Source organism: Ruditapes philippinarum, unplaced genomic scaffold (assembly GCF_026571515.1).
Source record: "Ruditapes philippinarum isolate M1 unplaced genomic scaffold, ASM2657151v2 ctg1220_1_1_1_1, whole genome shotgun sequence".
In the NCBI taxonomy this organism is placed as follows: domain Eukaryota; kingdom Metazoa; phylum Mollusca; class Bivalvia; order Venerida; family Veneridae; genus Ruditapes; species Ruditapes philippinarum.
In genome coordinates this window covers 11,589-155,767 of record NW_026858808.1, presented here as the reverse complement: position 1 = coordinate 155,767, position 144,179 = coordinate 11,589, and the positions used below count along the sequence as shown (strand labels likewise).

The 144,179-nt window shown below is 31.3% G+C and overlaps 3 protein-coding genes and 1 long non-coding RNA gene across 7 annotated transcripts; all 4 read right to left on the bottom strand.

The window, feature by feature from the left end:
• Nucleotides 1-56,419: 56,419 nt before the first annotated feature.
• On the bottom strand, nt 56,420-59,558 carry LOC132754333 (uncharacterized). The gene is made up of 2 exons (XR_009629070.1): nt 58,595-59,558; nt 56,420-58,230 (listed from the first exon to the last, which is right to left on the bottom strand). It is a non-coding gene; the product is annotated as an uncharacterized LOC132754333 (long non-coding RNA).
• A 695-nt stretch (nt 59,559-60,253) lies between these two features.
• On the bottom strand, nt 60,254-82,326 carry LOC132754331 (uncharacterized). Of its 2 annotated transcripts, none has more exons than XM_060744950.1 (8): nt 82,119-82,326; nt 69,501-69,827; nt 67,368-67,474; nt 65,942-66,170; nt 64,807-64,909; nt 64,226-64,290; nt 63,804-63,856; nt 60,254-61,426 (listed from the first exon to the last, which is right to left on the bottom strand). In XM_060744950.1, the coding sequence occupies exons 1-7, from the start codon at nt 82,174-82,176 to the stop codon at nt 63,813-63,815; spliced, it is 933 nt and encodes a 310-aa protein (XP_060600933.1). In that variant the 5' UTR covers nt 82,177-82,326; the 3' UTR covers nt 60,254-61,426; nt 63,804-63,812. The 2 variants fall into 2 exon arrangements, with proteins under 2 accessions (XP_060600933.1, XP_060600934.1); XM_060744951.1 differs by lacking the exon at nt 82,119-82,326 and adding an exon at nt 77,788-77,943.
• A 4,750-nt stretch (nt 82,327-87,076) lies between these two features.
• On the bottom strand, nt 87,077-129,851 carry LOC132754330 (uncharacterized). 3 transcript variants are annotated; one of them, XM_060744946.1, is made up of 13 exons: nt 129,672-129,851; nt 121,211-121,540; nt 113,550-113,656; nt 112,376-112,604; nt 111,123-111,452; nt 109,592-109,698; nt 108,372-108,600; nt 95,881-96,207; nt 94,014-94,120; nt 91,736-91,964; nt 90,492-90,588; nt 89,766-89,830; nt 87,077-88,615 (listed from the first exon to the last, which is right to left on the bottom strand). In XM_060744946.1, exons 1-13 carry the CDS (start codon nt 129,727-129,729, stop codon nt 88,371-88,373), a joined length of 2,460 nt encoding a protein of 819 aa, XP_060600929.1. In that variant the 5' UTR covers nt 129,730-129,851; the 3' UTR covers nt 87,077-88,370. The 3 variants fall into 3 exon arrangements, with proteins under 3 accessions (XP_060600929.1, XP_060600930.1, XP_060600932.1); XM_060744947.1 differs by having other exon boundaries at nt 91,742-91,964; XM_060744949.1 differs by having other exon boundaries at nt 89,787-89,830; nt 129,672-129,850.
• Nucleotides 129,852-140,240: 10,389 nt separating this feature from the next.
• Nucleotides 140,241-143,836, bottom strand: LOC132754332 (uncharacterized). Its single transcript, XM_060744952.1, has 3 exons — nt 143,615-143,836; nt 142,356-142,461; nt 140,241-141,068 (listed from the first exon to the last, which is right to left on the bottom strand). The coding sequence occupies exons 1-3, from the start codon at nt 143,745-143,747 to the stop codon at nt 140,906-140,908; spliced, it is 402 nt and encodes a 133-aa protein (XP_060600935.1). The 5' UTR covers nt 143,748-143,836; the 3' UTR covers nt 140,241-140,905.
• Between the last annotated feature and the right edge of the window lie 343 nt (nt 143,837-144,179).

The following is a 144,179-nucleotide window of genomic DNA, read 5'->3' as shown; positions in this document are numbered from 1 at the left end:
GCAAATAAATGTGTAATGCATTTTGCTTGTCAGTAATTTTAAAGTTAACGATGTTTGATAACGACATTAACATTTCTCTTTATTAATGTCAGCAAAATTGTAACAATTACCAGATTATAAATTAAACACACTTTACTTTTCCTAAACGTTAAGAAAATGTTAAGAATATATATGATATTGTTTTGTACATTGTCTGAGAGACGAAAATGCTATTTTGTATATACTTGACCGTGTTTTGATTTTATCTAACTTATAGTTACGTTTTAAAAAGTATTGCATAACATTAAGTAAGATTGATGGATATATTCCGTGAAAAAATATTGAAAATTAAACTCACCTGTAATTCTAGCATTTAACTAAAGAAAAGTAAACAAGAGATGCTGGTAGGAAAAGAAAACGTGCCATTCTTTTTTCAGTGCTTGGTAGTTAAATAAAAGCCTTGATAATGTAGCATTTACTATGTTTAATCAAAGCACAGAAGGCGCTGAATTTGTTAGGGTCTCTGAATGTCAGAAAGGTGAAGGTTGTGAGATTATAAAACAATTTGTCTTTCATTTGTATAGTGCCACCAATGCTTTCCAGCGTTTTAATTGTAGTAGATTGGCTATAAGACTAATTGCAACACTGATATTCGATCCAATATTTATTTGACTTAAACAATTTCACGGTGATAGGGCGATTACCACAACTTTTCCGCGCAACGTAAAAATATCATCCTTCTGACCGAGACACCGTATATTTCTGGACATAATATTGATGGCGGGATTAACAAATTCCAGGTAATAGCTTACAAAATATCTTACTGCTGGACATTGCAAGATTATTCCAATTGTTTAAGTACTCCAACGAATTTTTGAGACAATTTATTGTTAATCTAGCATAATACAATTCACAAAAACACACATACTTCGAAGAAATAGTGTTTACAAAAGATCGTGTGTACCTCAACATGACTCGTACTTGTCACAAAAACATGTGTTATAACGACGATTTCTTTGTTCTATGACCTAACGAGCTCGTATATTGATTATGGTTAACCCTAAGTTTATGTTCCATACAAAATTGTGTGTTTCTATTGTTAATTTCAGGGAATATTTGTTGAAAAAAGGCCTACTGACCCGAATATTGGAGCACCGTACAACACTGAATTCAAACACCGCATTCTTTTTCCGTTAGACCGAAAAATACTGGCACCGTCTTCTTTTGAATTATACAATCTTCTTACAAATGTGTTTTATAATAACTTTTATTTGATGAAAGTTTGATGAAAGATTGTTTACTTGCTGTTATGTTATGTTGCTGTTATCATACGTTATGTTATGGAAAATTTCTGATGGTCTGATCTGTGTTAATACTACCAGTTAGATAAGTGCAATGATATCTATATATAGACAAGGATGTCTTTTCCTTTTCGAACTTATTCAAACTGATAAACCCCACATGGAAAGATTGAAGTTCTTGGCAGACTATACCATCAAACAACATCGAGAAACAAAAGGAATGAACTACATGTATTTGTTAATGGGAATTTCTTATTGCATACTAATTTGATAAAGTTGCAAAAGTCATAACACAAATTTTCCTGATGTAGTTTTTGCAGGAACACGGGCAATATTTCAATAATATCTTCAGTCATGGTCTCCAATGTGCTTTTTAAAACAATCTTTTGCGAAAGTTTGACTTCATATTCTTTTCCTTATGTGGTGCGTTACGCATATTGTCCTGAAATACAGGGAGGCGCTGATCCATTGGGGTACTGCTGATACATGTATCAGAAGACTAAGTTGGGCGCTCTCCAGTTGCTGCAGTATCTGCAGCTTTGCCAATTTCGCACGTTGCTTTGGCTTGTTCACACATAGGTTTGAACGTCTTCTTTTTCTGAAAGCAAACATTAATATCAAAAATCAACGGTGCTAAAAAGACAGAAAAATGCGGTGATTTTAAGGAGGAATAATGCGGTTCCCTAATCTTATGATTGACAAAGTTGTGCGGTGCCTTAAAATACACACGTGGAAACATAAAAATCATACCAAATATACAAAAAACGGGTTATTTACGTATTGTAACTTGTTCATACGACAATTATGTACATATCTATATTGTATTTTGACAAGTTATATGAACTGAACGGACTAGAAATACGTTATATTTCATAATCAAAGCAAGATTTTTTTCAGTATGCCCTAAATGTTTTCACTATCCTGACTTTATTAATAAAGCATTTTGCATATAGTAAAGATAAATAAGTTTCAAATTAAATGGCACGTTCGATGAAAAAGAAAAAAGATGATTTTACCTTGTTTTGAGCAATTTATCTGCTGCTTTCGTCTCGGTTACAGGCTTGCTGTCCATTTTGTACCACAGAAATATACGGTGTCTCGGACAGAAGTAAGATATTTTGACGTTGCGCGGAAAAGTTGTGGTAATCGCCCTATCACCGTGAATTTGAAAAAAAAATGAGTTGCCTTAACTTGGATTTGAACTCCGGACCTCTCGCTTCCTAAGCGAGCGCGCAAACCCCTCGGTGATACATGTTAACGGCCTGAAGAAAACCATATTATTCAAGTTAGGGTTTGTAACGACGCTAACTGTTGTTTAACACTTGTGTAAATTATGATGGCGCTTACTATAAGCATGTATATCTATAAAGAATAAAACAATATTAGAAATCTTTGACCATTCGGGAATTATTTTGCTTGAAAATTAATCCGCCTGTCATGTGACCATATTTACGCAGTGATCTCCTCTAAATTTTTCGGGCTAAGTTTTACATATAAAGGGAAGTAACCGCTTCAAAAAAGCGGACTACTTTCGGCACTTGCAATTAACGGCATTAGAGCCTGAAATTTCGCTACCATTATTTGTTTGGTCTGACGACCCATACAAATAAAAACGACCATAACTAGTTTCAGCCCATCCCCTTCAGTAGTTTTGAGATACAAACTTTTACATGAAATGGATATAAGGGCAAAGAGATGTACAGGGAGCGGGGTATTGCGGGGTATGGCGTTGCAAAATATAATGCAAATAACGATAAATAGCAAAACATAACATCGCATCCATAAGTTTTTTTTTTTCACATCTTGTAAGTATTATGTTTTCCTTCTCCACAAAACTAAGCTCTAAATTAGCGGACGGAAAGCACAGAATTTGAAAAAAAAGCCCTTTTAGTTTATTCTTGAATTTTTGTTAGAACGAACGTTGTCTGTAATTAACACATGCTGTAGGTTTTGATATATTATATTGATATCCCCGTTTGTTCTCTATATATTGTAAATGCATTAACGATTGGTTTTAAATAGACAGTTAAATTTATAACGCCACACCTTTCGACGTTATAACACGGTTTATTCAGGTGAATATGCCTTTCTTTTGACCAAATGTCAATTGAAACATCGGGAAATTAGTTGCCAAATAATAATTATTTAATAAAGACGATTATAACATTAAATATGGGTATTAAAACGGTCATCAATCAAAACTTAAATATTTTTTGAAGCATGCAAAATATCAAAGGAAATTAATTTGCAACAAGTTAATTTGATGACATATTGTTCTTCCTTCTTTTGGTCATCTTGATATGCATCTTTATTATCGAAATTTAAATGTATGCTTACAATTATCAAAGGATAAAAATCATTTCATTGTACGCATGTTATATAGTAAAACAATCTGAGAAAGTGGTGATCTCCCGAAAGAAATGAATATAACAATTTTATATGAAATTTGCAGACTCAGTTTGATTTAATCTGTTCATGAATGGCATAATAGAAGTACTACTTTGCAGCGGTGAATGTAGTATTAAATTATCAACACAAAACGTGTAAGAATAAATGATCCCATAAGACCAGAAACATATAACAACATTGAAGTGAAGTACAATATGGTTGCAGATTTGTGACATTCGTGTTTTCGCCCCGCGACCCCGCAAAGCGAAAAGTCGAGAATTAACAAGTTAAAACGGCGGGGTCGCGGGACGAAAACACGCTAATTATTGAGGGCGCGGGGCGAAAGTTTAATAAATAAAACTTCGCCACGCGGGGGCGCGGGACGAGATTTAAGAAATAAAACGGCGGGGGGGGGGGCGCGGAGCGATCACACGCTTATTAGCGCCCCGCTAATTAGCGTGTTTTCGCTCCGCGCCCCCGCCATTGTAACTTGTTAATTATCGATTTTTCGCTTGGCGGGGTCGCGGGACGAAAACACGCTAATAAGCGGGGGCACGCGTCGAAGATTTTATTTATTAAACTTTCGCCCCGTGCCCCCGCTAACTAGCATGTTTTCGTCCCGCGAACCCGCCGTTTTATTTCTTAAATCTCGCTCCGCGCCCCCGCGGGACAAAGGTTTTATTTATTAAACTTCGCCGCGCCCTCACTAATTAGCGTGTTTTCGCATCGCGCCCCCGCCTATTTAACTTGCTTATTCTCGATTTTTCGCTTGCAGGGTCGCGGGACGAAAACACGCTAATTAGCGGGGACGCGCGGCGAAGTTTTATGTATGAAACTTCGCCCCGCCTACGCGCTAATAAGCGTGTTTTCGTCCCGCGACCCCGCCGTTTTATTTCTTAAAACTCGATCTGCGTCCCCGCGGGTCGAAGTTTTATTTTATATATCTTCGCCCCGCGCCCTCGCTTATTAGCGTGTTTTCGCTCCGCTCCCCCGCCATTTTAACTTGTGAATTTTCCACTTCTCGCTTGGCGGGGTCGCGGGGCGAAAACACGAATGGAACAAATTCGCCACCATAGTACAGGGCAACTGGCAACCATTTTACAGCTACCACAGTAGTATATTAAATGTATACAAAATATAGATTAAATAGTTAATGTATTTGGAAAACATGTCCATAAGTAATATGCTATTCTATTTTAGTATACATATGTCTCTGGTACAATTGCACTTACTTGTACTACAAGATAAATAAAGAAAGCTATTTAAAACTCCCAATATATCACGAAAACATTCCTCCCGCATTCGAAATAGTGATTTAATAAATACATTTATTATATATCTATACATTTTTCTCAATAAAATAAACGTAAATCAATCATGGTATGACTTTTAATAAACTCCAGTTAATTTCAGAATAACCTTTAGTTTAACTAGGTAACTTTAAGACTGATTAAGACAAATAGTTTCTAAATCTTTCATGCTTAATCAAAATGTTGCAGTGTAAAAATTGTAAACCTACATATTCTCACTTTAATCAATTTTTAAATTAATAATCTCCAATTGAGGTGAACAAACTCTAATTTTATAACGCTTTTTTTCATGTTCTGTAAATGGATACAAATTAGAAAAAAAAATCAAGTGAACAATGGTGTTTTAACTCCACTACCATCTCTCTAATCAGATGAGCATTGTACTTCATCTTAACACTACAAAAGCAAATTCAACAATACAAATCTTATCTGTCTTATTAAGTTTGAATGTAGAAATCAATTCAAGTTTTAATTTAGAAATGTTTTGTTCTTTTTTTAAAAAAAAAGGATATAAAGAAAAGACAACGAAGTCAAAACGAAATACATAATTTGGCGAACTAATACAATATGTAGGATCTAAATAAAAGATACAAAACACTGGTGAAGATGCAGTAAAAAAGCAATCATTATGCTAAAATGGAACAATAAACTCCTATATCTTATTACAATCCGACTTTACTGAATAAATATTATTTGCTAAAACTTTATTGTTCAAGCATAAAAAGTAAGCATTCTATTTTAGAATATTAATCTTCAAGTGATTATCCCACAAAATAATGTTTTATTAAAGCTTGACGGATGTTATTAAGCTTGTTATTATTATGTTCATGAGACAACCTCTTAATGACGACGGTAATAAGGGCACCAGACAGAATCAATAACTGCCAATGCTAAACAGGAAACCAAATAATTTCTTATTAACTGTTAAACACCTACACTCGTCAGTTTCTCAGACTACCATAGCCAAAATAGATATTTGCATTTGGTGTTTGCTTTCAATAAATATGATAAGCAATTATGTAAGAACAAAAGCTGTTTTGCAATACAACAGATATTCCTTTATAATACCGTAAATAGTTCTGTATACTGACGTGGAATAATCAAGCTTCTTATCATGAAGTTTAGTTCGGATTTGCTTTTTAAACCTTTGTCTTTCTAAAACTTTGAAATTGATATATAATTTATGTGTATCTTTTTATGTTTATTTGTATTAAATCTTTTATCTTTATCAAATTAAGTATTTGGCTTTTCGTTATAAGCAGAATATACATTAAAATCCATAAATGGTAAGGGCAATCAGTATTAAATAGTATTTTATTACATGCTTTTCGATGGTTTATAGAAATATATCAGTGAGTTAAAACTGATAATTTCACTGTTTTGAATTTAAGCCCCTTACGTTGTTTCAGTGAAATACCAGCGTACACAGAACTGGAAACCAACTTAATAACGTGACGTCGTAAATGTTGCTAAAAAGCTTTTTCGATGCACATTCCGCATTAATAACTTTTCTATCTTGAGAAAATATTAGAAATGATAGTTTAACGTCTCATTTCCGACTAAAAGGACGCAAAGAATAAAAGGATTGATAAAAGATCGACCTTGATTTTCTGTCAGAATGTTAGCCACTTTCATGGTATTTCTGCCATCGACGGCAGCATTTAAAATAAGTATCTGCCTACAACGGCAGCATTTGTTCTTCGACCGGATCAGATTGAACGTCTGTAAAACTTTCAAGAAAAAACTCACGGGATAGATATTTGGCTTGCGTGACCCAAATGGATGAACGTCTATATTAATAACACGAAATCCTGCCATTTAGTTAAAACTTGAGATATTTTTAACAAAAAACAGACTTTTTCACGGATTTTTCCGAAGCTGTCACTTTTAACCTGCTCAAAATAGTCTAAAAAAAAAAACGAGTCCAAAATTACCTTAGAGTATCTACAGTCAATGGACAATAGCTTCATAGCATTGAAATGGGCCGTATACGTATTTGTGTAATATAATAATACCAACCAAATTTATAACCTACCTGTACCGAGCGGTAAATTTCAGCTATCTGCCATCACTGCAGTTATCTGCCATCAATGGCGCCGGTAATACGGTGTGAAATATAAACAATAAGAATAAGATGTTTAATATATGTGTAATCAATCTATTGTGTTATCCAGTGTAAAACCTGTTGTATTTGTCTATAAACAAGGTAATATCAGGGAAATAAAAGCAACAACACCTGATACATATAATGCAGTCAATAAGCATTCCTTTCCTTTCATCTAAACGTTTCTGAAACAATCAATTTTATATCGAAGATTCAAATGTTGAAAAGGAAACACGCTGGATCCTTTCTTGAATTATTGTGTCCAAGTTAAATACAAGTTTAACCCAATTTAAGGGAGACAGCCGCAATATTTCTAAAATTGTTCGTGTCATTAATAAAGAACTTGGCACCATTTAAGTTCCAATGATACAACAATGATATATAACATTATGTTATGACGTCACGTCACAATTTTACGTCAATTCAGGTGTCACAGCTTCAAAGCTGAAGAGCATTGTTTTAAAATAAACTATCAGTATTTAGAGACCTTTCAAAATTGTAAAAAACTTCTTTATGACAACAATTTGTCTACTTTGCAGCAATATTTCGATGGATTGAGCTTAATAAGGAAGTAAATGTAAACAACTAAGCCCTGGGCGACCGACAGAAGCAACGAGCGAAGAAAACACAAATGTGGAAGGTAAATGGGCTACTTAAGACTGCTGCAAAATAAATGTCACGGAAATTGGGATAAGCCCTGAATAATTTATACAAATTTGACAAACAAGTTAACATACGAATTGATGCTGTGGGATGAGTGCCCCAAGTGGTTTTTTAAAATGATGCTAAAATGATCGTGAAATGACTCTGAAAAGGATAATGGCAATAAACGAGACTTTAGATGAAAAAAATCTTCATAATCGAACACAGGTATCCAAATTAAGTTTCGAACCCTCTAGACATCGATTTATTTCTCAGACTAAAAGAATCTGCGCAAAGCGTGCATGTTTAAGGTAGACTATGGGTAATGGGCACCATAAGGAACAGTAAAATTGACAACATAGGACAGTTATATGTCTTCAAGGTAGCCTGTATGCATGTTTAAGTAAAATTTACCGTGTGGTTTAGGAGTTATGCATATATTTCTGAACTAAGACTTTGCCATTAGAAGGGCTTATTTTCAGAAATGAGGAAACTATAAATAATCTGTAATACCATCATTATAAAAATGTTTTTCTATTGCTCATTGTTAAGAAACAAATAATAACATTCAGGAAACAAATTACACAAGCAAAATGTTTGTTTCTAAACAAAATGTTCTCAATATGTATAAAAATGCTACCCTACCCCACCCACTTTAAACACTTATTTTACCATTTCCCTATCTAAAATGCCTTATTCAAAATATCATTCCTAAAATGTACCATAATGAGAGGCTATTTTCAAAGTTTGCCTAAATTTTCTTTAAGGTATATTGGTTGACCATGCAAAATATAAAATACTTTTACCGAGTAGTTTTTATTTTATTAAACTTTGAAAATATCTGGTATCATATTTGCTATAAATTTTGGCATTAATTAGCAAATAAATACCTACAATAATTATACTATTTAAATCAAGCCCTTTTTTCTTCCATAAGGGATGAAAGAAATACATAATTAATTTTAAAAAGAAAAAGTGAAAGAAAAAAAAAGTTGCCCCTTCTGGGGTTTGAACCTACGCCCCTCAATTTCAATGTAATTGACAATTCATTATAGCCTATTTGAATACTCTTCAGAGTGGAGGTAATGCATTACCCATGGTCTACTTTAAGATTTAGACAGTCAAAAAGCAGAGGTTGCTAGTCAGATTACACGTATTTCATTTGTTTACCTAGCAACGGGAACCAGAGGACTATAGGTACACATAATTGTATGTAATTGAAGACCTATATTAAGGGAAAGTTGTGATATTTTGTATGAATATTACCTTTAAATAGTTAAGATACATCTCTATCCTAAGCTGAAATTGCAGCGCTTCTTCTTTTGCAATTTTGTGCAAGTTTGGATTTTATTTCATACAATCACTTCTGTTTAAAATGATATTTCCTGAGAATTAACTTTAAATTTAGAACACTTCCGTTCTGACTAACGCTTTTGCGGAAATAAATTCAGATAAATTGCAAAGACCAACAATATTTCACGCATAATACTGGCATAAAAGCAAGGCAATAAAAGTAAGACAGACAAATATAAATAATTCAAACTTGTTATTGCACCAAACCTCGTAACTTTAGCTTGAAGACATGTTATATTCTGCCTACAGAACAATAAAACATATCGTGTAACATTACCTTATTATTCGCTATTAACTATCACTTAACATGCTTGTGTTTTATATATTATATTGTTGTAAATAATTCGTGTTTTGTGAGTTTTAATATTTGTCATTTTCCAACATCAAAGCTACAAATCATGAGTTTAAAGAGCTTTGCCGCGTGAGCTATGATTAGCGAGAACCTTGATGCAACTACGAAATATAAAGACCCAAAACCAACTTAAAATATTTATAGTTTGATCCTTGAACTTGTACTTAGTTAAACAAATATTCACATATATGAAGACTCAAATTTTTTTGCGAATGGTTGCATTTATTTGGATATTAAACATTACCGAAAACTAGATTTAAACACATAGACCTGAAATTAAATACACAAGTTGTTCGTTCTGATATTTATGTATCAAATACTTAGAAGTTATTAATTTAAACTAGTCATACAATTGAAGTAAGTTACATTAAAGCAAAGATTCGTGATTGTTTAATTAACTAAACAAAATCTAATTTTCAACAAATGTTAAAGTTAAAATATAACAAAAAAAAACAAAAACAAAAAAAAAACAAAGGCATATACAAGTTCTGTATTTGCAACGAATATCTGCCATTTAAAATGTTTTCTTCTTCAGCTTTGTAAATGACTTATATATCAGATTTTAATTTATACATTTTATACACTTTTAAATGTGATTTTCATTAATGTTTAAGTGTCAACCGAGGTCGTTAACATTAAAAAAGAACATGCAAATGAAAATTTGTCTAAAAGTACTTTATACAATCGTTCATTTTGATAAATAGCTCATGCCTTTTTATTAACATATTTGTTGTCAGTCACTGACAAAGGTTGAACAACCTTCGTGTACTGTATGAACTATTCATGGTATTGATCGTTGACAAGTTTTGAATCTCGTTTTAAATCTACCTATCATTTCCGGATGCACTTATATCGTTAAATTTGACATGAAGAAAGTATTAACACATCTCCAAGTACACACATTCTAAATTTGATAAAATAAATGCATTTCACAATAAAGAAAATAATCATTCTTTATATTTTTTTGTAAAAATAACATTAAGCTGAATCAACCGCAAGCTTTATCATATCAAATATTAAAAAAATATTTAAGTGGTTTAAAGCTATAAATCTTCTATGAATTTAAAAAAGATATGTTTGCATATTTCCTTTAAGCGAATGGCGCATGTACAAAATCAGCCATTGCTAAACGGTTTAAACAATTTTCTTAGCGTCGGACTACTAATATTATGATTGCTGTTTCCGTGAACTAGAAATTTTGCGTTCATTGCTTAGTACTGGTTGATTCCGGGAACAGGTTCGAGAGTGTTTCAATAAGCTTATATCTTTTAACACAATCGAACTAAGATAATTAGTATAATCTAAAACCCTTCTCAATATAGCAGGACACTTAGTAGTTCCGAAACAATTTATTCTGTTTACGTACAATATCCATGTAAATAACACAGACGGTATACGAAACAATCCTTTTGAGAATCAATCAGATTGTAAGAACAGCATAATTTCCCTGTTTACAAATTTATAAAAAAAATATTCAATTAGATATCGCTATGTACCCTTCCTTCAAACACTTTTTGACATTTTATACTGGTCAATGAACTCCAATAACTCGTTTTTACGTCATATATAATAATTTCTGAAAATTATAGGCGATGGCAAATTCTATTTATTATGTTGTTTATATTTTGGCAGGAATAGCATTTCAATAATGACATGTTATCAGTTAGCTAGACAGAATCTGTCATTTACAAATGCTTATCCGGAAACAGAATAATTTCGTTTACAAGTAACACCAACTGTTAGAGAATCAGACAATAAATGCCGTCACACCGACGTCAAATAAATTATTTATTAGAAATATTATGTGCTTCTCTTACCTACAGAAATACAATAACAAAATATGATAAACTATGCAGTTTTCATATCAATAACACTCTAAAATTTGTTTAGATATTTGAATTCCCTTGTTAAAAGTATTTATTAAGAATTTATCGCACGTGCCAAATATAATATTTTTTCAATGAGGTAAATATGTAATATTGTCATAGTTACACTTTCATCAAGTGCATCTTGTTTTTATAGACGGACAATTTATTCAAAACAATACATTTAAGTTATTCTCCTGTGATAAAATAGTCAAAATAGAAACATTAAAGGCAACAAAAGGCAAATTTTTAAAAGGTTATTCTATGATGAATACAAAGCGACAATGATGATACATGTTTTTTTGAAAATACAACACATCAAAACTTTGATAAAATAATTCATTGAGACATTGTCAGACTTACTTTAAAATTCTGCAGTTAAAATACTCCTTCACTCTTTACATTTTATTTATGTATGATAATTGCTTAGGATAGAGTTCTGATATTACCGTTACTTTTAAGAATCATATATTTTATTTGTTACAGAGATAACCCTCTTGTCATTTTGTCCTTTTTAATACTGCCATCATCATTATAATAACATCGATAATGCTACATTTTATTCCCCTTTTTACAAACACATAACAGTTAACTAGCTATAAAACGTTTCATTTCTTTAATGAGATAATGCAATGTTAAGTAAGTAAAACATATTTCACAAACACTTAATTCATTATCTGAAAGTAATAAATTAACCGACTGTATGGTTTAAGGAGACCGCACAACAAGTAATTTGCTATTTATGCATGAGTGACAACGATTTACAGCTTCCAGACAAAGTCATTAAGAGCTCATCTGTCTGGAAGAAAAGGAAAATAGAGTCTTATTATTAGAAGAAGTAACATTCACAAACCATTCACTTGTAAAAAAAGAAGACTTTTGGCAATGGGTTTAACCTTGAGCCAGCTGGCGACAACATATTCTACCAATGCGACCAGTACAAACCAAAACCAGTTAACACCTCCGTATGTTTGTTAATGGTCAGCATTCGCTATACAGTCAGTTCATTTATATTCTTTAATTGTTTTCCTCAAATGATAAATGGCTTTGCCAAAATTGATAGATTAAAGAAATATAGCGTGGCAGGTGTTAGCAACATATGATATGAAAAAAATCAAACTAGCTTTGATAAAAAATAAATATAATGATGTGAAAACGAGGCAAACGCATTTCAAGAAAAAATAAAAACAAAAACTAACATCTTCAGCAATGATAATGTCAAAGGTTTTGTTATCTTGATGTTTTATCTTTGATAATTTTCCCTCGTTTTATATTTGTCTTTAATTTACAAGTAAAATACTTTCGCGTGTAATTCAAATGATGGTACAACACGTTAAGAATGTTCAAAGCCGCATTGTAACTCAGTAAAGATGCTGGCAAGTGTGTTCAATGCATAATAACATCATCACTAGCTAGATTCGAATGACATCAAATGAGCATTTCCTTGAAAAAATATAATATGTATTTACTTGTAATGAGCTTCCACTAGAGTAGACACATGTCTAGACATAAAAGACGATGAATCGAATCTAAAAGCAGGGCGACCGTGAGAAAATGACATTGGTTCTGCTTGTAAATTATCTCCGTGACACGTGTAGCTTCATTCGTTCATTCGATATCTTTAATGAGGCATGTACATACTTTGTTTTTCGTGAAAGAAAAAACACTCGTCTTTCTTTAGACTAATGCATTTTTTATTTTAATTATTTTACTTTCATAGGGTTGAGAATTTAGCAAGCCGAATAATTGATATATTGATGTGAATCCGATTCAAATCACGCATTTTGCTAAGTAAAAATAATAACACTTTTCGTATAGAGGTTTAAACAATTGTGTATGTACTTAAATGCAAATTAATGTGGCTTTAATCGGTCACATACTTGGAAGTCAATTATCTTATGATAGGTGAAACATTTTCTCTTTCATCTAGTGAAATTTGTTTATTTTTCATTTGAAGGTATTTTTATTGTTTTAACAGGACTCCACTTTTTGACATAACCGGACTGGAAATATTTTCCGATATTAAAGCTTCATTTCATGTAGATCTAAGCCAAATTATCAGATCATTTGCTCACAAGGTGCTTCAAGAATTATTATTTTGATTGTGAAAATGACTCAAAATTGAAAGGCGTTGCTGCGCTTTTACTCAAAGTGTGTTAAGAACAGCACAGAAATACCATTTTCAATTTATTTCTTAGTATATTTCTCAATTATCAGATGTAAATTTTCTGTTTAAAATACTACAGCTGCTCTATCAAAGAAATTCAAATTTCTTGTTTGAGGCTTTGGACTTCAGTGAGTACCGATACAATGATTATAATATGACGACTCGTTAGTTGTACAGGAAAATGTCTCCCTTTTATACTTCGGCTGGGAGTCTGAGAAGATTCACCAAATTTCCCTACACCAGATGATTAACTTTACTCTTGAAATAATCTTAAGTCCATAGCGTGCGATGAATGGTAAATGATCCAAAATAAATGCAAGTATGAAAATGATATGTTAACGGATGGGATGACAAAAGACAGAATAAATTAAAATTTATATCTTGCTACGAAAGCAGAATGAAATGGTTACTTTGTTTTAGCAGTTAAGCGTAACTTCTTTTATTTGATAATGTGCATATTCTTACACTTTAAATTACGCAATAAAATCCTAGAAAATTACTAATTAAATAATGAATGCAAATAAAACAACATTGATTGATAGTTTTGTTAATTTGCATGCTTTGTTAATGCAATTAAATGATTTGATTAAGAGAATAGTACTATAATAATTTTCGAAACGCCCATTAAGTTTTACTTTTAAAATAGATTGTAATAATTGTCGTTATATTTTTATCTGACTCAATGATGAAAATGTAGATTTAACACTAAAATATCAAATAAAGAAAGTTTAGTACAAATATATCTATCATTATAGTTTGATAAAAAGATTCATTTCAAGACTTTTTTTACGTTTTGTAATATATTCAGATAAATTGTAAACTTACGTTTAGTTTTATTCAAGACTCCATTTCAGCATTGGATGGTCGTGAGTTATTTTTATGTCTTAGTTTGAATTATTTCCTAAATTATTTACAACGTCATTAGCTGCATTTATATATAAGTCTAACACTTAGTCACATAGTCTTGTTCTTTTGTCGTAATCCGTAATGCTTGCTAGTAATAGTGTTCGAAATTCCTGAATAATAAACATGATATTTACCCGGCATGAAAAAGAAATAAAATAGTGATGAAAAAGAAGACTGACGGAAAGGGAAGTTGTTAAAAAATTTAAATGAAGTGTAGAAAAAAATGTTGATCAACAATACTTTAAAACGGGAAGTTGTTTAAAAAATATTCAAGGATAATTTTGAAGTTTTTCATAGTTCTTAACAAACCAAGAATAAATCTGCATTCACATAATTCAGTTTTGTTTCACTTTTTCTTTGCTATAAAGTTTTATTTTAATAGTTTTGAAATATATTACACGTATATAACATATAATAAACATAAACTTCATAAATTTAAACGTAATTAATACCAGCCGATAGAAGAGTTTGTTTGAAAATCAGGTTATAAAACGTTTGATTTTGTTTTGTACTTCATAAAAAGACACATACGCACAGAGAAAAAACGTTGTATTTGAAATTCATTAAGGAGCTTTTGCTTCTTTAGTGAACTAAATTGTGTAAGAACAGAAACAGTACTGTGTGAAATGTAAGTAACTTCGTAGAAATTAAAGCCAGTATCTCGTTCAATCGTGCGACTGAAATTGAAACAACCTAATTTGTGTAATACATTTATAAGAAATTACGTTTTACCTGTATACCGGTCCGTCATAAACTTATAATATCTTACAGATATTGCATTACTCGACATAGTTAACTGTTGTTTTAAGACAATAAAATGTTTGATATTTCGCTTTAGAAGTTAAAAGATAATATCGTGTCATCATTGTATACACATATTCTGCCTGGAAAAAGATCTTAGTACACGATGCTATGTTAAATATTATATTTAGCGGTCATTGTTTTACATCAATGGTAGCCTTTTAACGCTCACCGAAATCAAACAATAAAATACTGATAAAAGGACTGCATAAACTTCTACACAGGAAGAATCTTCATTAGCATTGAATAATTACTACTAATCTTATCCAGACGTTTTCGTTTAAATTGAAAATAAAAAGAACAACAACTGAATTACTTTTGAGATTATGAAGGTAGGTATGAATAGGTAAGCATGAATATAAGCAGATTGCGTACATTTTTACTATAATTTCAACTTCTAAAGAATTGAGTATATCTTTGAAAGTAAATACGTTTCGTATTGAAAAATCCAACAGCCTTTTTAAGTGTCTGGTTAAATCTTCAAAAATCGATTTTTAAAAGAATATATGGCTTAAAAAGAATATGCATGTATATTTTATGGCTGGTGTAAAACGAAAAAGAAATGCGAATAATTAGGCAATTAAAACAACATTTGTTTAACTTGATTATGATAAAGGGATCACATAAATAGAATAAACAAAATCACTTATCATTATTACATTTGTTCATTATACATGTATTTGTAGGGTTATCTGGTCCTTGTTTGGGGATCATTGATTCGTTGAGGTTTGGAATCCGCTTAAAAACGGTGCTAGGGGGAGTGTGAGATGTTTCACTTTTATATCTTAATATATAAACATAGTAGCTAAATAAAATTGTGTCTGTATTTTTCAACTTTCCAATTTCCAGAATTAAGCTAACAATTTATCGGAGCATATTTATAGAAGGGGTAAAAAATATTGGACACTTTAGGCGATAGATCAACATTTAATTTAACAATATAAATCAAGGTGTACAAAACATGCTAATTCTAAAGGTCATTTATCAAAAATGTGTATTATATGTCAAGTCTTTCAACATGCAACATCACTACGATAATTATGTACAATAAATCAAATAGTATGTACATAAGGAAAGGTAAGATGATATTGCGGTGAACCGATGGATGTCAAAATGTACTTATTTGTTAAATTATACTATAATGAAATACAATTTCTCGCCTTTTTAATCGATGGGATTGGAGAACGGATGTTAAATTATAAAAACGGTCTGTTTGCATATATGTTCGTTGTTTTTTTTTCTCGCTGTCTTTCCGGTCAGGTACAAAACGGAATAACATGATGTGTATTTCGTGTTAAACATATGTTAGAAATCAAATGACTAAGCTATTCCAATGATATATTTGTACAAGTTTTATTACTTATTATATTTTGTCTTAAAACAAATTACTACAAAGTCATCATTATTCGTGGGGCACACATTTTTGTGGTCAATCCACGAAAATAACATTCGACAAAATTTTACATCCTCTGCTTGCCAAATTTTTACCATCCCAATTATAAAACCAAATTTTCACCCCCACGAAATAATAAAATTCAGGTATATTGCAAAAAAAAAAAATGGAAAAAATTTTTAAAATATCATAAATGTAAGTACAAATATGTCAAAAATGCCAATAGTGAAAGTGGCCTTTCGTTACGCTAGAGAAAAAACTTTTTTGTTAAAAATTTAAAAATATTTTATTATTTTTTTTTAAATTTAAAATAAAAAAGAAATTTAAAATTTTAATTAGGAAAATTTGGAAGATAAAAGTTTTAAAATTGTTTTAAATAAAAAAAGATTTTAATTTAAATTAAAAATTACAAATTTTTAAAACTAAAATTACATACAATTTAAAATTTTTGAAAGAAAATTTTATTTTAAAAAAAAAGAAATCTTTTTTTTGAAAAGGGGATTGAATTTTGTTTTTAGCGATTTTAAAAGGAGAATTTTTTAAAATTTATTTAAAATCAAAAAATTTGAAAAATTATTTTAAAATTTCAAATTTGTACGTTTGTTTTTAATTACCATATAAAGCAGTTATAATTTTGTTATTTGCAAAGGTCTTTTGATAAAAAAAATTAAAATAAATTTAAAACCCGGTGGATAGAAATTATAAATTATAAAATTCATGATATGCAGAATAACCAAACTGAAATAAAATTGCAATTTTAATGTTATATATTATTTCCATGTGTTCCATTATTTTCACATCAGGTATTACAAATTTAAAGCAACACTAGTGGTATCAACCACCCCACCTGCTGGAGCTAAGAGATGCATAGACTCCATAAATTCGAACCCATTTAGTCACCCCTAACGATCACGCAGGGAGATAAACGTGATTGTTATCATGATGCATCAACCCTTAAAGGCAACCACTCAGCAACACGGGAGAAGATTCGTTCATTTTTAGTGCAAACAACACCTCTTAAACAACATACAATCACGCAACTCGACTTTTGTTAAACATTATTAATAAAACCTGATATAGCAATTAAAACTGTTCTCATTCACTAAATATCTATGTAAATGATTCTTTTTATTTCGACAATTAATGATTATAATTATTGCCCAGCTGGTAATAAAACGCAAGTTAAGTTTATTCAAGTAGCCCATTGACAAGGCTGTGACAAGAACCAATCTTGATGTACTTTAAATATACAATGTAAAATCTGATTTTAAGATCTTGCAAGTTTTAAAATGTTAACTTGCAAGTGAAAAAGTACAGAAATAAGATTTAATCTAACTTGAAGTTGCTTTTAAATGTGAGCAATTTATTTAAATTACATTATGACATTTTGAAGTTTTGATCTTAGGACATCGACCTTAAATTTATGACCTTTCTAATAGGCATCTTTTCATGCAATGTACTAAGTAATGAGGAATGCGATACTATTCGTCATTCTGGTAGATTTGACAATCATTATCATTTTTTTATGATATGGATATTTTATTAAAATGCACAACAACTGTATAATAATGGCAAGTATTTATGTTCAACTTTCATCTTAATTCGTAACATAAGGAGCCTCCTTCTCAATCACTTAATAAGTAGTTAAAAACGATATATTGAAGATAACTCTTGATTACATATCAACAAGGAGGAAGCAAAGACGAGATGACATTGTGGTCGACAAATGTGTTTTATATCATTAACTTATAATTAATTATAATTTCCCTACATTGTAACTTTGCGGTTGGGTTAAAGTGCTTTCATAATTTTAAGTTATTACCGTATTACCGATCTATTAACAAAATGTAAGCTGTTTTAAACATGACAGTCATGCAAATTAATGTCTAGTAATAATGCACTGGTCTGTTATTAATACACGTGTATACAACATTGATCACTATGTACTGCACAAACAAAGTAAATATTCAAACATATACATGTATTGACAATTATTTATCGGCAATGTTGTGGTCAAGATACAACAACACATGCCTATTTAAGGCAGATTATTTGAACAGCTATCACCTCATCGACATTGTCATAAAATAAGAAATGAATTAACAAAATAATTACAAGTGGTGCCTTATGAATTTTTTTCTGTAAATACGTGTAAACCATTTTTAACTAATCTGGTTTACGTCTAAAATAAACTGAAAATATAAATTTCATTAAAAAATATTGATTACTTAGAAAGAATAAACGTTACACATTCTATGAAATAATTAAGGCATGTTACTATTATGTTACTATTATTTGATAAATTTATCTCAAGAACAAAATGATAAATATATAAACATTAAAATAAGCTTAGTCCATTCTTATATGCAACGAGCTATAAAACCATTTATTTCGCTAACTTTTGTTGTCAAAGGTACATTCATTGCAACGAAAAACAATCATTTATAGGTAAGAAGGGATGAAGTTATAAAGAAAAAGAGCTTATAGTAAAAAGTCAAGTAAAACTGTTTTCTCAATTTCATAAAGATTTGTCTCTCTATAGTACACGCACTATGAGCAAATTAATAATTATTTAACACAATGTACATTTTTATCAAAATGCTGTTCTGTAAATGATGCTATACATATGTTACTATTAAACCTAAATAAATTTATACAAAATCTTACCTAGCAGTTTGTCAGACGACACAAGTGTTTTAATCCGTTTGGTAGTATTGAATGCTAATTTTTCGTAATTAACATTTAACGTTAAATAATTAAAGCTATTTATTAGCCCCTGGCAATTTGAAAGTGTTACGTTAAAGCGCTAGCTACGTTATACAAATTTTATGTTAATGTCTAATTGTCGAACATTTGAAATGAGATAGTATTTTTAATGATAGACAGCACCTTATGTGAACATGGATATAAATCATAAAATTTTGTAAATCACGTTCGTCTTAAATATAAATGTATCCTTTCCCATTTGGTGTCGTCTGCTAGAAAATGTCGTCTGCTAACAAAATGTCGTCAGCTACAAAATGTCGTCTGATAGAAAATGTCATCTACTTATTGTCTGGTACCAAGCTGTTTCTGATCACCTTCATCATGCTGCGGGCTAACTTATTTGTAATTGTTTAGATCAAATTAAACATGCATTTAAGTTTAATTTTAAATTTTATCAATGCTGAATTTTTTTTTATAAATATAATATCTTAGAGGCTAAAATCGTTTAAAATTTAAACTTTTTACAACAACAGATAAATTATATCATCATGAAAAAAATGTTTGATGCAAAAGTTTCTCCTTTAATGATAACAATAACTATATACATGTATATTATGAATATATCATAAAAGAGGACAACCATTTCGAATTGACTTCATGGGTTAAAGTTCATCATTGCATATATTTGATTTAATGACAATTGAAGAATTACTTTCTTTCCTATACTTAAGCAAGATGATACTAGAACTTAACTACAATTGGTTATGTTTCATTTCTTCCAGTGGTAATGGCTTATATTTTTATATTACTATATTTTTAAGGACAAACATCCTAATTAAGGACAATTTGGTCCTTTTATAAAACATACAAGATTGATAATTTAGATTTATTTTTTGTAACATATCCTCCTTTTAGTTGTAATATATACATGTATATACCATAACAAACGTTTCTTTGAATCTCAAGGTTTGCATTTAATAATACACAGCATACATGTATGTAAACACGGCGAAACTTAAAGGAGCTCCACTGAGGTTAAAAAGCCTTAAATCTTAAAATTTTAAAATCTTACATAGACTAACTGGGTCCTTAGAACGGAAATTATGAAAATGATGATGAAGAAATATACTCAGAATAAAATTGAAAATCAGTTTCATTGCGATTCTCAGTCCATTTGCGTTCAGCGCTATTCATTATTACATTATTTTGTACAATAAAAAGTAGTTTTCTTTTGACAACTCTAATATAGAAACTATAGCTAATTATCAGTGTGATGAGGGGAAGAATGTCCCTAATAGTTACAACGAAAAAATATAAACACATATGTTACGTCTATAAAAAATGTTTAATGCTTTTATGCTAACAAATGCATGATATCTTTAGTTTTTGAAAAATGCTGACAAATTATTTTAACTGCATTGTAAGTGTGCGGCAAAAATGTCAAAGACACGACAAGTGATTGATTAAGATAAAAGGCAATAATGACCTTATGCCTTAATGGTACGTTTTACACGTAACAAATTCCGAAAAATATACTGTCACCACGGAAAAATATATCTCTTTGCTAAATTAAATGGCTATACACAAAAGTGTTCAGTTGCTGAATAGTTTATTGCTCTATAAAAAAACTACTTATGCATTAATTTTTACGATCAATTAGTCCCTAATTTGGAAAGTATTGAAACAAGTTACGAAATTTCAGACAATTAATACTCCTTTTTTCCTCGATATTTATAATATGATAAAATGTCAAATAACCTTTATTATGATGTATAAACAAAAATCTTAGACAAGATAATTATACATGTTTTTTGTTTTATGTCTTTCAAGTAAACATAGCAATGATCGTTTTAAACAGCTCTAAAATTGCATTAAAACAAAACGAATTGTCACTGTTAGAATAACAAATGGCACGATAAGTGTAATTATTCTCACCAAACGATAAGACCTTGAACATTTATTGCTTCATCTATGACCTTATTATGCAAATTTATATATTTACTTATCATGTTCATCCATCAATTTCATAGCTAGTTAAATTTAAAAATCAAAATGATTTTGTATAAAATTGTGGTTTCTATAGAGTAAAAAAGTTTTTTCTGTGATTTGACCTAGTTTCTTAGTTTTGAACCGATAAAACATGTGGTCAAACCTAAACAAATCGAAGGTTTTGAAGCTTGCTCAAAATACCCAGAGTCCCATATTCAACTTTTGCATATTTTTAAAGTCAGCTGGCTCGCAATTCTAACAATACTATCATTTGTCATAGACATAAAGGCACCGCCACGGCTTATAAAGAGATATAGGCAGAAAAAAAACTCTTGCAAAAGAGCTAGATGACTCCGATTATTTGCTAGCATACGCCTTTAAAATATTAATAACGTTTACTTAGTATTAATATAGGTGGGGGCCAAAATGTCTATTCAAACGTAGTATTTGTTAAAACAAACTTTTTTCTTCTTTTTAAAATCCTTAAATAATCTTCACATCAAAAATGAAGTTATAATTACTTGCCCATAAATATTTCTTTGCACTTTACGCCAAACATTGCCACGTATATATATATATATATATATATATATATATATATATATATATATATATATATATATATATATATATATATATATATATATATATATATATAAAGGGAGATAATTAAATTCAATACAGTTATACTTTCCCCTGCGTGGGATCACTTAAGATACAAGTGTGCAGATAAATTGATAGAAATGAGAGAATATATACACACATACCACCACATCGATATGCCAGTCCAATTACGGCACAGCGCCTAGCAGAACAGTCATGAAAGCATAGCCACTGCTCATCCACCATCACAAAAAAATGATGGTTTCAGAACAGCTTTATATACAGTCACAAACTGCACTACACATTGAAACAAGCTCAACATTCACATATATAGAGTTTGTTCTCTGTTATCATATCTCACAAATCAACGATGACATTTTTATTGTCTTCTTCACTGATTGGGACCAGAGAACTATATATCTATTTCCGAAAGTCAACTGGATCACGTAAGATCAAGTAGATCCGTAGGATACAATGAATTTAGACAGATAAAGTATATATAAAGGGAGATAATTAAATTCAATACAGTTATACTTTCCCCTGCGTGGGATCACTTAAGATACAAGTGTGCAGATAAATTGATAGAAATGAGAGAATATATACACACATACCACCACATCGATATGCCAGTCCAATTACGGCACAGCGCCTAGCAGAACAGTCATGAAAGCATAGCCACTGCTCATCCACCATCACAAAAAAATGATGGTTTCAGAACAGCTTTATATACAGTCACAAACTGCACTACACATTGAAACAAGCTCAACATTCACATATATAGAGTTTGTTCTCTGTTATCATATCTCACAAATCAACGATGACATTTTTATTGTCTTCTTCACTGATTGGGACCAGAGAACTATATATATCTATTTCCGAAAGTCAACTGGATCACGTAAGATCAAGTAGATCCGTAGGATACAATGAATTTAGACAGATAAAGTATATATAAAGGGAGATAATTAAATTCAATACAGTTATACTTTCCCCTGCGTGGGATCACTTAAGATACAAGTGTGCAGATAAATTAATAGAAATGAGAGAATATATACACACATACCACCACATCGATATGCCAGTCCAATTACGGCACAGCGCCTAGCAGAACAGTCATGAAAGCATAGCCACTGCTCATCCACCATCACAAAAATGATGGTTTCAGAACAGCTTTATATACAGTCACAAACTGCACTACACATTGAAACAAGCTCAACATTCACATATATAGAGTTTGTTCTCTGTTATCATATCTCACAAATCAACGATGACATTTTTATTGTCTTCTTCACTGATTGGGACCAGAGAACTATATATCTATTTCCGAAAGTCAACTGGATCACGTAAGATCAAGTAGATCCGTAGGATACAATGAATTTAGACAGATAAAGTATATATAAAGGGAGATAATTAAATTCAATACAGTTATACTTTCCCCTGCGTGGGATCACTTAAGATACAAGTGTGCAGATAAATTGATAGAAATGAGAGAATATATACACACATACCACCACATCGATATGCCAGTCCAATTACGGCACAGCGCCTAGCAGAACAGTCATGAAAGCATAGCCACTGCTCATCCACCATCACAAAAAATGATGGTTTCAGAACAGCTTTATATACAGTCACAAACTGCACTACACATTGAAATAAGCTCAACATTCACATATATAGAGTTTGTTCTCTGTTATCATATCTCACAAATCAACGATGACATTTTTATTGTCTTCTTCACTGATTGGGACCAGAGAACTATATATCTATTTCCGAAAGTCAACTGGATCACGTAAAATCAAGTAGATCCGTAGGATACAATGAATTTAGACAGATAAAGTATATATAAAGGGAGATAATTAAATTCAATACAGTTATACTTTCCCCTGCGTGGGATCACTTAAGATACAAGTGTGCAGATAAATTGATAGAAATGAGAGAATATATACACACATACCACCACATCGATATGCCAGTCCAATTACGGCACAGCGCCTAGCAGAACAGTCATGAAAGCATAGCCACTGCTCATCCACCATCACAAAAAATGATGGTTTCAGAACAGCTTTATATACAGTCACAAACTGCACTACACATTGAAACAAGCTCAACATTCACATATATAGAGTTTGTTCTCTGTTATCATATCTCACAAATCAACGATGACATTTTTATTGTCTTCTTCACTGATTGGGACCAGAGAACTATATATCTATTTCCGAAAGTCAACTGGATCACGTAAAATCAAGTAGATCCGTAGGATACAATGAATTTAGACAGATAAAGTATATATAAAGGGAGATAATTAAATTCAATACAGTTATTCTTTCCCCTGCGTGGGATCACTTGAGATACAAGTGTGCAGATAAATTGATAGAAATGAGAGAATATATACACACATACCACCACATCGATATGCCAGTCCAATTACGGCACAGCGCCTAGCAGAACAGTCATGAAAGCATAGCCCATACAGCATAAAGCATAAGTGATCCCACGCAGGGGAAAGTATAACTGTATTGAATTTAATTATCTCCCTTTATATATACTTTATCTGTCTAAATTCATTGTATCCTACGGATCTACTTGATCTTACGTGATCCAGTTGACTTTCGGAAATAGATATATAGTTCTCTGGTCCCAATCAGTGAAGAAGACAATAAAAATGTCATCGTTGATTTGTGAGATATGATAACAGAGAACAAACTCTATATATGTGAATGTTGAGCTTGTTTCAATGTGTAGTGCAGTTTGTGACTGTATATAAAGCTGTTCTGAAACCATCCTTTTTTGTGATGGTGGATGAGCAGTGGCTATGCTTTCATGACTGTTCTGCTAGGCGCTGTGCCGTAATTGGACTGGCATATCGATGTGGTGGTATGTGTGTATATATTCTCTCATTTCTATCAATTTATCTGCACACTTGTATCTTAAGTGATCCCACGCAGGGGAAAGTATAACTGTATTGAATTTAATTATCTCCCTTTATATATACTTTATCTGTCTAAATTCATTGTATCCTACGGATCTACTTGATCTTACGTGATCCAGTTGACTTTCGGAAATAGATATATAGTTCTCTGGTCCCAATCAGTGAAGAAGACAATAAAATGTCATCGTTGATTTGTGAGATATGTTAACAGAGAACAAACTCTATATATGAGAATGTTGAGCTTGTTTCAATGTGTAGTGCAGTTTGTGACTGTATATAAAGCTGTTCTGAAACCATCATTTTTTGTGATGGTGGATGAGCAGTGGCTATGCTTTCATGACTGTTCTGCTAGGCGCTGTGCCGTAATTGGACTGGCATATCGATGTGGTGGTATGTGTGTATATATTCTCTCATTTCTATAACAATTTATCTGCACACTTGTATCTTTAACTGATTCCACGCAGGGAAAGTATAACTGTATTGAATTTAATTATCTCCCTTTATATATACTTTATCTGTCTAAATTCATTGTATCCTACGGATCTACTTGATTTTACGGGATCCAGTTGACCTTCGGAAATAGATATATAGTTCTCTGGTTCCAATCAGTGAAAAGACAGTAAACAAATGTCATCGTTGATTTGTGAGACATGATAACAGAGAACAAACTCTATATATGCGAATGTTGAGCTTGTTTCAATGTGTAGTGCAGTTTGTGACTGTATATAAAGCTGTTCTGAAACCATCATTTTTTGTGATGGTGGATGAGCAGTGGCTATGCTTTCATGACTGTTCTGCTAGGCGCTGTGCCGTAATTGGACTGGCATATCGATGTGGTGGTATGTGTGTATATATTCTCTCATTTCTATATATATATATATATATATATATATATATATATATATATTTATCTCATAAAAGCATTGTGTAGCAAAATTTATTTTGAACGATCGAAGAAAAACGGAACAATAAAATATGACTCAGATTAAAAAAATACATACTTTAACGTGCGCTATTGAAAGAAAACAGATATGTTATTTGCAATAAAACAATATTTGATAGTTTTAATAATAAAAGTCAATCTGTTATTTCTCATTTGAAGACGTGAGTATTATACATATTTCTACGTCAGCTTGTCGATTGTAAAACGTGCATTGCTTAAAATCGATACATCATTGCACTAAATTGACATCTGAAAATGTCAAGTTGAACCAGACATAAAAAGCATGCGTATGAACTTATATTTTGTTGGCAATCGAGCGTATGAAAGTTTTTAAAGACGAGAATAGCTTGAAAACAAGAATGTGCTCAGAGTCCCATTTTACTTTCTTTTTCTTCAGCATTTATGCCTCCAGCTTTTGTATTACCTGTTCGGGTTCTAGGCTAAGTATAACGTTATCATTCATGGATGGATCATGAGATTATTTTGCATTAATGTGTGGCATATTGAGAGACTGTAAGGCATGAACGATCCGGGTTTGTAGGTCAAGGTCACATTCGAGCTTGGGATGATTTTTCCCTATGAAATGTAGCCGTGTACGATCAACTATTCTGTCGATTCTTGACCGAGTTTAAAATTAATTAGTAGCCATAAATGTTTAACACATAGTGACGACGTTTCGCGTGTAAGAGGAGTCTGCAGCTTAGGTCAAAGTTACAAAATTATTATCAGATTTGAATAGATGGTTCTATCAGGTCCATATTTTTTATATTAATTATGAATTCAAGGTCATTTTTAAACTCGTCAGGGGAATTATTTCATTGAAATGAGGTTACAAGTGTGCCTTGTTAACAATCATGGGTAGAATTTAAAATAACTTGGTATGAAAGTGTTACATATTAAGACAACGAGTTGTTGCCTCTTATTTAAATGTCAAACTTGTATGTCAAAACTTATGACATGATTGTTGATAGGTGATCGTGATTTATGTATAACTAATTAATATTATTTTTATTTTCAAAAATTAGCATAAATATGTCGTATGGAATATACAAAATTTTAACTTAAAGGTCAAGGTCGCACTAAACCTCAAAGAAATATTACGCAAAAGTACATTGATATCTGTTCCGATAAACATTCTTTTGAAGAATATAGATATCAAAATAAATTTGCATACATGTTTGTAAGATTTAAAGGTCGTTTCATGCTCAAGAACTCTGAAACAATTTTGCATTTATGTGAAGCGAATTTCACACGATCGATCAAGGTCTGTATCTCAAGGACAATGCCATGCTTTTAAACATAATATTTCCTAAAAGTATTAAATAGTGGAGCCCAGTCGGTATTTTTGTCATTCGCAGAATTTTGTTGGAATTTATGTCGCGGCAACACTGTAACGGTCTTATTGCGACTTTCAAGCTTTTCTATTGGAGGTAAAAACATCGACGTTCCGCAAGCTAGCTGGATAGTTTTCTCACATGAAATAATCCAAAGTCCTGGAGGGATTCATTCATGGGTGATATAACTTGGCATAAATATGGGGCTTATTAAGAACAACTGCCAGTTAAGCAACCAACCAAAACACATTACTTGTCACGCACAGACGCATGATCGACAACTAGAATGTCAATGTTATACTTGGATGTCAAAACAAAGCATTGATGGCTGTGTCAAGATAACTGAAGCTAGAGCTCTATCCAAATGTCATGTAAGGTGACCTAGTAAGGACATCAATATACATTTTGCTATAAATATGCTTGTCAGCCGGTGGCTTTAGTCAAGTGGTCACATCTACCGTGTGAATTCAACATAATTTAGCATGTTATAAACCTGTCCATGACGTGTCCTGCCTCCTTGATATGTCTGGGGTAATTAGAGATTGGCTATTTTTAGAAAGGTCTGTGCTTCAAGAATGCTTTGAAAGTATTTTAAGAGGTGGCAAATCGTGTCTAACAACATGTCACGAGACTGCAATAATTTGTCTCTATCAAGTTTGGGAGCAAGAAAATGTGTAACCAAGTTGTAATGCATTATGCTTGTCAGTAATTTAAAAATTAACGTTAATGTTTGATAACGACATTAACATTTCTCTTTATTAATATCAGCAAAATTGAAACAATAACCAGATTATGAATTAAACACATTTTACTTTTGCTGAACGTTAAGACTGTGTTAAGAATAAATGTATTTTATTGTTTTCTATATTGTCGAAAACTGACGAAATTTGTTTTGAATACTAACCCGTACTTTGATTTTACAAAAATCATTGTTACATATTAAAAAAAGTGATGGTTATATTTCGTGAAAACAGCTGATAATAAAATTCGACTGTGATACTTGCATTAAACTAAAGAAAAATAAACAATACATCTTCTCGACTTTTCTAAGTGCTTGGTAGTAAAACAAAAGTTTTCTAAGTTCAGAAACGACCATAATTCTGTCTTAATTAATGTGTAATAAGTGTGTGAAGATTCAGCCCATGCCCTAATACCAACTTGCACGCAAAAACTTAACTAAAGTCTGATGCCGATGATTGTGAAGAATAAAAATCAACAAGATAAATCGAAGTTCACAGAACACAGTCTTAGACACAAGTTAGACACACAGCACCACTAGCAAGGAACCCACCAGGGCACCGACCGAGAATGGGAAGGGCAAAAGCAGGGATAGGGCACTCCGAAAATGTGACAATTATATACATATAACTATATGAGGACATAAGAGAGTATTATAGAAACAGAAAACCCGGGAACAAATTAGAAAAGGATGGGATCTAAGTGGCTGGACAGGGAGCATGTGTATTGCGGGGTATGACATTGCAAAATAAAATACTTACAGCAAGAGATGACATCACAATATCACATCAACTTCCAGTATCGGACGTTTTTTATTCACACCCTGAAATTCTTTTGTTGATTTACGCAAGTACTACTATTATTCATATTAACTTGTAAGAACTTTTCATTCTTGATAAGAATATCATATAACATTAGCAAGGTCCATAGACTTGAATATTCACCTAGACGTTCATATAATAACTGCTTTTTATATGACTAAATTACAGTTATTCTAGTATCTAATAGTAAAAGGTAACGTTAAATTTTGCGCGCCACTCTTTATGATGTTAAACGTTGTTTTGAACACTATCATCAGATGAATATCCCTTTCTATTGGCCATCAGTTTTAACACGCGGAAATTCGTAGTCAACTAATAACATAAGATACTGGTATTTAAATGATTATCAATCAAAACAATTATTTTTTGCAGCATGCAAAATATCAAAGGAAATTTATTTGCAACAAGTTAAGGATCATGCACAATAGGAAAGATTAGTTGGAATTGTGGTTTACATAATGTTCTAAAATATCATTGTTAATTAATTGATAATACTGTCTGTGCATTTTTTTTTATTTTAGAAACAATATTGTAAGGAAATAATTAATTACTTCTAAAGCTTATTTGTTAATTCGATGACATATTGCTCTTTCTTTTTATTCTGGTCATGTTGCTATGCATCTTTATTTCCCCAATTTGAATGTATGCTTTTATTAGTAAAAAAGGATAAAATATGTATGTACACATGTTTTATGGTAAACCACTCTGAGAAAAGGGTAATGAATAGAACAATATTATTTAAAATCTGCAGACTTGGTGTTATTGAGTCTGAACAAAAATTGACAAAATATTTGTAAGTGGAACATAGCTCGCTCCCCAAGCAGCGGCTCATTTAGTATTTGATTATCGACATTCAACGTTTTAGAATAAATGATCCCATAAAGGCAGAAAAATATTACAATACTGAAGTAAAGTACAGGGCAACTGGCAATTTATTTTACAACTGCCAAATGGCACTTGACACCTGCTGTTGAGAACTATAAGGATTGATCTCTCGGAAGCAATTGAAACAATAAAATGTTGTGTATTCAAAATGGTTACTGTTTAATTTATCACATGCAATTGACAGTACAGAAATATTACAATATTAAATGTATACAAAAATGTAGATTAAATAGAAAATGTATTTGGAAAACAAGTCCATTGGTGATATGTCATTCATTCTAGTATATATGTCTTTGTTTCTGGTATCAACATGAATATAGATTAAAACATATTGGGCTATTTAAGTTACTTCATACGTTATATTGGTAACATTATTATTATAGTGTTTGAATCAAGTTATAAATAATATGTGTATCTGGCGATTACTCCAAGTACATGTATGATACTTAATTGCAAGAGACAGTAATAATAAAACACTAGCGGTATATAATATCGAACAACATTTATCATTGGAGAATTTACTTTATATTGTCAACTGTTCAAGTTTAAGCACATGTAATGTTTCGGATGAAAAATAAACATATTATGTTTCATTGATCGCGAGAGTGTGTATGTACTTACAAAGAGGCATTAAATAAAGACACTTAAAATTGAATATTTTATGCATTGAATTTTATAGCTTTCTATAACTTCACGTGCGGATTTATTAAATATAATATTATTGTTTCATGAGAAATTTGTAACAGCAAGTCACGTTACGATTGTATTATACTGAAAACAATTGGCTCATATGATGGTTGATATATGCATTTGATGTATAATATCGTACATATTTGCATCGGTATTCTAAAATATGCTTTGTGCGCATTTAAATTGACATAGATACAATGCTATCCAATGACAAACGCGTGCATTTCATGAATATTAGTTGAAATGTATATGATATATTTCGCCAGCAATAGATTTAAAGATCCTGTATGTTTTGATCAAAGTGGTAAACCACACTAAGTGAAATTATATATATGTACATAATTATGCAAATAAAACAATGTTTCAAACATCGAAGAATATGTAAAATATGGACTGCAAATAATTGTGCATATTATATGTAATCATTACAATATAAGCATTCATTTCTTATTGTAAAATTTGACTTACACGTTATAGAAAATATATTTTTATTACCTCTCTTTATTTACATGAAATGTTAAATTCGGTTATATCTTTATAAATGCTTTTTGGAACCTACAATATTGATAAATCTTAATTTGAGCATCATATTTATGATTTAAAACCATGAAAAAATGTGTTATAGGATCTTTAATCTTTTCCATACAACGCATAATGTCAATGCCACAAATAGTCAAATTGACGGCCCCGTTAACATTTTACTTGGCCAAAATATACTGTGTAACAACAAAGTCACTGTTACCAGGTTATGTTCTTCGTGCGAATATTTGAATCTGGTGATAATAATTACATTAAAATATTTTATACTATTAAGTATGGTCAAGTAATTTTATCATAACATATTTCTATGGAGTGTCTGCCATGCTTCGCACATAAAACATAAAGTTCATACGCTAAGCATAAATAAACATCCCCCTTACAAAAATTATCCTAATTTTACATTCTAACACGTTTTATATGCAATCTTCTTCTTTACACGATTGAATGTCAAAAGAAATACTGTTATAATTATAATAAACAAATTAATACACCTACAGTTCTGGAAATGGAAACTTATATAAAGCTATAGGGTCATTTGTAAACGTTATGTGGCATATTTGCTGTTGAAAGGAATGAATAATATCAAAGTGAATCTGTCTGTAATGGGAGATATGTAATACTATCAAAATTATATTTTAACTATTTTAATTTATCAACACTTACAACTCTGTCAAAAAATTTTCATAAAATATTTTACAAGAAAATCCAAATGATAAATGTGTATTTTTTTATTTAAATATTTGAAATACTTAAGGAAAATTCGCCCATTAAAGACCAATTCAATTTCAACTCACTCCATTGTTTTAAATAGCACCTACCTGAATTCAATTCAAGCTGTCAAATTTGCTTTTTATCCCTATTAACCAGATCTTGAAATGCTATAATCGAATTGTGGTTAAGTCCATGCCATCAAAGTGACGTAACGTGTTTGTGTATGTTGCGGCAATGTTAATTATTTAGTTTCATATTCAATACATTACTATTCTAAGATGACTATAAATCACATTCACATGCTATAAATAGTTTTTAAAAATGTTCAGTTTGATGATTCGCGAATAATATTTCATATAGTTTTTTCCGAATAATTCCTGTAAAAATAAACTAACTAACCGATCATCTGTCTAGTAACATATGAAATTTAAATAGAGAATAACAAGAAAAACTCATCGGAAATCCATTTTGTCAAACAATATATATAAAACTTTGAAACAAGATATGTTGTTGTCATGTACCAAATGTTCTTTGTAAATGATTCTATGTTATGACAATTAATGATAACAATTATTGCCTTGCTGATAATAAAACGAGAGTGTAGTTTATTTAAGTACATCATTGACTAGTAAGTGACAATTTAAGGTGCAGTTTACACTACATTACTTCCTTATCTACATTCATCATTAAAATTACATGTATACTTTGTTTTAGTTATATTGCCCATGAATAAAAAGGGAAATTCTTGGAAGCACTATTATAGTCTACTTTAGAAATGATATTGTTTAAAAAAACACTTTACTTTCGAATTATCAAGTGTTGGTCGCAGCAAATCCTGGACTTTATATTTTAATTTAAGTAGTAATTTGCCGGATGTAGTATAATATGCTCCTTACAATTTGATAATTAAAGTACTTTAGTGAAGACAGTAGATTCATGATGCTTATGTTAAGGGTTAACTAACTTGGCAGATATCGGATTAAGACTGTGTAATGTAAATTGTTAAAAACATGTTTAAATTGATTTGCAATTGATAAGTCATTTGATAAATAATTGAATATGTCATGTCATAATAAATTTTTGTTACATTATTTCTAAATTAAATGTATCCATTTCAGCCATTTGATTATTGGTTGACGTAACAAACATGACGTAACATAATCACTTGAAATGGTACGTATTTAATAAGTTTTCCCGGAAAATTATATGGAGGTCTGCTATGACCTCTTAAGCTTTGTCAGAGGCAGACAGAAAGACAGTTATTAGAAAATTAAAAAGTAATTGATAAGTTCGTGGAAAATTTGTTCAGCTTTATTTATTAAAATACATATGTATACCAAGTTATGAATTGAGAGTCACTTTACAAAGCAGCACATGAAACAACCTCGAATTAGATGTGAAGACACCGTCAAGTTGTTTTATATTAACATACAAGAATATAGAACAATAAAATGCTTTACATATATATTTGAAATTTAAAGGTAGTAAATACAAAATGCAAAGTAATCTAAAATCATAAGTTATAAAGGCAATATAGTTGTAAAAATTTATGACTTTAAATGTGCTATATCATTATGGTTATTTATGGCTATAAATCCAAAATGATTTTTATTTGACAGCACCTGGCCAAAAAAGAAAACTTGACGTTGTGGTCGATAAATTGGCAGTAAACCATAACTGTATTGTAATTGATTTGGCAATTTTTGGGTGGATTCTAGTTTTTTGTATTAAATTTTTACATGCAATTCAACAACTCTTATTCATTCTTGTGAGGAAAACTGACGATAAGTTGATAAAAGAAAATATTGTTTTTATATTTGAACATTTTCCTTTTCTACAAAAATATGCATACATTACAGACTGAAATAGTACTTCTCTTTTTCCCCTCGCGGCGTCCAGCTTGGCTGATTTATCAAGGAGGTGCGCTGTTGCGTTTCATATAGGGTAGGTCCTGGAGACCAAACTACCCCTGTTTCGATGGAGAGTTAAGCGACTATCGACAACATCGACTTTTATTAGCTGCCGGTGTCAGGGAAATGGTCCTGGGTACAGAGAGCTTTTAGTATATAGGTAATTTTTATATATTATCTAATTAAAATAAAAAAAAAGATATTGCTGACAAATCGAAATTCATGTTGTGGTTCATTTAATAAAAAAGAAATCAAGCAAAGTTTAAATATTCCTTAGTTGACTGTATGCAACATTGATGGCAAACATATTACAACCAACGTGTCCTTTTAAATCGAATTTTGCATTAGATACCAATGTTATTGTTAACAGTACGAATATCATGTAAGAATATCAAAACATATATCTTATCACATAAAAAGCTTTTGCTAGCTGCTTTAAAATGATCGTTATATATGATTCTGACATAAATGGAATGTACTTTGTTGATATTCTCGGTAAAATTTACAAATCAAATACTTCATAAAGCGTTCATTTTATTGTGTTTGTAAAGCATTTAAACTTGTCCTTGTAAGCTCATCAAAGTTATTCTTTGACCTGACTTCCAAAATATATGCAAGACATCTTTCGAGTATTTTAAAAAAAAAGATAAACTTGTAAGAAAATAAAAACAAAACTATTCAAGCATGTATGTATATAAATTGTACCTTAAATCTAAAATACTAAAAAAATAAAAATTAAAATTAAAAGAAAACAGCAACACTTGTCCGATGTTCCACGGTCTCATACATAAGTCAGAGATTTTTATTTAGAAATATTCTCACGAGTGGACACGTGCTGAATTATGTATCATTTATAAATTCTTACCTATATTTTCACTTTCTTAAATAACAAAACCTTCATACAGCAAAAAGTAACATACAAAGGAAACAAAAAGCAATGCTTTTACACAACTCAACAAATCTGTAAATTTTGTTTCCCCATTCAAGAATTTTTTTGCAACCAATTGTTAATCTAGTGATGCTAGCTACAGAATTAATCATTGAAGTATTTTTTACTGCAGCATGCATTAGTTTTTATGTGATAACATCATAAATTACACATAATGCGAAAATAATGACAGTAATTATCTTAAACAGTTTCAAAGTGGTGATCTCTAAATTGTTTTATCAAATCTAAACACAATCGATCAACGGTTTCCTTTGAAATTCTATGCCTGTTTTTGTTACAAATAATTTGTACCGGGTTAAATCAGTCGAAATAAAACTCTTTAAAGTACATGTAAGTCACAAAACACAACGTAACTAAACAGGCTTGGCTTAATTAAGCATATTGAGTGTACGCAAGGGCATATACAAGCTGCTCTCTATTATCAGATAAAACTCAACATTTTAACATGAAAATGGTGTTTAGTTTATACAAAACGTATTTTAGTACCACTGTGCAGGAGGCTACTTGAATAAGCTCATATACACAGTGTCGAATACTTTCCTGGAACCAACAAGCAATGATTGTAACATTTCTTATGCTTTGGTTTGAAGACGCATGTTCTGAAAGAGACTCAGTTAAGAATGTTAAGAAAGCTGAGTATCACACCTCTTAAAAGACAAATTTAAAAACTTGCCTTTCTCGTATGAATACACTACTTGAGTAGGAAAAATTGACAGCGGATCGAGAGTAAAACCTAAAATAACGCATTGTTTTGTTAAATATTTCACAAAAACTCTTGACTGTGTAGAACAAATTTGAAACAATCAAAATCTTGCCATGACAATTGACATTCGCTTTGTAAATACAAAAATTACTATGATGGTTATTGTGACAGGCATAAATAAAATACAAACATTGTTCATTCTGAGAAACCAAGCATATCTAGGAAATTCTGAATATACTCAGCCACATGTTAGGTTATTTCTATGTACCTCGAAAAGTCTATATTTAAACAAAATTAACGTAAAACAAATAATCTTTCTTTGTATGATTTAAACATTGGGCAATTATTTTTTCAAAATATTTGTCGTGTACCTTAGTCTAAAATAAGATTTCTTGATTGATAATGCCATTTTATGGAAATAGATTTGTACTTGTCAGAAGCAAATGAAGTAAAAAAAAGATGGTTTATTTATCTTTCCGTGATGTATAGTTTGACAAATAATATTATTCTACCATAAATCTATTTATCTCACTTATTTTACTAGACATGGGTTTTTTGAAACGTAAGTAATTATGTCAGACGAAAAAAGATATTGCTTACTCTATAATGTATAAACCGGCCGTTTTGCTAATTTTAGTGGCCTTTTTAAGCATACTATTTCATGTTTAAAAAGCAATTTTATACGTCTAGAATCCTTGGTAGGTCTGGTATAATTAGAGAATGTCTATTTTAGGGAGGTCAATACTTCAAGAATGCTTTTGAAAGCAATTGAAGTGGTGGGAAATCGTGTCTAACCTTATGTCAGGAGACTGTTATAACCACTCTTTATCACGTTCAGGAACAATTTATTGTGTAATTAAGCCATAAGGCAATTTTCTATCGTTTAATTTATAAATTTTAATGATATATGATTACGAATTTCCCATTTTGTGCACTTCGTGGAGTCAGCAAAATTTAAGCTTCAAGAACAATTAATGTTTAAAAACGTTATTTTTAAAAGCAGGGAATGCTCCTTAACAAGGCTTAAAATAAAACAAGATTTGATTAAACCTATGCTATGCATAACTCTTTTCATGTGATTATGTCCATTTTCTTATGGCAATTTTGTATACGTTATAGTTAACTAATTAAAGATTATGTTTTCTAAAAACTGTCTGTACTTTTAAAGTTTTTTATAATTGCTTCCTGGTAAAGTGGATAGCTTGTTTCACGGAAGCACTTTCATAATTTTACACGTAAGCACAATTATAAGTTAATGACACGAGATTTCAAGCACGCGTTTAATGTTAATTACATTGTTTAATCATTTATAATACTTAAGTGTGAGTCATATTAGCCTAGACAAATGTATTAGATATATATCTGAAAACGAAAAAAATAACTTTTTACTTTAGAAGTATATCATATCACTGTTAAGTCTTTTTCAACACAGCGTCCAGAGAGCTATTTATAACGCGTCAGTGACTTTCGTTTCTAAAAATAGAAGATCGGGGCTTGACTAATTTACATATAAACAGCGGACTGGTAGATAGAGATATCTAGGAATTTTCTTATTGTTCATGTATTTTATCGACAGCAAATTTCATTTTCCATCTTTAATTCTTAGATTTGACAATGATATGAAACGATTTATCTAAAAAAAAAAAAAAATATTTGACCTTTAGGAAATCTGAAGGCCGCTATAATGTGTTTAGTCGTCCTCAAATATAAAACATTCGTTCTTGGAACTTCACGTTTAGGGCGTTTTCTTTTAGGAAAACATGATCGAGACAAGAGAAGGGATAAACCTCAAAATCTTAAGTTTAACTAAGTAACTGAACTAATTGAAGACGTCTTAGAAATATGCGTTTGAATGATCTCGAACGTCATTGGTGTTTTCGCTGCCGCAACAAAAATATTTGATTTTAATTATTGATTAAAGGGACTGAGGTTTATTTGACATGATGGGACTAAAAATAATTTTTCCAGATAAATGGACCATTTTAAGTAGATTTAGACAACTTATCTTTGTGCAAAATTTCAGATCATTCGCGCACTTCGTTTTTTTTTCGGAATAATTATTCAAATTGTAAAAAAATGACATAAATTGAAAAGCGTTTAAACGCTTTTCACTCAAAACGGGCTAAGAAAAGCATAAAAATACGACTTTCAATTTATTTCAAATGTATATCTTTGCATATATTTCTGTTTAAAGTGCCCCAGCTCATGTATGTAAGAAATTCAAATGTTATGTTTTTAGGCTTGTAAACCTCAGTGGAGTCCTTTTAAGGTATAATTTAGATGTATTGATAACCCTGGTGTTTTTCTATTTGTTCTTTTTCATCTTGCTTTCCTCATTAAAGGTAAAATAAAATAGTTTTTTTTTAAAGATATAATTATGATTAATGTTTATACCATTTAAAGGACTATCAATATGGTATTAAACATCCACGCCCGCGTTAAGTGTTTATTACTTGTAACCAAAAACCGTAAAAATTCGTGATATTGAGCCTAAACTGTCTGCTTCCCAAAATAAGCATCATGGGATCAAGCCATACTATGGACATATTTTGGCCATGAACATGTTTTCACATGGTGGTTGATTTGCACGGGCGCCAGATGAAAGTGGACATTTTGTTTACGTTCGCACCGCGGGGCGCAAGGTGAAAGCAAACACAATTATACGACCAAGTCATCATTTTGTTGTTTCCGAGTGTCTTAGCCTAGCGCCTCGCGGAGCGAAAATACAACATGGCACAAATTAGCCTTCATACCATTGTACTGATGACTTAATCTATCAGTAGGCTACAATCTTGCATCACAAACGTAACGTGCTCAGATCCATATATAAGCTTTAATTTTAGCATGAATTTAGATATTCATCCGACCAAATTGGCGAAAATTATAAAAAAAAATAAATAAAAAAAAAACAACAACAACAACAAAAAACAAAACATTTATCATAAATATATCTGAAACGTCAAATCATCATTATATAATTATGATAAATCAAATATCATGCATGTATTTAAGGAAAGATGAGTAGACATTGTGGTAAACCAACAAGTGTCAAAATGCAAGTGATCTCCTTAATGATACATTCAGTACATGTTGTTAATTGAATTTTATATATCGTAAAAGTAGTGCTTGCTTGTAAATTCAACATGCTATTTTGTCACTCTTTTTCGATCACGCACAAAAACAAACACAAAAACAAGGAACACACTTGAAGACAATTAAAAATCTGTTAGATCTTTGTACAAATGGTTAATGACAAATATTTATTTGGTCTGTGCAATTACAATTGATTTATATAATGTATAACGGATAATTGAAAAAACAATTGAAAAAAATTATTTCATGTACACAGGTATGTCATTGGACCGATGAAAATAGATAAAAAAGCAAACAAAAGATCTTTAACTGACGGTATTTAAAAAAAGCCAATGTGATATCTAAAGTTATTAATTAAAACATGTAATATATAAGGAAATGACAGGATATGGAGGTCCATATTTCGACACAGTCTGGGAATTCCTGTCATACAATTATTGTTATAAAACATTACAGGAACTTTAATTTGTTTTGATTTTCAGAACAAATAAAACTTTGATTATAACAGGTATTTATTGCAGAAATTCAATAAAAAATATTTTGTTTGTTGTAAACAATAAAATCTAAAACTCCATGGTTGAAAATAAAATGATGCAGTATTCAAATACATACATGTACATTCTTGAAAAACTGATAACTCTTTTCGGTTTTAAAAGGGAAAATTATATGCATGTATTTAATCTAGGATAGGACAAATATATCAAAACCAACACAAATTTAGATATCAATATATGTTTCGCTTTAATAGCTTCGTCAGATGATACACTTTATTTGTGAAGTATTTAACCTACACATTTTTGAAAGCAAATTATAGAGAGAATGTTGACATGTTGATATATTGAAATAGGAGGAATCGTCAACGAACTTTGGCAGATTCTTCTCATTTTTTTACCATTCACATAAATTCAAAGTGGATTGGTCTACAATGGAATAGGTATTCCAAATATTGATAAAATCAATAGAAAAGTATAATTTGAATATTCTAATAATATTTTTCTTGAAAAAAAAAAAAGAATTGAGAGTTCATATTGATTTGGTATGAACATAAATGATAAATAATTATATTCATTTATATTTTGGTCTAGAGCAATTTATTTTCTCCTATATATGTAAATATGTTATATCAAATCATGTATCTCACACTTTCCAACACCATCCATATACAATAATTTCGTTGTTTGTTCTCACGTTTGATACTAAATACTATCAACATAATGATTTATGGCATTGCAGATCTCCCATTATGGACAGAGTTATATAAAAATAATTAATGAAATTGACAGTATTAAAAACACTTCAATGGAAAGACCCTTTAAAGGTATCTAAAACAAAATAAAACATTATAAAATCTGGAGTTTTGTTATATTAAGTATTTTTAGGCACATTTAAACGGTACAAAAGGACGCCAATTAAAATCAACAAATATTCTGGAGCCGAGAATGACCTTGCCGTTGTAACGTTGCAAGTGGGAAGGGAACAGTGCAATAGCAAAAATATTTATACGAAGTTCCTCAACATTGTAATACATCACATATATGATAACTGATCTTTATTAGTGTAAATATATTAGAATGATAGTATGTATTCATATATAGCTATATAATCAGTTTTCAATAAAAACAAACGCTTTTCTTAAGCTTTCGACGCTTTTTTTTTTTTTTTTTTTTTTTTGTTTTATTTATATATATATATATATATATATATAATATATATAATATATATATAATATAGGTATAATATTATATATATATATATATATATATATAGCTTTACAATCACATATTAAGCAAGGTTTGTTTAAGCTAATGATAACATGAAAAATGCTTTATTACGTATGAACTGTGATGTATGAAATGAAAAGGGGTTTCTGGACTGAAATAAGAGACAAAAATTCGTTTTGTACATAATAAAAAGCTAAGAAAAAAACCCACACAATACAAACAGTGCATATCTTGACAAATCTCTTCATTCATATCCCATGCTATACCAAATAATTGCAACAATGGGAAAAAACTATTGCTTAATTCAATATTGCTGTGATAACATCGTAAATTACAGAAAATGTGAAAATAATGACAGTTATTATCTTTAACAATTTCACGAAGGCGTGCTTTGATTGTTTTTATCAAATTATTAGAGCAATGAATCAATGTTTCCATTCCTAGGTTAAATTTTGAAGAAAAATAATGGTATGATTTGTATTCAACAATGGCTATATTCAATTTATTAGTAAACCATTTGTCCAGATACTACGAACAAGATAAGTATGCAAAGTGGTTTTAAATCGTAATGATTTTAAATGTTATGTCCATATAAACTTATCTTTTGAAAACCTTAAGTCTGTACTTTTTCTGATCTAACTTTAAGTGAAATTATCTACAATATGCACATCTGTTTTTAGATATTTCAAATATAGATACAAGTTACAGAAATGTATTATTTTGATATTCTTAAAAAATTCTTCAAAAAAAAAAGATAAAGTTTTAAGTGAATCAGTATAGATAATTATATGATGGATGTTAAAATTTGTTTTATAACAATTAATTATATGCTGATTAATGACTTTAAAATGTCAAAATGGTAACATATAAAATAAGGATTTGGGTTTTAATCAATCATTTATGTATAACTGCACTTTTAAAGTACAAAAGCAAAAAGTACATTCCTATATAATTACAGCTGTTTACAACTTACTACAGTTTTTGAGTGAACAGTCAACACGATTGTCATTGTGTATCTATTTAAAGTAATCAATTTGTTTTGTTTTTTCTGTCATAAAATATAATTACAAGCAAAGCAAGCATTTTATTTCTATCCCATAAAATTCTGATGTAACATTACATAACATGGTCACGCATTCGAAGATTACATTTCATTGGTAAACCAAACATTATTAAAATGATCATGCACACAGAAATAATTATGTTTTAAAGTATGGTTTTGAGTGCGTTGATGAAGGAAAACAGATTGCACACTTAAAAAACAGATAAAACTTCCGTCTTCACTTATTTGAGAGCATTTTAAGCATTTCACCATTAAAAATAATATTAATACGCTTATATAAAATATAATTAATCTGTACCTGAAGTAATTGTTGTAAGTCTACGCTTGTTGCAATAAGAGTAACAGAAATTTTGGTAGGGTGATTGATTCTGCATGTGAAAGTATCATTCGCTTTGGAATTGTTGACTTTATTAGTCAACATTAACGAATCGACATTAAATAATTGTGAATTTAAGTTTTTTTTCCACGTTTTAATATTATCGATACAAAAACCTAATAGAAGTAGTTTCAGATCTAATTTTTTAAATGAACTTCAAGCAACTTATATGCATTATTTCCTAAATATATGAAACAATGATAGTTAATAATATACATAATTATAAAATGATATGAAACTAATTGTGAATAAAAACAAGCCATTAATTGTGTATGAGATGGCAAAGATTCTTTAGTTGCATGTAACTCATTGTGGTACGTATCTGAATCATTCCTACAACATCATTTCCTTTTTGGAGCTCGAATCGACTGAATTACTCAATACCCCACATGATATCAAATTCTTTAATAACTTGTCTTTATCATTTGGAAGAATGTGATTATTATCAATATGTTTAGTTAATAACACAGCTGTACTACGATCATAGACAGGCGATATTTGAGTTTATCCACATAATTAAAACTAAGGGATGGTTGGCGAGATTTCTTTTTGCAAAGATTTTCAACTTAAAAGGTGTCAAGTGCCGTTTGACAGCGTTAAGACGTTGCTCTGTACTTCACTGCAGTGTTGTTATAATTTTTTTTCTGGTCCTTCGGGATCATTGATTACATCACATTGAGTAGAAGATTGAGTTTTGCTCAATCCGGTGCTAAGGGGATGTTGCATTTTTCCATTATCCCTCAAGTACAGACCCAATCAAACCGGGTCTGTAAATTTCATGTAACTTTGTTGATTTTATAGCTTCTAAATATCACATTTTCCAGATATTTAGATAATGAATAACTCAAATACCAGAATATTATTAACAACTCAGAGTAACTCTGAATTCTTTTCTTTCAAACAATTACCAAAATGTCATACTATTTCATCTATTTTCAAACATGGTAACCAGGTTATATATACAGAGTCAAAGGAACTCATATTCATTATAATTACTCTTATGTACAACAATGGCTGCAAAAAATTCATACTATAAGCTATGTAGTACATGTTAAAGACAATGGAAGTCCCAATCTTCAAAGCATCAGTTAAAAAAACGAGCATCTCGCATAATTACTTTAAAATACGTAGCGAAAAAAGTTGCGTAATTAAGCAGCATGGTAACTTTGTTTTAGAATATCCATATTTTTACAATGTTTTGTGGCTACTGTAAACTCGTGCTTTTTTACAAAATATCAGTATTTTTTATCTTTAAGTCTGTCCTTCATAAAAAAGATACATATTTTCAAACGTTACTTTCAGTACTGTATGCTCTTATGAAATTCTTTAAAACTCTGCTTGTCTCCTTTTGCTTGTATCGTTCTGAGATGGTACAAATGTCTGAATCTTTTTCTAAATATAAACTAATTGTGTACAAATAATGGACAGTTGTAAGAGGTTGATGTAGGCAATGTCCTCTAAATGTAGCACTGTCGGTACAATTTCCTATTGCGACTGGAGTTGTTATTGAAGCACAACAAATTGTTGCCCATCGGGAATGACAGCGATGTAACATACACTGTACTACGTGACACTAATAAAAATAGACCAATATACTTTCCGAATGAAATAAGAATAGCATATGATCGAGGCCATATATGTATAAGAAGATTATTGATACTTCAATTGAAAATGGCATTAATACAGTGTTAACTACATGTTACTCTGCCATGTTCGTATTATTTACTTTCAACCCAGGACTGTCATGTACACGCAACGTTTGCTTTACATAGCACATTGTTATGCTACCTTTCTTTACATGCTTCTTATTAATAAGTTACTTGATGTAAAAATAATAAACATTTTGAGAAACCTTAAATTCAATTTTAATATTTTTGTTGATATATTTTGATAAGGTTTCGTTTTATTGATCTGAAGCGGATTTTTTTCTTGCACGTTTACCAGGTGTTAAATTAAACCTTGTCAATTGTCTTAAATTATGTCACGCACACAATACTCAATTTCATAAAAGATGAAAAATGTATTCTGCGGATGTTTCAAAATTCAAAATTTTACCAGTTCATGCTAAATGTTGACTTCTGCTTAAACATGCTAGGGACGTGGATGGTAGCTTGCAATTACCACTATCGTCCATGACATGAACAGGCTCAAATAAACTAATATAACAATGTCTTTACTTTTCTTGAACATGAAAATTTCACTAGGAAAAAAGTACCATTTTGAAAGAAACATTTTATCGATATCATTCCGTGTACATTGGTGAAATCTTAAAACGTATCATTATTAAATATACCAATCTTCCTTAAAGACATTTGTTGATATCGATTTAATGAACAGAAAATAAAATATCTTAAGGGGATATATTAAAAGAAAAATTTGTCTTATTTCAACAAAGATATCTTTTGAATAGTCTGACTTTGTAATTGGTAGATTTTGCAAAAATTATATATTAATATTTAGGTAAAAATCACTTGTGATTAAATAATTTCCAGCAAATAAAAATCATTGATTCTTTTATGAGTTTAATAATTATTCTAAAAATTCACATACTTATAATTGAAATGTTAAATATTTTGTTTAATTATGTTTAAGTCCCTGACTTGAACTGAATTTAGCGGAGGAAACCTGATGACACGCTATCTTGCAAAATGTTACCAAGTTTACCACTTGAATCTGTACATAATTTTAAGTAACTATAATAGGCAGAAGTCGGTTTAATTTCCTAGAACTGAAGTGTTATTGACTGGTGCTACATATTTTTATTGTACCTGGAGATAAGTTGGGTTCCATAGATTTTATGCCTGAAAAAGGTAAAACAACGGATTCTGTCTGGGACACAGATCTTAAAGCTTGCTAATTAGACTTCATCACCAATTTTCACAGCATTCAACATCTAAATATTTATGTTTAATTTATCAATTTTTTGAAATGTGTTTAAATAATGGAAACATTTTAGTGGACGATCATGAATTCTTTCAGAATTTTCTATAGGCTCTCAGGAAACATCTGACTCTTAATTTGTGTTTTAATCGCTCTAGCTTTATCTAATAAGTAACCATTTGCAAGATGGTTTGTGAATCAAAACTTGAAAATGAAGACGAATTTATTATATAACGTCTTATTTCATGTTAAAAAGAATATATAATATACACGCCTTCTTCATATAATAAATCATATTCCAAGAATGTTGATTCTTTTCTATCATATTCGATAAGTGTTTTTGTTTTTATTCTTTTCTTTAACGCCACAATCACAAATGAAATGTATGAAAAATCAATGAAATGTCACTGACCAACTCAGAAAATTACTCGTGCTTCAATGCTGTAAAGCTTAATGTCAAATACCATAATTCAAGTTATGCACATAACGTTTCATTGTAAGTTTAAGAAGCAACAGAATTAATTGTTTGGACTTGTATATTTTATTTATTTATTGATTATTTATTTATTTATTTATTTATTCATTTGTTAGCGGGGTAAGTTTTTTCTATCTTCTGCTCAAAATCGAACAATTAGCCAGCTGTTTTCTCCGTTTTTACATTTAAGACGAACTAAGATGATATGCGAATAGCTACTAAAATGATATACTAAAATGCCCTAATGTAATTATCTTGTTATTAAATATGCCATGTTTTTATTTTGATTCACATCAGCAGTTTTCCATTCAATGATTTCCACGAAATGCAATAACCACAAACTATTTTTAGATATTTAAATAACGTTCTTTAATCTATAACATGTTCCTTTATTATTTGTTATCTTTCATGAAACTAGTGTTACTGACATTCAACCGACAACACAACTTATATGATACATTTACGACTTGGGACATCATTGACATATAATGCCTTCCGTTATTGCAAATTACAATAGCATATCATCTTAATTTTGCGCAAAGTAACCAAACAGTTAGTACAGTGTCTGCAAAGCAGATCAGTATTAATTGTTTACGAAAAAGACCAATGACATGTGGTTAAAACATTAAAAAAGATTAATAAAAAGAAAATGAAATCATTAAGTATCATTTTGTACGGAGCAATGAAATATGTATACATAAACAGCGGTGATTTTCTGACGTTACTTTTTTATTTCTTTTTTCTTGCGGGAGGCATACACTTTTCTTCGGTACAGATAATATCCTGCAATTAAGTTGTCCTTCAAATTCTTTTATGCTGAAAGGGCTACACGACTGAATTTTTCTCATGTTCAAATCGTGTTTACTTCATACAAAATCTGATTTATTCAATTGTTGCTTTAGGATGTAACATTTTCGTATATAGGTTTTCCAAAATAAAGGTTTCGAATACCATTTAGTCGCGTTTTCGTAGTTTGTCAGTGAATTTTTTAAATAGCAACATAAAATTTGTATGCTTTCCATGCGTATGTATGATAGCTTATATTGACAGTTTGTTACATTTCATATACGATATGAATACTGAATAGTCAATTTTGTGTACATTTTTGTAGCAAAAAGCACGGTTCGAGTTCAAATGCCCAGGAATATAATCACGAAGGTTGATAGGCCTCAACGACAAATGGCAAAGCATTTAAACGATAAAGAAAAATTAATGTATATTCCATTGTTACAAGCTATAACAAAAGAGAACTGATAAAAATGTGTTGAACTACATTTAGCGTATAAGTTACTTTTCTGACGTCCTTCGGTCAAATGAAGTTCGTGTTTTTTACAATAGACGTCGATATTCTAGTGAGTCTTTATACGTATGCACAGTTTTTACAGGAGGAAACAGTGTAACTTTATTCAACTACATTTTTTAAAGTACAAATTGGCACGGTATAAAACTGTTAACTTATTCAGGACAAAATGTATAAGTGATCGGTCAATTTAGCTGATTGAGCTTCTGGGCGGTTTTCCGAGGGCACCGGGTCAATGTCAACTGTTAAATTTAATTATTCTGCGTCATTTGCCGCCAATTCTCTTCGCACTGTTCCTTTAACTATTAGAAATTCAAGGAAAAACACGGCCAAACGTTCGTCGTCTCATCCGTCGACAATTAAATTATTCTCATATTTCATGCTTGTCTTAAAATCATAAAACAATGCCAAAAACGTTGCAAGTTTTTTGACAAGTACATCAATAAATGACGAGAGCGAAATAAAGGTAAGCTTGAGGGAATTAATTCCTCCCTGTTCACAGGATAAAGCAGCCAATCAAAATATTTCTGGATTCCATTACATTTTTGTGCACTGCAACTTCTTTCTGCAATAAATCGAAACGTGTAAGTCAAATAGATTGTCATAGAGTAATACTTTTAGATGTTGACATGTTGTTTTTTCTTTTCTTTTTTTTTTTAAACAATCACCTTTTTCTGAACATGGTTGATGTTCTTTTGTGTTCTTAAACAGAAATTGTCAACATGAGTCAACAAATCTTTCTTTTTTGCAGTATTGCATTATTTAGTCTACTACTTAGTAATGCCTACACATACCGTTCAACGAAACCCACTGAGTCGTAAATGTTGTTAAACTACTCAGTAACGCCTTTATAAACCACATTACAAAGAAGTATTATTTGAAAATTTATCATGTCATACACGTTTTAAACAGATTTATTTAAAAAGAATATTAAAGACATAATTACTGTTTTACACATTAAACGACTTGCATGTTTTCTACATTATTTTTTTTTTGTACAGAGTATTTTAATTTTTTTCATGTCTATTCGATTATGTATAGCTTTATAACCTTTTAATTTCCAAAAGTTATTTGGTTTGACTTTAAAATACCGACAAAAGGATGGAATGTAAGTTTGGTTGAGCCATCATTTTTATTTTGCATATATTCCTTTGTACTTGTATCATTGTTTCTGCTACACATTTTTAGATGTTTCATTTTTACGAGTACAATCCAATTCTACAAATTTTGTAAAGCATTATTTAGCATCTTTAGGATATCCCAAACTTTGAAAATACTACTTTTTCTTCTTTTTTTCCACCGTCATTTTAAATCCAATTTTTTGTTTTTAAATTTAAAAAAAACCCAAATGGGGTTAACCTAAGAAATTTAAAATTTTTAAACAAAATTGGGTTTAAAGTTCAAAAGGGACCTTTTATTTTTTTAAAAAGAAAAGGGAAAATTTTCAATTTTTAAACATTAACTAAAGTTACTACTCAATTTTTTAAAAATTTTAAAAAAATTGTAATACATCATTAAATAAATAGAAATTTTACAAAATTTTTATGAGTTTTTTTATTTTTCTTAACCCAAAAATTTTTCGGTTTATTTCCCAAAAGGGACAAATTATTTTTTTAAAATTTGGGGGGATTTTTTCTTTTTAAAGTGTTTTTTTCAGTGGAGAGGGGAAACTTTACAAATTTTATTAAAAATTCCTGGGGTGGAAATTATGAAAAATTTCAAAAATAGCCGGATTTTATCTTGAATAGGGACAAAAAAAAATTTTAAAAACTTTCTTTAATTTGTAACTATCTCAAAAATTTCCCACCCCCGTTTTTCCCCCAAACGGGGAAGTTACTTTTGGGAAACTTTGAAATATTTTTTGCACTTTTATCTTTTTTTGTAAAATTTAAGTTATTCCGTTTAAGGGTTTTTAGTTTAAAACTTTTCAAAAAGGGGAAAAAATTTGTTTTTTGCCCTTTTGAATGGCGGAAAAAGCCGGCCCAATTTTCGTTTTAAACGCAAAGGGCGCATAAAAAAATTTTAAAAATAAAACTTAAAAACCCCCAAAAAAAAAGAAATAAATTTTCAATAGACTTTTTTCATAGTTTTTTTAATGTACAATCAAAATTTTTTAATTTTTCACTCTTTGGAAAACCCATTTTTTTTTAAATTTTCACTCTTTGGGCCAAACGCGACTTTTAAAAAAATATTTCTTTGGGGTTTGTTTAAACTTTCGATTTTTCAAAAAAACAAAAAAATATCCTGTATGTAACACCCACCTACGTTTTGAAGGCCATTTGTGCCTCAGAAATGCTTTTATTTTTATTTAATTTTTGTCTATTTTTACAGTATCCAAAAGTTACTGTTTGTGAAATAACCGGAGCCATTTTTATCATTTGCTGCCTAGTATTTTTGTATGGAAGTAAAGGTACTTTAGTAAAGCCTAATTTAAAAAAAAAATCCTTAAAATTTACCCATAATGTTCATACTTTTTATTTGTCCGAGCCAATTATCCAAGCTATTTCTCGAAACTTCAAACTTGGATGATGAATCTCGTTGAGAAGAAGTGCAGTGCACAATAACTTGTACTCTGCACTTAATGATTTTTTAAGTGATTGCTCTTTGTTTATTTACATCCTTAATAGGCATAAGTCAGTCAGTATAAGTCGGATTCACTCCAAACTTGGTTTGCAAGCTTCTTTCAAGACCCAAAGTGCAGTGCACAAGAAAAGTTACTCTGCACTTTTTTAAAGTTATTGCCCTTTGTTGATTTTTGTACTTTATTTGTGTCCGGGCCATTGCTCCTAAACTATAAAAGCTATGGAATTGAAACTTTCATTCAAATACTTTTATACGGTCTTACAAGGAAAGGACAAATTTGCTTTGTGGTAAATAAATTTATGTCAAGTTAAAGTAACGATGTAATTGATAGGGTGGTGTTTTTATTGTGGCATTAATATATATCTATTGTTGTTTAAATACCATCTATTTTTACGAGCGTTTACGTCTTAAAAATTCAAAGTGGATTGGTCTACAATGGAATATGTATTTCAAATATTGATAAAATCAATAGAAAAGTATTATTTGAATATTCTTATAATATTTTACTTGAAAAAAAAAAGAATTGAGAGTTCATATTGATTTGGTATGAACATAAATGATAAATAATTATATTCATTTATATTTTGGTCTAGAGAATTTTTTTTCCTATATATGAAATATTTATTTCAAATATGTATCTAATTTTCCAACCCCTCCATAACAAAATTTCGTTGTTTTTTCCAGTTTGATCTAAAAAACATCAACATAATGATTTATGGCATTGCAGATCTCCCATTATGGACAGAGTTATATAAAAATAATTAATGAAATTGACAGTATCAAAAACACTTCAATGGAAAGACGCTTTAAAGGTATCTAAAACTAAATAAAACATTATAAAATCTTGAGTTTTGTTATATTAAGTATGTTTAGGCACATTTTAACGGTACAAAAGGACGCCATTAATTTGTCATGTAAAGTCAACAAATATTCTGGAGCTGAGAATGACCTTGCCGTTGTTACGGAACAGTGCAATAGCAAAAATGTGTGATTAATAGTTTCCTCCAGTTTATACAAAGTTCCATAACATTGTAATATCACATATATGATAACTGATCTTTTTTAGTATAGATATATAAGAGTGATAGTATGTATTATATATAGCTACAATCACAGAATTAGCAAGGTTAGTTTAAGCTAATGGTAACATGAAAAATGCTTTATTACGTATGAACTTTAATGTATGAAATGAAAAGGGGTTTCTAGACTCAAATAAGAGACAAAATTCGTTTTGTACATAATAAAAAGCTAAGAAAAAAACCCACGCAATACAAACAGTGCATATCTTGACAAATCTCTTCATTCATATCCCATGCTATATCAAATAATTGCAACAATGGGAAAAAACTATTGCTTAATTCAATATTGCTGTGATAAGATCGTAAATTACAGAAAATGTGAAAATAATGACAGTTATTATCTTTAACAGTTTCACGAAGGCGTGCTTTGATTGTTTTTATCAAATTATTAGAGCAATGAATCAATGTTTCCATTCCTAGGTTAAATTTTGAAGAACAATTATGTTATGATTTGTATTCAACAATCGCTATATTCAATTTATTAGTAAACCATTTGTCCAGATACTACGAACAAGATAAGTATGCAAAGTGGTTTTAAATCGTAATGATTTTAAATGTTATGTCCATATAAACTTATCTTTTGAAACCTTAAATCTTTACTTTTCTGATCTAACTTTAAGTGAAATGATCTACAATATGCACATCTGTTTTTAGATATATCAAATATAGATACAAGTTACAGAAATGTATTATTTGGATATTCTTAAAAATTTCTTTAAAAAAAACCGATAAAGTTTTAAGTGAATCAGTATAGATAATTATATGATGGATGTTAAAATTTGTTTTATAACAATTAATTATATGCTGATTAATGACTTTAAAATGTCAAAATGGTAACATATAAACTAAGGATTTGGGTTTTAATCAATCATTTATGTATAACTGCACTTTTAAAGTACAAAAGCAAAAAGTATATTTCTATAATTACAGCTGTTTACAACTTACTGCAGTTTTTGAGTCAACTTGATTGTCATTGTGTATCTATTTAAAGTAATCAATTTGTTTTGTTTTTTTCTGTCATAAAATATAAGTACAAGCAAAGCAAGCATTTTATTTCTATCCCATAAAATTCTGATTTATCATTGCATAACATGGTCACGCATTAAAAGATAACATTTCATTGGTAAACCAAACATTATTAAAATGATCATGCACACAGAAATAATTATGTTTTAAAGTGTGGTTTTGAGTGCGTCGATGAAGGAAAACAGATGGCATACTTTAAAAAAAAAGATAAAAACTTCCGTCTTTCACTTATTTGTGAGCATTTCACCATTAAAAATAATAATATTAATACGCTTATATACAATATAATTAATTGTGAAATAATTGTGAATTTAAGTTGTTTTTTTACACGTTTTTAATATTTATTATAAATAAAGCGACACAAAGTACCCAAAGAAGCAGTTTCAAATTTAAATTTTTCAATGAACTTCAATAGAAACAACTTATATGAATTATTTCCTAAATATATGAAACAATGATAGTTAATAATGTACATAATAATAAGAATATATGAAACATATTGTTATAATAACAAAATAAAATAGAGAAATACATAATCCCTAAAGAAAGCCCAACACGACAAAATTGAAAATGTTGCAGGCTCGGTTTGATTGAGCCTGTTCCCAAGCCATTAATTGTGTATGAGATGAGTTGGAAAAATTCATTGTGGTACGTATCTGAATCATTCCTACAAAATCATTGCATTTAGAACTCGTATCTACTGAATAACTCAATACCCCACATGATATCAAATTCTTTAATAACTTGTCTTTATCATTTGGAAAGATGTGATTATTATTAATATGTTTAGTTAATAACACAGCTGTACTACGATCATAGACAGACGATATTTGAGTTGATCCACATTATTATATCTAAGGGATTGTTGGCGAGATTTCTTTTTCATGATATCAAATTCAACTTTTGAATACGTGTTAAAGTACATCGTCCTAGTTCATATGTACTCATCATTAAACATATGTTGGTTGCATTTTAAATATAGTTAATTATATACTATGATCATATTGCCCGTGAACAAATACACTACAGAACAAATGCACCTGCTACACACACATAACAACCATATAATGGAATATTGCATTCATGAAAACAATGAGGTCACACATTGTTGAATGACATACATCTTGCTTTTCAGTTTCCATAATTAAAGTGGCGATTGTTTTGTACAATTAAATGTTTTTAAAACTACACTATGTATGATACGCAAAAGACTTAGCTCAAAACACAAGTTCAATATACGAGCGTTTGCAAAGATTTTCAACTTAAAAGGTGTCAAGTGCCGTTTGACAGCGGTAAGACGTTGCTCTGTACTTCACTGCAGTGTTGTTATATTTTTTCTGGTCCTGCAGGATCATTGATTACATCACATTGAGTAGAAGATTGAGTTTTGCTCAATCCGGTGCTAAGGGGATGTTGCACGTTTCCATTATATCCCTCAAGTACAGACCCATTAAAACCGGGTCTGTAAAATTCATGTAACTGTGTTGATTTTATTTCTTCTAAATATCATCTTTTCCAGATATCTAGATAATGAATAACCAAATTACCAGAATTATTAACAACTCAGAGTAACTCTGAATTCTTTTCTTTCCACCAATTACCAAAATGACATACTATATATGGTTATATATACAGAGTCAAAAGAAACTCATATTCATTATAATTACTCTAATGTACAACAATGGCAGCAAATAATTCATACTTTAAGCTATGTAGTACATGTTAAAGACAATGGAAGTCCCAATCTTCCGAGCATTAGTTAAAAATACAAGCATCTAGCATATTACTTTAAAATACGTAGCGAAAAAAGTTGCGTAATTAAGCAGTATGTTAATTTTGTTTTAGAATATCCATATTTTTACAATGTTTTGTGGCTACTGTAAACTCGTGCTTTTTTTCAAAATATCAGTAAATTTTTATCTTTAAGTCTGTCCTTCATAAAAAAGATACATATTTTCAAACGTTACTTTCAGTACTATATGCTCTTATGATATTCTTTAAAACTCTGCTTGTCTTCTTTTGCTTGTATCGTTCTGAGATGGTAAAATGTCTGAATCTTTTTTCTCAATATAAACTAATTGTGTATATATAGATAGTTGTAAGAGGTTAATGAAGGCAATGTCTTCTAAATGTAGAACTGTCGGTACAATTTCCTATTGCGACTGGAGTTGTTTTTGAAGCAGAACAAATTGTTTCCCATCGGGAATGACAGCGATTTTACATACACTGTACTACGTGGCTGTAATAAAAATAGACTAATCTATTTTCCTTACGAAATTACAATAGCATATGATCGAGGCCACATATGTATAATAGGATTATTCAATTGAAGAGGACATTAATACAGTGTTAACTACATGTAACTCTGCCATGTTCGTATTCTTTACTTACACCCAGGATATCCAATACCACCAAAGCATTGGACTGTCATGTACACGCAACGTTTGCTTTACATAGCACATTGTTATGCTACCTTTCTTTACATGCTTCTTATTAATAAGTTACTTGATGTAAAAATAATAAACATTTTGAGAAACCCTTAATTCAATTTTAATATTTTTGTTCATATATCTTGATAAGGTTTTCGTGTCATTGATCTGTAGCGGAAAATTTTTCTAGCAGTTTTATCAGGTGTTAAATTCAACCTTGTCAAATCTCTTAAATTATGTCACGCATACAATACTCAATTTCATAAAAGATGAAAAATGTATTCTGCGGATGTTTCAAATTTCAAAATTTTACCAGTTCATGCTAAATGTTAAATTCTGCTTAAGCATGCTAGGGACGTGGATGGTAGCTTGCAATTACCACTATCGTCCATAAACAGACTCAATCAAACTAATATAACAATGTCTTTTCTCTTCTTCAACATGAAGATTTTACTAGGAAAAAAGTACCATTTTGAAAGAAGCATTTTATCGATATCATTCCGTGTACATTGCTGTGATCTTGTAACTTATCATTATTAAATATACCAGTAATCTTTCCTTAAAGACATTTGTTGATATCGATTTAATAGAAGAAGATTTTAAGGGGATATATTAAAAGAGCAAATGGTCTTATTTCAACAAAGATATTTATTGAATAGTCTGACTTTTTAATATGTCAATTTTGCAAAAACTATATAATATTTAGGTAAAAATCACTTCTGAATAACTAATTTCAAGCAAATAAAAATCATTGATTCTTTTATGGGTTTAATAATTATTCTAAAAATTCACATACTTATAATTGAAATGTTTAATATTTCGTTTAATTATGTTCAATCACTGACTTGAACTGAATTTAGCGGAAGAAACCTGATGACACGCTATCTCATTGTATCTTGCAAAATGATACCAGGTTTACCACTTGAATCTGTACATAATTTGTAAGTAACTATAATAGGCAGAAGTCGGTTTAATTTCCTAGAACTGAATGTGTTATTGACTGGTGCTACATTGTTTTTTACCTGGAGATAAGTTAGGTTCCATAGATTTTATGCCTAAAAAAACGTAAAACAACGGATTCTGTCTTGGACACAGATCTCAATTGTTTTATGTTCGACATTCTCCGGTCTTCAACTGTCACCAATTTCCAAAGACCTTCTTCTATAGTGATCGTTTATTCAATTGTCAACTATATTCCTGATACAAACGTTTATTCCCCCCCCCCCCCCAAAAAAAAATAATAATGTTGAAAATAGTTAAATGAAATAACGTTATCATTATATCATTAAAATGTTCACCGCAGGAAACCATTTTACTTGTTTAGATATTGATAGTCTACTACTTAGTAATACCTACACAGACCGTTCAACGAAACCCATTGACTCGTAAATATTGTTAAACTACTCAGTAACGCCTTTATAAACCACACTACAAAGAAGTATTCTTTGAAAATTTATCATGTCATACACGTTTTAAACAGATTTATTTAAAAAGAATATTAAAGACATAATTACTGTTTTACACATTAAACGACTTGCATGTTTTCTACATTATTTTTTTTTTGTACAGAGTATTTTAATGTTTTTCATGTCTATTCGATTATGTATAGCTTTATAACCCTTTTTAATTTCCAAAAGTTATTTGGTTTGACTTTAAAATACCGACAAAAGGATGGAATGTAAGTTTGGTTGAGCCATCATTTTATTTTGCATATATTCCTTTGTACTTGTATCATTGTTTCTGCTACACATTTTTAGATGTTTCATTTTTACGAGTACAATCCAATTCTACAAATTTAAAGCATTATTTAGCATCTTTAGGATATCCCAAACTTTGAAAATACTACTTTTTCTTCTTTTTTTCCACCGTCATTTATCATCATATTGTTGTGTTTTAACTAATCAACATTAGGTATTTACCTAAGTAAATGTAATGTAACAAAATCCGTTTAGTTCAGAATATGACCTATATTTTGTGTTAAAGTAAAGTGATATAGCAATTTCTTTAAACAGTAAACTAAAGTTAGTACTCAATCTTAATTTGAAAAAATGTAATACATCATTATAAATAGCAAATACAAAAGTTTATGAGTTCTACTTTTCTTGACCTAAATCGTTTAGTTCAAATGAGAATTATTCTAAAAAGGGATTTCTCTATTTAAATGTTTTTCAGTGGAGAGTGAAACTATATCTAATTCTTATAATTTCTCGGTGAAATTATGAAAAATGTTCACAGTAGCCGGACTTCATCTGAATACGGACGAAAAAAATATAACTTTCATAAGTGTAACTATCGTCAGAAATACACGCCGTATGTCAAACGAGAAGTACATGTACATGAATATCTGCACATATCATTTTGTAAAATTTAACGTTATTCGTTAATGGTTACAGAATTACTTTTCAGAAAGACCAATGTGATGTCATGAATGCGAGCGCATTTCGTAACGCGGCGATAATCATTAAAATGACTTAAAACCCAGCAAAAAGCATGAAATGAATAAACAATTTGATTGTTTTGTATGTACGATCAAATTATATTTCACTCGTGAAAACAATTTCTTCCATTTTCATTCGTTGCTAAGCGACTCGTAAAATATTACATCTGGTGTTCACTCTGTGGAATAATTTCCGATATTACATCATAACAAACAAATATCCTGTATGTAATATCCATTTTAAGTTTTAAAGGTCCATTGTGCCTCAGAAATGCTTTTATCTAATTTTGTCTATTTTTAAAGTATCCAAAAAGTTAATCTTTGTTAAATTACCGGAACCATTTGTATCATCTGCTGCCTAGTAAGTATTTTGTATGGAAGTTAAGGTACTATGCTACTTTCATTTTGTCGCCTTGAAAAGACGACATATAGGGATTACTTCTGTCGGCGGTGTCGGCGTCGGCGTCCCTTTAAGCTTGTCCAGAGCATAAGTCAGTCATTATAAGTCAGACTGACATGTATGCTTCTTTCAATGATCCAAAGTACGGTGCACAAGAAAGGTTACTCTGCTCTTCTTATTTTTGAGTTATTGCCCTTTCTTAAAGTTCATACTTTATTTTTAATCCGGCCATTTCTCAAATATACAACTCATGCACTAAATTTGGTACTCTGTACTTTATGATTTGTGTCATTTTTCCTATATTGTAAAAGTGGACTTGAAACTTTATAGGATGATAGAGTACATGCACTCCATTTATGTTTAAAGAATCAAAATTGTTTTATTTTAAGAGCGTTTTGTATTGTTCTTCTTGATCAGGTCAAACACGCCTATATGAAATAATTTGAGTTGACTTTCTGTAATTAATAATACTATTTTAACTTTTAATATGATTCTGCCTCTGATTTATAATAACATAAACAAGTTTGATAAACAAAAAAAAAACAACATTTACATGAGTTTAAAAAAGTGTTTATTACTTATAACTACACATTTATGTTTATCGAAATAAGTAATGTCAAAGATTGATCCACTTTTATGTAAAATCATGACCAATATTTTGTACAATTGTAATACGAAAAGCTCGAATTTAAGGTTAAGAAAATAAGAAGGAAAGTGTAAAAAGATCTATAAACAAGATATATATCAAGTCAAGTCAAACAGTTAATTGGCATAAACATTTTTAACGTTCATGTCAAAGTTTTGTAAAAAGGGTCTTGTAATTAAACATAAACATTTTAATTTACAAGTACATTATTAGTTTTGTTAATATTTACATGAACAAAGTAAACATAATTTATACAAACAAGTTTAGATGGATTTGACATAGTTACAAAATTAAAAGAAATGACATGTAAAAAAAACTAAATTATTATTATTTGAAAAAAAAATCAAGCAAATTAACAATACCAGTAAAAAGAGTAAAGAGTAATTTTCTAATAACAACAAGCTTTTATGTAAACTGTCTTCTGTTTTAAGCAAGATAACAATATTACCTCCATATAAAAGTAAAAACAGTTTTAAACACCGCAAAACAGCTCCTTTAAAGCAATTAAGAACAAAAGTATTGTATATGATTTAGATACATTCCAAATAAAACATGAGACCAATATTTTGCTTCAATGGCGCCCAACACACATGTAAACTCTAAACATTTCAATGTTTTGATATTTTATTATGGGCCTTACACTTTCTTACATTGATTTTATAACGTCTATAATATTAGCCCTTATACCATATTGAAATCATTTACATCATATAACTAGATAAAAGCATTAGTAAAGGAAAGATAGAAATATATATATAAAAGAAGTTCGATTCCTTGTGTGGATCTCATGTATAAAACTAGAACTGTGTCCAAAGGACACGGATGCCCCCACTGATAACATATATATGGTATATAGTGACAAAATCAACAAAGGGCCATAATTCTGTTAAATTTGGCCGCAGCAAAAATTCCTTCCTTTACTGCCTTACTGCCATCTACACATTAAGGTTGTTCATCCATGGACGTTTAAGCAAAATCAGCCATCCGGTTTAAGAGGAGTTGCGTTCACAAAATTTCTGCAAAGTATATAGTGAAAAAATCAACAAAGGGCCATAATTCTGTTAAATTTGGTCGCAGCGAAATTCCTTCCTTTACTACCATCTACACATTAAGGTTGTTCATCCCTGGAAGTTTAATCAAACTCTGCCACCCGGTTTGAGAGGAGTTGCGTTCACAAGTTTTCGGGACGTACGGACGGACAGACGTACGGACGGACGGACAAGTGCAACGCTATATGCTCCCACTTTGTGGGGGCATAAAAAGTATGTTTTGGGAAATGCAGAGTACAAAGTTCATTAATTTTTTATACGTTTATTTCTGTTAGCGCTTTCGAATGTTTTAACATATCTTCAGACAGTAACGTATAATATAATCATAACAAATATAACAATGACGTAACGTTATAAAAGTGCGAAACGTAAAAATACGACGTTGCGCCGTAAATGAGCTATTCTTTTACTCTCTATATAAGAAGTATTGAATTCCTACAAAAATGCATAGGGTAAATATTCTATAAAGAGAGGTAATAAATAAGTATTAAAATTCAAAACATTGACTAATTATAGAAGTAGATACAACGTTTCCATTACTTATAAATACTATTTAATATTAGTGAGCTAAACGAGTAAAAAATATGTCAGAAAAGGTTTTACTTGAAACCATGTGGAAATGGAAAAATATTTACTTATATAAATGTAAAGATCTTGCATAAACCTTCATAAGCCAGCCCGCATAGCTCAATCGGTAAGAGCGCGAGACTTGTAATCTCGACATTGTGGGTTCGATTCCCGGGCTGGCCAACTAAAATTACTAATCAGTCTTTCGGATGAGACTTTAAATCGAGGTCCCGTGTATGGGTGCTTAAACACTTGGCACGCTAAAGAACCAGGAGAAGCTTCTGGAATTGGGTCATCTTTCTGTATCTGTAATTGCACTATCCTCCAAAAAAATAAAATGACTAATACTCTTCTGGAGAACTCGCCCATATGGGCAACCGGTGGCGAGTATAAATAAACGCAAATACACACACACACACACACACGCACACACGCACACACACACACACACACACATAAACCTTTATATAGACTAAATAAAGGGAGATAATAAATTTGCTTTAAAATTAAAAGCATTGACTTATCATAGAAGTTAATGCAAAAATTGTTTTACTAATAAGTACTTTTATACGAATTAGCTAAACGAGTAAAAACATGTCAGAAAGAAACACCTCGGTAAAGGAAACAAACGTAATGGTAGACAACGAAATAACTTTCCGAAAGCAGATAGCATAAATCAGAAAAACAGGGTAATTAATCCAAAGGTAATAAATTTATCTAATACTGAATTATCAAAAAACGAAATCAATTTACTCCGTAAAGGACTTAGATTTACTCCCACCCCTAATGAAAACAAAATAGAACTAAATACAGACATCAAAGAAATAAGACTGGATGGAACCCTCCCAAAAGTAATGACACAGCATTGGAAGACGCTATTCAACTTTTAAAGGAATATCCATTAGAAAATAACAGCCACGTGAAACATAACTTATCTCGTAATGACCGCGTAGCACTTAAAACTCTAAAAGATAAAAATGCATTGATAATTAAAGAGGCTGATAAAGGAGGTGCTGTTGTTTGCATGAATAATACTTTTTACAAAGAGAAGATTTTATCTATATTAAATGATCCTATTTATTACGAAGAAACAGATGAAGGACCAGATTTAAGAACTTAACATGTTTTACATGACATTATTAGAAAATACGGTGATGGCCTTAAGAAAGAAGAGTCTGACTATCTAACAAATTTTGGACACACAACAAGTTATTTCTAAGGTTAACCAAAAATTCAAAAAAGTAAAACAATTGCTGATTCATTGAACGAACAACAGTCAGAATATCTGAAAGTTTGTGATCCTAACGATTTACCTTTTAGACCTATTTGTGGAGGACCTAATAGCATAACACAAAGACCCAGCCGACTATTAGACATAATTCTTAAACCTCTATAAAAAAGTGTTCCTAGCTTTTATTAGAGATGATTTAGATTTTCTTAAATATTTGCTAGAACACATAGAAGATCATGAATCTAAACTAGTCACTTTCGATGTAGTAAACTTGTATTCCAATATTCCCCACGATCTTGTATTGAAAGCTGTGATATTCTGGATGGAAAAAATACCAGAAAAGATAGAGAAACGATTTCAACATAATTTCATAATAAAATCGCTACAACTTATTTTATACAACAAAGTTTTCTACTTCGACGGAAAATACTATATTCAAAAAAAGGCGCAGTTATGGGTACTATTACCGCTCCAACTTACGCTACCTTAGTCCTCGGATACTTAGAAGAAACTCATTATGAAAGGATGATAACTAAATACAATAATGACTTAACTGGAAGAGATTTCTTGACGATTGCTTTTTAATTCTACCAAAAGAAATTGACACGTCTGATTTTTTAAACGAACTTAATAACTTGCATCAAAGTATACAATTCACATATAATGAAAGTGAAACTGCGATGGCTTTTTTGGATATTCTTGTTTGAAGTCGGGAAATAACATTTCTACAGATTTATACTGTAAACCTACAGATACACACAACTATTTAGATTTTAGATCATGTCATCCTAATCATACTAAAGTTAACATACTATTCAATTTAGCGTCAAGAATTATTACTATCGTGAAAAATAAAGAGGGATCACTTTGTTTCCAGAATTTTTTACAAGAAAAGCGTCTACTAGAATTGAAATTATAGTTAAAACAACAGAATTATCCAGATGTACTGATACAACATGGAATAGAGCAGGCTATATCTAAGGGACCCATCAATACCACTGATCGTCAAGACACTTGTACTTCCGTTCATAATTTTATCCCTTTCGTTTCAACACACAATCCCATAAATACAAACATGTTCCCAGTTATAAATTCTTGTAAAACAATTCTACAAAAGAGTAAATGAATGAAGAATATATTACAAAAGAAAAGAATAATAAACAGTAAAAGACAGCCGAAAAACTTAAAACAAATTTTATCACCCTCCAGATTTGATATGAAAGTGGACATTCCGTCTGTAACAAAACGTAACAGAACCAGGTGTAAGACATGTCCTTCAATTATCGAAGGTAACACAATTCAGTTTACAAATGGCAAACATTTCACAGTAAAACAAAGTATGACCTGTATAACTAAAAATGTAATATATAGTATTATTTGTCCAAATTGTCAACAATTTTATATTGGGCAAACTAGAAATGGATTAAACTTACGAATAAATTTACATAGACAACAAATTAATACAGAGTCACTTCGTTTTCTTAAGGTGAATAAACATCTACATGAGTGTTCAGGGGGAAAGTTTAATATATTTCCACTATATAAAGTTCTGAAGATTGATGATCATTTCAGAGATGAAAAAGAATTATTTCTTATAAGCATATTAAAGCCACAATTAAACAGCTCATATTAACCATTAGATATATGTTCTACAATAAACTTGGGTATTTATATATAACAATTATTTTACATTTTCACATGGTTTTAAGTTACTTTCTTTCTAACATTTTTCACAGTCACTTGGGATTTGGAGCTCAAAACGCCTTTAAAATCCAAATAAAATGTATATTCGTCAATTCCAGCACATGTACTGATCATATATATCAAAAAAAAAACTTAATATAAGCCGTTTTGAAAAAATTCATATTTCAACATCTATAATAATACACAAGATAAAAATGTTCGCCGGAAAAAATCCGCACCCCTACCGTCATAATCACCATGTATTTTATTCCATTTCCAATATGTTCACATAATCCTTTGGTCCATCGACACAGAAGATATAATTCTTTACGATGATTGTCAATTTTAAACTTCAACGGTAATATAAACAACGCAACAGCTGAAATAAACATCAAGATTATCGCCGTTTCTCTCCATTTACAAAATCTTTCCATAAATTTAAACTTTGCCCCAGCTTTGCCGTGTGCAAAATGCGAAGCGCTCTTAAGTTTGAGAACCAACATAATCGGATGGCTTCGTTCATAGACGATTGAAGATGGAAACCAGTCGGCTATGAACGAAGCCATCCGATTATGTTGGTTCTCAAACTTAAATTTCGTGCAACAGTGTAACGATTGTTATAGTAGGTTTCCAGTGAGTATGTCGTGAGTAATACAAACAAGAGGGCCAAGATAGACCTAGGTCGCTCATGTGACCTAATTTTTCATCCGAGATAACCCATGTTCGAACTCTAACGAGCAATTACCTAGACAAGCATCCTGACCAAGTTTGATGACAATTGAGTCAAAAATGTGACCACTAGAGTGTTAACAAGGTTTTTCCATATCTGGGCGGTGTCACATTGTTTTTGACCCATGGTGACCCATATTCATACTTGACCTACAAATTATTAAAACAAACATTCAGACCAATTTCAAGGTCAAAACAAAAGCCACTAGAGTACAACATTTTTTTATTTTTAATTCCTGTGACCTAGTTTTCTTTATCCGAGATGACCCGTATTCAAAATCCTCCCAGCAATTACATAGACAAGCATCCTGTCTAAGTTTGATGACAACTAAGTCAAAAATGTGTCTTAGAGTGTTAACAAGTTTTTTTCCATATTTGAGCAGTGTGACCTAGTTTTGGACTCCATGTGACCCATATATAAACTTGACCTAGAAATCATCAAAACTTTCAGACTAATTTCCAGGATATTTCAATCAAAACAGAAGCCACTAGAGCAACTAAAGATTTTTCTATTTTTACCTCCTGTGACCTATTTTTTTGATTCGAGATGACCCATGTTCAAACTCATAAGATCAATAACATAGACAGGCATCCTGACCAAAGTTGATGACAATTGAGTCACAAATGTGACCACCAGAGTGTTAAAATGGTTGTTTTCATATTTGGGCAGTGTGACCTAGTTTTTAACCCCAGGTTACCCATATTCGAACTTGACCTAAAAACCCATCAAAACAAACTTTCAGACTAATTATCAGGATATTTCAATTAAAACAGTAGCCACTAGAGTGTTATCAAGATTTTTTCTATTTTAAGCTCCTGTGACCTAGTTTTTCATCCGAGATGAAGCATGTTCGAACTCATCGGACCAATAACATAGACAAGCATTCTGTGATAATTGAGTCAAAAATGACCACCAGAGTGTTAACAATGTTTTTCAATAATATGGCGGTGTCACTTAGTTTTTTACCCCAGGTGACCCATATTCAAACTTGACCTAGAAATCATCAAAACAAACTTTCAGACCAATTTCAAGGATATTTGGATCAAAACAGTAGCTACTAGAGTGTTGACAAGATTTTGATATTTTTAGCTCCTGTGACCTAGTTTTTCATCCGAAATGACCAATGTTCAAACTATACAGGATACAGTATATAGAACAAGCATCCTGACCAAGTATGATGACAATTGAGTCAAAAATGTGACCACTAGTGTGTTCACAATGTTTTTCCAAATTCTGACTGTGTGACCTTGTTTTGACCCATATTCGAACTTGGCCTAGAAATCATCAAAACAAACATTCAGACTAATTTCCAGGATATTTGAATCAAAAGAGTAGCCACAAGGGTATAAACATGATTTTCCTATTTTAAGCTCCTGTGACCTAGTTTTTCATCCGAAATGACCCATGTTCGAACTCTTCTGAGCAATTACCTAGACAAGTAGCCTGACCAAGTTTGGTGCCAATTGAGTCAAAATTGTCACTACTAGAGTGTTTACAAGGTTTTTCCATATTTGGGCTGTGTGACCTTCTTTTTAAACCCAGGTGACCCATTTTCGAACTTTACCTAGAAACCATCAAAACAAATTTTCAGACCAATTTCCAGGATATTTCAATCGAAACAGTAGCCACTATTATAGTGTTTACAAAATTTTTCTATTTTAAGCTCCTGTGACCTAGTTTTTCATCCGAGATGACCCATATTCGAATTCATCCAAGCAATTTCATAGGCAAGCATCCTGACAAAGTTTAATGATGATTGAGGCAAAAATGTTACCGCTAGAGTGTTAACGAACAATATTTTTTTAATGTGGACGGACGACTGACGACGGACATTCAACGATCCTTAAATAGCTCAGGTCAGCTAATAAGAAATTAAAATATAGTGACCTTAAATCGTCGTTGTGTGTCTTTGTTATTTGAAACTAACTGTATGCTTTGTTCGTCGTGTTTAGAGATTATGTCTTCTGAAAAAGGTAAATTTTAAGAAGAAAAATTATTAAAAATTCCTTATTTTTTAGATACTTACAGCACATAACTAAATTTTCTCATTTTCTATTACCTCTATATCAAACAATGAAACTGAAAGATAAAGAACAAAAATAATCATTACATCTTACGATGCCTTATAGCAGATAACAATCATATAAACAGTTGTCCTTTTTCTTATCATATCGAACATTTCGTCTGTTAAACTAATTCTGAAAAATAAGGTAATTGGTCTTGTATATCATTTTCGACTAAATTGATTTGTTATCAAGTAATGACAAAACAAGATTTACTACCGGGGTATTTGTATAAACTGAAATTTATACATTGCCAAAGTAAAACATTTGATGATTTTTACTTTAATGTAGTAGATAATATGTGTAAACATTCTTAAAAAGCAAAATTTAAAATGCATGCAGGTAGTGAAAGAACATACGTATTTTTCTGGGAAAAAAGTATTACCGTTGACATTTTCTTTTCTTTGCTTGTAATATGTGTCCCTAAAACAATGCTTCAAGCTGTATAAACTGTTTGAAAGATGAACAATAAACAATATTTATTTATTTCTAAACATTTATTTTTGTTTCTTTTTGCTAAGAAGCATAACTAAATATCCTGTAATAACAGCGTTTATGTAATTACAAATTAAGTACGATGATGGATCATTCAGAGAAAGAAAATTAAAGTGTTTCTGAAATTAAATTTGTCAATATTAAAAATATAATTTAACAAATGCGTTTAAATTATTTAAAAAATAAATCAAATGTTCCAATGACAGCTATATTGGTCGTAATAAGTTTATTCTGTGGACTGTTGCATAAGGTGCGTGTGTGTATGTGCGCATGCGTGTGTTCATCTTTGTTTATGCGTACGTGCGTGCGTGTGTATATCGGTCAATTTATAACCGAAATAGACAAAGAAACAGACATTTATTATTAGAATATTTAAATGTTAGCAAATATCTAATTTGTACGTTTATAATCCATGTTTTATATTTATCATAATTACATTATTTTATAGAAAATTACAATGGCCAAACTTACTTTATTTTACGACGTACGTAGAAGAATAACAAAGATGCTGCAAGAATCGGTAGAAGGCAACAAAGAACTACAGCAACCACATTTATTCTTTTTTCATCAGCAACTAAAGTAATTTATCTTATTATTGCTTTTGATGTGTGAATCCGCCTTTACATATTTCATATGCGCTTCTTCTACTAAATCAAGCATTATTTTTAGGGCACATTTGGTTGTAAGTTTGTTTTGTTATCTGTAACGAACCGGATTTCATGGATAATTAAACAGTTATTGCAAATTTCAAGGTAATATTCCACATGATTTCTTGAACAATTGTGAGAGACAAATGACCATAACACTCAGTGTCCAAGACATATTATCATAAAGTAATTTCGCCACCCAGAAGCTCAAACCAGAGACCCTGTGTTTTGTCTTTCGTCCATTGTATCCTTAAAAGAGTTGTTTCTGTGCAAACCAGCTATCTTGTGTTGTACTTTTTGTGTTGTACTATTTAGTAATAGCATTATACAACAAATTTTAGTTTCATAAAGCAATGAAAATAAAATACGGATCATTTTATCCTGAAACACAGAACCAGAATTTCAAATCTATTGCTCTCCCTATTTAGCTGTGTCGATATTGATACTTTGACATAAAATCGTTCTTTTAGTAATACTCGCATAACAGAATACAAGCTCACTAAAACAAGTCTCGTCAGTTCAACTTAGATTAATACATACATGTAGTTTCAAAACAAATTAATGCGATCACTTATTATTGTTAGTATGCAGAGAAAGATATGAAAGTGTGACTTGATGCAATATCTTATATAGATAAACTAAGAACCAACAATTTCATCAAATCTTTGGATATAAGAATCCGTATGTTTTGTTGCAGTTTTAAAAAGTTTAAAGATAATCAACAAAATATTTTTATTATGTATTTTCTTCACTTTGAAATAAGACAATAAGAGAACAGACATGTTCATTTAAACAATACTTTACGATACACAACAGAAATGTCCGATTCGGCTCGAAATAAATCTACATAATAAAACTGTTTCATCATTATGATTATTTACGAGATTTATTATCAATCAATGTTTACAAAGACTTGATTTGCACAGAAATCTATTGAAAGAAACAAAGTAAATATTCACCTCTATCTTCTAGCATATATCTTTCAACAGTATGATACGACTCCATTTTTTCATTCCCGTAATCCGCAATAATTTTCAGATAGTAATTTCCATTTTCACTGGCCTTGGCAGAAATAACTTCTGAGTAATGTATTTGTTGATCATTCCCGCAATCAGAATCATTCGAACAAGTTGTTGTAGATGCGTTTTGTATTTTTGGGGTGATTTCTTTCTCGAGCTTGCTACTCGCCTACAATGAATGAACGATTTTATATGTGCTGAATAGCTGTTACATTTTATAGTATTTCTTATGGATATTCACTTGCAATTAAACAAAACCTTTTTAACTATAATCGATTACACCCATTCAGACCAAGATAAGCCAGCATAAATACATACAGGTACTACAGGTAGATACTAGTTTCCGATGCAGAAAATGATGTTACTAACTTATGTTAATTTAAAGACATTATAACTAGTATTTGTATAACTTTACACATATGACACATGCCAAAATAGATTATCTGAATATTTTAAATATTTGGTGAAAAAAGACTGAAAAAACACGAGCATTGGTATGTGTGTACTATGAAATCAACAGCGGAGAGCAACATTCAAGCAACCAAGCTGTTCCAAGACACAACTTCCAACGACCATCTTTATCCGATATTCCGATCGGGGACGGGAAAGGGCATTTAAATCGTCAAACTAAGATACCCTCAAGGTCGCCTACCATGGTCAAATTAAAATGTTGAAGGCTTGGCTTTATAAAACTTATTCACACATATTTTCAAAATGCTAGTAAAGAGCAAAATAATTGAAATATTCATGATTCAAAAAGAATAAACTGATTTTGTTTGAACATTTCATTATGCATCTGTAAATTTATACATCTGAAAAATATGAAATACAAGATCAACAAGCAATAGTGGCATTCAATTAACGCACCCCCCCCCCACACACACACATTACTCAGAAACAAGGATCCCAGCAGGACACCAGGACAGGGCATAATGAAAAGCACAGACTGGGCGGGTGTGTTATTCAAATAAAACACTGAATAGGAAATAATAGAAACCAACAAGGAAAAATACGAAGACGATTGATTATTATGCCTATAAAAGTAAAGGGTGTAGAGGAAGTGACTAGAGGGCCGGAGGGTGGGTGCTCAAACTAGGGGTAAAGGAAAGTTTACATTTATTAAAAATATAACCATATGAAATCTCATCACTTCATCATGGATAGCCTCTAGTCAATTCAATATGTACTAACTTGTGTATAATATTTGAATAATGCCATTTGGCAATTTTTAGTAATTCCTGTCGATTTTATTTGTCAACGTAGAATATAACATTCAAAAAAATGTAAATAAAATCACAAATAAATTTTAACTTAATTCGCATCACAGTCTTGACATAAAACTATTATGATATTAGAAGGAACATACACATATCTTGATCCATTTAAACGAAACTTTCGTGACATTGGTAATACAGCCAGAGATCGCCTGTATGATCCCAGTTGTTGTATTTTCTAAAAGATGAGGTTCGTAATCTGTAACAAATATTGCAAAAATTCATACATTGATTTTTTCTGTTAAAATTTCTAATACTAGCTGTAATAAATTCATATAAATTCATCTTATAAATAGATTTGTATGCGATTCATGTTTCACAATTCTTTGCCGGGAAAATGTATGTGGTGATGGACACGGCTCAATTAAATTACATTGTACATCTTCACTTTTCCTTCCAATGTGTCATAATTTAGAATATATTCAAAAAACTATATATCCAAATATATTATATCAAACATAAGTTTACAGGTTGTAGAGTCTTTTTTATTTATATATTTCTAAATATGTTGATAACAACAAATTCTTCATATTTTACGTTGATGTTTTTTTATGCGTTAATCAGATCGTTAACAAAAGTGTTACTTTTCAAGAAAATTTAAATATTTTTTTCAATGTCAGGGATAAGGTCTGAGATGTTTGACCCGATGTCGTTCACCAGCAGGGAGTAAGGTAATTAATCAACACGTCGCTTATAAGACGTTTAAAGTATTTCTTAAGGTCGTAAAAGTCCCCTTTCTTTCTTTCTTTCTTTCTTTCTTTCTTTCGTTCTTTCATATTACTGTTTATCTATACACTAACATTAATTTGCGTACTCGCCTTTATTGTTTCACAATGCCAGCTTACGGGTACTGATGTTGTCAAAATATTTTGACAAGCGAGAGCTTTAAGTACGTTTTACTTCAAATAATAGGTTCATGCAAAAGGTTTCAAATATATCAATTTGAGCTGTTTTACAAACAAAATGTGACACATCTAATTGGCCTGCCATGTATGCATACAAACCTGTGAATAAAGGCCATTCAAAAGGGAAACCATACATGGCCTTTAAAGACAAGTCGTCTTTTTACGGAGATTATTGTATTTCTATCCATGAAAAATTGTCAAATAGTGGTATTGGACTACATGGTAGCATTTAATCGGAGATTTAATCGAAGATGAACTTTAAACACACGTTTGACTGTATATATGGACCCCAGTTTACTTCTGACAAAGACGACTGGTCGGTCCTTGCAATACTTACAGGCGTATTTGGTCTGTACTGAATCTACATTATATCCAGTTTAAATAGACGAAACATATATTTCAACAGGTCAAAAGTTGGAACCTGTTGTAAGCATCAGTAGTATAAGCATGTTTTACCAATTTATGCAAAAAAGCATAGCCTAAAGAAGTAATTAAAATGTATTAAAAGTGATATTTATTAATATTGTGTATGAATATCTTGCTACGCCCCAGGTAACAGTATTTTCGTCCGGGTGATATTTTTACTGTTGCCCACAAACCCATGTGTTATTTATATAATGCTACATAATGTATTTGTGGCTGTTTACATTGGCATTTATGAGTGTTGCATAAGTAGAAATTACTATGATGCACATCAATTTATTTAATGCTAACCAGTGTGATACTGGGTTTTATCCGTGTGATAAATCTATACCGCCCACAGTATATATATCCAACGTGCCCATGTAAATTTTCCGATTTTCTCAGTTTAAAGTGTAATATATAGAATATTCACTCAAAACAAACAAATACACTCAATAAACTTATCTAACAGAGCATGTATAATGAAAACATTCCATCGAATTTGTTTTTATTTATTTTTTTTAAATTATATTTTTTTATTTACATTATCTACAGCAGATATATTAAATATTTGGCAAGCAAATCATTTTTTTCATTCAAATTTGTGTCTGTTACTTTTTTTACTTTCATGGTGTAAAATTTATTAAAAACTATCTTTTCAGCTAAATTAGCTTAAATTTTGCATAATGACTAAAAGTGATACGACAAAAATGTTAGTTTCAAATATCAAACAGATTTTAGCATTGCTATTTATTCGATGTAAAAGTAGCTTATGAGTCACAACACATGTATTGAATTGTGTATTTTGTGTGTTACAATTATATTGGCTTCTTGTATATGATGAAGTCACATGGCGAACCATATCAAATAACGCCTGAAAATTATGTAAATAAATATTAACCAGAAGAGAATTCTTACCTCTGACTCTAATAATCATTGAATCAGTATTGGTTCCATCTGAACACACCAACTTTCTTCCAGTATCTTTCATGGTTAACTTTATAATTGTCAAGTTGAAGTTATGATTTGTTTCATCATATGATATCTTGTATTGATCAATGTATTTAGGGTTAATGTCACATTCGTTACGTACACATTGAGCAATTGGAGAAATATCGTTTAGATTCATCCAAGCAAGGGCAAATGTTTTATTCTTGAACTTGCAAGATAATGTTAGATCTCGGCCACATTCACATGTTTTTCCGTAAGCAAGGCTGTCTGGTACCAATATATCAACATTTGAACCTGAATAATTTAAACAAAAGCGTATCATAACTGTATCAATATGTAAGGAGGAAAGTTAAAAACGTGAAAAACATACATGAAGCAAGCGTATAAAGATACATTATTAAGTGAATGATAAAAACAAGCAAATGAAAAAGATGTCATTTATTGAATCTTTAAACACCAATGCCAAGTAGCATAGCCGCAAGTGTTGGGAATGTACAGTTTGAGATATAATAACTGTCCCAAGTACCACAATCTTCTGGTTAATATACAGATTTCGCAGTCGATGTTCACATGCTTCCCAAGCGAATTTTCAAACTTAAGATCGATCTATTTATCGCAATCTAAACCAATTCAAAGTATCAAAAACATAACTCAAAGTTTTCTTCTCTTTTAAAGAAAAAAGAAGCGATGGGCTACGTATTTTTACATCGAGTGATACGTTTTTCTTGTTTTATTTATCACTGTTTTTTTGTTTGCTTTGGGTTTTACGTCACATCGACACAGTATAGGTCATATCCCGACGCTTCATCTTTACTGGTGGAGGAAGACCTCAGGTGCCCATCAGTGCATTATTTCAGGCACGAACGGCCACCTGAGTAGAACCACCGACATTCCGTAAGCTAGCTGGAAAGCTTCCTCACATGAAAGAATCCAAAGTCTCGACTCAATAAACCTTTACGCACTGAAACATCACACATCAAATTGAATTTGACACTTAAACAAGATGCCATGGCTTCGTGGAAACGATGAAGTTCATGAGGTTCTCACGTCGGGTAAAAGTGCCATTGACGGTGAGAGACAAATTAACTGCCATTGCAACACAATTATCAATTTGCGGCAGCGTTTTCAGCAATCTGGAAGCGTATGATGGTGTGCGTATAGGTATGCCAAATATAACGACCCCACTTCAAGTTTGTTTGTTTGGATTTTTACGGCACGTCAACACATAACTGGCCATATCGTACCGAATGCTATAAAAGGCTTAAAATAATATGTAAAACATTGTAAATGACAATAGAAATGAGCCAATTAGATCCTAGAATACAAGTTTATCTCTTTTAAATAATCAATTATGTTTTTTGATGGAATTGTATTAGAAAGTTCTTTGAGTGAATTTACAGAATAAAATCTATTACGGGCCTGTGAAAAATCATGACATTCAAGAAGAAAATGCTTGACAGTAAAATTTTCATTACAACCTACACAGAAAGGGGCATTGTCATTTGTGAGGAGATAAGAGTGGGTAATTTTAGTGTGTCCAATTCGGCATCGAAGAAGAACTGTTTTGATCACGGCGGTTTGACAGAGATAGAGATGGTGACATATCAAGAGATGGGTTTATATCGTGTAGTTTTATTAAAAACGGCATTGTCCCAATTTGCTTTCCATTCAGATGATACGAGTTTATTTATGGCCGGTCTAAAATCACAAGCAGGTAACAATAAGTCAGTTTTTTGAAAAATTTATTGATTGTTTAGCTAAAGCATCTACTTTTTCATTTCCTCGTATTCCTACATGGCTTGGAATCCAATATAATTTAACATATTTTGTTTTTAGTATATCATGAAATCGCAAAAGAAGTTTCTTTACCATGATATTGTCAGATTTTTTTATTTTTAATGGATATTAAAACAGAAAGCGAGTCAGAAAATATCACAAATTTATCGTGGGTATGCCGTGCTATGTATGACAATGCTAAATCGATAGCTTTTGCTTCAGCAGTAAAAATTGATGCATTATCTGGTAACCTCATACTAGATGTAAATTATTTTCAAACACAGCCGTACCTACTTTGCAACCTTCTTTTGAACCGTCCGTATAAATATGTATAAAATCTTCATCATGTTCTTCCTTAATTGCTAGAAACTTCTCTTTGAACTATTCAGGTGAATTTGATGCCTTTTTTATATTTGAAAGGTTAATATTTATTTCCGGGGAATTATAAGTCCAAGGTGGAACATCCTCATCATCATTTTGAAGGATACTGTCTGGATTAATTTTAAGTTTATCTAAATCATCTTTTAAACGAAGGCGTAATGGTTTAATTTCCTTTGGTTTGTTAACAAATTTTTCAGTATAACTTGGTTTGAAAATAATATTTTTAGCTGGATTTTTCCTATTAGATGAAATTTTAGTTGCATATTGAAGTGATAGTTTTTTACGACGAAGATAAAGCAATGGTTCCCCAGCTTCCGCATATAGACTTTCTACAGGTGAAGTGGGAAAAGCACCTAAAGCTAAACGTAAACCCTGGTGATGTATGGTATCTAGCATTTGAAGATATGATTTTTCTTGCGGACCCATATACTACAGAAACCATAATCTAATTTTGATCGGATAAGACTTCTGTATAATTTCAGTAATGTGGAAGAATTTGATCCCCAATTTGTACTTGATAAAACCTTAAGTAAATTTAAAGCTTTTTGGCATTTAGTTTTCAAATGTTTAATATGTGGTATAAAAGAAAAGTTTTTTATCAAATATAAATTCCTAGAAACTTAGCTTTATCAACTACTGGAATTTTAGAACCAGATATGTAAAGTTCAGGGTCATTATGTTGTTTTCGCAATCGGCAGAAATGAACACATTGAGTTTTTGACTTTGAAAATTTAAACCCATTTTCTATTGCCCACTTCTGAATTTTATCTAAATTTTTGTTGAAGTTGCCGTTCAATTGTTCTCATACTTTTCGATCGATAGCAGATAAGAAATCGTCTACATATAGAGAACAATCTACGTCTGGTGTAAGAGCGCTAGCAATACTGTTTATTTTAAGGCCAAAAAGTGTAACAGAAAGTATGCTTCCTTGAGGAACACCTTGTTCTTGTTGGTGGTCTTGAGAAAAAGTTGAACCAAGTCTTACTTTAAAGTGTCTATCGTTTAATCCACTTCAAGACCGGAACATCTATGTTACATCTTTTAGCAAATATGTAAACTAAATCAGGGCCAGGCGACTATACCTTGGCCAGATTATTTATTATCGGTGACTGAGCTTAACGTCATTAACGTTTGACTTGCGCCAAGTAGGCAAGAGTATTGTTTAGCGACGAGTGTCCTTTTAAAAAGATCTGATCGTTGAGCGGGTAAAGAAGGCGTTTTTCGTCAACAAAGTGAGTGTTTTAAGGATAATTGCTTGTTGGAGCGATGTCGAATTGGTGGAGGCAGCGTTATGGTTTGAGGGGGATAATGGGCGACAAAAAAATAATTAGTCGTCATTACTGATAATCTGAAAACCCAGTCATATTGACACGTATTCCAACATTAGCAACGGTTTGCACTTTTGTAATGGAATATTTCTTTATGAATTTTGTAGACAGTAAATATAATCATATTGATAACATAGTCTATGCTATATTAATGTGATTAAATCATATCGCAGATCGGTGTATGATTCAAACTGAACATAAATCCGGAGTATTCTGGAAAATGTGTTTACCACCTCATTCTTAGTTTGTCAATTCCTAATATAGAAACAATTCAAGCTATACAAACTTCTTCTTTAAATTCCTATGGAAGTGAGGACCTGGTAAAATAAAAAGAAATGTTGTTATTTGGAATTACGAAAATGAGTTTCTCCGAGTGATAAATTTAGAGACTTTCATAATGTCTCTGAAATTGTCATGGATAAGAAGGATACTAATATACAATACTTAATACTTTAATTTTGTTACTGATGTGTACCTTTTTTATCAAGTAATACCAATTATTGAAAAATAAACATCGGACAGTGCAAAGTAATTTTGGAAGGATTTTTTACTGGTCTCATACAGTTGTATAAACATGCAGTACCCTAGGAATTGGAGTGAATTTTGCTCACTTCCTGTTTGATAAACTCTGTGTTTAAAATCAATGTTTCTACTGTTTGTTTTCCAAGATGTGTAAATTACGGCATTATTTTGGATACCTTTTTGACAGTAAAGTTAATTTGTGGTAATTAGATGATTTATTTAATAAGTTTTCTAAGTTTTCTACAGTATCAAAACATAACAGTGTGCTAGATAAGTGATTTTTTAAATCAATATTTAGGCGAACCAGCTCCAACAAAGAGGCAAAATGACCCACATGGTCAGCTTTAAATGATAAAATAATCAATATTCAAGACGACAGGAAATCGAGGAGACATTTATTATTACATTTCCTTAGAGAAATACATAACTCTACATTCATATGAGAAGAAATTCGTTTCAGTATAAAAGTTAACCCATGATACTGCAGATAATTAAATATGGATAAATTCAAATGTAACAAAATACCACACGCAGTTAGAATTTTAACAGATATTAAATTCTAGGCTGCAAAACACTATAATCTCATCATATTTAGCAAAATCAAAGATCTCAGATCCAAGTGTCAAACTATTTAAAAGTTATGTCACTCTTATTTTGAGAACACAATAATGTATTGCAAAAGAAGTTAAAAAACATATATAGAAAACTAGGGATTTACGGTTTCAAAATTTATGGGGCGAATATGTCTTTTTCCTGCCTTGTCAAGACTAAATATTTTAGGATCATTAATTAAGGCTTGATCCACTGGTACTGCATCCACTTTCTTTTTCTCTAGAAAACCTTTTATGACCTTTGGTTTTTTTTTTGTTTATTTTAATATTTTCCTTATAAAGTATTCATAACAAGAGGTACAATTCTAATTTTGAACATCAATGTTGAAGGAAGAGTTGTTTCCCTTGAGCATATGGCCGTTACCGTTTGACAGATTAATGTACCGCCCCAGTCAAACTCCCAGCCTGACAGGGTCTTCAGAGCGGGTCACGGGCACCGACAGAGGGCGACCGCTTAGCGCCAGAACCTGGAAGCAAATTAATTATCGACGTTATATTAGAAGTTGTCCTTTATCTTAAAGAAGTTCTCTGATAATGTAATGTAATTTCCTCTGAATAGGAATCTTTTTTCTGATGCTCCATTAAAAATAGGTCTGACATTAATAACGTTTTACAATATTGGAAAGATACTATTGAATTACCTTTTCATGATTTTTGTAGAACCTTTAAAAAAAGTGTTCTTCTTTAAATGTATATCTCTATATGTAGTATGTATATACGTCCTATTGCAAATTTAACATGTTCTTTAAAAAAAGATAGTTTCTACGTAGGACTTTTAAACTCCTAAGTAGGACTTTATAAATCCTACGTAGGAGATAAAAAAAAAGCCTAATTAGGAGTTTATAACTCCTACGTATGACTTTATAAGTCCTACGTAGGACTTTATTTGTCCTACATAGGACTTTATTACATACTGCTACGTAGGACTTTATAACTCCTACGTAGGAGTTTAAAAAGCCTAATTAGAACTTTATAACTCCAACGTAGGACTTTAAAACGCCTACGTAGGAGATAAAAAAAACCTAATTAGGAGTTTTAAAGTCGTACGTAGTGCTTTAAAAGTCCTACGTAGGAGTTTGTAACTCCTACGTTGGACTTTATAAGTGTTCCTCTACGTAGGAGTTATAAATCCTACGTATGAGCTATAAACTCCTAATTAGGCTTTTTTATCTCCTACATAGGAGTAACAAAGTCCTACATAGGAGTTACAAGGTCCTACGTAGGAGTTAAAAAGTCCTACGTATGAGTTTAAAAGTCCTACGTAGGAGTTATAAACTCCTAATTAGGCTTTTTTTATCTCCTACGTAGGAGTTACAAAGTCCTACGTAGGAGTTAAAAAGTCCTACGTAGGAGTTTAAAAGGAGTTATAAACTCCAAACAGACTTTTTTTATCTCCTACGTAGGACTTATAAAGTACTACGTAGGAGTTATAAACTCCTGATTAGGACTTATAAAGTCCTACGTAGGAGTTATAAACTCCTAATTAGGCTTTTCTATCTCCTACGTAGGAGTTTTCAATTTTTATGGAACACATTAATTTGGCACCAGGACGCTTCCGTATGTATATGCATAAATAATTTGTGCAGTAAAAAACTGAAATCTGAAAATAAAAAATATCATGAACATGAAAGTTATCAATAATGCAATCGTATGAAGATTATCAATCATTAAGTGAATTGTAAAGATAAGCAATTGGAAAAGTTTTGAAATAACAGATTATTTAATCTCTGATACACAAACAAAATTGAAATCAACACCAAGTAACATAGCAGTACGATGATTTAAAACACACATAAAGGACTAACCTTGTTCATTATAGTTTTTCCAGTTGAAGCAGTTAATATTGAGAGAGAATTTTCAAAAGAGTGATAAATTCATCTGCACCAAAAACAGCTTTAAATAATTTAAAGAAACACAATTGAAAGCCCACCCCCCCTTCTTTAAATAAGTCGTTTAAAGTCTAAATTTCGTGCTTTATATTCTTTACACTAACATTTCAGAAAAGGCTAATCCTTCCGTGAGGTTGAAAAATAGATTGTTTCAATGCAAAAAATGATTAGAAGAACCAACACCGAACGGAACCACAGCCGACTTTTATTTCAAGGAAATCATCATTTGTCTGTACCAAATTTAATAAAAATAATTTAAGGTCATAATGTCAATGTCGAAAATTTCAACATGTCTGTTTTTCAATGTACATATGTATAAGCACGTACAAAACTGACTGCCCTTTTACATTATATCAGTCTTGTAAACTAGTTTAACCTTAATTTTCCTCAATTTCAGGTAAACAAATGTAAGGACAGGCTGTTTGAAAGATTCTTGTTTATGTATAATTCTAAAGCCTCCTTATTTTTTATCATTATACACAAAGAAGAAAATAATAGAAAGAGCATCGAAACACGAGGCTATCTGATTTGTACGAGTGGGCGTAGCCCCCCGAGTATAAATCAGATTGCCGAGTGTTTTGATGTTCTTTCTCTTTTGTATCATAGTCAAACATAAAAACATGATCCCTGTTGTCACAATATGAAACCCCGGCAAAAAGGAACCAATGAACGAACATCTGAATATGATCTTTCTGTCGCTTTACCTTTCTCTGCCGTCACAATATGTAAACCCCAGCAAAAAAGAGCCAATCAATGGGTAACTAATACCTGCACTCCAGTTAACGCACTGTGCATGTATATGTATTGACACATTTTCAACAGAAAGGTCCCCAAACTTTGATACAAAACGGGTGTTAAACTACCGATAAACACTGGTTATGGACTACATGTATATGCAGCTGTAATTTTTTCTCCCTTCGATAAAAGTAATAATATCTGTCATATGTTGGCACGTCTCGTTCATTACCCTATTCTCGCCACTTTTGAGATTTTGGCATATATATTATCTGTGACTATTTTTTATACTCACTCGTTACTTTAGAATTACGAAGAACAAAGTACACAAAAACAATACATCTTAAAACGACATTAGACATCACCAACGGATTAAGGCCTGCGATTCTGGACTGTATCACCCCCCCCCCCCCCCCAGTCCAGCAAACCGTACTACGAGCTAATATATTGCACAGTTTTGCGTATTGGCAATATCTCCTATCTACGGCACAGTAGCGATCTTCCGACCAGATCAAAAGAACAATTAGAACTAGCTTTACGTATGGAAATATTTTGATTAACAGTTTAACGGTTCTGACTGACATGAGTCAGTTACTGTCCGACCAAGTTTACACAAGTGTGCTTCTATAAAAAGCATACGAGAGGTCTTTTGCAGCTGTGTAAGATTATTCAAATGGCGGGGAAATAATAATACCTGACCTGCGAACCATGGCAACTTATTGGCTATTTCCATCAGTCTCCGGATAAGCTATAATAAGGAATAATTGGCGAGGTGTTCAGAAGTAAAAGGAGCAGTAAAATATCGGTACATGTTTCACTCGGTCATAAAACAGTTCTTGGAAATATTTTACTGTACCTTTATTTTTAAACATGAAATAGTGAAACGCTAATCAGAAAACAATTTTACTCAAGTTCAAAGATGAAAAACGGAACCACTTTTCGTAGTGTTAAATGTAATGTAACTGACATTTTCAAATTAATCTTTTACCGAGTTGATTATTTATAATCTTACCAAAAACTGCATAAATCCAGAGGAAACAAAGAAATATACACCTTTCCATTGATACCACTGTAAAATTAATCAACGTGAAACGTCTAATATTATCAGTAGTTAGTGCTTCCAGGGTCTTTCAAAATTTGAAAGACCCAGGACAGTGTAATTAAATTCTAATTTGAATTTAGCTTTTTTATCAGGTAACTGTCCGACTTTTGTGCAATTAGATTTGTTTATCTTAAATTTCAAATGAAGTTTATTTTCTGGTTGTACAAAAAGTGTTTTGAAACGTGAGCTGAATAATGAATGTCTGTTTAAGATATGCGCAGTTGTGAAAATTTAAATTAAGGGGATTAGGTATGACACAGAAGTTGATATTCTCTTAGATAACATGTATGATGTGTATAAGTGAAAGTGAAATCACATTGAAACTCAACTAAATAAAATATATGTCTATCAGAATTGTTTCCGCTCATTAACTAATATTCAAACGCAGGAATGAAGACAAATTTATTATTACATTCTTAGAGCAAATACATACTCTACTTCTAGAGAAAATGTTTCAGTATAAAGTTAACCACATGATACTGGGCAGATATTAAATCATGGATAAATTCAAAATGTACAAATACCAACACGCAGTTGAATTTTAACAGATATTATTCTAGGCAATGCACACTTAAATCTTCATCAATGCAAATCAAAGATCTCAGATCCAAGTGTCAAACTATTTAAAAGTTATGTCACTCTTATTTTGAGAACACAATAATGTATTGCAAAAGAAGTTAAAAAACATATATAGAAAACTAGGGATTTACGGTTTCAAAATTTATGGGGCGAATATGTCTTTTTCCTGCCTTGTCAAGACTAAATATTTTAGGATCATTAATTAAGGCTTGATCCACTGGTACTGCATCCACTTTCTTTTTCTCTAGAAAACCTTTTATGACCTTTGGTTTTTTTTTTTGGTTTATTTTAATATTTTCCTTATAAAGTATTCATAACAAGAGGTACAATTCTAATTTGAACATCAATGTTGAAGGAAGAGTTGTTTCCCTTGAGCATATGGCCGTTACCGTTTGACAGATTAATGTACCGCCCCAGTCAAACTCCCAGCCTGACAGGGTCTTCAGAGCGGGTCACGGGCACCGACAGAGGGCGACCGCTTAGCGCCAGAACCTGGAAGCAAATTAATTATCGACGTTATATTAGAAGTTGTCCTTTATCTTAAAGAAGTTCTCTGATAATGTTATGTAATTTCCTCTGAATAGGAATCTTTTTTCTGATGCTCCATTAAAAATAGGTCTGACATTAATAACGTTTTACAATATTGGAAAGATACTATTGAATTACCTTTTCATGATTTTTGTAGAACCTTTAAAAAAGTGTTCTTCTTTAAATGTATATCTCTATATGTAGTATGTATATACGTCCTATTGCAAATTTAACATGTTCTTTAAAAAAAGATAGTTTCTACGTAGGACTTTTAAACTCCTAAGTAGGACTTTATAACTCCTACGTAGGAGATAAAAAAAGCCTAACTAGGAGTTTATAACTCCTACTTATGACTTTATAAGTCCTACGTAGGACTTTATTTGTCCTACATAGGACTTTATTACATACTGCTACGTAGGACTTTATAACTCCTACGTAGGAGTTTAAAAAGCCTAATTAGGACTTTATAACTCCAACGTAGGACTTTAAAACGCCTACGTAGGAGATAAAAAAAAACCTAATTAGGAGTTTTAAAGTCGTACGTAGTGCTTTAAAAGTCCTACGTAGGAGTTTGTAACTCCTACGTTGGACTTTATAAGTGTTCCTCTACGTAGGAGTTATAAATCCTACGTATGAGCTATAAACTCCTAATTAGGCTTTTTTATCTCCTACATAGGAGTAACAAAGTCCTACATAGGAGTTACAAGGTCCTACGTAGGAGTTAAAAAGTCCTACGTATGAGTTTAAAAGTCCTACGTAGGAGTTATAAACTCTTATTAGGCTTTTTTTATCTCCTACGTAGGAGTTACAAAGTCCTACGTAGGAGTTAAAAAGTCCTACGTAGGAGTTTAAAAGGAGTTATAAACTCCAAACAGACTTTTTTATCTCCTACGTAGGACTTATAAAGTACTACGTAGGAGTTATAAACTCCTGATTAGGACTTATAAAGTCCTACGTAGGAGTTATAAACTCCTAATTAGGCTTTTCTATCTCCTACGTAGGAGTTTTCAATTTTTATAGAACACATTAATTTGGCACCAGGACGCTTCCGTATGTATATGCATAAATAATTTGTGCAGTAAAAAACTGAAATCTGAAAATAAAAAATATCATGAACATGAAAGTTATCAATAATGCAATCGTATGAAGATTATCAATCATTAAGTGAATTGTAAAGATAAGCAATTGGAAAAGTTTTGAAATAACAGATTATTTAATCTCTGATACACAAACAAAATTGAAATCAACACCAAGTAACATAGCAGTACGATGATTTAAAACACACATAAAGGACTAACCTTGTTCATTATTGTTTTTCCAGTTGAAGCAGTTAATATTGAGAGAGAATTTTCAAAAGAGTGATAAATTCATCTGCACCAAAAACAGCTTTAAATAATTTAAAGAAACACAATTGAAAGCCCACCCCCCCCCCCCTTCTTTAAATAAGTCGTTTAAAGTCTAAATTTCGTGCTTTATATTCTTTACACTAACATTTCAGAAAAGGCTATTCCTTCCGTGAGGTTGAAAAATAGATTGTTTCAATGCAAAAAATGATTAGAAGAACCAACACCGAACGGAACCACAGCCGACTTTTATTTCAAGGAAATCATCATTTGTCTGTACCAAATTTAATAAAAATAATTTAAGGTCATAATGTCAATGTCGAAAATTTCAACATGTCTGTTTTTCAATGTACATATGTATAAGCACGTACAAAACTGACTTCCCTTTTACATTATATCAGTCTTGTAAACTAGTTTAACCTTAATTTTCCTCAATTTCAGGTAAACAAATGTAAGGACAGGCTGTTTGAAAGATTCTTGTTTATGTATAATTCTAAAGCCTCCTTATTTTTTATCATTATACACAAAGAAGAAAATAATAGAAAGAGCATCGAAACACGAGGCTATCTGATTTGTACGAGTGGGCGTAGCCCCCCCGAGTATAAATCAGATTGCCGAGTGTTTTGATGTTCTTTCTCTTTTGTATCATAGTCAAACATAAAAACATGATCCCTGTTGTCACAATATGAAACCCCGGCAAAAAGGAACCAATGAACGAACATCTGAATATGATCTTTCTGTCGCTTTACCTTTCTCTGCCGTCACAATATGTAAACCCCAGCAAAAAAGAGCCAATCAATGGGTAACTAATACCTGCACTCCAGTTAACGCACTGTGCATGTATATGTATTGACACATTTTCAACAGAAAGGTCCCCAAACTAGGATACAAAACGGATGTTAAACTACCGATAAACACTGGTTATGGACTACATGTATATGCAGCTGTAATTTTTTCTCCCTTCGATAAAAGTAATAATATCTGTCATATGTTGGCACGTCTCGTTCATTACCCTATTCTCGCCACTTTTGAGATTTTGGCATATATATTATCTGTGACTATTTTTTATACTCACTCGTTACTTTAGAATTACGAAGAACAAAGTACACAAAAACAATACATCTTAAAACGACATTAGACATCACCAACGGATTAAGGCCTGCGATTCTGGACTGTATCACCCCCCCCCCCCCCCAGTCCAGCAAACCGTACTACGAGCTAATATATTGCACAGTTTTGCGTATTGGCAATATCTCCTATCTACGGCACAGTAGCGATCTTCCGACCAGATCAAAAGAACAATTAGAACTAGCTTTAAGTATGGAAATATTTTGATTAACAGTTTAACGGTTCTGACTGACATGAGTCAGTTACTGTCCGACCAAGTTTACACAAGTGTGCTTCTATAAAAAGCATACGAGAGGTCTTTTGCAGCTGTGTAAGATTATTCAAATGGCGGGGAAATAATAATACCTGACCTGCGAACCATGGCAACTTATTGGCTATTTCCATCAGTCTCCGGATAAGCTATAATAAGGAATAATTGGCGAGGTGTTCAGAAGTAAAAGGAGCAGTAAAATATCGGTACATGTTTCACTCGGTCATAAAACAGTTCTTGGAAATATTTTACTGTACCTTTATTTTTAAACATGAAATAGTAAAACGCTAATCAGAAAACAATTTTACTCAAATTCAAAGATGAAAAACGGAACCACTTTTCGTAGTGTTAAATGTAATGTAACTGACATTTTCAAATTAATCTTTTACCGAGTTGATTATTTATAATCTTACCAAAAACTGCATAAATCCAGAGGAAACAAAGAAATATACACCTATCCATTGATAACATTGTAAATTAATCAACGTGAAACGTCTAATATTTTCAGTAGTAAGTGCTTCCACGGTCTTTCAAAATTTGAAAGACCCAGGACAGTGTAATTAAATTCTAATTTGAATTTAGCTTTTTTATCAGGTAACTGTCCGACTTTTGTGCAATTAGATTTGTTTATCTTAAATTTCAAATGAAGTTTATTTTCTGGTTGTACAAAAAGTGTTTTGAAACGTGAGCTGAATAATGAATGTCTGTTTAAGATATGCGCAGTTGTGAAAATTTAAATTAAGGGGATTAGGTATGACACAGAAGTTGATATTCTCTTAGATAACATGTATGATGTGTATAAGTGAAAGTGAAATCACATTGAAAATCAACTAAATAAAATATATGTCTATCAGAATTGTTTCCGCTCATTAACTTGAAAACTATTTATCTTTATCACGAATTCTTTATATTTCACATACTGATTTGTCATATAGAGTAAATGACTCTTATTGATTTTGGGGTCACTAATTTAAAGATCACGGTCAAAGGGACCTCAAATGTCAGAATGGTTTCCGCTCATTATCTTGAAAAACATTTATCGCTAAATCTTTATATTTCACAAATTGATTAGCTTTATCTACTAAATGTCCCCTAATGGATTTGGGGTATTTATGTCAAAGGTCAAAGTCTTAGGAACCTAAAAAGTCGGAAAGTCTTCTCGGGACACCGACTAGTTACCAAGTTTTCATATTTCACATATTGGTCATAACTAGAAGATGATCATTTATATTTTGGGGTAACAATGTTACATTTAGTTACATTTATATGATAAAATACATTTTAAACTAGCTAACCTCCAACTTGTATAACTTACTAATTCAGTTTCAGCATGTTCAGACCATATATCGTATTTGTCATTATTTTTGTTCTTCAAAAATTCATAACTGAACACTTCCATGCACCCATTAACGGCATGCTTTTATAACAAAATATTAATAGTAGGAATATTACACAATGAAAACATTTGACCTCTAAGTTAATTAGGAGGCGAACTATATCAAATTTAAATAGATAAATATATAAACTATTTAGAAATTTTGGATTACAACCGTATTTCTGTATCTAATCCGTATAGAAAATACCGTTTCTACACCACTGTGATTTGGTTTAAACCGCTGCATTGAATATTTAAAAGAATACATGTTTTCGAGCATGAACGTAAGTCTTATGACTCTCGGGAGGGGGTCAAATTAGACATCAGTGTTCCAAGAGAAAGGCTATTTTGGTATAAAGTTCATCCATGGTCTACATGATACTGTTACATGTCAAATATCTAAGCCGTATCTAGCCATTGCGCTTTCAGAGAAAGAAGTTCCTACTATAAAAAATTGCAGCTCATCATCCACATCAAAGAAAGCCCAATTTAGACTCCAAGGTCACAATTTGAACAAACTTCGATTACATGCTAATTCATGTCAAATAGCAAAGTTCTAGCTACCTTGATTTTTAGAAAAAAAGAAACGATTTTTTATGTTTACTAATATTATTCATATAATAGAATGCTCATGACCCCCGGGAAAGTGCCAAGTATTTCATTTGACCAAACTTGGTAGGGATCAATAAGATGATGTTTTATGTCAATATCTAAGATATAGCTCTTCGTTTACTGAGAAGATGATTTTTAAGTTTTTACTTTTAAAATTATACATTAAAAGAAAACTTGGGACCTCCAGAGCGGGACAAATTTTATCTCTGCGTTATTATTTGAGCAAACTTGGTAAAAGTCCCATAAACAACGCTAAATATCTTAAAAAAAGGTCTAATTATCTAATAATAATCTTAGCTTTTGGGGGGGGGGGTTAAAGTGTTTTAGTATATACATATAAACATGTAAATATATGTATACGAGGGGTATTTTGTGAATTAATAAAACAGCCTTACGGAGCTTACAGTAAGTGTTTAAAAATCTTCTTATTTCTGTCAGTCCCTCAAAGTACTCCCCCTTTGTAGAAATTACCCGTTTATATCCATTCGCAAAAAGCGACACGATGATATATGAAGCGGGTATATGTTGCATACATCGATAAACCCTGCAGTCAATTGTTCTTCATTCATAATAACAATCTGTCAGCATTTCCTTGGAAACAGCCAAAATTCATATATTTTGCTAATACCCCGTGGAAATTGCATGCAGGTAAATTATCACCACTTCGTGCTTCTTTAATAACTGGTGACATGATCGGGGTCCGTACTCGACAGCGAATTAAAAGCTGCTTTTTGTGCCTTACCGGGCGGATGGACCCTCATTTAACATAAACTTACATAGACTACAAACATTGGAAGTGTTACCTCTAAATAAACAAGAATTTGTAACAGAATTACTAACGTCCCCCGCCTCAGGGAAGTTTTATATGAAGCATAAAATTGTGCTATTTCAAAAGATTGAGGTATGGATCTCAGGATTTACTTTCAGTCCAAAATTATGATCAATGCTAGATCTGCAAATGCAACAATAAATTTATTAAAGAAATGAAACACAGAATTTAAAAATCTATCATGTTAAGCTTTGACCTCTAAGTGTGACCTTGACCTTGGAGGTAGGGATGCAGGTGTAGTGCATGACATATCGTCTCTATTTGTGCCAAGTTTTATCATACATGTTTTTTGTGCCAAGTTATTTCAAAATCCCTTTAACTATGAAGATCGGACACAAAATATACCCTTTAACAGACCATGTTTTTTTACCTCTTAGTGTGACCTTGACCTTGGAGGTAGGGAGGCAGGTGCTGCGCATGACACAACGCATGACATAGTGACTATTTGTGCCAAGTATTTTCGATCCTTTGATCTATGAAAAAGTTATGGACCGGACACAGAATAAACCCTATGTTAATCTTTGACCTCCAAGTGTGACCTTGACCTTGGAATAAAAATAAAGAATTATAATCAACTAAGGGGAATAACTCTAAAATCATGCGGTACAGAGTGCCGGTTTTTGTGCACTGCACTTCTTCTCAATGAGATCTATCATCCCATGAAGTTTCATGTCCATATCTTTTATAGTTTAGGAGAAATGGTCTGGACAAGAATGAAATATGAAAATTAACAAAAGGCAATAACTAAAAAAATAAGAAGTGCAGAGTGTACCAGTTTTTGTGCACAGTTCTTCTCAATAAGATCTATCACCCTATGAAGTTTCAAGTCAAAAACTTTTATAGTTGAGGAGAAACGGCCCGGACAAAAATAAAGTAAGAAAATTAAGAAAGGGCAATTACTCAAAAATCATCAAGTACCGAGTACCGGTTTTTGAACATTGCACTGTTCCTCAGTGAGATCTATCTTCCCATGAAGTTTCATGTCCATAGCTTTCATAGTTAAAGAGAAATGGCCTGGACAAAAATTAGTATGAAAATTAACAAAGGGCAATTACTCAAAAAAATAAGACGAACATAGTGCTGGTTTTGTGCACTGCACTTTTTATTAATCTATCATCCTATAGAGTTTCAAGTCCATAGCTTTTATAGTTTAGAAGAAATGGCCCGGACAAAAACAAAGGGCAATAACTTAAAAACTTAGAAGCGCAGAGTAACGATTCTCCTGCACTGCACTTTGGGTCATTGAAAGAAGCACGCATACCAAGTTTGGAGTCAACCCGACTTAGAGTGACTGAGTTATGCACCGGACAAGCTATAGGGGACGCCGACAACTACGCCGCGAACAAAAGTAACCCCTAAGTAATCTTACCTCTTAAGCGTGGTTCATTTCTTTTATTTCCTCCAGCTATGAAGAGCAGATCATAAAATAATACAACATGTACAATCATCTTGTAACGGTATTGAGATTAAGAACAATTAACATTTTTGATGTATAGTGGATGTATAGGGAAAAGAAACAAAAACAACAACAAAGAACAACTTTATAAAGAATAACAATATCGTAAGCATGTGTGGCGTTTTGATTCAAAGTTTGTCCATAAAAAACAGTCTTGTCCGAAAACGAAAAAGACAAGAAATGAGCGATAAATAGTACTATTGTACCAAAAGCACAAAACCACTGCTGTAATAAGTCATTGTCACTAATATTACAAAACAAATAATGTCGAAATCGAAACACAAAACGTTTATGACTCAAATAGACTTAAGATTGCATCTTGATATTATAATTAGAGAAGAAAGATTTTTAATATGTATGAGACAGAAAATATTGTTAGATATGTTTTTACATAATCACTTATTTCATGCCCAGCACTTAGTAAATTCATGACTTTAAATGTTTTGAAATTTTATGCTTGACCTCACATTGATTTTATATTGTCATTTAAGTAATGTTAACCCTAAAACTATAAAGTCAAAAGTCTTAGTAAAGACAACAAAATCAGCATAAAGTTTTTATTATGAATAATAAATATTGAAATGTACATTTATTTATGCCGAATATTGTTTCTATATATGCTACCATGATGTCTGCGTAATACTTGATGGGCCATCGTAATTATGATGTATAATAATATGTATCAAATGAGTCATGTTTAAATATGTGGCGCAGTTTTCTATAATACAAAGTAGTTGAAATAAACATGTATAATAAAATACGTAGAAAATAATAATATATATAATGCAAATAAACTTCTCAAACTTTGAGTGGCTTAAACAGTTTGTATACGACGCCGTATATACCTGCACACATGTTTTTTTCCAAGCGGTTACGTACGTGTGTGTATAAAATTTATTATTTCGTTTTGTTCTTATGGCATATTTAAAGATTCAAATTGCAAGAAAATAGCTACACCGCTATTATGACTTGGTATTTTAATTACATTTCATTGCGTAACGTTTGCTTTGCAGTTGAACGTTTAACGTCATCTTCTCTATGTACCCCTATTTCCCTTCTTCTTTGAATAGATTGAAACATTCTTAAATAGTATAAGAGCTATATATTACAATTTGTTTTATTAAGTTTGTCAACAGATTAGGTATATTGCTTCCGTAATCGAAAGAGCTGTTGTTTATCACAAACAAAAATATGAAAACAGAACAAATTATGTTAAGCATAGATTTCATGTTTGATACATTTGTACCAGGGCAATTTTGTAACATATTTCTTTGATACAAGCAACTTAAGTGTGTGTGTTTTTTTTTTAAATTCAAACAATTGTTTTATATAGAAATGTTATTTAATACACGTTAACTTTTTGTGTTTTCTAATGGACTTGTCGTCAGATTGCGTTATGATAATTTCGTTATACAAGTTACTGACGTGATATACAGGAGAATATATATAGCCTTGACTAGCGCATCAGATCATGTTTACCTCATTCAGGCTATATTCTCCCATATATCACTTCAGTAACGTGTAAAACTTATTATATAATTACGCACCTGCTTTAAAAAGACATATACATAACATTAAAGATATACTATGCTCATCTTCACGTAAAATTGCAGAAAACTGAAATATAGGAAATTCTAACAAAAGGTACTAAACATATCTTAATATGAGAATCTCATGAGAATTCACTAACTATGTTTTGACAAAGCCATTATAGCTCATAGTCATATATTGATATATACACTTTTGAATTAATATTGGCATTAGTCAACAATAAATCTGTCAATAAAGTAAACAAAAATATATGTGAAAATAGTAAGATGCAAGAAACAGGATAGACTACTCTTACAAGATTTAAATGCTTTTGATTCGTTATTACTTCCCTTACATTTCAAAATATCTATTCTTAAAATGTGACTGAGAGAGTAGCACTATTTTAGGAATATATTTATCAAAGTAAACGACTAAAACGTTGAAGGGAAAAAAATTGAACCTGGATTTTTTGTTTTTACAGTATTACCCATCCATCGTTTTCTAGCACATGTTCATCTACATCTAGATTATCAAGGCCGATAGAATCATATATCGCATAATAGTATTTTTCTTTTTCTTCAAATTCCGCATAATAGTATTCTTCATTTTCTTCAAATTCCGCATAATAGTATTCTTCATTTCTTCACTATCTGTTTTAAGATCGACTATGGTTTGTCCTTTAGATAACAAATTTTTTCCTTCTTCATTTTCAAGCATATCACCATCTAAATCATGTTGTTTAGCACGCAGGTATATTTGTTTTTCATCATTTCCGAGCTCATATCTATCTGGATCAAGATCAAGTACAGTTTGTTCTTTAGATGAAAGATTTTTTTCTTCTCCAATTTCGGGCACATCTTGGCCTAGACAATCGGGCAGTGGGCGTTTAATGTGGAATCGTTAACAGAAAAAAAGTCATTTTCCTTATCATTTTCTCTAGATAAAAGATTTTCTTCTTCACTTTCGGGTACAACTTGACGTGGAGAATAGTCGTTGACTGTAAGTTCGTTTACATCAGAACTCACCACTTCCTCATCATACTTTGGCAAACCTAGGTTTGAATCAGGGTCACTTGTTGCAAGATCTTCCGTTCCATTACACCACATTTCTGGAAGATTTAAAATTAAAACCTTTATATAATAAAACATTTATTGCAAGAATCAATCATAATATTCCCAGTCATTTAACGCACAATATTTGACATTTTAATATTGTTGTTAGTTTAATGTTCATTTAATATAATTTAATTTATATCAGTTACTACATTTAGATTACTGTATTATATCTAAATCAAATAATGAAAATTATGTGATAAATCAAACATCAAATCATTCCATATTCAGACAATCGTAATTTTTTTCATCATATCGAAACCCGTTAAACTAACTTCAAGGTTATTTAATTAACTTTGTCTTTATAAAATTATTGATTTGCTGTCCTTTAGTCTTAAAATGAACTTTAATCTTTATATTGCCAAAGGTGTGTTATCAGTGGTTAATCTGCATTGTTTGGCAATATTGAAATGAGGTTCATTAATTTTCGGAAGCTATTTCGTTACTGTAGTTTCCGTGCTTTTTTACGATTTACTAATGGAATTTTAATGATAGAAAAATTCACGATACTTTATCTTATACTAACGTCCTGATTGTTTTTTGGTATGATAGCATGGAAATCGTGAAGTGGCAAGTTAAAATCATCAACAAACTTTTTTTCAGATTTCTTTCGTTAGTTTTTAATGATATGCGGCATTATTGAATGAACCATTTCTCTAATTTCTTGCATCTTTTCTTTTAAATAACATTAACTTTGATACATAGATATGTATGTAAATTTTCAAAAATTCAATTTATACAGTCGAACAATGGCTGATTGGCATCCGCAAAAAACATAGTAGTTGTCAAGTTTCGCAAACTAGAATTGAAAAATTAAATAAAAAATAATGTTTCATTAAGTTTCGAACATACAACCTCCAATTTGAAACTAAGAGTATTAACTTCTTATCACCGAGGCTAGTTAGGCAAGTATTATTTCGGTAACTTTAAGTTATACATAAACTATGTACTCGTATACCGTTATGTCATACTTTAAAATCCGTATGATGTACTTCAGGATCCGACAATTACAGACAAAAAGTCATATTCAAATGTCTCACGTCATTATTGCCAAACAATACTTCACTAAGTAAATCGTAAGTGTAAACAGTCAAATTGTGCAATTTTAAAAGTATCACGCAAGTCGTGAAATAAAGCAATACGAACTTGTTTGCAAAATCCGTTTACCTTCACTCTTTCCTTTTTCGTTCTTCCAAGTACAATTATTTAACCTGAATATAAATATCGAAATATAGACAATAAACAATATTTATCACGTACCCGTGCTGCTTTTGCGGCTCAGTAAAAAAGGTGTTGCATATTCATGATGATTCATTACTTACTGAAGTCGTTGCAGGAAATATTAGTAAAATAGTAAAGGCTCGCATGATATAATTTTATTCAATTCGATCAATAAATTCAGTATCTTTCTTTTTGCTTTCACTTCTCAATATTCCCTAGCACATTCAATATTACTTTTGTTAAGAAACATTGATAAATATCCGTTTAGGATAGTCTATAAACATCATTTAACAAAAGCAAGAGGCTCGCAGTCGCATTATATAATTTATTCAATTCGTTAAATAAATTCAGTACTGAACAGAAACCCCTTCAGTATCTTCTATATATTTTTTCAAATATTAAATTCATCACCATTTAAATATCCCAAGGCACATTCACGCGGTTGCGCACGTGCGTATATCGGACAATTTATCGAGATAAACAGGGCTAAGGGAATATCAAAAATAAATTTGTCATCTTTAACCGTTTGTTAAGACATTTATTATCAATATTATAATATATATTTATCAAATATCTAATGTGTATGTTAATGTTATATTATATTAATAATAGTTAAATTATTTTATAAAAAATTTCAAGGAGCAAACTTACTTTTTGTTATAACGTACAATACCACATGCTAGAAGAAACGTCGCAAGGCAACCAAGAACTACAGGAACCACAATTAGAGAGTTGCTTTTTTCTTCTTCTGCAAATAAAGTCTTTTTAATTTATTAGTGTCTGTATTGTGAAAAGCCGCCTAAAAATTGTAAATACTGAATCAAGCATTATTTAGCGCACATCTCAGTTTGTTTCGTTATCTGTTTTTAGCGATTTTAGCACAATTTTGTCATATCTCGGCGGTCAGGCCATCGAACCAGAATTCCTGAATAATGAACCCGTAATTACCGATATTTTTTTCTCAAAATTCCACACGATTTCTTAATAAGTGGTGAGAGACAAATGACCATAACACTTAATGTCCAAACAAAATTATCATGGAACAATTTCGCCTCCAAGAGGATCAAACCAGAGACCCCTAGCTAGCCATGAGTCCTCTTACACATCCGGAACAAAATATAAAAACTTGATTTTGCCCATTGTTTATCCTCAGTGGCTTAAATATCAAATATATCAACTTGATAAAAGTGGACTTAAAATAACCTGTTTATGAAATTTAGAAAACATTCATTCTTTCTTTAATAGATATGGTCAGTTTTCACAGATCATTCGCCCCTTTAATTGATCATTTTCTGAGCTGATTATATGTATCTATATTGGCTTTCGTCCATTGTATCATGAAAAGGGTTGTTTCTGTGCAAATCTTGTTTGTACTATTTAATGTTAGCATTATACGATCAATTTTAGTTACATAAAGCAATGGAAATAAAATAAGATCAGTATGGCTGATACACGGAACCAGAATTTCAAATCTAATGCTCCTGGGTTGGATGGATATTGATACCTTATTATAACATCGTTCTTCTAGTTATACTCGTACAACAAAATACAAACTTACTCATAAGACTCTTCAATTCAAATGATCAATACTGTATATAGTTTCAAAGTTAATTAAGGCGAACTTAATGGAATGGATAAAACAGGAAAGAACACTTCCAAACAATATATCGATTAAGAATCCGTATATTTTTTGCAGTTTTCACAAGTTTGAAAATCAATCGGCGAAATATGTATTTTCTTATTTAAAAGCAGACGATAAGAGAAGAGACATGTACATCTGAACAATACTTAACGATACACAACAAAAATGTCAGATTCGGCATTAATTATTAAACAATGTTTACAAAGACTTGAATTACACAACAATCTATAGAAAGAAACAAAGTCAATACTACCGCTACCTTCCAGTATGTATCTTCCATCGGTGCGATACGACTCTATTTTTTCATTCCCATAATTCGCAACAATTTTCAGATAATAATTTCCATTGTCACTAGCCTTGGCGGAAAGTACCTCAGAGTATTGAATTTGTTGATCATTCCCGCAATCCGAATCATAAGAACAGCGTGTTGTACTTGCGTTTTGGATTTTTGGGGTTATAATCTCCTCGCTGTTGCTACGTGCCTTAAATAATTGAAAGACATAACATGTCATAAATATCAGTTTTATTTTATAGTTTTCCTTGATAAGAGCATTATTTTATTTGCAATTACATTAAAACTTCAGACCAAGAATAGACGGCATTTTCTGATTATAAATAATCTTAACATAAATGCATATAGGGAATTTCTAGTAACCGTTACAAAACCTGATGTCAGCAACTTATGTTTATTGAAGAAATGAACAGATAGTAGTTGAAAGTTAGACATATCACATGTGTCAAATTTGATTATTGAAACATTTTGGGTTAAAAAGAGAATATGCCGTAGTTAAATTTGCCAAAATAACAAATTTTGGCATTTGTGAGGAATGTGTCTCCTATAAAATATTGAAGGAAGAGCAGCCTTTATCACACTAAATTTCTTCAACATACAACCTCCCACCATCTCTATCTAAACCCTACAGTATCCTGCTGCGCGGAGATACCGTAGATGCACCGACCGGGGACGGAAAAAGGGGCATTAAAACGGTCAATTCAGGATACGCTGGAGGTCGCCTACAATGATCAAAGTAATGTTTAGGACTACGCTTTATAATGTTTATCGATACATATTTTCAAAAAGCTAGAAAAGATAAATGACATATGGTTTATCAAAAATGGAGAAACGAATGTTGTTTTTCAGACGCATCTGTTTAAGAGTAGAGACACAACTAAGAAACTTTTCTGAAAAATATTTTTTGTTAATTGTCTTTAAGATTCATCAAACCTCCAAAATGGAGTCATTGTTCCCTTACATTATTTTCAAAACTTTTATAGATGTCTACTAGGAAACGCTTTCAGCCAAATTTAGAATATATACAGAAGTATATATCCACAGAAATATAATATGTGGTTTCCTACAGCTTCTTTAGCTTAGTCTACAGTCCTAGTGACTTCCGGGACAAGGCCAAGTTTGAAGGTCAGAATTAATAAAACTTTTGTAGAAATCTTACACTTCATGCTAAATACCTAAGCCTAGGCTTTGTACTTTCACACAATAAGACTTTACTGTATTTATAATATAAGTTTATATAAATCATGTTACACCGGGCAGGCGAATACTGACCCAGGGGGCATGATTAATATCAGTTTTGCAGAGTTTCACAAGATAATTTTTCATGTGAAATATTTTAGCTCTTGGCCAAATAACACGGAAATGTATATTGTCATACAAGTCTATATCAACTAAGTTACCGCAAGAACGAGGCCAATATCACAAGAGGCATGATTAAATACAGTTTTGTACAGGCCAACAAGGCAATGCTATATGTCAAATATCGGAACTCTAAGCACGGTAGTTCCACCAAAATAAGACTTATAATTAATATTATTAATATCTGTTATTTTGTGATCCATCAAGGATGCTACATGCCAAATTTCTAAGCTCAGGGCATCGTAGTTTCACAAATCAAGTGACCCCTGGGGCAGCTTCAATATTGAATAAAGGGGCATGATTAATATCAGCTTTGTAAAGGCCAAAAAGGCAACACTACATTCTAAATATGTAAACTCTAAACATTTCAATTTCAATCAATGAAATTTGTGCATGTTAATCAAGTTATATCCGGGGTTAGGCAAATTGTGATCCCCGCACGCCTTTGTTCTGCACATTTTTCCATTATAAGTCATATTTCTGCCAAAAAAGTTTCAATTTCATTCTATTGGTTCTAAAGATACAGAGCGGACAATCAGGCGCTTACCACTTTGTTCTTTTTTCGGGGGAGGGGGGATATTAGAATTGAAATTTAACATTGAAAGTATCATAGTGGTACAATCTGATCACTTAAATGCGGATAACATCTATTTCATTTAATATGTGGTAACTTAAACTCCAAACATACTAATTAAGTATGCTATTTGATTATTTTCATTTGACCGTTTTTGACATATCTTACTATCTTATCAGTCAATGTAGTATATATTCAATCTGTGATAAAATCACAATCACGGATGATGAATATAAATTATTTAAATTGTTATGACATTATTGACAGTATTAACATTAAAACAATATGATGTAAAGAGGAACATACACATATCTTTATCCATTTAAAGGAAACTTTCGTGCCATTGGAAACACAGCCAGAGATCGCCTGTATGGTCCCAGTTGTTGTATTTTCTAAAAGAAAAGGCTCGTAATCTGAAACACAAATACAAACAAAAAAAATATCCAGACGTTGAAAATCTATTATTTAAAGTAAACTGACTTCGGCAGTCTAAGGTGACTTGTCGGTCCCTTTAATACTAAAAGGCAATGTTTTTATGTGGTTCATTCACATAAAATCTGGTTTTGAATAGACGAAACATATATTTATGATGTATATAAACATTGTTGAGAACAATACTCAATTCGAAGAACTAGCTGAGAAACGTAAATTGGACGAGGCGCTAGCCTCATATGACATATAGGTATGGCAGCAATGAACAAGTATAAAAGAATCAGTGTTGTTCTCATCAAACTATAATGATCTCTTTATATCACACCATAATTTTTGTTTTGACAATTTTACAGAACTTTGCTAGTACAAGAGCAATACAAGATCTGTTATTGATGTTTAAAAACTGAAAATGAAAAGTAACCTATATGGGGGTACGATACAATGGCTTTTTGCACTCTGCAAATTTATAACGAGATTAAATTGAACCTAACTTGGACGAGGCGCTAGCTGAATTCGACACTTACGTTTTACAGCAATGAACAACTACAAAAGAATCAGTGTTGTTCTTGGCCGAGTGGTTAAGGCCGTTGACTTCAAACCAATTGCCCCTCGCCGCTGTGGGTTTAAATCCAGTCAGGGACTTTGAATTCTTTCATGTGAGATGTTTTGGACTTTGAAAATGAAAATTAAGCTTAATTGGGGCACGGTATGCGTTTTTTTTTTCACTCTGGAATTCAAAACGAAGGTAAATTGATAAAATTTGATCCAATAATCAGTAATATTGAAACGTAACATGGTGCAAACGCTGCAAGGTTATTAGTTATCTTCTAAGGTGTGAAATTGAAATCTTAGTAAACAAATTAAAGAAATTGTTATATAACTATAATATTAGACTACTTTCAGTAGTTTAATCAAAGCGCTGAGGTATTCTTTTAGATTTTTAGGTCTTTTAAATGCAACCAAAGGTTTACTTTCATGAAGCTTTTGCACAGAACATTTACTTGAAAGTTTAAGTAAATCCCAATACTTTTTAATGATATTACTTATATTAGGTAAAGTCGGGTTATACTCAATAACAAAGGGAATAACACTGTCATCACTTGTTTTGTTATTTGTACACAGGGCCTCATCCTGTGTTAGACATGAAACGTTACGTGCATTATCAATAACATTGATAGGATAATTTCTTTCTTTGAAGTATGTACGTAAATTCTGTAAAGAATCGTTGAAAATATTATCGTCAGAAATGATACGGCGATAACGTTTTCCTTGACTGTACGGAATACCATTTTTACAAGACACTGGGTGACAGGAAGAGTATTCTAAATACTGATGATTATCTGTCTCTTTAACATGTATATCAGTGTGAATAATATTGTTTTCGTCTAATGAAACGATTACATCTAAAATAATGATACGAGAGATTTAGAAACGTTCGCTGTAAATTTTATACATGGATGAAAGTTATTCAAACTATCAATGAAAGCATTCAAATCATCAAGGGAATAACTCCATATACAAAATATATCGTCAAGAAAACGGTCCCATAAACTAGATATTAAAGAACGTTGGCTTGAAAAGTCATTTTCAAATTTACCCATAAAAAGCGAAGCGTAAGAGGGTGCAATGTTTTTTTTTGGGGGGGGGGGGGATTTCTCTCTAAAAATGTCTGCAAGATTCTACTTTTTTTTAGAAAATATGAACAGAAAGACTGATATGTAAATTATTTGACTTTGCTTACCTCTTACTCTTATATTCTGTGAATCCATATCGGTTCCATCTGAACATATCAACGTTCTTTGATTGTCTTTCATCGTTAACTTGATAATTGTCAAGTTGAAGAAATGATTTTTCTCATCATATGATATCTTGTATTGATCAATGTATCCCGGGTTTACTGTACAATAGTTACGTTCACACTTTGCAATTTGTGATATATCGTTTGGATTCATCCAAGCAATGGCAAATGTTTTATTAATAAACATACATGATAATGTAAGATCTCTGCCACATGCACATGTTTTCCCATTAGCAAGGCATTCTAGTTCCAAAATATTGATATTTGTTCCTGAATGTAAACAGGTACATATTATAAATATATTAATATGTCAGGAGAAAAATAATGAACTTGAAGATCATGAAAGTATGCGTATGAAGGTAATTGATGTGAATAATTTAGATAGGGAAATAGAATAGTTCTAAAATCACCTATTATTTTATCTCTATTAAACAAATCAACACCAACGCCAATAACATAGCCACAAATTATGGGAATGCACATTTACTGTCGCAAATACAAAACTTTACTAAAGCTTTACATTTCAAGCAGTTATTATGGATGACTTCCAAAGCGTGTTTTTAAAACATCAAATAATTTATCAACAACTCAACCACTTTAAAGGTTTTTAACCCATTACCAGATATATACACCTTTCTACTCCTTTTTTACCCCCCCCCCCTTGATGTCTGAAACGGTGAGAAAAATGCCTAATTTAGGCTCCCAACACTTGGTATTGTTTGAGAAATGTTGTTTAAAAAGTGACCACTTTTTCGGCGCCACCCCCTATTCAAAAGATACATCAAAGGGTTGCCAGAAAGGGGATGTGTCTCCTTCTGTTTTGGGGTTTGAAGAGGGCGGCAGCCTCACTCATCGCTAAGAAAATTTTGGACTTGTGAGAGGCTAATAATTACCCCAGGTCATCATTTTACTTTATATCAATCCATTGAGAAGTGCCCTCGTTGCCATGGTAACAGGAAATTTAAGACTGAGCATGTTGTTACAAAAGTAATGGTCTATTCAACATTTTTGTCAAGTTTGATTAGTATTGAAGCCGTTTTCATAGTTTTACAGCAATTTGAACTTGTAACGCGAGACTTTTCAATGAAAACAGCCATTTTTCAGAAAATGCTCAAGACATGTGGTAATGGGTTAATAAACCATTCTAGGTCAGATTCAGTTAACTCTTTTCAAGCTTTTGTCACAATGGTCTGCGTTCAAGCATAAAGGCAATTATTTCTTAAGTCAAACTGTTGTAGCCAATTAAAATAGAAAAACGGTTAAAATGCAAAAAATTCACCTCAAAGGTAAAGGACAGCCTACTTACTTGAAGATCTTGTCCAAAAATTGGTGAAGTGTCAAAGTTAAAAGATAATCCATTATTCATTCATTAATAGCAAAGTAATAGACAACAATAGCACAAATCAAACAAATCTTTGTCCGTCAATGTTAAGGTCATTTATAAGACAGAGTCACGTTCAGTCTTGTCCAAATATTAAAGGCAATCCATTCAGAAAGAAAAATTGTATCCGAGTTAGAGGACGATGACGGGAACGACAATTGCAACGCCGAGTACATCATAACTTAAGAATAGTTCAATCTTTTTCTTCATGATTATCAAACTAAAACGGGATGCTTTGCTAGGTTATGCAATACGTTTGTTGAACAAAATTTAAATTTAAGAAAAAATCTTCCTTTACTGTAAATATAAAAGATTTGCGTAATGATGAAGATAAGGATATTAATACATGTGGACTCGATTAATTCCGTGGCTTGATTAAATCTATTGGCAGTTTGGCGCTGACAACAAGACAATTTATCGTTCATATTGAGAAATAATGTTAAGAAAGTAGAATTATTGGCTAATGAAAAAAGCTAAAAGTGGTTAGGTATACAATGGGCACATTTTCAAGTAATATTTCAAGTATTGATATAAACAAAAGAAATGTTTCATTTGGATATTCTTATGAAATGCTGCTTTAAAAAATAGTTGACAAAGTTTCAAATGATTTAGAATTATCGTTTATATGATGAATAATAATATTTTGTTTTAGAACGCCTTAGTGATAGCTATATCAAGATATGAAATATTGGATTATGTATCTCAAACTTGCAAATATAACTTTTTCGTGTTACTCTCACTACTATAAATGTTTTACTTGATTGTATTGTTATGGATAGACGTTTCAACAATTTGAAACTATCTTTTCTTTAATACAATTCATCTCCCTTAATCTCTTAAAATGTGTGGATGTTTAAATCTTAACATAAACATCATTTATTTTCAATGATTCTAGTTAAAGAACCATTGAAATATCATGCAGAACTTATGAAGATAAAGACAGTCCCATTATCCGGGTCGCGAAATAACCTGACAATTGAGCGTAGATACTGAACAGACAGAATAAAGACAATTATAACCATATTAATATTTTCCAGCTGACGAATACAGCGGAAACAAGTTCCCTATTCGGTCAAATGCCGCGCAAGTATTGTAATGTAACAGAAATACCATAATCATTGAAAAATGAGTGACTGTTATCTAATCAAAGCACTGAATGTACTGATGGGGAGGCTATGAGAGAATGTTTCAGACTTATAGTTTCTTTTCTTTTTGCTTAAAATATGCTACCAAAATAAAAAGATATGCACATTGCGCTATTTATCCTTACTGTTGTGTTCAACCATTCATATATATGGTTAATGAGGTTGACTATTCATTTTGTTAATATTCCAGAACATTTAATTAAGGTCTACATTCGGACTGTTAATCATGCAAATTTTGAAAAAACCTAAACTGTCATAATAAATGACATACCAGCAAGTATGACGACTGTTCATTATCAGATAACAATAACATTTTACAACTGACGGTTCCTTATCAAAATATTCTAGGACTGTTTCATCATAAATATTTTATGTCATTTTTAAATATTATTGAATGATAATAACAACTGCAAGTGATGCAACATTTTTATTGAACATAAAAATTATACACGTTTAGATGTACCATAATTGAGATCAATAAGATACTGTCTTGTGATGAGTATTAACATTCATGCTCTACGGACAGAAGGTTGTCTTCTTCAGAAGCAAATCTCGAATTAAAATCACGTTTCAGAAAATTAATCCCATTTCATTACTGACGGCGTCGGATAATATTAAAGCTAAATATTTCTTGAAAAAATACATCTCTGCAAAGCTTATTCAAAACTGAATCAACCTAAGTGAAAATTGATCAGGAAGTTATATCTTCTTTTTTTACCGCCAACACTCAACACTCAACCAACTTATGGTAGTTAATCGATAGATTCTACGTGTATTTTTAAACCTCACTAGCTTGAAATATATACTGCGGAAAATCTGTTGTTAACAGGGTGTGCGGTTATTACGTAGGGTTTTCCCTGTCGACCATTTCCCGCAAATAGATGAGAACATCGAAGCCGTCAGTGCTATGAATGGTGATATAAATGGCGTGTTTTTGGAAGTTTTTGTTGAAACTTCTCCAAATCCCTCCAGAGGCGTGCACGTCGCGGAGAAGGCACACGGAAGGTCATAGTCAAGTCATCATAAGTACCAGAGGTGATTGGTTGACCTGTCGTGACTTACTCTGGAGGTTTGGCGCTAATAGATGCCGTTTTTGTTGTCGTCAGTCAGAAAGTTGATGCCTTGACGGTATTTGTCGTCTCCTTTACCACCAAAGAACGAAGAATGGGCTTCCAGGAAGAATCTGCTTGAAAAAGACGTCCCAGATGCTATAATCTCGGACATATGGTTATTCCGGCGCCGAGTGTAAATAAACTTAAAACACACACACTTTTGTTGAAAACAAAACAACAACACATTTTCTGTAGTAATTTTTCAAGTGTTGTAAAATGAATAAAAAAATTCCTCTTATGCCGCCCATTATTTTTAGAACACAACCATAAAAGTATTTTTTTTTTAATTTTTAAAATAAACATTTATCACTTCAGCGCGAGCAAATATCGGTTTCAAATTAAAGTTTCGTAAGATATGTTAATGACTTCCCGATGCTCGACTGTAAGTAATTTGTATATGTATGCGGTTTTCTTTTTTTTTTTTTTTTTTTTTTTTTTTTTTTTTTTTTAATTAAAGCTTCTTATTCTTTAATATTTTTATGTATCTCATAATCTGTATTGAAATTTGAATTTTATTACAAATGGACTATCAAATTATGATGTATGCCCTAGAATTGAATAAACTTTCTAATTACACAATACGGGGTCATACTGATCTTTGCGTCTTTCTCTGAAATAATTATTTCCTTGTTAAAACATATTTGACCACATATTTCTGTCAATTAACTGTTCACTTTACTTCCGATTTTGTTGTACGGAACACATGTTTCTATTTGTGTTTTCTAATCAATTCGAATCTATAATCAGTTTAATGGGATCACCACCGGGGTAAACGACTACTAGGTACTTTGGTCATGTTTTTTACCACAAATATTTGAATGTTTCTATTGGGATTAAAATGAGCATAGTTAACTAAACAACTGTTTGTATAAATTCCTGACCTGTCTAATTCTAATTATGAGATTAGTGAATATATAAGACTTTCACTACAAAATATTCCTAAACAAAAGAGCACATGTTTAAATTTATTCCTATACAAATAAAAGATCAGAGTAGGGATCTGTCAATTACCAAAGATACTTTTATGTTAAAAGTTTGATTAATGAATTATGTAAGATGAAAATATAAGTATTGCTTTTTTTATTTTGCTAATGTAAAATGTAATATTGTGCTGGAATATTGTCAGAGGTCCTTAGGGGTTTTGTAGTTAAATAGTTTTTTTCGGCGATAATGGTTAAAGAATATAATGTTTTTAAACTATATGTTCATCACCATCAGTGAATTTTTAGTTAAATGTATGCAAAATATTTACTAAACAGCTATATGATTTAGCGGTTTATGAGCGTTTTCCGCGTACAGCCTCCTGGGGTGTACAAATAAGTTAGTTTTCCTTAGTTATCACGCAAGCATGATCCATGTCTCTGATGTAAGCGACAGTTTACAATTATTTGTCTTTAAAAAATATTAAGGACTATTAATAGTTTATAACAACAAAAGAACATGCATGATATTGAGAATACGTAGTTGCAACGTTCTAGTTAATGACCCGTCATAAACAGTTGGTCGCTGCGTAGTAATTGGAAAATTGTTATCAAAAAATAATAAAGAATATTTGCCACTGAATTAAAGCATTTACTTATAAATTTTCATTTATGCTTTTTGTTAAAAAAATATGGATAAAGTTATTATTTTGAAGGGTTTTCATACCAGAACTATTTATTACAGACGTACGTATGCCTAAACCTGATTACCGCGGCAGTATGACGTCACGGAGTAGTGCTTTAAAACAAAAATCAAGAATTTTTCAGAGAATTATTATCTTTACAAATTGCAGATATGAAATTAAAGAATGAAATATTTTTTTCATATTGTAAATGTCTGTGATGAGTGATGAGTCAGCTTAGAAAAAATCAAGGTACTATTTTTTGACCTGATTACCGCGGCAGTATGACGTCACGGAGTAGTGATTTAAACAAAAATCAAGAATTTTTCAGAGAATTATTATCTTTACAAATTGCAGATATGAAATTAAAGAATGAAAATATTTTCATATTGTAAATGTCTGTGATGAGTGATGAGTCAGCTTAGAAAAAAATCAAGGTACTATTTTTTGACCTGATTACCGCGGCAGTAAGATTTGACAGACAGTTATTAACATTGGGTCGGCATAGCCTCCCCAAAAATGTGCCTTAACTTTTGTCAATATTATTCTATTTAAAAAATCATTTTTACGGAGCCTTGACGGTTCTACTGTATTTGACGTGAATATGAGTCATGAATGTGCTATGTTTAGCGGACGCCAAATCCGTTGCCGATTCTCATTTTTGCAAAGTGTTTTGAATGTTTAGGGGCGGCGAATTTCAATTGAAAAATTACCACGCCAAAGTCTATAAATACAGAAGCTTACTTAAGTTGAACAGCATCTCCAACTGTAAGTAACGGAGTAACATTATCATAATAGGAACCAAAGCTCAACTCAAACTAAAAACTATAAATCCGCCTAGCAAAATAAATCCGCCAAATAAATATTCCGGTCCGCTGGAGGATTCAATCAAAATTTACACAAAACACTTACATGTAACCCCGTCTTTCATAACTTAACATTGATGAACTTATTACAGTTACGATACCAAGGGCGATAATTTATTGTTCACAGTATTTGATTTATACATTTATTTATCAGAAGACCTTAGTAAATAAGATTAAGTGTACTTGAGCGTTTTGATAATTTCTGGTGTTCATATTCGTTTTCATTATATAAGTTTCATATAAGTTTTATGGTTAATCATGCACTGTGCCATTTAACTTCATTAGCCTTAAAAGTGATCCTGACAAAATCTTTCAACAGAGACAACGGTTACAGTATTATATACCTTCAATTATAGGCCAATTTGATTGAATGAAGTTTCGATTAAAAGTAGTTCGAGGTACAGTTTTCGTTAAGACCGTTCAGCAAATCTTACTGCTGCGATAATCAGGTCAAAAAATAGTACCATGATATTTTAAAGCTGACTCATCACTTATCACCGTTCTTTACAAGTTAAAACATGTTTCATACTAGTTTATAATTCTCAAAGAAACGCGTGGTTAAACGTTTTCTAAATTTTAAAATCACCACTCACGTTTACTGCGACGGTTAATCAGCCATGTATCGGTCATAAATAGTGGTTATCTCATTAAACTGATTATAGACTCGAATGTGTTTCGGTACAACAAAAATCGGAAGTAGCGAACAATTAAATGACAATAATATGTGGTCAAATATGTTTTCTTACCAGAACAGAACAAGGAAATAATTATTTCAGAGAAAAACGCAAGGATTAGTCTTCAATCAAACGAATAGCCCGGTATTGTGTAATTAGAAAGTTTATTCAATTCTTGGGCAACGCATCATAATTTGGTCCATGTGTAATAAAATTCAAATTTTCGATACAGATAAATAAAAGAAACAAGAGGGCCATGATGGCCCTGAAGTCGCTCACCTGTATATAGGCCCCAAGAGTGGGGCCAGTTTAAACCCAAGGGCTTTTATTCGAACAAACTTGGTAGACACCCGTTAGCAGATGTTTCATGCTAAACATCTAAGGTCTAGCTCGTTGGTTTTTTTTAAAAGAAGTTTTTTTAAGTTTTTTCTTTACATATATATTTAAAAACAATGACACCCCTTGGGCAGGGCCAGTTTTGACCCCAGGGCTTTTATTTGAACAATCTTTGTAGACACTTACTAGAAGATGTTTCATGCTTAATATCTTAACTTTAGCTATTCGGTTTTTTTTCGAAGAAGATTTTAAAGTTTTTGCTATATTTACACATTTAAGGAAAATTATTGTCCCCCGGGGCTGGGCCAATTTTGACCTCAGGGCTCTTATTTGAACAAACTTGGTAGACATCTATTAGAACATGTTTCATGCATAATATCTTAGCTCTAGCTCTTTGGGTTTTTTAAAAGAAGATTTTAAGTTTTTACTATATTCATATAGGGAAAATCAATGACCTCCTGGGGCGGGGCCAATTTTGACCCTAGGGCTCTTATTTGAACAAACTTGGTAGACATCCATTAGAACATGTTTCATGCTAAATATCTTAGCTCAAGCACTTTGGGTTCTGTAAAAGAAGATTTTTAAGTTTTTACTATATGCATATAGGAAAAATCAATGACCCCCTGGGGCGGGGCCAATTTTGACCCCAGGGCTTTTATTTGAACAAACTTAGTAGACACTTACAAGAAGATGTTTCATGCCAAATATCTAAGCTCTAGCTCTTTGGGTTTTTTAGAAGAAGATATTTAAAGTTTTTTCTTTCGGTTGGCATGGCAACCAGAGTTCTGCATGGAATTAAATTCTTTGAACAATTTTCAAAGGTGACCACCAAAGGAACATTCCTGTGAAATTTGGATGAAATTGGCTTAGTGGTTTATGAGGAGATGTCATTTAAAGTAAAAGTTTACGGACGACGGGCGACGGACGGACGACGGACGGACGGACGACGGACGAAAAGCGATCACAAAAGCTCACCCTGTCACAAAGTGACAGATGAGTTAAAAAATGAAGAATAAGAAGCTATTTTAAAAGACAACAAGCAACGTAAAACACATGTATACACGAATGACTTACAGTCGTATATCGGGAATTCATCAACATATTTTACGAAACTTTAATTTGAAAACGACATTTGCCGCTGAATTGATTAATGTTCACAATAATTTGAATAAATAAAATCAAAGACTTATTTTTTGTGTTCTAAAAATAATCGCCGGGATAAGAGGGATTAATCGCAAACCCTGTTAAGCAGTACATATTCCGAGCTAGTGAGGTTTAAAATAGATTCTATAGATAAACTACCATAAGTTTGTTGAGTGTTGGCGGTAAAAAATAAGATATAACTTCCTGATCAATTTTCACTTAGATTAATTTAATTTTGAATAAGCTTTGCAGATATGTATTTTTTAAAGAAATACATGTAGTAAGCTTTAATAAAAATCTGAAGCCGTCAAAGTCGGCGACAGGTAATGAAATGGAAAAAATTTTCTTTTGAAACTTGATGTTATTCGAGGTTTGCATCGGGAGAAGACATCTTTCTGTCTGTGGAGCATGAATATTAATACTCATCACAAGACAGTATCTTTATTGATTTCAATTATGTTACATGTAAAAATCTATAATTTTTATGTTCAATAAAAATGTTGCATAACTTGCAGTTGTTATTATCATTCAATGATGAATGGCCCGGCATGATGAACAGTCCTAGAATTTTGTGATAAGTAACCGTCAGTTGCAAAATGGTATTGTGATATTAGAATGAACAGTCGTCATACTTGCTGGTATGTCATTTAATATTGGCAGTTTGGGTTCTTCAAAATTTGCATGATTAACAGTCCGAATGTAGACCTTAATGAAAAGTTCTGGAATATTAACAAAATAATTAGTCCACCATATCAACCATATATATATTATATAAATGGTTGAATACAACAGTATGGATAAATGGCGCAATGGACAGATCTTCTTATTTTGGTAATAATTGAAATTACAGCATATTCTAAGCAAAAAGAAAAGAAACTATTAGTCTGAAACATTCTGTCATAGCCTCCCCATCAGTACATTCAGTGTACTTTGATTACTGTTGTAATGTTGATGGGAGGAATCCAATAAACATAAATGATTTCAATATAAGTAGCATGCTTTCTAAAAAAGGGAAGTGTGGTTGTCCTACTCAATGAATTATGTTTCAATATGCTATGCATTTGATTTACAAAATTTGATATTTTAAAATATAATTTTGTTTCACTTTATCAATTCTAATACGTAAAGCAGAATCATTTGAAATCTTAACATCTTATAAATATTATAAAAGGTTCAAGTCATTGATCAGTTAATCAAATGTAGTAGTTTAACTTTACCAATAATAACAATGTCTCTATATTGGTTCTATGTTGCATTTTTAAGCATGCACTGTTTAAGCTCTGCTCATAGTTATAATTATTTGCGATACTCAATGACATTTATAATTAAGGTATATGATATTCAACGCAAAACCTCTTTTCTGAATAGTAGTCATTTTCATTTAGAATGCAGAGTTTGCATGTGGGTGGGTTCCAACCCTACTGAGAACCAACCTTTTTTTGTTATTCTTTATCATTCTTTTTATCTCGTAAGATCATGGAGTTTTATTTATATATTTTGTAAATCATTGAAATAAAATATATTTGCAAATTTGAAATTCACATTTTAGAGTTACGTGAGTGAAAATAGGGTAGTTGTATGATTTAAAATGATAATATATCAAAATTGAAACTAGTCTGATCAATAATTTTTTACCTTTTTCATTATTGATATTTATGAGATGTGAAGATTTCAAATTATTCTGCTTTAAATTTTAAAGAATTCTTAAAATGGTAAAATAAAGTTTTAAAATGATTATATATCCAAATCTAGCTGGTCAACCTCCCTTAATTTTTGCACAAATGTTCGAAATTGTATTTAGATAATAATTTTATGAATATACAAGATTGCCCCATTGAAGGTTGAAATAAATTACCGGTCACTCCTTTTTATTAAATCTGACACATACGTGTAACAATAAACAAATAATTTTTATCAGATATGCTTTTCTGTGGTTTTGTTTCTTTTCATTTCAAAACAATGAGTGTTTCTTATGGTGGCCGGTCATTTTTTAAAACTCGCGAGAAATTTTATCGTTGTATCATAAAATATCCGCGAGCTTTTCTGTCGAAATCATACAAAATGTCGCGGGGGACGTATAAACAACGATATTAAATAACAATTCTTCGAAAAAGCAAGGCACATTTTGACTTCAGTGGCCGGTAGCGTCCATTGTTGGACTCTACATCTTTTCCCTCGTTTGTCCATAAAAAGTCGAGGAAAACAAAGAATCCGCGACATTTTTTGCAAGTGTTGTAGAAATTCTACAAAATCGAGGGGAAAAATTATAGGCCACTTTTTCATAAAAGTCGCGGCTAAAAGTCGCGGATATTTTACCCGCGACTGTTATTTGTGCCGTGTGGCGGCTGTAAAAAGTCTCCCCGTACATTTAATCAATGATGTTATATTTTCGATCCTTGAAGATCGTTCGACACGACATTATTGATGTGCTTGTGGTATTTTTAGTTTCAACTTTTCGGCATTTTCTAGTTGGGTGGTTCCAATATTCCTACTTGAATAATGTTGAATCACCCTTAGGATATGTTGCCTGCTTTTTAAATTTGTCTTTTGACGTCTATCTGTGATACGCAGGCTTCATAACCTCTGATCCCCTTCCAAAATTCCATCTCATTTAGTTCCGCCCATTGTTTTCTCGTTAAGGGCACATGCTTTTTTTTACTTGGGGACCATGCGCCGCTTTTCATGGAATGGCACGTTAGTGTCACATTGAAGGTTCCATGATAACCGCCGTATGAACACATCTGCGGATGTTTCTAAATTCAAAATTTTACTATTTCACGTTTAAATGTTGAATTCTGCTTAAGCCGGTGCAAGGGGGCGTGGACGGTAACTTGCACTTTCCAGTACCGTCCATGAACAGGCTCAATCAAACCGAGCCTGCAACATTTTCAATTTTGCCGTGTTGGGCTTTCTTTAGGGATTCTGTATTTATCGATTTTATGATCACATCCGTGTTATTTGTGCCGTGTGGCGGCTGTAAAAAGTCTCCCCGTACATATTTTCGATCCTTGAAGATCGTTCGGCACGGCATTATTGATGTGCTTGTGGTATTTTTAGTTTCAACTTTTCGGCATTTTCTAGTTGGGTGGTTCCAATATTCCTACTTGAATAATGTTGAATCACCCTTAGGATATGTTGCCTGCTTTTTAAATTTGCCTTTTGACGTCTATCTGTGATACGCAGGCTTCATAACCTCTGATCCCCTTCCAAAATTCCATTTTATTTAGTTCCGCCCATTGTTTTCTCGTTTAGGGCACATGCTTTTTTTACTTGGGGACCATACGCCGCTTTTCATGGAATGGCACGTTAGTGTCACATTGAAGGCTCCATGATAACCGCCGTATGAACACATCTGCGGATGTTTCTAAATTCAAAATTTTACTATTTCACGTTTAAATGTTGAATTCTGCTTAAGCCGGTGCTAGGGGGCGTGGACGGTAACTTGCACTTTCCAGTACCGTCCATGAACAGGCTCAATCAAACCGAGCCTGCAACATTTTCAATTTTGCCGTGTTGGGCTTTCTTTAGGGATTCTGTATTTATCGATTTTAGTAAGAAATCCGCGACTTTATAGCCGCGACTTTTTGCGCAGAGTCATTTCCTGGCAATAAGTCGAGGATGAATGCTCAAACTCGACTTTTTACCACGTATGCATCAAAACAAAAATTATAATGGCCGCAATCGGCATCCTAAAGTATGCATATGCATGGCTTAATCTAATATGTAGACAGAAAATGTCGCAGTTTCGTTCGTTAGACTCGACTTTTTACAACAGAAGTGTGATAGAAAAACTCGAGAGTTTTTATTAGTTGCGATATTTTAAACAATTTTGACATAAAAACTCGCGGATTTAAAAGTTGCCCGCGACATATTATAAACGGACGGTTAAATTTCTCGCTGCTTAAAAATGGACGCTATCGGCTACACTTCTGAAGATGCAATAATGAAAGCTGTTGTCAAAATGATAAACACATACTTGTTGATTTAAACAAACGTTTAGCTTAAATCGTCAATATTTTTCAAACAAGACAGTAAACTTTTGTATTATTGACAGATATATGATAAAATGTAATAACATTAAGAATTATGGACTTTTGAAAAAGTGTCATTTATACCTTAAGCAATGTTTATAAAGACCTGAACAATCAAAAGAATGAAACAAAGTTGATACTACCTCTATCTTTTAGTATATATCTTCCCACGGTGTTATATGATTCTTTTTGTTCGTCACCATAATCCGCAACAATTTTCAGAAAGTAATTTCCATTGTCATTAGCCTTGGCGGAAATTACCTCTGAGTATTGAAATTGTTGATCATTACCGCAATCAGAACCATTCGAACAACTTGTTATACTTGCGTTTTGGATTTTTGGGATGAATTCTTGCTCGTCCTTGCTACGTGCCTACAATGAATGAATTAATTAATTAATTAATTAATTAATGAATGAATGAATGAATGAATGAATGAATGAATGAATGAATGAATTAATTAATTAATTAATTAATTAATTAATTAATTAATGACTGACTGACTGACTGGCTGAATTGATTGATTGATTAATTAATTAATTTATTTATCTGTTACAGTTTATAGTTTACTTGTTACAGACATTCACTTCACATTTTTGTAATCAAATACATCTATATCAATTCTTAACCAGTTGAGGGCAATCGATTGCAACCATTCAGACCAAGATAAGCCGGTACATCAATGCTTTCGGATTATAAATAATGTAAACAAAAATGCGTATAGGAAGATACTAGTTACCCATTCAGATATCGAAGTCATCAACACATGTTAATTTGAAGCCAAAAGAACTGATACATGTAGAACTTTACACATATCACACATTCCAAAATAGATTATTCAAACATTTAAAAATAAAACTATTCCATCACACAGTCCCCACCCCATCTCTAGTCAACCAATCGGTATCATGTTTCGCAGAGCACCCCGGGAAAGGGCATTAAAATGGCCAAACTAAGATTTCTAAAGGTTGCCATTTGATGTTGGCTAAGTTTTATATATCTTATCGACACACATTTTAAAATGCTAGAATAGAACAAAAATAACTGAAATATTCATGATCCAAAGAGTAGAAACTGATTTTGTTCTGAAATTTCATGATTCTACAACTGAAAGTTTATATAAAATATAAATACTTCAACCACATGACTTTTTATGGCATCTAGTCAATTAAATATTTACTTACTTGAGTATAATATTAAAATAATTCAATTTGACAATTTTTAGTACTTTATTTCCGTTCTGTCAACATAGAATATACCATCTAAAACGTATTCATCACCACTTATGATAAATTTGAATTACTTTAACCTTAATTCTTATGACAGCACTGACATTAAACTGTGATAATGTAAGAAGAAACATACACAGATTTTTATCCATTTAATCGAAACTTTCGTGGCTTTGGAAATACAGCCAGAGATCGCCTGTATGGTCCCAGTTGTTGTATTCTCTAAAAGATGAGGTTCGTAATCTGTAACATATATAAAACATATTCAGATGTAATTTTTTTATTATTGTAAAAATTAACCCTTTTCTATTCTAATAAATGTTAATACTTTTTTATGTATTCACTAGCATTAAGTGGTGTGTGACCGCCGTACTGATGTTGTCCAACAATTTTGAATACCTAACGCTTTCAGTACGTTTTATTTGAAATAATATGCTGAGAATAAACAATCCATACAATCTGATGCAGCGAATAGCACTGTTGTACAAAAATAATGTTACACATTTCATCGGACGGCCAAGTATCATATAACATGTGAATAAAGGCCATGCAAAGGAGACAACATAGATAAGTGGTATTTATTCGGAGAGTATTCTATTGTCTTTTTTTCAATGAAGGTTTGTCAAAGAGTGGTGTTTATTTACAGGGTGGTCGTAAATACAGGTCTGACTGTACATGTGGACTACTAGTTCACCTCTGCCTAAGCTGAATAGTTGGTCATTTGTATAACTAAAATGCGTTTTTGGTGTATACTGAATCTACATTAAATCAAGTTTAAAAAGATGAAACATATATTTAAACAGGTCAAAAGTTGATACTTCCTGTAAGAATCATTCTTAAGCATATTTTACCAATTTATGCAAAAAAGCATAGCTTGAAAAAGTCTTTAAAACGTATTAAAAGTGACATTATATCTATATTAAGTTTGAAAATTTTGCACACGATTTTCAAATTTAGGACTGATAATCATACAATACAGATGTATATAGAATCTCAGATTCTTTATCGTATATAAAATTATTATAAAAGATATTAAACAAATTCATGAAACCTTATTTAGCAACAAACAATCCAATATATTTTGCCTTATTAGCAGTTACAAAAATATCCAATTGTACTTTTTTCTTTGACCTTTCAAACAGTTTAACTTAGGTTGTGTTCTTATATTTCTCTATGCTTCAAAACTGTACATGAATTTGTGGTTGTTAATATCGACATTAATAACTATTATATTTCTTGGGATTTACTTTGATGCGCATTAATTTATTTTATGCTAACCAGAGAGATATTGGGTTTTATCTAACTTGCTAATGAAAATATTCAGATTTCCCACTTATCAGCATATTCACTCAAAACAAACAAATATCCTCTGTATACTTATCTGAAATACACATTTATAACTAGTAAAGTTCCCCTGAAAGTGAGGGGTTTTGCTTTTTAAAAATCATTACCTAGGGCAGATAAATATAATACTTGGCAAGCAAAACATCATTTCATTTCAAATTTGTGTTTTTTTATTCGGTGACAAAAGTTTACGAATTACAACACATGTATTGCATTACATACTATGCTGATTACGCTGTTGTAAATTAACATAGCGAACAATATAAAAAAAAAAAAAACGCCTGAAAAAGATCATGTTACGTAAATCAATTGGTTATTCTTACCTCTGACTCTAATAAACGTTGTGTCAGTACTGGTTCCATCTGAACACACCATTTTTCTTCCATTATCTTTCATAGTTAACTTGATTATCGTCAAGTTGAAGATGTACTTTGTGTTATCGTATGAAATATTGTACCGGTCAATGTATCCAGGGTTTATTGCACAATTGGTACCTACACAATGTGCAATTTGTGTTGTATCGTTTTGATCCATCCAAGCAGTGGCAAATGTGTTATTCCTAAACTTACAAGATATTGTTAGATCTCGCCCACATTCACATGCTCTTCCATTAGCAAGGCATTCTGGTTCCAATATATCAACACCATTTAAACCTGAATCAAACAAAAATCATGAAAGTGATAACTATTAATAATGCAATCACTTGAATATAATCAATTGAGTGAATAGTAAAGAGAAACAAATGGAAAAGTTCTTAATTTACAAATTATGCTACCTCTACTTAATAACCAAATATCAATGCAAAGCCAAGTTACATAGCAATAAATGATGGGAAAGTAAAATTTAAAACCAAATTACTGCCACATATAAATAACTTGCCTTGTTCACTATTTTATTTTCAGGTGAATCAATTAATATTGAGCGTCTTCAAAAGTGAATTTTTAAAAGATTTATCGATTCATTTGCACCTAAACAGCTAAAAATAATTTAAATAAACACAAATGAAAGTCCCCCCCCCCTCTCTTAATAAGTCGTCTTAAGTCTGAATTCCGTGATTTACATTCTTTACACCAACAATTTTAGTAGAAGACTTTTCATTTTCAATGAAATGTGACCAATTGGTTCAAGTTAACAAAGGCAAAGGCATATAAGCCAAATATTTCCTTGCGAGAGGTTGAAAACTGTTTCATTGCAATTATATAAAAAAAAGAAGAGCTAACACCGAATGGAGCTACAAGAAAATCATTTACATATCAAGGGACTGATTGACATTTCTATTTGAGAGAGCACAGAAGGGGAATAATTCGGAGGACGATAGAAAGTACCATAAAGCAGTTTCTTATTTCTAAGAAAAATCTCCAACCAAATACATTCCACACCTATTATCTCTAGGTCGTATCTTCGAATTGCAGGGATAGTGTTTTTAACATATTAAACCAAAAACCTCTATGATTGTCTGTACCTCTGTCATTTCGAAAACGTATTTGCAATACTTTATGACATTTATTACTAAGCAAATTTATACACAGACTTGAATAGCACAACATTCTATAGAAAGAAACAAAGTCAATACTACCTCTATCTTCCAATTCATATCTTCCAACTGTATGATACGACTCTTTTTGTTCGTTCCCATAATCCGCAACAATTTTCAGAAAGTAAGTTCCATTGTTACTAGCCTTGGCGGTAATTACTTCTGAGTATTGTATTTGTTGATCATTCCCGCAATCAGAATCATTCGAACAAATTGTTACAGTTGCGTTTTGGATTTTTGGGGTGATTTCTTTCTCCCGCTTGTTATTTGCCTAAAATGAATGAATGATTTTACAAGACTGTCCTTAATATCTGTTTCGTTTTATAGCTTTCCTACACTTAATTTGCAAATAAATATACGTAATGTAACGTTAAACCTGTTGTGATCGATTGTACCCATGCAAACCAAGATCAGCTGGTATATCCATGCTTTTTTATTATAAATGATCTAAACATGAATGCATATAGGGAGATACCAGTTACCGGTACTAGTTTCAGATATGGAACTCACCATCATATGTCTATTTGAAGCCTAAAATTTTTATAAATAGTACTTTAGACATATCACACATGCTAAAAAAGATTATTCAAACATTTAGGGAAAAACGAGAAGCTACTGTTAGGTACTGAGTATATTATGATATCAAAAAGGAAGAACAATATTTATGCAACGAGGCCATTCCAACACACAATCAAAAAAACCCATCTCTATCCCACCCTCCGGTATTCTGTTGCACAGAGCGTCCATGACATTAACATTGTCAAAACCTGATATTCTGAAAAGTGACTGCAATGGTCAAATTTAAAAGGTAAAAGGTTCGGCTTTATAAATCTTATCCACAAAATCACATATTTTCAAAATGCTAGAAAAGAGCAAAAATAAATGAAATATTCGTGATTCAAAAAGAAGCAACCAATGTGTTTTAAAATTTCATGAGTCATTTGTAAACTTCAACAATTGAGGTTTATATTGAAATATAACAATATTAAATCTCACCATTTTATCATGCATTGGATGACATTTCGTCAATTTTAAATGTTCTAGATTTAAAAATTATAATATTTAGATAATTTCATTTGAGAAATATTCTTAGCAATTCCTATCAATTCTATCTTTCAACGTAGAAAATACCGTCTAAAAATTATCACTTATGATATATTTGAATAACTATGTAACAGTCTTCATATTAGCTATTATGATATAAGGAGGAACATACATCTATCTTTATCCATTTAAATGAAACTTTCGTGCCATCGGAAACACAGCCAGATATCGCATGTATGGTCCCAGTTGTTGTATTTTCAAACAGAAGAGGTTCAATATCTGTAACAAATCAAATATCAAAAATAATCAAACATAGAATCTTTTTCTGTTTAACGTAAACTTATTAAATTCTAATTTAATCTAATACTAGCTATAATAGAAATTTTTCTTATTAATAAATATGTATACGTTTCAAATAAACGTTTCACGCTACTTATGCAATAATCATCTTTTCAGTTTAACTGTCGGTCAAATAAGACGGCTCGATTATCAAACAGAGCTTGTCTGCCTTACGATACCTTTGTTTCCTTCTGAGAGGTCTGACTCGGTGTCGTTTATCACCAGGGAGTGTTATTAATTAGCAAGTCGTTTACATGACGTATTGTTTTACAACTTCGACATATATCTAAATGTCGTAAAGTCTCCTTTATTTCTTTCCTTTTACTTTTTATCTGTTCACTAGCATTAATAAGGCGTGACCGCATTTATTGTTTCACATCGCAATTTACGCGTACTGATGCTGTTCAACTATTTTGACAACCGAAAATTCCATACAATAGTTTTCCGCTGCAGCAAATTGCACTGTTTTTCAAAAACAATTTGACAAATCTCAGCGGACTTTAAAGTATCATATATGTTTGTAGTCAACCCTGTGACTAAAGGCTTTTCAAATGAGAGACAAGTCATAACCTTTATAGATAAGTGGTCTTTATTCGGAGATTATTCTATTGTATTTTTGTCAATGAAGGTTTGTCAAAGAGTGGTTTTTATTAAGAGGATATTCGTTAGTCAGAGTTGGTCTATAATACAGGTTTTACCGTATATATATTGACCACCAGTTGACCTCAGTCTTAGCTGACTGGTCACTCCTTGTAATATTAGAAAGCATATTTGGTGTGTACTGAATCTACATTAAATCTAGATCAATTAGACGAAACATACCATACATTTAAAGAGGTGAGGTCAAAACTTGCTTGCTACCTGTAAGCGTCAGTCGTAAGCATGTTTTATGCAAAACAACATAGCTTGAAAAGTCATTAAAATGTATTAAAAGTAACATTATATCAATTCTGTATTTAGTTTGATTATTTTGCAAATTAAGGTACACGATTTTCAGATTTAGGATTAATTATCTTACAATATATCTCAGATTCGTTATCATGTAATAAAAGCAAATTATCAAATAAGTTCATGAATTTTTTTTAGCAAGCCTCTACACAATTACAAACCATTCATTACATTTTCCTTTACTGTGATAAAAAATTTCAATCTCACCTTTTAAGTTATTGGTATATCTGTTCAAATAGTTTAACTGAGATGGTATACTTAAATTTCATAATTTTCAATTTGTTACAGTGTTATAAAGGGGTTTAATGTTTAATATGCAATTTATGTGACTATGGAAGAAGTAAGACACTCAAATATTGTAAAGAGTAAATATCCAAACTTATGAGTTCTAGCGTAGACGCGCTGCTTAAAAAAGGATTTATTGGCTGCAAACTTGTTCCGGTTAGGTGGTTTCCTGCTTACATTTGTTAGTGCATGATTGAACGGGAAACCAGCTGCAATCGTGCCAATCGCAACTTTTCGGCCTTTTCCGTCACTCTTCGGATTAATGATAATAGCCGATGTAGTTCCGATTGCAATCGTGACAATTCGGGCGATTCCGTCATACTGCGGAATCAGACGAAGTAATATTACGGAAATCTAAGCTATTTTAGTAACTTCGGTAATCCCAGTTTGTTTATATAAATAGGATTTCTGTTTTTAATTGATTTATCGGTTTAAACCGTAATATATTATAAACGAAATTGTTCCGTTTCAATTCTTTTTCAAGACGCAAAATTTAGTTTCTTTTATAAATGTTTTTTGTCTGTGTTAGTTTAATACAATAGAGAATGGTGACTGTTGTAGTATTCCGTCTTCAAAGGGTGGTCCTGCTTACCAAATCACGCAGAATATTAGTACATGATCGAGTTATATTTAGATCTACTGAACGCAATGCAACGTCTTGGTGATGTAATCTAAAAATAGCCCATGCATATCATTAACATTACCACGTGCTGATCTACAGATAGCGCATCGTATCTGTGATCGTGTAACATAGTTGATACATGCTTATTAATCGGTACCACGTAACGAAGTATTTTTGTGCATTTACTTGTCTATAAAGATGCTATATACTGCCAAAACGAATGATTCTCTGCAAAAAAAGTGGAAATGAAATGTGCACACTTGTTTCCCTTCAGTATGATAGATAAATCTCCACGTTAGTATTTTTACGATTGATTATTTTCTTTATTAGTTTTATACAATAGAGAATAGATTTTAAATCGTTTTGACAAAAAATATTCGTTTTTACAACAAAAAAAACAACTAAATAAACCCTTTATGATATACAAATACCGTAATTCAAAAAAAAATGTGATAATAAATTGAAACAAAAAAAAACAATTTTAAAGGGTTGGGATGAAAGCACAACTGTGCAAGCTTTTCCTTTTAAAAGGAAACTTTATTTTAAAACTCAGGTAACTCTCAGTTACGGTATATGAACAAAATGGCGGAAAAAATTGCGGGTAACGGTCAGTGGTCAGCAGGAAAACATAAACGGGTGAAGACTGGTAGCGTCAATATTGAATCCTATGAAACGGCGATCCCGAACAAAAAGCTGAATGTGTTATGTATGAAAATGATCAATATAGATAAAGGAAAAGATTTGTCAATTTCACGGATTTATATGGTCAAATCCGAAATGTAAACAGTATTCGACATACGTAACACCAATTTGAGAGCTCCTTCATACAAAGTCATTAATTTAGAAAATCGGAAGAGAAAATGTGATAATTTATGGCCTTAAGCAGAGATACAAGGGCACATATGCAATATATGATTACTTAAATGATTTCTATAAACAGAAAATGTATATTGACTATAATGACTTGTCCATTAAATCAGCTGGGCGTCTTGGGGCATGAAACAATCACCGCAATAACAATGCAACGAACAAGCGTAAAATATTAGTGACATTCCGTTATCCACCCAATGTCGACATTGTCATGAGAAAACAGATGAAACAAACCTTAAAAGGAAGTAAAAAACATCGCGTGGTATGCCAAAATCTAGGTCGACATCATTAGCCAATCAGCGAAAAGATATTTAACAAAAAAAACATAATTTATTTTACGGAAACATGGAGGAGTTTCGAACATGATTTTTTATGTGTAAAGACTTCAACATTTTTTCTTTAATAGAGAACTAATGCAAAACTAAAAGGAATGACCAGGAATTCAAGTGATGTACTGATTTATGATAGAACAAATTTGTGACAAAAAATATGTTTTTGTTTTATTATTCCGATTCAAATTTATGGTAAGGATTTCAACCTCAGCATTTTAAAATTTAGGAAAAACCTTTTTCTTTGTTTATGTTAAATTGTACCAACACATTTTAAGCAGAAATATGCAAGTTTAGAGCATTATATATGAATACAAAATAATAGACAGTATTTTATACATTCGAAACATGTATGCAGATGAAAATTGTACATTTATGCTCTTGAGCGATTTTAACTCGAGGGTTGGTTTCTAACCCGATTACGTTGTTGATGATACTGATATTTTATTTAATTGTGATTTACTTTCAGATGATTATATAGCTGATGTATCTTTACTTTGTTTTTTTTTTTTTTTTTTTTTTTTTTTTGGGGGGGTTCACAGGATGAAAATACTAATTCAGATGGCTATCTACGGCTTGACTTTTTAAAGCAAACACGGCTTAAAATAGCTATTGGGTGGGTAGGTTATCCTAAACAGTCGGGGTCTTATACTTTGGGTCAAGTGTAGTAGATTATGGTATTGTTGATATTCAATTGTAAACAAAATTTAAATCATTTAATGCATGAATCTAATTAATTATCTGACCATTGTTTGCTTGAGTTCATCGTGATAGGCAATATGTATCCAATCACTGATGTTGTTAATATCCCTAACGAACCAGGGTTTAATTAACTCAATAGCTGTTATAAATTATAACGATTTATATGTTGAAAAATTAATAGTGAAGAGGTTTCTTTCTGCAATAAATGACTTAAATCAATCTGTAGATGCTCAATGTTATGGTAATATTGACTGTAATATTAAGTGTTTTGCTATTTGTTTCGATCAAGTTTATTCACCAATGTTGGAAAAAAAACAGTTAAATGTAATGCTCAAATCAAATTGAATAACATTTATTAATCAAAACAAGTCAATGATAGTTGTAACAATAACAGAAAAGACTTTTACCAAAATTTTAATAACTATAGACATAATAAAAATGATATAAATAAAGAGGAAATGATAGAAGAAGAAGAAGTATTTATATGAATAATGTTAAGAATTTAAATTATAAATAAGACAAACAAAACATTGAAAAAAGGCTAAATGCCAAAGATAAAAAATGTTAGATTTCACTGGCGAATGCTTAAGGAATAAGTTGCACCAAAGGACATATCTCTAGATACTTTTACGATTTATTTCAAAGTAAATTATAATCGTGAGGACTCATTTTTTTTAAGCCGACGACGATGTTTTATATTTTAACGAGAAAGTTAAACAAGAGTTTACTGATGTTTTTTAGTAAGATGTACCGTTTACTCCTTTAGATATTTTGAAGGGCATATCATATCTGAATTTGAATAAGAGCGGGGCCCAGGACAGAATATTGTACAAATTTCTTATTCATGGAAAATAGTTTTAGCTGGCCATTTTTAAAACTCTTTTCAACAAACCTTTATGTCTTGGGTATTTTTTAAAAAGTGGAGCAAAGGTCTAATAGTTGCTATACATAAAGAAGTAGCTTGTCGGAAGCTGAAAATTGTACCGGTATAATCTTTTTAAGCGTTATTTGAAAAATTATTCAAACGTCTGATAAACACCAGGCTTACATATTTGGCAGAACATTATTTCGTTTACGTAGAATAACAAGCGAGATTCAGAGCCAAAATTGGCATCTCACTGACAATTTTTTGTTTAACATAATTTGATTAATCATATTATTAATAATGATAAACAATTGTTTTGTGCATTCATAATTTTTTCAAAAGCATTAGAAATCTAGTAAGAGAAAACATTTGGTATAAACTATATCAATTGGACTACCTGGTTGGTTCTATTATGAGAGGGGACCGCCTACCACAAAATCTTCAATTTTCTTATGATGGATATGCTTTATAAATAGTAAATAAATTTTCATATATAGGTATTATTTTACATAGGTGGTTCTTTTAGTGAGACCAATAAATCCTTAATCTAGTCAAGCACAGAAAGCTAGGTTTAGGTTAAGAATGTTTTTGTACAAAAAAACTCTAATATTACAATTGAAAACATGTAAGAATTATTTAATAAGTCTCTTTTACGGAGCTGAGGTATGTGTTTCACTAAAGCTCCACAAATAGAGAGAATTCACATTATATTTTGTAAATCTAAACTTTATGTTAAAACTTCTACTCAGAATGATTTTGGTAGAACTGATGCGTACTTTGAGAATTATAAAAACTTGGTTAAACTTACAAGTAATCAAGAAACAATGAACGAAAATGTATTAGATTGATTTACTTGCAAATGTTTAGTAACATTAAAATTTTTTAAAAAAAACAACAGAAAAACAAATTGGGCATCTCCAGTCAGAGACGTTTTTGGAAATTTACAATTTTTCGAAGCTTGGCAAGCTCAAGCTGTAGATAACCAAATATTGTTCTTATCAAAGCTAAAACAAAGAATTTAAGATGCTTTTATTAAAGAATGGACAAGTCGTATAAATTTATCATCAGAAGAAAGAGTATTTGCAAAATTTAAATATAGTTCTTATCTGAAAAAGGTTATTATAAGGAAAAACTTGACAGCTTTAACCAGACTAAGACTGTCAGCTGTACTAATTGTATGAACTTTAGCAAAGTTTATCTATAAAGCCTCCGAGATTCGGAAAGAATCTACAATACATTCTCAGAGAGTAATAAATAAATGTATGCCATCAGTCTCAAAAGTTCATTTGTGAATTTTCATATGTTCTTCTATACTTTTAGAGTCATTTTCCTTTTTTCAAACTTTGTTTGGTACCTATAAATGTATCATTTCACCTTTCTTTTCTTCTTACGCTCTTGTTAAGATTGAAAGAATTTTCAATTCGTGTTACAATTTTATCATGCAAAAGATAAAGGTAAACAAATCTTGATTATTATTTACACAATAATTGGTATGGTTATTTCCCTTGTATGCGTCATTCTAATAATGGTCTTGTAATTTCATTTCCGATACAACGCATTATGTTACATAATTTTCATGTACACATTTGTATGACGTTAGCAATACTAATCATTATAAACATTCATATATGACCATATTATAATGATACAAGTTAACAAATTATTACCATTGATTTGTAGTAACAAGAACATATGATAAGACAAAATATCAAAGAAATATACAGGTATGAAAATATACAGGTATGAAAATATACAGTAGTGGTTTTTATATAAAATAAAATGTAACTGGTATCATACAGTTCTGATAATGTAATTTATTATGTTATATTATGTTAAAATATGTCTTGTATTGTGTATTGCATTGTATTACTCAAGATCTTGTAATTATATTTTGCGTCAATGGCATATTAGCCTAAACCAGACTTTTGTTGTTTATATATAAAAATTTTTACTGTATTTGTGTCTGTTAACATTGCCATTCTGTTGAATAAGTTGGAATTATTATGATGCACATACATTTTTTTATGCTAACAAGAGAGATACTGGGTTTTTATCCATGTGATAAAATCTATATCACCCAAAGTATATCGAAGTGAAAAAATATCAAAACAATCAAATATCATCTCTAAAATTATTTGAAATACACGTGTATAACCAGTAAAAAGGAAATCTTCAACTGAAAGTGAGTGTTTTTTGCTTTTTTAAACCATTACTAAGGTAAGAGGTATAATAAATCTAATACTTGGCAAGCAAAACATCATTTCATATTATATTTGTGTACTAAGTTACTTTATTTTCTCTCATAATGCAAAATAATCTTTTCGACTGAATTGTCATAAATTTTGCATAATAACTTAATTGAAATAACACAAAATAATACGAAATAAACTAAGGAATCAATATGTTTGGTAGTTATCTGCTTCTGAATGTGACCTATATGAGTAAAAGGGCAGATAACTCAAGAAGTAAGACGGAAGGCCCAAATTTTGTTAAATGATTTGTTTCAATTATAATTCTTTTTATCGTTTCGTTTTGGACAACAAAGTAACAGTCACCATGTAATAAATACAGCATTGAAAATGTGTTATTGTTTTGTTTCTGTATTTATTTGTTTGTTTGTTGTTGTTGTTTTTTGTTTCATCTTTACAATGTTACTCACACAATCAGAATTATTTTTCCCATTAATTTTGACGTTGCTTTAATGAAATGAATTGTTGGTAGTGATGATGCTGATGAAGGTGGTCGTGTTGGTGAAGTTTATGAATCACAGCACATGCATTAAATTATGTATTTTGTTAATTACGCTGTTGTATATTAACATAGCAAAACAAATTTAAAAAAGAAAAAAATAATAATCAATTGGTTATGCTTACCTCTGACTCTAATAAACTTTGTGTCAGTACTGGTACCATCTGAACACACCATCTTTCTTCCATTGTCTTTCATAGTTAACTTAATTATCGTCAAGTTGAAGATGTATTCTGTCTTATCGTATGAAATAGTGTACTCGTGAATGTATCCAGAGTTTATTGCACAATTGTTTCTTACACACTGTGCAATTGGTGTGATATCGTTTTCATTCATCCAAGCAATGGCAAATGTGTTAATCCTTAACTTACAAGATAATGTTAGATTTCTGCCACATTCACATGCTTTTCCATTAGCAAGGCATTCTGGTTCCAATATTTGAACATCATCTGAACCTGAATTAAAACAAAAATATGTCATGAATATATTATTATGTAAGAGAAAATATCATAAATTATTATTAAAAATGCTATCGTATGAAGATAATTCAGTGAATAGTAAAGATAAGTAAACGGGAAAATAATCACAGATTATTTCATCTCTATTAAACAAACAAATATCAACGCCGAGTATTATAGCCACAAATGATGATAAGTACTATTTTAAACCGGATTACTGCCACATAAACAGACCTTGCCTTGTTCACTAATTGAAGCAGCAAATATGAACGCCTTCGAAATTCAATTTTCAAAAGATTGATCAATTCATATGCATCTAAACACCTTTAAATAATTTAAAGAAATTTCATGGAAAGCCCTTTTAATAAGTCGCCTGAAGAATTTTGTGCTTAACATTCTTTATTCCAACATTTTCAGTAAAAGGCTAAATATTTTGAAATGTGACAAATTGGTTCAATTTAACAAAGTTGTCGCCTATAAGCCAGATATGCACGTCCGTGCAATTCATCCCGAGAGGTTGAAAAATAAAAATTGTTTCAATGCAAAAATATAAAAAGAAGAACACCGAACGGAGCAACGGTCGACATTTTATTTCAAGGAAAGCATCATTTATCTGTACAAAATTTAAGAAAAATTTATATTTGACATGGGTAAATTAAAAAGAAATATAAGGTCACCATAATGTCATTGTCAAACTTGAAAATTTCAACATGCCAGTTTTTCAATGACCGTTGTGAAGTTCGTGTAAGTATCAAATAACGAATTGTGTCATTTCTTGTTGACTACATAAACAAATTTCAAAACCAATAGTTTGATGGCGGAATTACATATTTTCTCTTTTTCTTTTTTGAAGCATGTTATTTTAATAATCGCACTTTTTATTAAAAGGTATATCCAATACCATGTATGACAATAGTTTTCTGATTTTATTTTCAATAAACAAACCTTGGCAGAAAAATAAAAAATAATGTGTGCAAATATTAATAAGTATGTATAATACACTGTTAATTAATGTTTAAATATTGAAACTGTTACACTAATTTGAATGAACTATTTGTACGCTTCGCTAATTGTATAACTTTATAATTTATGATATCACCTGCATAATTTTTTAATTGCAAAATATAACTAATCTTTTCTCCTTTTTACATTTTGTAAATAAAATGCCGCTTGAAACAAAATGTTGATAAAGTTTAGAATTATTTAGAATGATAATTTATCTGCTGAATGAGAATATTTTGTTCTAGAACACTTTATTATTTGCTAAATAAATAAATGAATAAATATAAGTCTTTGTTGTTATGTTAATACTTAATACTATCATTGTATTACAGACATTCCATTATAGACCAATTCACTTTTAACTATCCTCACATGTAGATTGGATTAAAATTAGTTCGAGGTGCAGTTTTAACTTTTCTGTTGCTGATGGTGGGTTCCAGTGATCGCAAATGATTTCAATATCATTAAGGGCATGATTTCTAGAAAAGGAGGTTGTTAAGACGAACTCCTGTTCGGCTCAATGGGTCACGTCTCACTTGTACATTCTTAAATAGGATTCCATTTGAAAGTTAAAGCTGAATCATTTGAAATTTTAACATCTCAGTTAACTTTACAAATATAACAGTGTCACGATACTGGTGATATAATTCTTGTAAGCACTTTTAAAGCTGCATCATCGAGTACTAGAGGTACATGTATGCATATGGTCTTACATTACAGAGAGTGTATTTTTCCGTAAATTGACAGTCTGACATATCGCCCTTATTTTATATCAAACTGATCAATGCGCTTATTTAGATTTCACTTGAACTTCACTATATACAGCTCGAATTTTCTTTTCCTTTCATTATCTATTTACATCAATATTGACAAATAGGGGTGTCGATAATACTTATATAAAAGCATACTTTTTATCGCATAAGTCTTTTACCATCTAAACAATTACTCATTTTAATGCGTTAAGCTTATAGCATATAGAGTGTTCCGCTTTAAGAATGTAGAGACCCTTGTTCGACTCCTGGTAAGGGCATTTTTTTCGATTTTTTGTTTTTAGATATTTTTCAACTAACTGTATTTTAGTTCCTCGTGTATTGCATACACATAATGCTATTCGAGAACATTTAGTTCAACACATATTTGCAGACTGAGTTAAAGTCATCACAGCCGATATTTATGGTGATAAATGACTGAAAAAATAACAATGGAAATATATATATAAATATGAGTCAAAAGTGTTGTAAATGTGGCGAATGGATTTCAAAGTAAAACTAATTCAACCTGTTCAATGACTGTTAAAAAATTATACATTCAATAATGCTTAACCTTCATAAGAATAACTTTCAATTGTGCTTAACATCGAATTACAGGTATAAAAAGAGAAAAAAGACAAACTATAAAAAGAAAGATATATTCTGAAATAAAACGACATAATAAAAATTTGCATAATAACAGATTTGAAGACGTTAAAGCACATCTCACGAAGGAATACACGGCTTACACGGTTTCCCACCCGTGTAAACCCTTCATACAACCGAACCAACCGTAGCGTTATCCGAGTTACACTCGGGCCATTCGAATGTATCCGTGTAAGCCGTGTATGATTTTTATAACTTTTAAAAAACTGACACGGATGCATGTCCGTGTATGATCATATTAACAACAAACAAAAGACCTTAAGAGGCCGTGTGATACCGTATGAGACTCCTACATACAATCGTATTTGAAGTCCACTACGAGTGAGTCCAACCGTGTCAAGCTCGTAAATAAATCGTATGGAATCTTTCGAGACCGTCCCAAAGTCCTACATCCAACACTCGAATAACACCCGATTATCGCACGATCACGGTACGATTCACTGGAGTGCACACACGGTTTCATACGATCGCCATACTACCAATACGGTTCAAGTACGAATCATTCATGGCAGACACGGTATAGTACGGGTAAACAAGGTATCCCACGGCCTCGCAAGATCTTTCACGGCCTCTACGTCAGCACGAACTCTGTACGAAAACACATTTACTTGCCAACAGCCTAAAAGACTAGACTAGAATGCATCAAAAGAAAATTTCCACCCACATTGCCCTTCAAGTGGCACACGAATTGAACCCCCCCCCCCCACCTACCACTGAGACATAGAGGAGACACAGCTTCACTACACTTCAAGGCTGCTATCCAGATTTTACTGGATCCTAATGTTTACCGCCAGACCCTACCTATGCAATACAAACAGTTCACCGCACTCCAAAAGCCACAGTGACCACAAATGGCATCATTGCATGTGCTGCTTCTGCTGTAGGGACACATTCCATTTCTACAACCACCGTCCTAACATGATCAAACCACAGATGGCTAGTGCATTCACCACCTAGCCTGCTGACGCAAGCCTCAACACGTTTTTCGTAAATTAGAAATGTATTTCAGGACGATGACTGGACTACCTATTAGTGAACCAAATACATTTCCCACCACTCTTCTGGCACGGGACAGTCTGTTATCAAATATGGGCTCATCATAGCCAAGGTCCATTCTTGAGTAGGGCTTCATCATCCAGGTCCTCAATGGAAATGCATTGTCTGCCAGGAAGAAGTAGGAAAGGTTTTCGTTCAGGCCTGGCAGCGGCTCTGGACCAGGAAAGCCTAGTTCACCACCTTCCACCAACTCCCTCAATTCAGAGTCGTTGAACACTTGACAATCGGATGCTGAACCATACTCCGCCACTGATTCCCATAAGAACTTGTAAGCGGCATCTGTCAATGTCAGAAAGATCATGGGGGGAAAGCCCTTCTAGTTGTGGTAGAGTGATCCAGATTTTGGTGGAACCTTGATTGGAAAGTGTTTTTTTCGTTGAGAATTCGAAAAGTTATGAAGCCAAGCCACAAAATGGCTCAAATTATATCAAAACATACACGAATATCTGATAATTTGAGCAACTCGAACAAAAGTCGGCGGGATCCTATGTTTACCCTGTGAAAATCGAGTAAATCGAGTAAAAGTCGTGATTATCGTACAAGACCGTATCAGCCGTACTTGGAACCGTAAAACATTCGTATGTATTCGTATGCAAATCATGTTCAAACCTTGCTTGACCGAGTATATCCGTGCTTTTTTCGTACATACTCGTGCTACATTCGAGTCTTACTCGTACCAACTAATCCCCAGGCACGGTTGGAGCTCAATACTCAAATCAGTCAACCCGTGAATAACCAAGTAAACCGTACGAAAACCGAGTGTCCAACCGTGTTTTGTGTGAGACGGGCTTAACCTATACCCTCTTATCACTACGCTACTATTAATGTGTCCATGCCCACTTTTATTCTTCATTACAGTCCGCCAATGAAACCGCTCTATTGTGTTAAAATTGTGCCGGAATATGTACCAAACAGTGCAGTAACTCAACTGTATCTATTAAATTTAAAATTAATTCGTGAGCTGATTAAATGGACTCCGCCTACAGTAAACTGAACACAGAAACTGTTATAGCGAACTTCCGGTTATATGGAACAATTCATTTTGGCCCGAATTTAATATAAAAATATACGGTTATAGCGAACACGGTTATAAGGAATTATCGCTTATAAGGACGTCATTTCTTAGTCCCAACTTAGGTTAAAGTACAGAAAATTACACTTTTATAACGAACTCCAAAATAACAATAGATCCCGCATTTTCAACTTTCGTTTTCATTGGCACGCAGAATGTACCGTTTATTATTGTATGTACTTCAAGACATCTTGTATAGCAGTGCGTAATTGTTCCCTACTTAGGATTTTTAGCATGAATAATTGTCACCAAATAAAACGCTTATTCCTTTTATTCCTATAATAATCTTGCTCAAGTAAAATAATTATAATCGGTTTTCAACATAATAACGCATTCCCTGAAGACTGCGAAGTACGCTTGATTAAAATGAAAAGAAATGTATAACTTTCATTAGTAAAAGTCACCCTAAAATATAAAAGAAGATACTCAATATACATTGTAAAAGGAAGGAAAAATCGAAAACCTTGTTTATTCTTAATCATAGTAAAAATCGAATAGCACTGGGTTTGGAAACAAAATAATTATGGTATTTTATGAGAAATTTAGAAATTGAATAAATCAAAAACTGCAATAGCAAAGGATTTTTAAATTCCAAAAAATTATGCTCTCGAGTATTGTGTCTAATATTGTGTCTAATATTTGAATGTCCCGATGAGATCGTTATAAGCAGAGTTTACTGTATTTACACATATTGCACTTGATTTGAATGAGCGGGGCTATCTGTAAGTCAGTTATAGTTATTCGCTTCACTTCGTTCGCTCGAAAATTAATTTCTTAAAACGTTATCGTGTTAGACATTATGTATTTTCTGATCGCAGATCAGGAAATGCAATGATGACATTCAATATCTGGAGCAGCGTTTTCCGACAATCCTAACAACAAAAAAGTTCTCAAAACAGCTTAAAACAAGCGATGAAAAAGAAAGAAACATTTTTATTTAATTACAAGCATCAAACGAATTATAACGCATCCAAAGTGTTAAAAGTAGCTTTGGCTTATAGAGTTGTCAATAAATGCACTATAACGGATGCTTATCATTTTCATCAATGAAAATTGTTCGGATATTTCCGTAAAGCTTCGGATTATTATTAATAAACAAAACTTCGTCCCGCGCGGGCGCGGATCGAAACTTAAGAAATAAAACGGCGGGGTGGCGAGACAAAATCACGCTAATTAGCGGAGGCGCTGGGCGAAAAGTCGAAAATTTACAAGTTAAAATGGTGGTGGCACAGAGCAAAAACACGCTAATAAGCAAGGGCGCGGGGCGAAGTTTAATAAATAAAATTTCGTCCCGCTGGGGCGCGAAGCGAGATTAAAGAAATTTAACGGGGGGGGGGGGTCGCGGGACGAAAACACGCTAATTTGCGAGGGCGCGTTGCGAAGTTTAATAAATAAAACTTCGCCCAGCGCCTCCGCTTATTAGCGTGTTTTCGCTTCGCGCCCTGCTGTTTTATTTCTTAAATCTCGTCCCGCGCCCCCGTCGGGCGAAGTTTTATTTATCAAACTTCGCCCGTGCGCCTGCTAATTAGCGTGTTTTCGTCCCGCGACCCCGCCGTTTTAACTTGTTTATTATCGACTTTTCGCTTGGCGGGGTCGCGGGGCGAAAACACTAATGACACAAATCAGCCACCATACATTTGTGTTGTATAATTCTAGGTATGCTTACTTGAATTACGAATGGCCTTGAAGAAGTTTTATTGAATAAATATAGACTATGTATAATGTGTAGTCAGTTTTTAAGAATCATTTATTAAACTTATTTTGATAGCTGGAATGTGTAAATTGTTTTATGCATGTTTTCTCCATTAATTTTCTCTTTGCACATTCTGATGCCATTTAAGTGCATATACACATATACATAAGTTTGATACACTTTTTGAAATTTCTAGTATTCATATGATTATTGAGATGCTTATGACAGGTGACTAAAAAGCGATCGAAAAATGAAGCCTTAGTGGAATATTTATTTCATTTCCATTTTCGTGGAACCCACGATTTAGCTCTGCTTTTGATTTAAGTTGTGTACCAAGGTCATGTGTCCGCATTCATTCATAATGATAAAAAATCGCAATTTGACGTCACTAGTATATTAGCGCATTATATAATAGCGGAACAATATACAAATTACAATGAAAATACCACTGCATGTTTTAAATATAAGGCACAATTGTGTTTTGAAGCTCGTATGGTAAACACTGAAACGAGTATATAATTGATCTGAAGGGGAAAAAAAGATCGATACATCAATATGGACTGCGTTGTATCCACAAAACTGTATAAAAATATCGACCCGCTATGAGTTGCAGGTTCGCTATATAGCTTTTGATTGCTAGCAACATATACGTTAAGAAGGGGAAATTGTGGAGCTTATATATACATATAATTGTCAGTCATTTCTAACAAAAACAGTAATAAACAAATTTGTACCTTTTCATTCGAAGGCGGCAACGTTTGTTTAGAAATTGTAGGATACAATGCAGTTCTTTTATGAGTCCCATTAGAATAGAAGTAAATATATACAACATCCCAACCCACTTGACTTTCCTTTCACATCCTGTTATGTAATGGGGAACAGATAAAAATTTGCACGTTGGACATTCAGAAATCCTGAATTATAACTAGTCGTAAGAAATGGGGCATATCAATGTTTACAACACAAAATCAAAATTAATAACTTGTATAATCACGAACAAAACAGACAGGTTTGTAAATTTTGCAATCTGACTTAATGTCAACAGGTAGACTTTCAACAACCATTATAATACGTACAGAAATAGTGTACTGGGTTTTTTTTATATCTATAAATTTACTTAATTTTATTTGATCTCATAGAATAATTTAGTCAACTTCTAGCTTTAAATGACTATTTGTTTACATGTTTAGTTTCTTAGCGTAGGAGCAAATGGACCGAAACTTTTGTGTTCGAGGTTCTTATCCGAACTTTGACGTAAAGGGTCGATGTGATGTAATTGTAACGCATCATGTTTAACTGACATTATCATAATACTGTGTTCCGACAATGTCAAATTGAGTCTACATATGACTAATAATGATTTTTCAAAATTGTTGGTAATAAACATTTCTGATTGATTAAAGTTAACTGCTCTGCAAAATTACATTTTAAACATGTTTGTGACGTCATCTTTTTTGTATCTGTAAAATTACGTGTTAATTGTACTGACAGATGAGAAAGTATCCTATATTTGCTAAAAGTATCCATTATTCAAATATTGGATACTTTTCCATCCAATATTTATGAAAATAATAGACAGTTATTTTTTCGTAATTGCAGATGTGTGAATATAATGTCTCGGTGCGGGACTTATACATTACACGTTTAAATTGAGAATTTTTAACATGTGAATTTTCCGTGATATAAAATCTTTCAAAAATTCAGGTATTTCAAACATCGTTTTTGTGGCATGATAATGACCTGGAATTGAATAATCAAAATATCCTTAAATGACTGCCTTAACACCAGTCGAGGGCTTTTCCCTGTATCTACAATGCCCACCTCCGCCCACTTAATCTGCGTGTTCAACTAATTTTGCCCTAGCTATGTTTGAAATGAAAAATATCTTACCACAAACTGCATAAATCCAGAGAAAACAACAAAGTAAACTCTTATCCATCGATACCATCGTGATCTATTGTACGTGAAACGTGAAATAACTTTGGAAATGATAAGTTTAAATCAAGTATTCTATTTACGTTGTTGGCTGTATACTGTCTGTCTTAAATGTAATAATCAATAATGAACTTAACAATACGTGTGCCTACGCGCCTTAAATAGCTATAGTCGCTCTAATGATTTATTTTTGTTGTGTCTTTTTTTTTTTGCCTGTAACTATCACTTAAACTTCCTGTATTGGGGTAAAATTATTTGAATTTACTATTTTTTTTTACATAATTTAATAGTTGAATTATCAAGAATATTGTACATCAAATATGTATTTATAGCTAAACTATTTACTATAAAGTGTTATTGCATTTAACTGCATACTGTTCTGAGTCAAAAACTGCGCCAGACAGCTAACAAGACCACAGTTATTTGTACGGTGTACCGTTTAGGCCATCGTGACACACACGCACATAACTCGAAACAAAGAAAACACGAAACCACGATGATAAAAAATCGAAAGTACGATGATATAAAGTCTAAAAGAACGAAACCACGATATTGGAAACTCGAAGTATCTTCGTATTTTCAGTATCGTAATTTCGACCTTTCACCAGCGTAAATAATATTGTTAATGGCTTTGGATCATGATTATAGCATAAGGTATGTTAATTGTGAATTTGCTAAATTTTAAACGTTACATCTTTACATAGATTATCTTTCAGTGCACATGCTTCACAGGAAGGTGAATAGACGATAAAGAAAACTTGAAAGTACAAATGTACGATGGTGAAATAGTGAAACCACGATCATATGAAATGTCGAAAGTACGATGGCGAATTGCCGATATAACGAAACCACGATGGTGAAAGGTCAAAAATACTATGGTGAAAAAGCACGAAATTATATCGAGTTTTCATCATCCTGGCTTCGTTACATCGATTTTTCATTATGATCGTATATTCGACTTTTCATCATCTTATCTTCGACTGTTCACCATGGTGGTTTCGTTATTTCAAAATAATGTCGAGTTTCCGTTACATGGACTCTTCACCATCGTATTTCCGATTTTTCACGGATTTTTTTTTTTGCAAATGAAAATCATACATATGGAGGGACTGATTGTGAATGTTTAAACACTGCAAACAATAATGCTTCTCTTAAGTATGAAGATTTGGAAAATCTAAGTATGCTTATTTGAATTTTGGTATGGATTTTTTTATAATCTTGAAGATTTAATTGAATTAATATACACTATATATAATGTGTAGTCTGTTTCTTAGAATCATTCAACATATTTTGATAGCTGGAATTGTAAATTTTTCTATGCATATTTTCTACTTCTATTTACTTTTTACACATTCTTATGAAATTTAAGTGCATAAACACATATACATAAGTTTGATACACCTTTTTTATCATTTCTAGCATTCATATGATTATTGAGGTGCTTATGACAGGTGCTTAAAAAGCGATCGAAAAATGAAGCATTAGTAGGATACTTATTTAATTTCCATTTTCGTGGAACCAACGATTTAGCTCTGCTTTTGACTTGGGTTTTATACAAGGTCATTTGTCCGCATTCATTCATAATGAAAATGGATACCACTCGCCACTAGTATACTTAGCGCATTATGTAATAGCGGAACCAAATTACTGATTACAATGAAAATACAACTACGTCTTTTAAATGAAAATTTAGTAAATCATACAAAATTATTTTTTTGAAGCATATGATAAACTCTGAAACGAGTATATAATTGATTTGAAGGAAAGAACAACGATTGATACAGCAATATCAATATATTATTTTCAAGGGTCAATATCAAAGCAGAAGTTAGACAGGCATTTCGATTTTAATTGATGTCCGTGAGTTATAAACTCCTAAATAGGTTTTGTTTATCTCCTACGTAGAAGGTATAAACTTCTTATTAGTTTTTTTATCATCTTCTACTTGGGAGTTATTAACTCCTTATTAGACTTTGTTTTCTCCTGCGAAGGGGTTATCTTTTTATAGAACATGTTAAATTGGCACCAGGACGCTTTCATACATAACACTTAACAATATTGAGAAACTCCGTTTTATAATGAAGCGACTGGACTCCTATTTCTCCTATTTTTAGACTACACGTGCTCAATGAAGTTTCAGTTATAAATTCGGCTCGACGACTATTTTAAGACTACACGTATTCATTACGTTTTGTGAAACACAACTGGTAATATTATAATCAAATGTTTACGGCTGTATAAGCTGAAATACCCTCTATGTAGAGACTTCATACTGTCTCTGTGACTCATAAAAATACCTAAACTGAACAAAAAAAGCTTAATTTGATTTCACTGCAAAATTCTTTACTGTTGGCAATTGAAGTTATCATAAATACCAGCGTCGTTCTAATTGTATTTTGTTTTGCGTGATTCGTTTTAATTGAAAAAAATAATGTATTGATACAATAATATTTCAACATTTGACTACCATTGTCAGGGATAAAACTGTCAGTGTGGAATATATAAACAAAAATAATAGAAGCACTTCAATTCAATTTTATAGAAAATACAATTTACATTGCAAAGAAAATGGACAAAATGAGTTGCATGAAAAAAAAACACTGACAGACAGGAAAAATATAATGATAGTCTAGTTTCAAAGAACATAGTTTTATGATAACCTACCGTCTAAAATAAACTCATAAAACTTACTTTTATGATCTATTAAAAGTTTTCTTGAACATTATTAGCACAGTTTTTGCATAATAGGTAATGGAATTGGTGTTGTTGTTGTTTTTTTGTTGTTTTTTTTGTTTGTTATTTTTCAAAAACATATGAAAAATACAATTCGAAATGCATGGTTAATATATATATATATACATACTTTTCCTACACTACACATACATTAAAACACATTTCTGAAAAACAACGGGATCAACATAGTTATGCAGCTATATATGATTAAGTAAACTGTATACACATTATACTATGTAAAGAAATGATGCAATAGAATAAGTACATACTTAAATATAGTATACATGGATCAGATGCTTAAGCATTCATTTTAAATTAAAGATGTTTATTGCTTGAAACGTCGCAGAATAATTAACTTCACTTTGTTTCCAGATTATTATTATATTTCCATATTTTCGCCTCTCAAAATTGAGGATTTAAACTTATATTTTCTTCTTCTTCTTCTTCTTTAGACATTCTCTATACGTCGAAATATCCCGGGTAAAGCTATATTATAATTTCATATACATGATTTAGACCTCTGATTTCCATTAAAAAATGTTTTATACATTTTCCGGAACAAAGATTAACGCTTCATTTAAATATGACTTTCTTTAAATATTTTAAATAGTATAGTTTTGTTTTACTGTACACCAACACAATTTAGGTCAAATGACGCCGTAAAAGGATGATGAATTTGGCTAAAATATGTGTCACAAACTCAAAACAATCAACACCATGGTTCAAAAGTGTCTTGCCTGCTGGAGCTAAGAGATCTATAGATTCCAGCTATTCAAACCCATTTAGTAGCCTCTCACGATCACGAAGGGATAAACGGCGACTGCAATTCTGATGCCTTAATCCTTAAAGACAACCCCTTTTGTCAGAGGGTGGAGGGTAGTAAAATATCTTATAAAAGATAAAAGCAAGTAAATCTCAGATTAAAAAATATATTAGATTTTAAAACCAAAGCAAGCTTATCTCAATATAAAAACATCAAGAAACATCCATTTATTACAGAAACATGATCAACAATTAATCTAATGCTACCAAATAAATTTGCTAACACCTGATGTAAATCTTAGCTTCATTGGAAGTGAAATAATTTCCGAAAGTTATATATCTTGTTAGATATACTATACTTGTAATATTGGAGCATAAAGCTATGTCATTGTTATGAAATACAATAGGATAAAATGCTAAAGGTTTGTTGATATATACCGCCAACTTGTGTGCTAAAATATTCCAAAAACACGTTAGAAGATTAAGAGTTGCTATTATAATGTCAATGTCATGCAAGCATTTGCTAACATTTCTGTTTGTATCGAAACCTTAGCAGCTGTACAAAGTTGCCCCGTACACTTCAGTGTTGTTACATTTTTCTGGTCCTTCGAGGTCATTGATTGCATCACGTTAAGTGTTGAAAATTGAGTACTAAGTACCACTGAAGCCGGTGCTAGGGATCATGAAGGATGTTGCACTTTTTCATTAAAATTTACGGGTTTCAATAAAAAAGGAGTCACCCAATTTTTTAAAAGGGTTTTTTTTTTGGGGTTGTTTTTTTAATCTTTTTAAATTTTAATCAAATTTTTATTGCTTGAAACATTTACTTTTTAACATTAAAAGGATTACTTTTAAAACAAAACCAGAATACAAAATTTTTACGAAAAAAAGGGGGAAACATTTTATTTTAAAAACAGTTTAAAAGAAAAAGGGGTTTTGGGCCAAAAATTTTTAAACCCAACTTTTAATTTAAAAGGCCCCTTTCCCCCAAGGAAATTTTTTTAAAAATAAAAAAAATTTTTAAATTTAATAAAATAAAAAACTTTTTTTTACGAAATTTAAAATTGGTTTTTTAGGCGAAAAAAACAAGAAAAATTATATTTTTTTTTTGCGCACCCACCCAAAAAGTATATTTTAAAATTTTGGGTTTTTTATATTTTTATCTTTTAATTTTGGAAAAAAAATAAAAGAAATTTTTAGTTTTGAAAAAAATTTTTTGAGAAAAAAAAAAAAAAACAAAAAAAAAAAAAATTGAAAAATGGGTTTAAATTTATCATGAAAAAAAAGAAAAAAAAAAAAAATTTTCCCAAAACACCCCCAAAATTCCCCTTTTTTTTTCCCAACCTTTTTTTTTGGGAAAAAAAAAGGGTTTTCCCGCCCCTCCCTTTTCCCTTTTTACTGGATCCCGCTTTAAAAAAATAAAAACACGGATTTTATTTTTAATTTAAAATAAAATTAAAAAATTAAAATTAATTTTTTCCAAAAAAACAAATTTCCGAAATTTTTTAAAAAAATTTTTTTTTTGAAAAAATCCCCCCAAAAAAATAATGTAAATTAATCTTTTAAAGGCGAAAAAAATTTTTAATAAATTCCCAAACAGCATTTTCCCCTTTCCATTTTTAAAAGGGATGGTATGGGGGGGGAAAATTAAAATGAAAAATTTTGTGGGCCCCCTTGTTTGATAAAATAACAAACTTTTTTGAAAAAAAAGTTTTTTCCGGCACCCTCTTTGGTAAATTCCAAAAAGTAAAACTTTTTTTTTGATTTTTCACGTAAGGGGGTTGAAAAAATTAATTTGGGAAATTTTTGGGTTTTTACCTTTAACTTTTTTACTTTAATTCCCCTTTGGCAAAAAAGGGGCCCTTTTAAAAAAAACCCTTTCCCACCAAAAAAAAAAAAGGGGGGGGAAACAAATTTGGGGGTTTTAAATTTTTTTTTTTTTTTTAAAATTACTTTTTTAAAACCCCTGAAAAATGGGGGCCCCAAAACATGGGGAAGGTTTAAAGTTTTCCCAAATTTTTCCCAAATTTTTTGATAAAATTAAAGGGGTTTTTAAAATTTTAAGAAAATAAAATTTAAAACCCCGGCGTGCCTTTAGAAAGAAATAGCCCCAAAAAATTTTGGTTTTTTTTCCAAAATTTTGTATGAAAATTTTTGTTTTTAAAAAAGGGAAAATTTTGGAAAAAAGGGTTTCAGAAAGATAACGGGGTTTTTTCCCCCTCCACGGCTTTTTTTTTTTTAACTAAAAAAATTTAAATTTTTCCTCCCCATGTTTTTTCCCCCTTCCCGTCTGAAAAATAAAAAACCCACCAAATTTCTTTTAGAAAAAGGGTTTCTATTAAAATACAGATCTTTTTTTTTAACCCATTTTTCAATTGTGAAACCCGGCCCATACTAAAATTTTTTGTCAAAAAGACCCTTTTTTTCCCATAACCCTTTTTTCCCCAGTTTACCCCCCAAAACCCAATTTTCGATCCCCAATTTTTCAACTAATTGGGCCCCCTTTAAAAAAAATAGAAATTTATATATTTTTGTTTTAAAAAAATTTTTTTCCCCTTTTTTAAAGTTTAAAAAATTTTTAAACAAAACGCATAAGTTTCCTAAAACTTTTGTGGGGGAAAGGGTTTCCCAAATAATTTGTAAAAATTTTTAAAATCCCAAATAAAACCCACCCTTTTACAAAAATTTTAAATCCCCAAAAAGTGGTTTTTTAAAATTGGTTTGTAAAAACAAACTTTAAAGGGGGTTGTATTAATCAAAAAAAAAAAGTGTGGGTTTTAACTTTTAACGGGGGTTGCCCCCTTTTTAAAAGGAGAGAGAAACTAAAAATTTTTTTTTTTTGGGTCGGTTTTTAAAAAATTTAAAAGCCATTTTTTTTTTTGGCCCCATTTTTAAAATAATATTTTGGGGCCCGTCTTTTAAAATTGTTTTTCCCCCGAAAAAGGGAATTTTAAATATTTTTGGGAAACCCTAACTGTTTAAGGGGAACTATCGGGTGGGGAAAATAAACGTGTTTCCCAACTAGAAGAAAAAATTCTGAAAAAGGGGTTTTCCCTTTAAAAGGAAAATTTAAAAAAAAATTTTAAGGGGGGGGGTTTTCCCAAGTACTGAGGCCCTGGGGGAAAACCCCGGGCCCAATTTAATAGTTTTTTTTCCTTTTCCAAAAAAAAAAGGAAAAGTTTCCAACGAAATACTTTTTTTTTTTTTTTCCCCATTTAAATTAAAGGGTAACTAAGAATCCATTTAAAAAAGAATCTTGCCCTTTTAATTCAAAATTTTTTTTTAATTTTTAAAAAAACCCAAAAACCCTTAATCCCCAAAAACGATAAAAAGGCCCCTTTTAAACTAAAAATTCAAAAAAAAGGATGAAAAGCCCAAAATTTTTGTCATAAAAAAAACTTTGAAAAATTTTAAAATTTGTAAAAATGTAAATTTAAAATTGATCCCTTTTTAAAGAATGCCCGGGTTTTAGGAAACCTAAAACTTTTTTTTTAAATTAGTTTAAGTTTTAATTTTCCCCATAAAAAATATTTTTATGAAAAAAAACTTAAAACTTTTTTTCCTTTTTCCTAACTTTTTAATAAAATTTAAAAAAGTAAAAGGGGGGTTCCCGAAAATTTTTGAGGGCTTTTAAACCCAAATTCCAACCCTTTTTAAAAAAAAGGGCAAAAAACATTTCCCAATTTTTTTCCCGGGGTATCGGGGGTACAAATTTTAAAAAAGATTGAAAAGACTGTTGGAATAATTTTTTTAAAGGGGGTTTTTCCAAATGGAAAAAAGGGGGGGCCCCCCTTTTTAAAACACCCCCGATGGCTTTTTTTTCCCACGGGGCCACTTTCCCTTTTTTAAATTTAAAAAGGGTTTTGAAAAAAAAGGGTTCCAAATAAATTTAAATTGTAAAATTGCTAAAAACTTTCGAGCGGTTTTAAAAAAATTTTCCCGCCCCTTATTATAACTAGGGGGTGGAAAAAGTATTAAAAGCCCCCATCAAAAAATTTTGAAATAGATACAAAAAAAAATCTTTTAATTTTAAATGGGGCCCTTGGTTTTTAATCAGAAAAGGCTAGGGAAATTTATAAATCTTTTTTTAAAAATGGGGGGAATACCATTTAAAATTTTGGGGGGAATTTTTCCCCCTTTAAAATAAAAATTTTTTTTGAACCAAATTTTTCCCCAAATTTTGGGGACGGGGTTTTCCCTTTGAACTAAATAAACCCCCCAAAAGGGAAAAAATTCGAAAAATTAAATTTAAAAGGGAAATCTTCTTTGCATCCCCCTTTTAAATAAATTTTAAATTTAAACCTTATTTTTTAAAAAGTTTTATTTTCCGCCCAAAAATTTCCCCTTTTAAATTTTTCCCGGGGTAGAAATAGTTTTTTTCCCTTTTTTTGGGTTTTTTTTTTCGTTTTTTTAAAATTTGGTTTTCCCAAAATTTTTCAAAATTTTGTCCCAAAAGGTTTTTTTTTTTTTTGGACGGATGGGTTTTGCCAAAAGTGGGTGGGAAAATACACTTTTTTTGAAAAAATTTTTTTAAAAAAATTTAAACCCCTGTAAATTTTTTTTTTTTTTGCGGTTTTAAAAAAAAATTCAGTGATTTGGCCCAAAAAATGCCCAAAAGTAAAGTTTTTTTTTTGAATTTTTCCCATTAATTTTTGTTCAAAATTTTCCCTTTTTTTTTATTCCCAAAACCCCGTCTTTTAAAAGGTTTCCTTTAAATTTTAAAATTTTTTTTGTTTTTTAAATATGGGGCCCCAAAATTTTTTCCAAAAAAATTGGTTTCACTAGATTAACTTCCCCCCTTTGGAAAATTTTAAAAACAACCCAAAAGAAATCCCCCAATTCCCAAAAGAAAAACCAAACATTCCCCCAAAAAGGAAAATCTAATAAAAATTTTTTTCCCGGGGGAAAAAGGATTTAATTCTAGTGGTTTTTAAATTTAAAATAACTTTTTTTCCCAATTTTTTAAAAAAGAAGTATATTTACGCAAATTTTGTTTTATTTTTTTTTAATTTTGATTTTTGGCCCCCTCATTTTAACCCCGCCCCCCCTAAAAAAAATAATTTATTTCAATTTTTCCTAGGGAAATTTTTTTCCCCATACTAAATATTAATCCTACCCCAAAAATTTAAAAAGTTTCCCGTTGGGTTTGGGCCTTTTAAAAATTAAAACGAGAAAAATTAGGGTTTTTAAATTTCCCCGTTTTTTTTTCCCACCCCAAAATAGATTAAAGGGGAAAAAATAATTTCCCAAAAATTTTAAAAAAATTCCCCTTTTTGGGGAAAATTTCCCCCCAAAAGGGAAACCACGAAAAATTAAAAAAAGACCCCCAAAAAATTGGGCGGTATTTTTTTTGGAAAATCCCATTTTTCCCAAAAAAACCCAAAAATTTTAGAAGGGAAAAGGGGAGCCCCATTTTGGGAATATCAAAATAAATTTTTAAACCTTTTTTGGGTAAAAAAAAACCCAAATATCAAAATTTCCAAGGAAAAATTTTTTTTATATAATAAAACCCTTTTTTTCCTTTAGGGGCCTTAGGGGAAAAATTTTTTGTTTGAAAAAAAAAGTTTAAAAAAACAAAATAAATGTTTTGGGTTTTCCCGGATTTTTTTTTACATCCCCCGGGAATAAAAATTTTTAACAAATTTTTCAACTATTAAAAAGGAAAATTTATGAAAAGAAAGTAACTTTCAGAAAACCCTTTAAAAATCCCCCCAAAAAGTATTGAAAAATAATAAAACCACTAAACCACAAACTAATGAAATTTGTTTAAGCGGAAAATAAAACAACAATTCCCGGTTTAAATAAAAAAAACATAAAAAGGGCGAAATAAAAATTAAAAATTTTTTCCGAAAACCCGGAACCTATCCCTTTTAAAAAAACCAAGCCCAAGCCAATTTTTTTAAAGAAATTTTTAAAAATTCCTCCCTAAAATTTAAAAAGTTAATTTTCCCCTGCCCCTTCCCCAAAACATTAAAAGGCCCCCAATGGTCGATCTTTTAAGGAAAAATTTAAAAATCAAAAAACCCCTAAAAAGGTAAAATAAAAAATTTGGTTTTTATCCCAAATAACAGATGGGGAACCCATTTGGAAAAGGGGAAAAAAAGTTACAAAACAAAAAGGAAAGAATGGTAAAACAAAAAAACCCCGAAAATAAAAAAAAAGCCCAAAGGGGAAAACCAAAGTATTCCAAAATTTAGGGGGAAAAAAAGATAAAATAACTTTTTAAATGTTTTTCCCGGGGTAAACCCAAAAATTTTTTCCAAGATTTTGGGAAATCCCCCAAGATAAAATTTCCCTTTTTTTTAAATTTTGGGAAACCAAAATATCTTAATAACTTTTTTAAAAAAAAAAAATTTTTTTAGGGAAGGGAAAAAAATTGAAAATAAAACCCTTAAAATTTAAATTTATTGGGGTTGAAAATTAAAGGGTGGTTTTTTTCCCGGGCCCACGCCCTTCCCTTCCATCATTTTTTAAAAGGAAACGTTAAAATTAAACAAGGCCCCCAGGGAATCAATTTTCCCCTTCTGTAGAATGGTATTCTTCATTTTCAATCAAATCTAAATCATGTTATATGGCATGAACATTTGGAACAATATACCTTTAAATATTCGTAATGTTAATAACCTTAAATGTTTTAAAGAAAAATACAAAGCATATCTTGATGTTCATATGAATGAATGAGTGAGTGAGTGAATGAATGAATGAATGAATTAATTAATTAATTAATAAATGAACGAACGAACGAACGAATGATGCAATATACGTATATGTTAAAACAAATTGTTGAGTGTCTGTCGAAAGTATATGAGATGTAATATTCTAAAAATTACATATTATACATTCATTTTTCTGCCTATGCATGTCCTGTTGTTGTTGTTGTTTTCTATTTCAGAAGGCCACATTGGAAATAAGATATATATGATTGTTATTGTATGTTCTTAATGTGTAACCTTCTTTAAATAAAGATTATTATTATTATTATTATTATTATTATTATTATTATTATTATTATTATGTTGTTGTTGTTGTTTAGCAAGCAGGTATGTCTGTTTTTCATCATTCCCAAGCTCATCTCTGTCTGTATTAAGATCAATTATGGTTTGTTCTTTAGATGATATATCTTTTTCTTCCTCAATTTGAGGTACAACTTGACCTAGGCAATGGGCGTGTACTGTAGAATTGTTATCCGAAAAGTCATTTTTCTCATCATTTTTATGTATTTCATCATCTAAATCATTTTGCTGAACAAGTGTGTCTTTTTGATTTTCATCATTTTCGAGCTCATTTCTATCTGGATGAAGATCAATTATGATATGATCTTTAGATGATAGATCTGTTGCTTCTTCAATATCGGGCAAAGCTTGACCTAGGCAATGGGCGTTTACTGAAGATTTGTTAGCAGACAAGTCATTTTCATCATCATTTTTGTGTATTTCATCATCTAAATCATTTTGCTGAACCATTGTGTCTTTTTGTTTTTCATCATTTTCGATCTCATCTCCATCTGGATGAAGATTAATTATGCTAAGATCTTTACATGATAGATATTTCTCTTCTTCAATTTCGGTCACAGCTTGACCTAGGTAACTGATGTTTACAGTAGATTTGATAGGAGACAAGTCATTTTCCTCACTATTGTTGTGTATTTCTTCATTTAAATCATTTTCATGTTCGAGCTCATCTCTATTTGAAGATTACAGATCTTTTGCTCCTTCAATTTCGGGCACAACTTGATCAAGAGAATGGTCGTTTTCTGTTGGTTCGTTTACAAACATGTCATTTGCTTCATCATTTGCAAGCATTTTTTCTTCTTCGTTTCTTTCTGTTAGTGTTTCTTTTTTGAGCTGATCTGATAATCTACAATTAGCAATAATGTAATTTGATGAAATGCTTTAGCAAGTTAATGTAAATCGCGTAAATGTATCTTTTTTGACAAGACCTAAAACAGAGGAGAGAGCATAGTAACGACGACGTTTTTTTGACGACGTTACTATGCGACGACGTCACATTTGCCCTGATGATCATAAGAGAAACCGATTGGAAAATAATTAAATAAGTTAACTCATGGACTGTGTTTTTTGTTTTATTTATATGTGACTTTTTCCGGCACTTGTTTTCATTTTTTGTATATATATATATATAATATATATATATATATATATATATATAATATATATTATATATATATATATATATATATATATATTATATATAATATATATATATATATATAATATATATATATTTACACTCATCCTTAAGTAACAATAAGTATTTGAACCACAGAAATTAATGAAAATTTATGAAATTTTTACTGAAAATCTGTAATATGAATGAGGAGTGAGTAAACTATGTATATGAAATTGCGTTCCTATAATGGGCTAAGTAAAGTTGGTCTTTTCTTAAAAAAACTACCAGTTTTTTTATGACACAACCTATATTCTTACCACCTACGCGCAAAGTGGGTAGATAGATAGAAAAATATTATATTCGTGTAAATTCATTACTTAAATATGAGCCCGTTGAATAAAATAATATCATGCTCGCTAGAGGCTGCATTTTATAATTTTAATTCACTCGTTCAATAAATTCAGTATTTAACCTACACTCATTCAATATCCCTTATATATTTTTTTCTAATATTATCTTTCTTTTTGCTTTCACTATTCCATCTCCCCTGGCATATTCAAGTTTCTTTTTGTTAAGAAACATTTCCAAATATCATATTGTAGAAGCGAAGAAGTGACTACATATTTAATTTTATATTTTCAATGTTATAAAAATTAAACAAATGCGTTTAAATAGTTTTCAAAAAAATCATTAAAATGTTGTGATGACAACACAAAACACGTCTATGGATTATGAATACATTTTAAGTTAAATGATCATTTTGAATAGTTCATCTAAATGAATTTTGTGCGCATGTGCGCGTGTGTCTCGGTCAATTTAACTAGGGGGATCTGGAATAAGAAATACAGGCATTTAACAAAATTAGAAATTATTAAGTTTAAACGTTTGCTTTAAAATTAACGTAAATTTTCAAAATATTTTGTTACTATCAAATATCTATTATGTGACTTTTGATATTATATAGAATAATTATTACATTAATTACTTTATAAAACTTCCATTAAGCAAACTTACTTTTCTTTATGATGAAAGTAAATTAAATATACAACTGCTGTAAGAATCAGTGCAAAGTCAACCAGAGCTACTACAACCACAATTACAATATTGCTTCTTTCTTCATCTGTAAAAAAAAATTATTAAATAATCATTTTCATTCTCTGGTGTGAAACGACCTTAAAGTATTGTAAATGCGCTTCAACTGCCAACGCAAGCATCATTTAGTTTTATTCAGGGCATGATCCAATACTTGAGTAGTTTGTTTGTTTGTTTGTTTTATATCTTGGCGGTCAGTCCATCAAAAAGGATTCCCTGAACACCATACCTAGAATTACTAATTAATCCGTAAGAGACCGAACACAAGTGAGAGAGACAAAGGGCCAATACACTCAACGTCCGAGATTGTCATGAAGAATTTGCCCCCTCAAAGGATCGAACCAGCGATGTCTGGGCTCTCTCTATTTATCTAAGCTGGCAGCTATCGATACTTGATTAGAACATCATTTAGCAGTGCAAGGGCTTACTTAAACTAGAACTGTGTCCAAAGGACACGGATGCCCCCACTGTGCAGATGTGCTCGTAAACAAGAGCATGCATATCTGTATGTAAGATTTTTATGTGGAACTTTTTATTCTGGAAAAAATCAACAAAGGGCCATAATTCTGTTAAATTTGGTCGCAGCAAAAATTCCTTTCTTTACTACCATCTACACAATAAGGTTGTTCATCCCTGGAAGTTTAAGCAAAATCTGCCATCCGGTTTAAGAGGAGTTGCGTTCACAAAATTTCTACATAGTATATAGTGAAAAAATCAACAAAGGGCCATAATTCTGTTAAATTTGGTCGCAGCGAAAATTCCTTCCTTTACTGCCATCTACACATTAAGGTTGTTTCATCCCTGGAAGTTTAAACAAAATCTGCCATCCGGTTTAAGAGGAGTTGCGCTCACAAGATTTCGGGACGTACGGACGAACGTACGGACGGACAGACGGACGGACAAGTGCAACGCTATATGCTACCCACTTTTTGGGAACATAAAAACATCTTCAAACATTTGCAAGTCTCAAAATCAATTCATGCCATAAACGAATAATTCTTAGTAATTTAACTGATATATGAACGTTTTGTTGCAGTTTAAATTAATCTATGAAATATACATTTTGAACTTTGAAAAAAGATTATAATTTTTACGATACTCAGCGCCATTCATAATCAATCAATATTTATAAAGACTAGAATCGCACAACAGTCTATAGAAAGAAACAAAGTCAAATCTACCTGAATCTTCCGTCATGTATCTTTGAACAGTATGGTACGACTCTTTATGTTCATTACCATAATGCGCAACAATTTTCAGATAGCAATTTCCATTGTCACTAGCCTTGGCGGAAATTACCTCTGAGTACTGCATGTGTTGATCATTCCCGCAATCAGAATTATTCGAACAACTTCTTGTAGTTGTGTTGTGGATTTTTGGGTTATTTCTTTCTCGCGCTTGTTACGTCCCTACAATAAATGAACGATTTTTCATGTCCTGAATATCTGTAACATTTTATAGTTTCTTATGGATATTTACTTCTTTTGCAATAAAAAAAAACATATATAAATCCTTAGCCTACTTGCGAAAATTGATTTCACCAACTCGTCTAGTACAGACTACGATCAGTCGGCACATCCGTGCTTTCTGATTACACATTATCAAAACATAAATGTATATAGGCAGATACTAGATACTATTACAGAAACAGATGTCACCAACTAATTTAATTTGAAGCCAATAAAACTAATATTAGTAGAATTTTACACATATCACACATGCTAAAATAGATCATTCAAACATTAG

What these genes read in the sequence shown, in the direction of transcription:
- LOC132754331 (XM_060744950.1), bottom strand. Translation starts at nt 82,176, where the DNA reads ATGTTATCAATGGATAGGTGTATATTTCTTTGTTTCCTCTGGATTTAT. An exon ending in TTAAATGGATCAAGATATGT is followed by an intron (nt 66,171 to 67,367) that starts GTATGTTCCTTC and finishes CATTCATTGTAG; the next exon opens with GCGAGTAGCAAGCTCGAGAA. An exon ending in AAGAAAAGAAAATGTCAACG is followed by an intron (nt 63,857 to 64,225) that starts GTAATACTTTTT and finishes TTTATCTTTCAG; the next exon opens with TTTCATTGTTTGATATAGAG.
- LOC132754330 (XM_060744946.1), bottom strand. Translation starts at nt 129,729, where the DNA reads ATGGTATCGATGGATAAGAGTTTACTTTGTTGTTTTCTCTGGATTTAT. An exon ending in ACAGAATATAAGAGTAAGAG is followed by an intron (nt 94,121 to 95,880) that starts GTAAGCAAAGTC and finishes TTTGTGTTTCAG; the next exon opens with ATTACGAGCCTTTTCTTTTA. An exon ending in ATTGTACGTTATAACAAAAA is followed by an intron (nt 89,831 to 90,491) that starts GTAAGTTTGCTC and finishes ATTTATATTCAG; the next exon opens with GTTAAATAATTGTACTTGGA.
- LOC132754332 (XM_060744952.1), bottom strand. Translation starts at nt 143,747, where the DNA reads ATGCAGTACTCAGAGGTAATTTCCGCCAAGGCTAGTGACAATGGAAAT. An exon ending in ATACATGACGGAAGATTCAG is followed by an intron (nt 142,462 to 143,614) that starts GTAGATTTGACT and finishes TTTTTTTTACAG; the next exon opens with ATGAAGAAAGAAGCAATATT. An exon ending in TACTTTCATCATAAAGAAAA is followed by an intron (nt 141,069 to 142,355) that starts GTAAGTTTGCTT and finishes TGCTAATTGTAG; the next exon opens with ATTATCAGATCAGCTCAAAA.